Source organism: Cervus elaphus, chromosome 11 (assembly GCF_910594005.1).
Source record: "Cervus elaphus chromosome 11, mCerEla1.1, whole genome shotgun sequence".
NCBI classification, from domain to species: Eukaryota; Metazoa; Chordata; class Mammalia; order Artiodactyla; family Cervidae; genus Cervus; species Cervus elaphus.
The window spans coordinates 28,199,362-28,335,359 of NC_057825.1; the positions used below are offsets into that span (position 1 = coordinate 28,199,362).

General features: G+C 43.0%; 1 protein-coding gene and 1 long non-coding RNA gene across 2 annotated transcripts; one reads left to right on the plus strand and one right to left on the minus strand.

Annotated features, from left to right (window-relative positions):
* Positions 1 to 24,949: 24,949 nt before the first annotated feature.
* On the minus strand, positions 24,950 to 68,636 carry APOB (apolipoprotein B). The gene is made up of 29 exons (XM_043917599.1): positions 68,467 to 68,636; positions 68,103 to 68,141; positions 66,973 to 67,088; positions 65,210 to 65,355; positions 62,748 to 62,901; positions 61,568 to 61,723; positions 60,764 to 60,888; positions 59,995 to 60,080; positions 58,414 to 58,633; positions 57,451 to 57,678; positions 57,111 to 57,228; positions 56,845 to 56,991; positions 55,501 to 55,712; positions 55,001 to 55,238; positions 54,294 to 54,470; positions 52,675 to 52,866; positions 48,988 to 49,155; positions 48,082 to 48,293; positions 45,202 to 45,384; positions 43,909 to 44,030; positions 40,482 to 40,692; positions 39,752 to 39,927; positions 39,439 to 39,626; positions 38,602 to 38,747; positions 37,474 to 37,847; positions 28,989 to 36,560; positions 28,133 to 28,247; positions 27,831 to 28,017; positions 24,950 to 26,871 (listed from the first exon to the last, which is right to left on the minus strand). The coding sequence occupies exons 1-29, from the start codon at positions 68,528 to 68,530 to the stop codon at positions 25,231 to 25,233; spliced, it is 13,713 nt and encodes a 4,570-aa protein (XP_043773534.1). The 5' UTR covers positions 68,531 to 68,636; the 3' UTR covers positions 24,950 to 25,230.
* A 27,868-nt stretch (positions 68,637 to 96,504) lies between these two features.
* On the plus strand, positions 96,505 to 119,888 carry LOC122703294. The gene is made up of 3 exons (XR_006343437.1): positions 96,505 to 96,732; positions 117,179 to 117,355; positions 118,516 to 119,888. It is a non-coding gene; the product is annotated as an uncharacterized LOC122703294 (long non-coding RNA).
* The last annotated feature ends 16,110 nt before the right edge of the window (positions 119,889 to 135,998 follow it).

Genomic DNA, 135,998 nt, shown 5'->3' on the forward strand with positions numbered 1-135,998 from the left:
TGCTCAAACTCATGTCCATTGAGTGGGTGATGCCATCCAACCTTCTCGTCCTCTGTCTCATTTACTGTAAAACATAAACTGAAACAAAGTGTGAAGAGTATTTGGTTTTGGGTGGTGCAACTCTAGGGGATATTTTTTCTTTCTGCTTTTCTCCTTTATACATTTTCTTGTCTTATTCTTTCTACAGTTGAGGTAAAATTTGCATAACATCCCAGTCTCTGATCTCAACCACTGATCTACTTCTATCTCTATGTATTTACCTTTCTGGATATTTCACATAAATGAAATCATACAAAACAAAAACAAAAACAAAACACCCTTCTGAGAATAGGTGAGACAATGGTGTCTCGCTGTGGGGAGGGAGAGGATTGAGTCTGATGGTTTCCTCCAATCTTGCTCCTGAAACTTGTCCCAAGTTTCTTAATGAAAGAAACTTTAGAAATAGAGCCAGTTTGCTCTGGGAACACCCCCGAAAGAGCTCCACTCATGGAAGTCATCTGCAGTTTGGCTGGAAGCTGAACTGATAGTTGGGAAAACTTGGGTTTCAAGGCCATTTCAGAGGCAAGAGGGTAACCACAGGGACAAAGAAATCCAAGAAACATATTGGAGAAAAGAGCAAGGCAAATTCTAGAACTGCAAAGGAGAGTGTGTGAGCCCCTGAGCTCCAGAAGAGGAGTGGAGAGTCTTAGGGGATTAAACTCCAGAAACATTCCAGGATAGAAACACAGGATCAGAGATCACCAGGAGTGTGCTCAAAGGCCTGAGTAGTCTCCAAGAACAAAGTGAAAGGAAAAATCAAACCTATGATCTCCTAGAGACCGGCCCAGGAGGAGCTTTGTCCTGTAGGTAAAGGGTCCAATTTAACTCAGAAAACATGTTCACAGCTGAGCTGATAGCCTGAAAGAGAAAACACCATTTTCCTCCTTCAGAGCCTCCACAATGACATGTCAAAAAGCTGTTAGATCTGCCTTTTCATCACCTAATTCAGGTGACAGCAATGAGGAGGGCAACACAGGTGGCAGCTGGTCCCTTGGTCTGGAAGTTCTCGGGCAGCCAGTTCAGAGGCATTTGCACCAGCCCCAGTTCAGGTCCTCCCCAGCTCTGGCCACTCACAGGGCCCTGCAGACATAGAGGAAGCTGGAAAGAAACTGCGGCTGGTGATGCCTGCTGGTGGCAATGAATCTATCTAGAGAGAAACAGTGAGTCATTAACCAAGATCTGTGACAAATTTCTCCTGGTTATTATTTTATATTTGTATTTGAAAGTCATAACCCTGGGCTGTGACAGAGGGGTATGTTCAATATAGAATTTCTGCTTTGCCTGGAAAGCCAGCTTTTGGCTGTGAAAGTGGCACATTGTCAACTGTCTGTATTTTGGCTTTCACACTGCATTTCCTTCCCAGCTGTGAGGCAGTAACCAGGCACAGACCTCCTCTCTGCCTGCTCCGGGCTCCTCAGAAACACTCCTGTCCTTCTACCAGACCTGTGACAATTCTGAGGGCAAGCCTGCACTCAAGCTCCTTTGCTGTCCTGGCCAGCTGGAGGCCCCACTGGTTGAACAACGCCCCCAAACTTCCTGAAAGAAGGACAAAAAGAAATCTCTGATTTGTTGAGGAGCTTAGAATCTCTGTGACTCAAGTAATTGCTCGCTGTCACGATGACAAACTTCAACGGAGACCCTCTGGGCATGAGGTGGACAGAGTCCATAGGTGTGGCCTCTAGCCTTTAAGCTGGCACTTAACAATTAAGCTGGCACACACTAGCAGTGAAGATCATGGTTTTTGGTTCAAATGCTTAATGCATCACTTACTAGCTGTGTGTGTTCAGGCAATTTGTTTAATCCCATTAAGCCTCAGTTTCCTCATTTGTAAAATGGGAAATAGTAAGAGTAAAAAACTTCAGAGGGCTGCAGTGAGGATTAAATGAGAAAATGCAAGCAAAACGCCTCTATTAGTGACCACTACTACCTAATCTGTGGGCTTCCCTGGTGGCTCAGTGATAAAGAATCTGCCTGGAGACGTGGGTTCGATCCCTGGGATGGGAAGATCCCCTGGAGGAGGAAATGGCAACCCACTCCAGTATTCTTGCCTGGGAAATCCCATGGACAGAGGAGCCTGGTGGGCTACAGTCCATGGGATCACAGAGAGTCAAACAGGACTTAGCAACTGAACAACAACAAACAACAACAACCTAGTACGTATTTGAAAACTTATCAGCTTTATTGGTGCTACCTTTGGGTTCTGCCTGACTCAAAATCTGGTGTAGGCAGCGCATTGAGGAAGGAAAAGCTCGCTGCATGCTCTACATAGCATCTGGGAAGAAGCTATCATGTTTCGGAGATGCCAGCCAAAGATCATCTTATTTCTAGCCAAGCACCTTGTTTGTCCAGCTACAGAGTGTGGCCTGTTTATCTGAGACCAAGTCACCCCAACCCCATTTTTCATATTTATTTCACAAGAAGTACAGCCAGAAGAGGAAATTAAGTTGTGGCTTGGTTGCAGCCCAAGAGGCAGACATTCTCCTTTCTGATAGGCGCATCCTCCCTGCCGGTGGCCCTGTGAAACATGCAGGAACATGTAAGGAATCACTTACTACGGCTGTTGGAGGAATTGATACCCTTTGAGAGAGGGTTGGAACAATGCACGTGTCACGTGGTATCTGCTGTGCACAGACTAGAAGGAACAAGCCAATTAACGGATGGAATGCCAGCCATCCAGGGGAACTGCAGGGGCTCTGAAAGGCCAAAAAAGAAAAGCACAGAGGGGGTCCCCAGGTGGACAGGAGTCAGCTGCTGGTGCTGAGTCTGGGCAGAACTAAAGCCAGTCTAGTGGTTTTTGACTGGCCCTGGGGCAAGCTCCCAAATTCTCTGGCTCCTTATTATCTTTTTAATATATATTTTAATTAATTAATTTAGTTATGACTGCATTGGGACTTTGTTGCTACACACGGGCTTTCTCTAGTTATGGTGAGTGGGGCCTCCTCTCTAGTTGCGGTGAGCAGGATTCTCATTGCAGTGGCTTCTCTTGGTGCAGAACATGGACTCTAGGTGTGCAGGCTCAATAGTTTTGCAGCTCATGAACTCAGGTGGAATCTTCCTGGACCCAGGACTGAATCTGTGTCCCTGCATTGGCAGGTGGATTCTTTTTTTTTTTTTTAACCCAAATTTTAAACTTTTTATATTGTATTCAGGTATAGGTGATTAACAATGTGGTCATTTCAGATGAACGGCAAAGGGACTCAGCCATACATATACATGTATCCATTGTCTCCCAAGCCCTCTTCCCATCCAAGCTGGCACATAACATTGGGCACAGTTCCATGAAGGGATCCTTAGGGACTTTGGGAAGGTCATGTACACACCGCTATATTTAAAATGGATAACCAGCAGGCAGATTCTTAACCACTGGGCCACCAGGGAAGTCCAGGCTGCTTATTTTCTTCTAGTGTGGGCACATCCCACTTTGAACTGGTAAGTTCCTGCACCAGAGCTCAACATCAAGCCCCAATTCCACCCTTTATAGAACCTTGTTTCCCCTCACTTGTGGCTTCACTTTCCTACTGCCTGCTGTGTGGTAAGAATGCCTGGAACTGACTGCCTCTTCAGCCAGCTTGGCAGCTCTGCTTGGGAACACCAAGTCATGCTCAGATTTGGATCTCTGAGCAGGCGTAGGCTTTAGTGGATGCCTAGTACGCTAAGGGAGAGGTCTTTGGGAGAGTGTACGATCATGGATGAACAAGGTCCGTGGTGCACAAGGACACACACAGCATAGGCCAATAAGGAACTAGTGCACAATGATTTGACAACGTTTGTACAGTGAACAGCCATAAATAGAATGGACAGCAGAGGTGTCTTCCTGAAGCTCAGAGACAGTTTGTTGTAGAGTGTGGATCAGAAAGCCGTCCTTTGCTTATTAGCACTGAATTCTTCCTCTGTGGATCATTTGCTTTTGCCCGTGGCTCAGAGCTTGGGGCTGTGAGAAATCAACTAAAGCGGGAGAGAGAATCTGGTCAAGGCCAGAGCCTTCTCTCCGGTTCCTGTTTGTTCTGGTCTGAAACAGAGACATCTTGAGCCAGGCTAGGGAAGAGACCTCAGCTGAAAAGAGATGGACAGGACCAGGGAACGTCTGGCTTCTGTATCACTCAAACAGAATTTGATGCAAGTTTCAACTGGGGACTGCAAGTCACATGTATTCTCCATCTAGAAATCATTTGTTAATCAATGAGTGTGCTTTTTTTTTTTTTGTATTTTGAATCACATCTGGAAATGATCTCTCCCCATAAATTGATGCTCAGGAAGATGATTAAAAAATTCTGATTGTGCTCAAATGAGTATGGAAAGGTTTAATAAGGAGCTGGGGTCTGGGATCCCTGTGAGGCGCATTCTTGAGTCCTCGTGGCCTGGATTTCACTCAGGGCAAAGGGACCAAAGGGAAGGTTAGGAGAGGGTGGTTTAGTTTGTTTCCCAATCTAGGGTAAGTGAGCACCCTCTCCTGCCTGGCTCGTCTTTCTGGAGCCCAAGTTCCCATTGCTTGATTCTCAAACACATCACCAGCCTGTTTTCTGGGGTAGAGAAAAGACCAGGAAGAGTGTAGGGTGGTCACGGTGTTGACATCTCACAGACAGGCCATGAGACTTCTGGGCCATGGGGATTACCATCTATTTTCACTCTCACAGAGGTCATGGTGATCACAAGTCTTTTGAGCTTCAAATCCCATATGGCTCACACAAGCATTAGAATGAGCTGCCTCGGGGCTGGTTGTCTGGCCCTCTGCCTGGGGGAAGCCTGAACTGGGTGACTGGACCATGTTGACTAGTGCCCTTGCTAAGGAGCACAGATGCCCACATGCAGCCTGGGTTGCTCCTCTGGGGACTTTCTGCAGGCAGTGACTCAGGAAGCCTGCTCTGCGCCCCAGAGCTGGGAGAGGGTGTCCTGAGGGGGCCCTCCAACCTCATGACTCCCTGCATCTTCTGTGTGAGTCTGAGATCCCAACTGCTTGCAGGGTTCCCAGAGCCAGGGAGAAGGTTCTGGCTTCACCTGTCAGCCAATACGGTAGCCTCAGCAATTAGTAGCCCCTAATTGGGCTCCAGCTGCCTCAGCATTTTCTTCCAGGGTAGGGGGTGCTCTCCAGGCACCTCAGAGATGTCTGTCGTTGGGCCTCCTTCTGAAGAAGCTGGGGACAGGGAGGCCTGGCTTGCTACAGTCCATGGGGGTCAGAGTTGGATATGACTTAGCGACTAAACAACAAGTGAAGAAACTAAGGAAACTGAAGACTAGAAGTGTTTCCCAAGGTTTTGTGGGAAGCTGAGGGCAGAATGAGGACTGGCAATAGAAATCCTGCCCACTTCCCAGTTCCATTATTTGCTGTTGTTTGTTGTTGTTTAATCCCTTAGTTGTGTACCCTTCCATTTGCCAGACCGGCATTTTTCTTGTTTCCCAGACATCTGGTGAATTTGGTGATACCTTGAGTTTTTTCATCTCCCCAAAAGTTATTGTCCAGACAGAACTGAATACAAAGCTAGAAGCAGGCACAACCTGATGTATGGAGAGCCAAGGCCATAGAAACAGCCAGAGTCTACAGCCTCAGAAGAGAAAGGAAGTAATGCTCACTGCTTTTAGGAGATTGTAGGGCATGGCACCCTCAGCCCAGGTTTGCGTTTCCTCCTGCAGATTTCCTGTGGATCCGTGTTCTCACCGGCCCCATGACGCCTGTCTTCTTGGTGAGGGCTTTCTCTGTGGGGCATGAACTTAAAGTGGTGAGAGTCATAAGAGACAGACAAAACCCACAAACCAACCAAACTGTAACAATGTGGCTCTTGTCAGTCATTAGAGAATGGGAGCCAGGACCATCTTGTTCTGGGCTTAAGGTCAAAAGTTCAGACCTTGATCTAGGTATCATTTCAATGGGCACACTTTATATTTTACAAACTCTTGATGTTAATGAGTGGGCTGAAGTTTTTAATGTGTGTTTTCCGGAGTTGGTAGGTCATTTTGAGGGACTGGTAAATACTGTTACCAAGACGAGTCAAAGCAACATTTGGTTCTTGTCCTTGTTCTGCTTGGGGTTTCCTAGGTGTTGCTAGTGGTAAGGAATCTGCCTGCCAATGCAGGAGACATAAGAGACACAGGTTCAATCCCTGAGTTGGGAAGATCCCCTGGAGGAGGGCATGGCAACTCACTCCAGTATTCTTGCCTGGAGAATCCCATGGAGAGAGGGGCCTGGCATGCTATGGTCCATAGGATCACAAAGAGTCGGACGCAACTGAAGTGATTTAGCACATAAGTAAGCTTGTTTTGCTCAGAAGGCTGTGCAATGAGGCACAGCCTCCTGCTGGCCAAACCTAAGGTTTTCTCATGCCCAGCTGGCTGTGTGGAATAAGGACTGCCACCCAGGACATGGAGGACCCCCCCCACCCCCCACCTTGAATTGCAAGGTTGGGTGTTGAGGCCAGGAGAGAAGAGCCCCCCCCTCCTCACCTCTTGGTAGGACTTGGGGGTCTGAGTGTAGTTGCAGGACTAATCCACGCTTGTCCTCCATCCAGTGAGGATATGCAGTCAGCCTAACACCTGTGACCCTGGCGATGCTCTGCAGATCCTGGTCTTGGGCTGAGCATTTGGGGCACCTTTTGAGCTTTAGCTCAAATTTGAAAGTTGTTTTGGAGCCAACAGTGGGCCGTACCCTGAACCTGAAAGTTGTGTATAAAATGAGTCTCCTTGGGTGAGGGACAGCCAGGGTGCTGATGTGACCTTCTCTGCCTGGAGTGGGGCGGTGCACAGGGAAGATGGAGGTGAGCACTGGGGTTGATGCAAGTCAACTTCTCAGAGGCAGGAGCAGTGCAGGGGAACTGGCTCCCTGCCCGGACTTCTTCAGCTTGTTGACCTGGAGGTGAAATAAAGAGGTGATGAGTAAAGGTGAAGTAAAGAGGTGATGGGGTTGGGAGGGATATGTGGGGGTGCAGGAAAGTGTTCAGAACAGAGAGAGGCCTTGCCTTTATTGAGCTGATTCTGCTGAAGGCAAACAGGCAGTGTGTTTAGGGGCTCGTTACTCTGTGCCTGATCCTGGGCTGGGGGTAAAGATGTTATGGGCATGCTCATTGCATGCAGGGAGGGGTGCAGACCTCTTCCAGACTGGTGGGTGGTCCATGGAGAATGGTTTGGTCCAGTGGCAGCAGCTCTAGTGAATGACTCTCAGAGTGCAGACATTTGGCTGGAAGGCCCTCCAAACAGTCCTGTTGGTCTTGGCAGCCAGGCCGTGTGTGTTCCATTCATCAGTGTCACCTGTGAAATTCCCAGGAGCCCCTCTAGGTGGAGTGAAGCAGAGACAGCATGTGTGTGGCGGGAAGTGCATTTCCCAGCAGTCAGGGTCCCGGGAATGGAGTTCTTGAGGAGGGGGTGGGAGGGGGTTTATTTCTGGGACATCTTACTCAAGTGAGAGACAATTCCTGGAGAAAGGCGAGCCTGGGGCTGGAGCTGGGTGGAAGTGCTTTCTCCAGCAGAGATGCTTGTCTGCTCAGACCCTCCAGGCCTGTCCCTGGAGGCCCAGCTAGCTGCTCTCTTGGCCCTGAGAAATGAGCCATCTCTGGGAGTAACCCTGATAAAAGTCTGAGCTGGGAGGGACATGAGAGGCTCAGATACCTCATGGACACAAAGGAAGTATTTGGCCCCCGGTGGAAGGAGTCAGAGGCCAACAGGTGACCTGCTATGGCAGGAGGTGGGCAGCTTTGCAGGCAGAGTACCTCGGGTAGAACCAAGAGAGCTCTCTCCTGGAAAGCAGCAGGCACACAGCAGGTGCTCAATACGTGTCTGTTACATGAAAGAGTACAGCCCATCTGGACTTCTGGGCCCATCTCAGCATCATGTGACTAGAGGAGGAGGCAAGGAGGTGAGGTGGGCCCTCACCTGGGAGGGCCCTCACCTGTTTTGCTCTGGGAGGGGTGTGTGGGCTGACCTGCACCTTTGAAAGCAAAGTGCTGTGGCACACTCTTCAGAAAATTCGAGAACTGTTCCAGAAGCTGCACCCCATGGGGAGTAACAGGCCAGGTGAGGAATGCCCCCACCCCTGCCCCATGGCCAGTGCCTAGGGGGCCTCCCCTGGAGCTGGCAGAACCAAACCTTCTTCATCTATTTTCTGATAAGTGGCTGAACCTGTGGACCTAGCTGGAACTTGGAGGCTGTGGGCAATCAGGCCGTCACCCTGTCCTGCCTGGAATTATAGGACGTCTCTCCTGGGTGAGCTGACGTCTAACAAGTGGAACACCCAGCCAGGGTGACAAAGACCTTGTTCTCAGCTCTCTTTCTGCAGGACCAGCCCTCTGACCATGGCCATGGAGCTTCAAGGTATCAAGTGGCAAGGCCCTGGGTTTCAAGGGAGCGGCCGAATGTACCATGGAACAGGAAAGGGAGAATTTCCGAAGCAGCAGTGAGCAGTGGGCCTGGAATGGGGCATCTCTGGCAACTAAAGGGAGGCATTGAGGAGGAGGATGTGCTGGCGGGGCAGAGGGTGGGGTATGCATGGGGTACATCTGTTCACATGTGCGGGTGCACGTACATTCATGCAGATGTTTGTATCCACTCCACGCATGTTTGTGCCCGAGGCCTATATATAGGTGTTGAAACATACATCGAGGCAAACTAAACATTTTAAGGGTTTATGGGAGCAGAAGCCGTTAGAAGTGCTCCACTGAGAGAAGCCAGGGCGAGACTTCTGTAGAGGAGAGGCAGAAGCTGATTGGCATCGACTGAAGCGTTTGCCGTGTTTGGAAGAACCTAGTTGGCTGCTTGTGTTTGGTTGGTCTTAGGTTTTGACTTTGGTTTGCTTACATGGGCTCTGAAGGCATTGGAACCACCTTGGCATGTTTAATTTTTAATACAGGCATTTCTGCATTCCTGTGTCCTGTGTTGCATGAATGCATAGGGCCCTGGTCAGTCAATGTAATAGGTGTGCTTACACACCTGTGTGTGTGCTTGGGTTAAGGTCATCAAGGGCCTACACTCAGGCTAGCACAGGCACTGACCAATCAGAAGAGACACTGTCAGTAATATGGCTGTGGTTGGTGTCCAGGGGAGGCCCTGTGGTCCCCTTGGAGAGGATGTATAATGACGGGGGCAAGAGGGAGGTGTGTGAAGAGGTATCCATTGGTTCAGATGTAGTTTCACTATTTTAGCTGGTGTGGACTTCCTAGTGCTAATGGAAAGAGCATCAGTTCTGCTGTCCCCCAAAATAAACTGGGTGAGTAATTAAGAAAATACATTTTGACTAAGATGAGTTAGATTTTCAACAAAGGGAGTGATAATTGGATTTACATGTTAGAAAGTGTCTTCTGCTGGCTCTGGACAAGCTACTTAATCTCCCTGTAACACTGGGATAACCACACCCACCTCTATGTAAGATTGGTATAAAGATGAAAGGATAGAAACCCATATAGGGTGCCTGGACTGGAAAGTTGTTAAAATTATTGGTGGCATCATTTGTATTATAAAAAAGGCCCAGTATCTGCTTCCAGGTATGGTTTTAGAGGTCACACAGATCCGGATTTAAATCCCAGTTTTATGTGTATAAGCTGTAACTTTGAAGTCACTCTGGGAGCCTCAGTTTCCCTGTCTGTAAAATAAAGACCACAGTGGGCTACTATGAATTTGTTGTAATAGTATGAACACTGTCTCACACACAGAAAGTCATCTACTTCCATTAATATTCCTGATGATGATGTTGGTAAAAGAAGAGAGAGATTCTGTCAGAAACTGAAGGTCTTTAGAAATTACCTCGTTCTGCTGTGGTCTGGAGGAATGTGGCAAGGGACTGACCTTCCAAGGGGCCCACAGAGGCATGAGAAGCCCAATGGGCCTTCGGCTGGGATGGCTTTCTTCACTTTGCTGAGTCCTGGGACTTAGTGTCCTTGTGACCTTTGTGATCACAGCTGACCTTGGGACTTTGTGAGATGGAGGTGCCATATAGGACTTTTAATACTTCCTATCAACTTATCAGTGATTGCTTGTCACTGAGAACTTAGTCCTGTTCTTCATACATGTATTGAGGCATCAGCCTCCCTGGAACCTGGGTTCCTAGTAACTTTGGTGGCGGAGAGGGTGGAGGAGGGCACCACAGAGCCCCTTCTCTGCTGGACACAGCAGTAGCCCGGCTGGCTTACCCAGGTTGGTGGTGGCCCTGGCCCCATCGCCTGAGAAATGTCCTCTCCATTAGCGAGGCCCGCCTCGATGCTGTCTTTAAGTTAGAGGCCAAAGCAGAAACTCAGCCAAGACAAGGCCTCCCAGTTGGCCAGGTACCAAACGTTACAGAAGCTTATGGCTCCTTGTGGGGTTGGTGAAGGAGGGAGGGACTGATGACCCAGGAGGCATTCTATTGGTTGTCCAGGAAGAGTAGGTTTCAGAAGTCAGATCATCTGATACTAACAACAGCAAGTATTCCATAGCCTTCACATTGCCTCAGTCACCACTCTAAGCAACTGACACTTTCAGTTCAGTCGCTCAGTCGTGTCTGACTCTTTGTGACCCCATGGACTGCAGCACTCCAGGCCTCCCTGTCCATCGTCAACTCCCAGAGTTTACTCAGACTCATGTCCATTGAGTCAGTGATGCCATCCAACTGACACGTATTAATGCCTATAATTTAACAAGAACCCTCTGAGGTAGGTACTTTTTAAAAAAAAATATTTATTTCAGAATTGAGGGATCATTGCTTTACAGAATTCTGTTGTTTTCAGTCATATGAGGTAGGTACCTTTATTATCCCCACTTTACACTTGAAGAAATGCAGATACAGAACAGCCCAGAAATCTCAGGAGGTCAGAGCCCTGGCACACAAGGGAACTGGAATTAGATCCAGGTGGCCAGGCCCTGGAGCCTGTTCTGTGTCTTCTTCTGGAGGATAGGATCAAAGGACAAAGCCCCTTCCTTCCCCCTGAGGGAGATCTGGGCTGACTGTTGGGAAGCTGTCAGCCTGGGTGTTTCTGATGCACAGGAAGCCCGGAGCGCCATGCCCACTGGCCACTCGGAAGCCACTTGCCCTGCATTCCATGGCGGCCACACGCGGTTGCCCGGAGAGCTTCTGGGAGCGTCATTAATCACGGCGTGGCCCCTCATGGGGACCAGCCCCACCACACCCCACCTCTCCTCTCTCACTTGCTGAGTTCTCACTTTGAAAGGGAGCGTGGCCTTCCCTTGGAGGGGGGCTCCTGGCCTCCCAAAGGTGGGGAGTGGGAACCACCTCTCCTTCACATTGAGCTTTTAGGTTTTGCTGTGTCCCTGCCAGGAGCTCAGACCTAGGAGGCCCGGTCGATGGCTATAGATCGAACGCGATGTGTGAAACCCAGGCCTGGGTCAGGGCACCCACAGGCCCCACAGCCAGGAGAAGGGACGGTGGATGGCTCACCGGAGCATCAGGGGCCCTGAGGGTTGGGGTGCTGGGCCAGAGAAGGCCTCCCAGAGGAGGGGGAGTCTGGAGGCTTTGTGGCAAAGAGGATGTCCCTCACCCCTCTAAGCCACAGACACACATTAATGCCTATAACTTAGCAAGAACCCTCTGAGGTAGGTAGTATTACTATCCCCAAGTAATGTCTCCCAGAGCAGATAGGTGTGGCATGTCACTGGGACGCGGGTGGCGGGGCTGGGGGCTGCTGGTGAAGCCCTGGGACCCCACCTGCTGAGCCCTTTTCCTCCCGAGTCGGGGGCTGAGCCCTCCTGGTGCCAAGCCCTGGGGTCCCCTGGTGCAGGCTCTTGTATTCACCTGTGTTTGCCTCACCCTTTTGTGTGCCCCATGGGGCAGGCCCCAAAGCACAGGGGTGGCACTTGAAGGAACAAAAGAACTAAGGATAGATTACTGGTTGGTGCCCCACCTGATCTGGGTGCCCTAGCAGGGCCGCCTGGAGCAGATGACCAGGCCAAGTCTGGAGGATGTAAGTGTAGGCTTCCCCTCACCTTAACCAAGTGCCTCCCTGGCCTGCATGAGCCCCAGATTCGTGTCTGGGGACAGCTGGCCCTGGTCATGCAGCCTTTCCCTCTAAGGTCCCCTCTACAGCCTGGGTCCCTGGTCGGGGGCCCTGGGGAGCCCTCATCATCCTTCCCTTTCACACCTTGTCATCAGGCAGGACTGGGGAGATGCCCTGCGGTGCCAGCAGTAGGCCTCAGCCCTGACCAGTCCTGACCAGCACCCCTCACTCGGTTTCCAGGAGTAGGGGGGCACCGTTGGCTACCATGGTTTAAGCTGATCTCAAAGCAAAACAGTTGCATCTCCAGGGAGCCAGGCCATGGAAGGAAGAAGCCTTCTCCCTCATCACACAGGGATGATCAGAAAGTTCAGGATCATGCTTTACTGGTCCTCTCTGGAGTCTTTGAATCCCTAGTAGGGAGCCATTCAGGATTTGTATAGGTGGTGCTAGTAGTAAAGAACCCATCTGCGAATGCAAGAGACGTAAGACCTACAGGTTCCATCCCTGGGTCGGGAAGATCCCCTGGAGGAGGGAATGGCAACCCACTCCAGTACTTTTGCCTGGGAAATTCCATGGACAGAAGAGCCAGGTGGGCTATAGTCCATAGGGTTGCAAAGAATTGGACATGACTGAAGTGACTTAGCACACACACGCAAGGACTTTTTAAGTTTGATTTCCTTTCTGTGGTCTGCTGGGAAAGCCAGTGGAGAGTCTGCCCAGTGGGCGATGGGGTCCTTCCTCCTTGCTCCCCAGGAGGCCTCAGTCAAACCCAACGACCCTGTCCCTGCCAGGGTGGTGACTTAGGGAGGAAGTGGCCGGATTCTCGGGGGTCGGAGGGCCTTGAGAGGTAATGTCTCCTGGGGCCGTTTTACATTCTCACCTCCAGCTTTATATTTTGTTCAGAGCTGTTCACATTACACTTCAGCACTTAATTCAACAGCCATAGAAAATATGCTCTTTTTACTTTTTTCATCTTTTTGACCTAAGATCATGTTGGTGCCAATTTCCTTGAAAATAATTCATTACCTGTAGGCCCCTGGTGGGAAATCCCAGCGGTCGCCCGCACCGCCCCTCTCTCTGTAATTCCATGGCCTCCTCTCGCTCACCCTCCCCTCGGGAGCCCTGGCCTCTGTGTTTATACACTAACGTTTTTTCTCACACATTCATTGTGCGGCTTTCCTTAATTTGGTGTCCCGCCAGGCACCGGCGGGAGGCCACTCAAACATTATGTCAGTGATCTCAAAATTGAACCCCAGGGCTTTCTTCTGCCAGCGGCCTGAGCAGATGTGTGGCACACTTTATTAACTCAAGTACCCGCGAGTTGAAAATTTCATTAGTTTGAGGGGAGGGCTAAGTCCCATCCAGAGACCTGGTCTGGACAGATTCTTTGTGTCGACCTGACCCCTAGCAAAACGGATTATTGTTCTAAGTGAGACAAGCGACCCAATGTTCTGCCTGTTACGCACACATGGTCTGTAACCTTTTAAAATACGAGTGTGGGAAAACAGCGCCTTCGGCCACGTCCCCGACTGCACATTCCTGACAGGTGGCAGCCGGACTCCTAGCAACGCCACTAGGGGCCTAGAATTATCCAGGGGCCACAGTGGTTCCCTCAGGGCAGGTACAGGCTGGGACAGGAAGAAGTGAAGGGGGAACCTTGGGGAACCTCCAGTGCCCCTGAGACTTGGCCCAGGTCGGGTTGTGGCCTTAGCCTGGGGTGCAGGACAGCTACCCTCCTAGGCTCTCTTGGCCTAGGTCCTGTTTTCCAGAAGTACTGGAGGAGCTTTGCCAGGAGCATGGGAGACAAGAGGGGTGCACTGGTTGGTTGTGTAAAGAGTTTACCAGGGTGCTGGGTGTTGGGTGAACCACGTCCCTGCACAAACCCATACCCCCATCTAAGTGATCTCGTGTTCTACCTGTTAGGCGGCTATGCTCTGTAACCTTTCAAAACATGAGTGGTGGGGGGGATCAGCACCTTCTGCCTCCTCCCTGATCACTGATTCCAGCCCAGGGGCAGCCAGCTCTAGGGGAGAAAGGCTTGGTAAAGTCAGCAGCCTCTGAGGTTTCCTAGCAAGGTCCTGAACTGTGTCCCATGTGTGAGGCGGGGCTGATTCTCAATGGCCCGGTGAGCTGTAGGCAATAATCCGGCAGTCCAGGATGAGGTAAGGCTTCCCAGGAGGCATGAGTGGTGGTAAAGAGCCCGCCTGCCAATGCAGGAGACACACAAGATGCAGGTTCGATCCCTGGGTCTGGAAGATCCCCCTGGGTCACGAGGAGGAAATGGCAACCCCCTCCAATATTCTTGTCTGGAAAATTCCATGAGCAGAGGAGCCTGGCGGGCTACAGTCCATGGGGTTGCAAAGAGTTGGACATGACTGAGCACGCCAGGATTAGAGGATGGATGAAGGAAGGATCAGTTAGGCCGGGGGTGCAATCTCCATTTCATGGCGTGGCAGGAGGAGGCGGGCAGTTCTGAGCAAGGGACTCGGGGAGCAGGGATTGAGTGAGGCTTGAACAGGCAGAGGAGTGGGCGAGGGCAGGGTCCTGGGAAAGAAAGCGACAAGGTGCGGATCTTGGTTGGAGTTTTGGGGACATTGAGAGGTGGCTATGACCGTTTGCAGCGTGCTGGCTCTGTACTGTGTGGCTCAGAGGCAGGGCAGTTCCTGGGCTGAGAGAGGTTTCCACGGGGAGCCCGCAGGCAACCTTTCTGGTGGCACCGAGCTCTCCCGTGGGGCCTGTCGGGGGCGTCCACCTGTTGACCATCCCAGATTTGGTGGCTACAAGCCTTGAGCCCTAGGGACACGACCCCCCCGGCCGGGGCTTGGCTCTCCCCAGAGACTCTGTGACCCGGCCTCCCAGGGAGCCGAGGAGAGGGCGGCCCTGGCCTCCACCTTCTGACAGGCACAAAGCAGAGCTGGTTGTAAAAACTTAATTAAATGAAATATTTTAACAAGAAATTCCAAGAACAGAATGCCCTGCTCATAAGCAAGCCCCCACCGAAATAAAAGCTGATGGGAAGCGGGTGTTCTGTCTGACAAGAGAAAGCTTCTGCGGGAACCATGCTGGTGCAGAGAGGCAGCCTGTGCTGGGCGGGTGGGTGAGCCGGCCTGGGGCCTGGATCAGAGCCGCCCGGAGCCAGCTCGGCGCTCTGGGAAAGCCCAGACCATCCTCTTCCCACAAACGCACGGTCCTGGGCCCCAGGGGGTGTGTGGACAGAGTGTGCGCCCTTGCTCCTGTTGGGATGAACTTTATAAGATGAAGAAATGGAGGCTCAGGGAGGATACGTGACCTCCCAGACTTAGGTCAGAGGTGCGAGTGAGGGGGAGCCGGGATCAGAGTCCAGTCTGCCTGACCCCCAAATCCAGTTTCGTTTCCACCTGACTTGCCCTTTCTTTTTCTTTATTAGTTTATTTTTGGCTGCGCTGGGTCTTTGTTGCTGCCCACAGGCTTTCTCCAGTTGCAGCACAAGGGGGCTACTCTCTAGTTGCAGTGGGCAAGCTTCTCGCTTCTGTGACCTCTCTTGTTGCAGGGCACAGGCTCTAGGGCATGTGGGCTCAGTAGCTGTGGCACACGGGCTTAGTTGTTCTGTGGCCTGTGGTATCTTGCAGGATCAGGGATTGAACCCATGTCCCCTGCATTAGCAGGTGAATTCTTAAGCCCCTGGACCACCAGGGAAGCCCCTGACCTGCCCTTTCTACCACAGAGAGATTGCTGGCTGGCCTGAAGAAGTAGGGCCACCTCCAGGGTGGGGTGTGCCATCATTCCTTCTCTTGGGGAAGCAGAGCCAAACTTTCTCCCCACAGGGGGCTGAGAGGAGTGGGGAACTTCATTCCCACTCTGAGGAGAGGGCCCCGGGGCCAGTTTGGCTGAGGCGTCACAGTGAGACCAGACTGCGTCAGGCCCAGTGGTCACATCATAGATGGAGACAGTGGGCTGCACTGTGGGCAGATGGACGATCAAGGCTGACGGAACTCAGGAGAGGGCTGGAAGGCTCTGGAAGGCTTCCTGGAGGAGGAGGCACTCTATGGGACTCTGAATAGTACTTATAGAGTCTGGGGAATGTGTTCCAGGCTTGGGGAAGGGAATGAGCAAAGCCTGGGGGTGGGTGGCAAAGCACGCTGAATAGCCAAGGGGGCAGGAGGCGCCTAGATCCAATGACTGACCCTTAGGATGACCTTGCCCTCGTGTATGTGTCAGTGATGATGAGGCGCTGGGAACCATCTGCCTCCTTGTCAGTCTGGGGCCTCTGTGGGGAAAATGTACCTTATGGACAAATCAAGTGACTGGCTTGACTTTCTAGAATAGAAATATTTCTGTAACAGTAGAAACAGATCCTTCCTGGCGTAAGCTGGTATATTTACCGCACGCTGTCTCCAGTGACCTCAGTGGGACCTGGCTGAGTACCACTCTGATTGAAGAAAGCTCCATAAAACCCTGAAAACTGCAAAGAACATTCATTTTAGGTAGAATGGTTCGCGGGATACAATGACATTGCTCTACAAGAATCTTCTCCATCAGATTCTCTTATACTGTAAATTTAAAATATTCTTTGATTTATTAAAGTGAACACCTGCATTTTCTTGAACCTTGTGAATGTGTACGGTGAGTCAGGGATGTAGTTAGTTTAGAATGAAATTTTCCAATGAAAGTGACTTTTTTGCAGCAGAAAAATTGCCTGAAAATTCCATTCTCCACTGTCCTCCCTTGGACACCAAAAGGGAATGGACAGAATGTTCCATCAGGAGCCTGCATCCACAGGACCCATCTCTCACCACAAAACCAAAGACTTGACTAAATCTCCCCTGTGCAAGGTTCTCATCTCAGCCTTTTGGGAGAAAGCAAATACATGTGGGCTTCCGTTACCCATCTACCTTGTCCCAGGAAAACTGCATGAAAAATTCTTTCTTTTAAATTAATTTTTAGGTTTATTTTCCGCTGTGCTGGGTTTTCGTTGCTGTGTGGGCTTTCTCTAGTTCCAGCGAGCACAGGCTACTCTCTAGTTGTGATACATGGGCTTCTCATTGTGGTAGCTTCTCTTGTTGTGGAGCACAGACTCTAGGGTGTGTGGGCTCAGTAGCTATGGCACACAGGCTCAGTTGCCCTGCAGCATGTAGGATCTTCCTGGACCAGGGATTGAACCCATGTCCCCTGTATTGGCAGGCAGATTCTTAACCACTGGACCACTGGGGAAATCCTGAGTAAAGAATTCTTGATAAACAGATTCTTTTAAAAATATGGTAGGATGAATCACTGCCCCATTTAATTTGTGAAAGGTAGAAAAAATTTTAATATTTTAAAGCTGGCTGCAGTTGGAGCCTGTTGGCCTAAAAAGAAGGCAGTGTTTCCTTTCCTTGTAAGATGATGCCTTGTTTTATTGTAAAGGAAAATAGGTCAAAGGACCTTTGGGTTATAAAACGGGAGGCCCCAGTGCCTCCCCAGACATAATCACAGAAAAGTCAAGTTGTTCTGCCCTCTGCAGTGACAGGAGTCTTCCTCTGTTGGGTGGGGCAGACAGGGTTTGGAGACCTGGGGAAAGTTGAAGGGAGAAGGGGAAAGAGCGCTATAGGGATGGGACAGCCATGTGTTAGGGGACCTCGGGTGGGGTGCTATGTGGGCTGGAGCTCAATGGTAACCTGGATGGGAGGGGGCTTTGGGGGAGAATGGATACATGTATATGTATGGCTGCGTCCCTTTGTCACCAATATTGTTAATCGGCTATACCCTAATACAAAATAAAAATTTCAACAGAAAAAAAAAGAGGGAGACCTTGGAGGCTGGATAACGTGGGCACATCCAAGCAGCCAACACATGGTTGCATAGTGAGTTTCAGGCTTGTGTTTTGTGTATATTGGATTTGCTCAAAGAGGGGCACATCATGGTCCTATTCAATCCACAGCCTGGCTGTCAGTCATGGAAGGACTGTAGGAGATGGGGCTGGGGGCCTGTGCAGCTTCACAGGGGCAGTCAGGCCTGCAGCAGAGACGGAGCCAGGCCTGCAGACTGCGTGGAGAAACTCTTGCAAGCTTGGAGATGGAGACTGCCCCACTGGCCAGATGGAGGACTTCTAAGAGGTAAGATTTCTACTCGGGGTTCCCAGGACATGGTGGCCCAGTGGGGAGCTTGGAGAATCTGAGTGGCTCTCAGAGAAGGAGTGAGGGGTTGGGGTTGGTGTGTCCCATGTTTGGATTATTCCCTACCTTTGGTGTTACTGGAGAGTTGAGGCTTCGTGTGCCTTCCATCTTAGCCCCATGGCTTTCCCCTTACACAAGAGTTGAGGGGAGGCCCTTTACCCCAGCTTGCATCTGTACCTGTTACAGAACAAGAGTCAGTCCTGCATGGCTTAGGGGACCGGTGATTGGGGAGGCTGGATGTCAGGGCCGGGGAGGAAAAGTTGGAGTATAAGCACCAAATTTGGCATGGGAGCAAGAACCTAGAGAAAAGGGAAGAAGGTAGTCCAAAGTATCAGGCCCCAGTCAGTGAAGGTGACCTCTCATTATCCATCACCTGTGGTATTAAGACCGCTAACCAGAGGTTAAGATAACAAAGCAGGCAGAGGAAGTGATCTGAGACATCAGAGAAAGGAAGTTCAGTGGGAAATGCCACAAGAAATGGACCAAACGAACTGGCTTGAGGATCGAGAGGCAAAGTGACTCTCCCAGGACCCCACATCTAGTTTCCCTCCCTGCCCCCACCGTCTCCTGGGACCCTAGGGTGCCTGTGAGTCCTTCCATCTGAGCCTCCCCCAGCATCCCACTGCAGAGTGTTTCTTCATTTCTGAATGCTTAGGAGAGTGCCTGGCTTAGAGATGGGGCTTAATGAATAGCTGCTGAGAATATGAAACAATTCTCTTTTGAAAGGGGAAGAGTTTGTCCATCCGAAAATCCCAGGTTGATGCCATAAAGAAAGGGAACCACAAATTAAATTAAGTACTTAATATGTGTCAGGCCCTTGGGAATTTTTCTTCTCTCTTTAAATTTTTGAATAAAGTAAAAAAGCAATATATTTAAATTAATTAATAACATTAAAAAATAGTTGTTCAGTCATGTCTGACTCTTTGCAATCCCATGGACTGTAGACCGCCAGGCTCCTCTGTCCATGGAATTCTCCAGGCAAGAATACTGGAGTGGGTAGCCATCTCCTTCTCCAGGGGATCTTCCCGACTCAAGGATCAAACCCCAGTCTCCTGCATAGCAGGAGGATCCTTTACCATCTGAGCCACCAAGGAAATACAATAAATGGCCCTGAACTCATCACCCAGCATGACAGTGAAAGCATGATGTAACTCACACCTACCTCTTGTGTGTCCTCACCTTTTGTAATGGTTAATTTTATGTGTCAACTTGACTGAGCTAAGGGATACCCAGTAGCTGGTAAACATTATTCCTGGGTGTCTATAAGGGTGCTTCCAGATGAGATTAACATTTGAATTGGTAGACTGAGTGAAAGAGATGGCTCTCACCTCTACATGTGAGCACCATCCAATCTGTTGAGGCCTGGATGGAACAAAAAACAGAGGAGGGTGAATTTGCTCTTTCCTGAGCAGGGATGTCCATCGTCTCCTACCCTTGGATGTTGGTGCTCCTGGTTCTTGGGCCTTTGGGCTTTGATCAAGTATTATTCCACTGGCCCCCAGATTCTCAGGTCTTCAAACCCAGACATTGTTGGCTTTCCTGGTTCTCCAGGTTGCATATGGTAGATCATGGGACTTCTTGGCCTCCATTTTCTAGACAATTTCCTGTTTCCTATCAATTCTGCTTCTCCAGAAAAATCTAACACATCCATCCTTACCCCTGCCTCTCCACCATATGTTACCTCTTTTGAGTCTTGAGTTTACCATTCCTTTCCTTTAAAAGTATAATTCTAGAAGGTAAATTTAGTTTTAGTTTATTTTGACTTTATTGAACAGGTATCATGCTGTGTTTAATCTTCTGGGACTTACCTTCTCCATTTATGTTGGTAAAATTCCTCTATATGCTTGTATGTAACTGTAATTATATTTTATTCACTTGCTTCTATCAATATGATGCAATTAATTAATTTACTCACCATGTGCCAGGTACTTCATGTACCTTATTTCATATCATCTTCATTACAACTCTATAAAGTAAGAGGGAACCACTCCATTCCTGCTCAGAGTGCTTCAAACTATTCTTTTAAGATTCTCATTTCAAAGATGAAAGTAAAAAAATCAAGTAACTTTCCAAAGGTTATATAATTCATGAGAAAGGAAGCCTGAATTTGGCTCCAGAGCTTAGCTTTCCTTTGAGACAAGGGAAGTAGTGGCTGCTGGACTCTATCCTTTTTCTACTCTTCTTTCCATGAACTTCCAAGGCATTGTGTAATTCCAGGAGTGTTCTAATGACCTCAGCTCTGATCCATGTAGCCCAACCGTTGGGACAAGGCTCCTGGAGCTGCCCTGGGGTCTCATTGCTCTATAGGGACCTACATGCCAGCCTGAATTGGACCCACTTGATGGAAGGGAAGAAAGGAGTGGCGAGTCCACTTGAGGATCCGGGCGGAGCTGGGCTGCTGACCGAGCCACCCTTTCCTCAGTCTACTCTCTAGCTGAGAGTCTGAAGTATGAAAGTCTCAGCTCCATGTGGTGCTCATGCTACACAGCCATGGCCCAGCCACAGCTTAGAAACAAGGGTGGGGACACAGCTCATGAACAAGCCTACCTTCCAAAGCCACAGTTGTGTTTCTTGATTAAAACGGCCTCAGTGGTGCCAGTGGAAGGTAAAGTTGACCCAAGGATCAGAACTTAGTGCGTAGTGCCCTGGATATCACTGACCCAAGGCACTGCTCAGACTCGGAGGAGGTGTGAGCCAGTCTGTACAGGAGGAGGAGGGCAGGGCCCTCTCCTCCTAGAAACATGTGTACCTACTCCACCAGCTTTTACGAGGCCCTGGAATATTATTTGTTGGTGACCACCCAACCATCCCACCAACAAACAGAGTGCTTTAAGGGAGTGCAGTTGACCTCTTAATGTGAAACAGTGAGACAAAGGGATGAGCTAAGAGGTAGGGTCTGTTTCTGCACATTTATCTCTGCTTATGAGACACTTTTAGAGGGAACATCTGTTTGTCCATCCTGGCTCCCATGTTACAGGCCCCATTTGAGGGCCAGCTTGGCCCCTTCTCTGACTGAATGGGGACTAAGTCATAAATTAGAGGCAGAAAAGGGACCTAGAATAAGAAGTCAGAGGGGACTTTGCTCATCTCATAGGTAAAGGGCAACTGGGTTCCTTAACTGATCAGCCTTCACAGGAAAAGCAAAGAGAATGGACAGAGCTCCTGATGCTCCAGGTGGTACCCACTCCCAAGAGACTTAATTATTACAAGGTTTATCCTGGGTACAGAGCCACTGGCCTAAGGCGGGACCCAGGAGTCAAACCAAGTACATAGCTTGGTCATGCTTCCAAAGTTCCAGGGACCTGGGCTGGGTGCCATTATCTCATTTCTCCTTTGGTTTTCAACTTTGGATATTTGTTTTAAGGGAGGAATAGCTGTGTTTATAGTAGTACTTTCCACATCATCTCACAGTATGTTCTCAGGACATGTACATGTTGGCTCACTCTCAGGTCAATAGGGCAATTAATTATATAAGAGGAAAACCTCTGTTTTCTTGTTACATTTCTAAAGGTAGGTAAAAGGACACAAAGTCAATACAATTGGTTAAAATAATCCCTCATCCCCATTTCTCTGGATAGCTTCTCTAGCCCACATCACCAATATAATATTGGAGATATTTCTGCATGGACATACCATGCAACCAGAAGCATACCATGTGATCCCACATGACCAGCTATGAGTCCATGCCTCACACTAATAATCTGTCCCCTACACATTCCTCCTGTTTCTGCTGATGCCCCATAGGTCTTCAAGTTTTTATGCAGGTTCAAAATTTCTTAACTCTGAAGTCAGTTCGACTCATTCTGCTTCCTTGTTCTTTGGGTCGTCCCAGCAATTTTTGTCTCCAGTGAATTTTCCAGGTGGTTCCAGTCCTTAGAGCTTTTGCACACATCCCTTCTGTCCTTAACAATCAGCCCCACAGCTCTGTCAATTTGTCAGTTATGTCTTCCTGGTGCTTCTTGTATCCACTCCACCATCATTCTCAGCAGCTATGACTTGACTGAGATGCTCAGTATCTTTTACCTGGACCTTACAACAGCCTCAAATCCAGATTCATCCTGTAGAAGCTGTGATATCAGGTTTCTTAAGTCACAGCTCATTTCACCCTCCTATTCAAACACTTTCATTGGCTGCCCTTGCCAGTCAGGAAAGTACCAGCTTTCAAGAACTCTGCTGCCTTCCGAATCCTGTCTCGCCTTGATTTGGCTACCTCCAAATGTACCTAACTCTGTTTCTTTGCTGTGTTCTTCTGTAGTGTCATTTCTCCCTTACCTCTTCTCAAAGTCTATGTATCCTCAAGATCCATTTCCACAGTCTCCATGAATACTTCTTGGTTTTCATCCTTTCCTGTGATAAACCCTCAGAGTACTTTGTATACATCCATGATGGGAGAGCACATTCCACCCCTGATAAACAGATGGACAGACAGACATCATCCAGGAACTGTGTCTTACTGATCTTTTTTTCCTCTATAGAACTTCTGTGTGTAGCACATAGAAGCACTTAATAAATGTTCACTAAACTGTCTGGAGAAGGCAGTGGCACCCCACCCCAGTACTCTTGCCTGGAAAATCCCATGGACGGAGGAGCCTGGTAGGCTGCGGTTCATGGAGTCGCTAAGCGTCGGACACGACTGAGCGACTTCACTTTCACTTTTCACTTTCACGCATTGGAGAAGGAAATGGCAACCCACTCCAGTGTTCTTGCCTGGAGAATCCCAGGGACGGGGGAGCCTGGTGGGCTGCCGTCTATGGGGTCACACAGAGTCGGACACGACTGAAGCGACTTAGCAGCGAACTGTCTAGTTCTCCTTGCCTCCATTCTCTCCTTGCCACAAACTTGCTTGAGTAATCATCTAATAATAAGGTACTTGGTTTCTATACAACAACAAAGGTTACAAAATTGTTTCACATTTTATTATTTCAACTAATATTCATGAACAGCCTTTCAAGGCAGGCAGGATAGATATTACCTTTATTTTGTAGATAACAAAACTGAAGTTCACAGAGGGAAAATTAGTGGCCCAAAGCTCCAGACAAGTAAGAAATGTAGCCATTAACTGAACCCAGAGAAGTATCTTGATATGCAGTAGAAGACAAAGGAAGAGGGAAAGCAAAGTCCAAGTCACTCAAGAACTCCCTCTTCCAACTTCACTGAGCATGTTAAAGACATGCTAAGGCAGCCAGGGTACCTCATACAAGGGATACCAGTCAGGGAAATAGGAAGGTGGCACTGTGTGATTCTATGGTAATTTTTAATTTGTGTCTATTTTTTTTCCTCCACTCATGCCTCAGACAAAGGTATCACCACATGAGTACTAAGAACCTTGGACTTCTTCCCCTCCAAATTAAGCTATAACCCCAGGCTTCCTTTCAGTTTGAACACTCAGTAGATTCTTGCTGCTCACAGCTCATCAGGGAAAGTCTCGTAGCACTATGCCAGGAACTACTCACATGATGCTCTGGGACCTGGGCCTAATTTCCCTCCCATATCATCCTTGGAACTAACCCCTCATTTATTCTGTCATTCATTCACTCAATGATCTCCATCCATCCACCCATCCACTCATTCATCTGCCCACACATTCATCCATCCATCCATCTATTGATTCACTGGCCAAAAGACTTTCTTTTAGTATCAGATCCAGATGTATTCTACCTCCCTGTGACTCTCTTTGGCTCCTCAGTTCCAGACAGAAGAATCATGCAAGGGTACCAAGAGGCTAATGTGTTTCCTAATGCTTGTGCATTTTAAAAGTAGCCTTCAAGAAAGGAATGTGAAGGCTTTATGAAAGAATGGTACAGGTTGAAGGTATTTGGGAATAAGAAGGGCCTTTTCCAAATAGGCCTCATGTAGGACTTGGGTAGGGGTGAGAGTCTGCAATTTCCTATTCTCCAATGGTCACACCCTTCCTCTGTCCTCAAGTGCCATTGAAATGAATGGCATATATAGCTGCCCTTCCCAATGATATCAGCTTCTAGCCTTCCTTCACCAAAGCTCACCTTGGATGCTCTGGCTGGATTTTGTTGTTGTTTAGTTGTTAAGTCGTGTCCAACTCTTTTGTGACCCCAGGGACTGTAGCCTGCCAGCCTCCTCTGTCCATGGGATTTCCCAGACAAGAATACTGGAGTAGGTTGCCATTTTCTTCTCCAAGGGATCTCCCCAACCCAGGGATCGAACCCATGTCCCCTGCATTGGCAGACAGATTCTCTACCACTGAGTCACCTGGGAAGCCCCTGACTGGATGTTGCCAGTGTTTAAGATCAGAGTTTGAGGTGAGTGGATGAAGCAAGGGAAACACTTGAGTTTTGATTATACTTAGGATGGTTGGATATTAAGTTTGGAGAAATAAAGAAACTCAAGAGCATAAATGTATGCTTGGTCCAGAAATGTTAGGAACCCATGTCTCCTCTCCTACCCTTACCTCCTCGGCCATGAATGGATCCTGGCCAAGCTTCAGGGAGCCTCTAGGGTCCCCACCATGAGGTCCTTGGGGGCTAGGACTTCTTAGCCATTCCTTCTCCATTCCTGGCAGGTGAGTGAAATAAAGGGCCTGGTGATTTATCTCAGAACCTAGCAGAGAGCCTTGCCTGGCAAATGCAGACTGATTGCTGAGGAAGACTGTGTGTCACATAATGAGATGCTCCTGTGGATCAAATTATGTGAAAGCTTCTGCAAATAATTTTTCATTCTCACTTGGCAAATGTACTCTCTGAGATCAGTTACTTCCTTTCAGGTAGCAAAATATGTCCCTTCTTAAATTCTCCTTTTCCCCTATCACTCAAAACAGTATGTGTTCCAGAGGTTTTGAAATGTCAGACATTTGAATAAATACTCCCATTTTCTCTTTCAATGTGAATGAATCACGATGAGTGGTATGATACACGATAAAGAATTTATTTGTTTTCACTCTCCCAGAGTTTAGCAAAATAACTCAGATCCTCGTTTTCTTGAACTTGCAAAAAATGTCATTCCCCAGAGCTCAGAGACCTTCAGAGAACTGATGCCAGCTTCAGTGCAGGTCCAGTTCATATGTGCTTCTGCTTGGAGCCAGCTGCCTGTTACAGGGCTGGCTTGGTTAAAAGTTATATTAACACATACGGTTTGAATTTTTTCCCTACTATGTGAAAGTCTAATTGGAGAATTGCTATAAAAACTCAGAAGGTGATAGTAAACTCTCCTGGAGCAACCTTTATGTAGGGGCTCATGTCATTGACTGTGGCTGATTGTAGCTCTTTCAGTAACTCCATGATATAGTTCAGAAACATGTGGTAGTTTTGAATGGACAGGTCAATCAATCTTTTAGATTCAGAGATGAATTTTTCACAGTAATCAGAGAGCTGGTCTGAAAACTCCTGTAGTTTATATGTGAACTGCTGGTGGTAATCAGAAATGATTTCCTTCACTGCAACAGCCCAGCTTTTAATTACTTCCTGAGCACTGGTAGAAAGCTCTGTAATCTTCTCTTTCCCTCTTTCCTCTGCATCGGCAAGGATGCTAAGATACTCCTGCAAATCTTTCTCAATCAGTGGTTCAATCTGACTTGAGAGTTGGGAAGCAAAATCAGCAGCACCGACAGTGTATTTGGAATGACGGTCCTTAAGGACATCTACTAGGTTCTTGATCAGGTTGATGATCTTTCCTTCAAATTCATAATATTTCACTGTCCAGCCAACCATAGTTGGATCAAGATATTCTTGGTGAAGAGCCTGCACGTACTGATGGAGCTGCTGTAATTCTTGAGAAGCTTCCTGAAGTTTATTTTGGGTTAGTTCATTAAATTCAATAAAGTTATAGTCTAGGTTTTCTTTCAGGGATGTAAAAACAAATGAAATGTATATGTCAAAGACTGTGTTGATATTCTGTAGGGTTTGATTAACGAGATCAGTCAATTTCTTCTCTTTGAAGCATTTAAGTTCACTTTCTATCTCTTGGAAAATGTATTGTAGAGACCTCTGAAGATTACTTAGCATCTCTGTCATCATGGTAGACTGGAGGTAACTAAGTGCTTTTTGGATCTCTTGTGAGAAAAATATAAGCGTTTTCATATACTCCAAGACCATACCTATTAGTTGATTGCTCACTGGCGGAAAAGAAAATTTATTGTTTAGGTCCTTGTATAATTCAGACTCCTCCATCAGGTATAGGAAATAGGAAAACAGTATATGTAACCCATTATGGATATTTGAATGTACCTGGGACAGTCGCTTCGCTATTTCCTGTATGACCACAGTGCAGAGCTCATCTGCAGTATAGTTCCTGGCTCTTCCTGGGAGCTGGAATCTGGTTACATTCAAGAGATCAATGAGCAAGTCAGTTGCACGCTTGACTGTCACGGTATATCCCTGAGTAACTCCTATTAAGCTGTCTGACACATTCTGCTGGAGTCTCTGGAGACCACTGTGGTCCTTCTGAGCCAACAGTTCCCGGTACAGATGCTGGGCCTTGTCCTTCCACTGCTGGTAGGTTTCAGTGGTGCCTCTGGCCATGCTTCGGAGCTTCATGTCCACTTCATCAATCTGCCTCATGGCCCCTTGATACACCTGATCAGCGCTGTCCTGCAGGCCTCTCCTCAGTTTTAAAGAAGCATCTTTCAGATCAAGTCCCGTGTACTCTTGGTGGTACTTGTTGACATAGTCATAAAGGGCTCCCGTGGCCCTGGGCACATTGTCTTTGAGCGAGCTTAACAATTCGGACACTGCTTCTTCTTCCCAGTTAGCCTTGATCTGAACTTTATCATCCAATTCCAGGACCCTCAACTCCATTTTGAATATGTTGAGTATTTTATCTGGAGAGGCCTAAGACCAGCAGAAAAGGATGAAAAAAACATGTTTTCAATTATCCTGATTACATAATATACTGCATTAAAACTTCATTAGCAATTAAAAGTAAAGATCAGAGGATCTTTCATATTCTGATGGAGATTTATCTTTCACATGTCATATCTTTCATATGTGTTTGTCTTATGGGTAAGCAAATACACTCTTGTTAATTCCTCTTTAACACATGCCCCAGAAAGGATAAAATTATGTACAGCATTTGCACAGTGACATTTAACATCAAGGCTTTTCTAGGACTGAAGGTCAGAAGAGGAAGAGAAAGTGGAGGAAGAGGGAGGAGGAGGATGGAGAGAATGGGGAGGAAAAAAAAAAAAAAACCCAGGAACACACTAATTCAGAGAAAGAAGATGTAACAAAAATGAAAAATGTCCAGGGTCCATCTAGGAGAGAACTAGAAGACCAATACCAGGTGCCATCCATCCTCCAAGCCTATGACAAACTTTAATAATAGAACCTGATTATTTCTTCTTCTCTACTAATGGCATCTTTGATTTGGCCCCGGCAGAACTTGTATGGTAGGTGAAAGGAATCTGGCATATCTTACCTAACAGTCCTATCGTGGGGAAGAATTTTGAAGCTTCAAATGCTCCAGATGTCCCAATCTGAAAAATGTACTCAGCATATGGCAGAGTTTGTCCACGATTTAGGTGATGAGGCAAAATCTCTCATCTTTCTAGAATTACCCAAATGTAATAAAATAATAGTGGTAATAGGAAGTCATATGTGCATCTCATACAATCAATAAAAGACTCCTAACACTTTCTGGAGAAGAGTTCCTCAGAAGAGAAGTTTAACCAGTTCATTGCTTGTTTTACCTGGTTTTGGAAAGCCCAGGTAATACTTTGTATGGACTTCCATTTATCTGCCCATATTCTATGTTTGCTCTTGATATGTGTAAACCACTAGATGGGACTCACCTGAGGGCTGTAGTAGAGGTTCCATCCCAATAAGGTATCGCTAATGTTTTTCACGTCGACGACCACAGTGCCTATGGCTGGGGAGGCTACCGATGAGGAGAAGTGGTTCTCATTTTCTTGGTAGTGCAGATGGACATCAGTTAATGTTGGGCTGGTGATGTTAAGGTCAACCTTTCCATTCCAGTACCTGAAAGCAAAAAAACCCCAAGCCCCCCAAAAAACAGATGGGCCATCACGAAAAGGAGGTGGAGATGGCAGACACCACAATGACTAGAAAAAAGGTGAAATTAAAAGTTCCCTACCCAAGTCCTTGATATTTGCCATCTTCTTCATATTCTGCACTGAAGTCACGGTGTGCAAATGATGCGTTAGTCTTATACACTAACATGCCACCTTCGATTTTGTGTGTTCCTACAACTGTATGGGACAGATTTTATATTTCATTAGATTAGTAACTGCAGGATATAAATATTTTCCTTGTGAAAACAGAGAATTCTATCTTAACTATATGTCTTATATGTTTGTAACATGCAGTCCTCATTTGAAAAAAAAAAAAAAAAGGAGACCTTATGCATCCTACAATGATTACAGAAACACCTATTTTCTCTGAAACTATTTCTGTAGAATGTCAGTAGGTTTTCAACAGGATGGTTTTCACATATGGGGTATAAATCTATCTCCTTCCTGCCTCTTTTAAATTTTGCTATAGATAGCAGCTTTGCCTCAAGTCCTATTTAAATACATAATGATTTATTTACAACTCTCATTGAAGAAATACAGCAGAGAGTAGGGGAGCTTCCCTGGTGGCTCAGTGGTAAAGATTCCACCTGCCAATGCAGGAACCATGGGTTCGATCCCTGATCTGGGAAGATCCCACATGGCAAGGAGCATCTAAGCCTGTGTACTACAACTATTGAGCCTGTGCTCTAGAGCCTGGGAACTGCAACAACTGAAGTACATGCTCTGCAACAAGAGAAGCCATTGCAATGAGAAGCCCATGCACCACAACTAGAGAGTAGCCCTCACTTGCCACAACTACAGAAAACTCCATGTAGCAACGAAGACCCAGCACAGTCAAATATAAATAAAGTCTTAAAAAAAAAAAAGAAATACAGTATGTGTGTTAGGGCGGGGTGGGGAGTCAGGAAATTTCCTTACCATTTAGGTCATACTCTAGGAACTGAATGGTTGAGCTGCATGTGGAATCCAGGAATGTTTCAACATGATCTCCTTTGTTTTTCAAATCAGCACGCCAAGTGGTGTTGTACAAGGGCGAAGCCACCTCAAAACGTGCGGTCAGTGTTCCAAAGGAAGGAATGAGAATTCCAGCAGGTACAGAGAACTTCACGGAAGGAATCTCAAGAGTCTGCTCAGGCACGGTGATGGTCGGCAGCTCAAAGTCTGCGATGTTACTGGCTACCGCGTTTAGATCCAGAACACTGCTGCCAACTGAAATACTTTTGGGAAGGGTGAAGTGGGACACAGTCAGCTGAGATGCAGGCACAGTTATCTCAAAAAAGGGAACAGAGGAGGCTTCTGGTTTAGAGTACTGTATTAACACATCAACTCTGGGGAATTTTACTTTGGGTAGAGTTGATACGTTGAAGGTCAATGGCAGAGTACTTAGCTTCTTGTAGATTTTTATTTCACTGAGGTCAAGTGTGTAAGATGGAAACTGAAGATCTGTAAAGGGGACTTGGAATGTAGGTGTGTCATGAACGGAATTTTGATTATTTTGTTTCAGTCCAGGAATAACGAATTTATCATCCAATTCTTGCATGGGGATAGAAACAAGATAACCATTGGGGTTTTTGGTATATATGAGGGCAGTTGCAGCACGGAGATGCTGTTTCCTATTAAGGCTGGTGGTAACATCCAGCTTTAGGAGGTCCCACAAGCTCTTGTCATAAACCGGTAGGACAGTATCTTTGAGGAACCGTAGGTACCCATCTAAGGAGACTGCCATGTCAAAGCGAGCCACTTCTTGGTCATTAGAGAGCTGTATATTGTTCTGAAGAGACCCAGAATGAACCTGGACCTGACTTTTCCAGCTGATTTTCTGGTTCTCAGTGTTAACATTCAAGGAGACTTCCTGGCCAAGGAAATTGATTTTAAGAAGGGAACTGGGCTGATGTGCACGGACCTGAATGAGGGCTGATATTTTCCACAGGGAGAGCTCCAGGGTGGCTTTGCTTGTATGTTCTCCAGATGTTAAAATGAGGCCCCCTAGCTCTAAATGGTTTTTCATATTTTGTTCCCAGATGGTATATATGCGTTGGAGTGTGGCTTCTCCAGCAAAATTTTCTTTTACTTTGAGGTCCCAGAGACCATCTGCTTTGGAGGCTCCTTGCAGTGTCACAGAAGATCTGGTGCCCTTGGAATTCAAGTAAGTGCTGGCCTCACTGGCAAGAGATCCTGAATATCCCCGTGAACCAAAAGAACCCTCAACACCTCCTTTGGTAGATGACTCAATGGAAAAGTAAGAGGTGACACTTTCTAAGGTGAGCTTGTGGGTAACTGTTCCCATAGCAGCAGAGAGCAGTTTGGGGGAATTGAAATTATACTTTAATTCAATGGCTGAAGAGACAGTAGGTTTTGACTTGGTATTCCCATGAAGCTCTTGCTTGAAACTCATTTTCAAAATTGGAATTTGGACTCTTGCCGTTGTCGTCACTGATGCGTCCATATTTTTCTTGGTGAAACTAATGGTACTGTCATGATTGCCCTCCACAAATCTGTTACTCATGGACAGAGCTGTGGCTAACTTCAGTCCTCTTTTCCTCGTCAAACTTGAGGTACCCTCTAATTTGTACTGTAGTGCGTCCATGACAGAAGATGATGAAGTAAGAAAATGAGCGACAATATTTGACTGGTTATAAAGACCAACATTGGTATTCAGTGTGATGACACTCGATTTAAAGGAAAAATCATAGGTAATATTGCCCAGGGCTGGAATTAAAATTTTGTTTATGGTACTCAATACCTTGAACTCTGGAAGAGAAAGCTCAGAAAGCTCCCTAGGGACATGAAGGGTTGGCAGCTCTAAGAATGGCAGGACTAACGTATATGAGGGTACATAGATGCCAGAACCCAGGACAGTGATGCTGGGGGTGCTGATCTCTTTGGGGATCATATACTCAAATGTTAACATCTTTACTGTGAAGGGAGACACCTCAATGTTGGCAATTGGAATAGTGTATCCAGGAATTTTATAGATCTTGGGTTGCTGGTTAAGGGATTTTTCAACTTTGTACTTATCAAATGTAGTTTTTGCTTCATTATAGGATTTGATAAAAAAATCTAGTGCCTGGTTTCTCACTGTCTGGAAAAGCCTGGAGAAGGAATTGATGTTACGATGGATAAGTGCATAGAAGGCATCCAGAGGAACTGGGATGGAAAGCTTGTCTTTGTTTTTCTTATACTGAGCCCTTACACTTAAATCAAATGATTGCTTTGTTGTTTTCAAGAAATCCTTCAAGCCTGTCTTTTCCCACAAGGAGATTTCTTTCATCTGGGGAGTTGTGAGATTTGTGTAAGGTAGAGTCATTTCAGGGATTGTTATAGGAATGTTTAAGAAATCCAGGTTGGCTTCTCCATTTATTCCTAGGTGGGCTTCGATGCTTTTCTCACTGTTGCCAGCAGAGAAATTTTGATGGTACTTATATTGATTGAACCTGCCACTTGCTTGCCAACTGGCTTGCTGGGCACTAGGACTCAGAAACAGTGCGTAATTATTCAGAAAGTCTATCTTCCCTGTCAGTTTTAATGGAAAGCTAACTCTCAAGTTCCCTTCATTGTTTGTGGATGCAGTCATCTCATATGGCTGTGCTGAAAAGAAAAGAGAATTTTTCAAAGTTCCAACAACTTTCCCATTTAAATGCGCATCATGGTTGCCGGTTATCTCCGCCTTCCCCTCTTGAAGCAGCGCCAGGCCTTTAGCAGCTAGAACACTGCGACCCACATGCTGGCATTCAGCTTGCGACTGGATTTCGAATTTAGAGAAGTTGAGGAAGCGAGATTCATACAGTATTTTTTGGTTCACTCTTAGGTGTTTACTGTTGATCTTATTAGACAATCTGAAGGAAGTGATGGACTCTTCCACAGTAAAGCTACTTTGGGATTCATGTGTTCCCTCATCTGAGAATTCGTGGCAGGCCAATTTCCAGGATGCGGTTCCAGAAGAAGCCCATGCTATGTGCCCAGCTTCCAATAGGGTCTTGAGGTCACTGTGCAGGTCAGCCTGGCTGGAGAAGTCCAGCTGGGGGATGTTCAATTTGTGGAAGTACTTTGTGTTGCTGTCCAGGGTAAGCTGATTATTTACCTTGACGAGTACACCATTACTGAGCTCCAGTGTATTTTTTTCTGTGTGTATACCCGCCACTGTGTTTGACTTTCCCTCGACAGCATTTCCAGCCCAGAGCACCTCACTCTCATGCTCCGTCTTCAGGTACTTGCTGGAGAACCTCATGGATTCCTTCAGAACCAGTGGATTAATCATAGGGTCTGAAAGCTGTGCTTTTGCTTGAAAATCAAAATTGAGCACTTCTAATCTGGATGCTCCTTTGGCGGTGATGGAAGCCTCGATCTCCACCTGGTTTGCTGAAGCTGTTGCATTCTGAATGTCAGCATTTGCATCTAATGTGAAAAGGGGAGACTGGATTTTCAGAATGCCATACAACTTGCCAAAAGCAGGTACTTCAGTTGTGTGTGAGATGTGTGGAAGCTGGAATTCTGGGATGTGAAGGTCAGAAACTTGAAAATCTGTAAGGTTGAGATTCGGGACGACAAATTCTGGAATAGTGATTTCCGGTAAATGGAAGTCTGGCACAGTGATGCCAGCAAGAATGGTATCTACCCCGCTCAGATCTCCCAGGTACACTTCTGGGACTGGCCACTGCAGCTCACTGTTCAGCATCTGGTCAATGGTTCTGATGATCTTTATTTTTATTTCTACAAAGTCAATTGTAAAGGAAGGGATGTGGAGGGTATTGAGGATGGTAAATTCTGGAGTGGAAAAGCTGGATGGGATTTTCACATCCTTCAGTGTTTTGAAGTTGATCTGAAAGGATGGGATTCTCAGATCTGTCAGGGGAATGATGAAGTCAGGAGTCTGATATGTAGCCTCCTGAAGGGCACGGAGACTGATTTCAAAGGCAGGTATGGTCCCAAAGGTGGTCTGGATTTTGGGAACAGTGAACCCTTGTTCTACTAACGTTTTCAGGTTTTCAGCCCAGTCTTGGATCGAATACTGTTCTGCAAAGTCAGTAAGGTTCTTAGCAGCAAGAACCCACCAGTCAGAAATGTAGGTGATGAGTGTGTTGTAAACCTGGCCCACTAGGAATAGGTACCGCTGGAGTTCCTGACATATATCCATTTGATATATTCGGTCTCGAAAATCTTCCAGGGTCTCCTGAAATTTTGTTTTCATGTAAGTTACAGACGTTGAACTTAGAGCCTTCTGTAACCAATCCAAGAATACAGTGATTTTGGTGGCCTTTAGGTTTTCCAGATAGGTTGAGACCATAATCCTAGCATCCTCTACAAGCAGTCTGAATGCCTTTGCTTTCTGTGGGAGTTCCAGGGCCTGAATTTCATCATTGATTCTCTGAGTCACCTCATGAATTTTGTTATTGGTTTCAACTACAAACTGGTGGTAATCAAATGACTTTAATTTTTTCACCAACATGTCAAGGAATCTGTTTACTTCTTCAAGGAGTTGATTAAAAGACAATGCTTCAAGCTGCTTGAGAGCATTGTTGGTAAGCCCAATCAATTTTTCAACAAGATCTGCCATCTTGACTTGCTGTAGGACACTGCTTAGCTTCTGAACAGTCTCCTGCAGCTTATATTGTTGGGCCAACTGCACTGATTTATCCATTAAAGCCTGGATGTGTTGATCTATTTTATACATCTCAATGAATTCATGGACCATGACTCTGAAAGCATTGATTTCCTCAGTTACTTCAAAACCTTCAGAAAGACTTGTAACACAGTATTTGACATGCTCAATAATTTCCTTTATTCTTTGAAATGGGATTGCAGTTCTCAACTGATCTAAAAGCACTCTGATGTCAACAGCTTCAATCTGCTGTCTGAACATTTCAGCAAGCTGCTGGATGTCTACAGTCTGAATCTGTACCTTGAGCTGCTGCAATTTTTCTTGTATCTGGATTCTTATTTGATACTTAGTATCCATATTTTGAATCCAAGATGCAGTACTACTTCCAATTTTGTTAAAATCAAAATTTTCAATAAAAAAATACAGATCACGGATTTTTTTTACTAAATTGACACGGATATGATAATGTTCATCAAGAATTTTCAATTTTTCAATGATTTGATCAATAATCTTAGCAATAGCTGTCTTAAAATCATGCAAATCATAATTATCTTCAATATACTGATCAAATTGTATCATATATGTTTGCAGCTGAGACAGTTTTTCATTAAGGTTGATTTTGGCATTGTCTAATACAATTTGCAGGTCATTTTCTGTCATGCTATAATTTTCTGTGAAAGCAGTTAGTTTCTCCTTGGCACTCAAAACTTGTCTCTCCCAATTGAACGTGCTCAGATAATCATTAACTTGCTGTGAGAGTCTGTCCAAGGCTGCTACATATTTCCTCATGTGTTGATCAATATGGGTGCGCTTCAATTCTTTCTGTATAGCCTCCAGTGCACCTATAACTACTGCCCGAGTCGTCTCAAAATATTTTGGCAGGAATTTAAAGAATGGGAGATGGATGGTGTGAGCATTTTGGTTCTTATCATATTTTACAGAAGCAACAAGAGTGAATTCTTGGGGCTGACCAACAGAATCCCTCATCTCTAAAGTGTCAATGACATTGATGGACTGGCTGAGTACCAGTGGCACTGCAATCGGGAAGTCCAGCACAGTGAGGTCAGCCAGGGCTCGTCCACTGAGCTCAATACCAACTTTGTCTTTTGTGTTGTAAGCACTGAAGTCCTGGCTGTATTCGTTTTTGTCCAACCGGGTCCTGAGTTTCCAGTCACCAGTCTGCTCGGCCAGAGTGAGTAGGGCACTGACTTTGTGATCAAGAGCAGTGGTGATGCTTCTCTTGGACATGAGATGGTGACTTGTGGATCCTCTGTAATCATGGGAGAAAGTAAAGGCCAGAGGTTCTGCTTTCAACAGGAATTTGCTGTAGAGCTGCCCCGTGTGTTGTCCCCAGAGAACCAGCTTCCCATTGCCATTTGTATGTGTGTCGATGGTCATTGTAAATGGGGCCACTGCAGAGCGGAATGCATTGCTGAAATGCAGGGAGTCTGAATTGTAGTTTGTACTGATGTCCACAGTTGAAGCAAGCCCAGCAATGTTCGTGTTGAGCCGATGGCTAAACTCTGTTCCTTGCACCTTAGCTACAGTGTCTGCTTTATAGCTTGCAGATAAGTCAGCATAAGAAAGAGTGTAGATGTGTTTTATTTCATCATTTTGGTAGGCTCCTTTTATGGTTCCACCCACATTCAGCTTCAGAGGTTCTAGCCTTAATTTTCCACTGTTGGTCATATCCAGAGCATTGAATTTCAAGTCACTGTTTAAAGTAGTTACAAGGGAATAGGGCTCTAATTGTAGATTAAAATTTTGCTTATAAAACTTGTCAGAGCTATAAATGTTGTCAAGTTTGGAAGAGAAGTCCAGTGAGAACCCTGCAACATTCAGATTGTTTGTGTAGTCAAGTTTCATTTCATCATATGAACCCATCATGTCATTTGAAAGCTTGAGTCCTTCCTGGTTGATTCTGAAGTGGAAGATGTTTTTGCTGTCGACACCCAGAATCATGGCCTGATAAGCACTTCCCAGTGACACCTCTGTGGGGGCAGCTTTTCCATCTAGACTGAATTTCACATGGTGTTCCCGAAAGCGGCCGTTTGATGTTAATTTCAGAGATGCCCCAGAGAGGCTGACTGCCGCATTGAGTTCATTCTCCAGCACCAGGGGACTATACTTCAAGCTGGTCATTGCACTGGTGGACATTCCATCCCGGGCAATCCTGAGTGTTGCCTTGTGAGCACCACTATTAATTTTGTCAGTGCCCAAGATGTCGGCATTCAACTCAAGGCCATGAGAGTTTAGAGATCCAGAAAGCAGGGTGAAGAACCTCAGTGACTTATAATCAGCCTGATACTCGGAACGGAGCAATGCACTCTGCTTAGAGAAGGTCAGATCCACCTTGTTTGAAGTGGCAAAGTCCTCATACTTCCCGCTGGTGTCAGATTTCAGTGTTAGCTCGTAGTTCTCATATTTCAGGGAAGCAGTATTTTTCACGAGGCCATCTTGCAGATCCGAGGTGGAGGTAATGGAGACAGTGCCATCATCATACCTTCCTGTTATCTGGTTGGTGCCCTGGACGTAGGAGGAGTTAAACCTCAGGTTGGATTCTCCAGTGAGCTGGCCTGTGGCAGGATCTCTCTGATAAGACAGATCATATGCACCTTTAGCATAGAATGCAGAGGCTCTGAACTGTCCGTCAATCTTGACTTCCTTGATGTACAAATGCTCTTTCTTCTTTGAGTCCAAGTGGATTGACGCAGAAATCTGTGGGCCCCAGGCACTGGATGCGTCAAATGTTAGCAGACCTGAGGTCGGATTGTTTCCCCTTTTCTCTACGTGACTGAATTTGACATTTGAATCCAGAAATTTGTGGTGTAGAGACCCATCACCTGATAACGTGAGTGTATTCCTGTGGTCATATGCTGCTTTTCCAGATCCTAGCATAAAAATCAAAACACATTGATTAAATGAAGTCATATATCTCCACAACAATTGCTATGGTGAAAGGCTTTCAGTAATAAGGCTTTAAGTAATAAGACCCATTGGTCTGGGTCAGTTGTGCCACAGTCTCCTCTATTTGTAGTGTGAGCATGAAATCTGACAGCAAAAGGCCTTCCTCCCAGAAGCCCTCCTTGACTACCACAGACCTTGCTGGGTTTCCCTTTCAAGTGCCTCCACTTTATACCTAGACCGTGTCACAGCATCTTTCACACTGAAATCTAACTGCCAGTTTATCTGTTCATCTTCTCTCTTACTGCCTAGTAGGATATTTGGTACATATGTGTTTAATAAATATTTCCAAAAGAAGAGAGGCAGGGAGGGAGAAAGGTAGGAAGGAAAAAGTATAGGGTTCCCTATTTGCAGGGCAGCAGTGGATACACAGACATAGAAAACAGACTTATGGACAAGGTGGTGGAGGGGGAGGAAGGAGAGGGTGGGATATATGGAGAGAGTAACATGGAAACATATACATTACCATATGTAAAACAGACAGCTAATGGGAATTTGCTGAATGACTCAGGGAACTCAAACTGGGGCTCTGTAACAAGCTGGAGGGGAGGGATGGGAAGGCAGGTGGGAGGGAGGTTCAAGGGGGAGGGGACATAGGCATACCTATGGCTAATTCATGTTGATGCTTGGCAGAAACCAACACAATATCAGAAAGCAATTATCCTTCAATTAATAATAATAATAATAATAATAATAATAATAATAAATAATAATAAAAGAACAGGGTTCCAAGTAGCAGGAAAAATATCTGTAAGGAAAGTTTTCCCTTCCTAGAGGAGGTTCTCCCACTGGGACATGGAGCGAAGCTGTTCTGTGACCCTCCCCGCGAGCATGGCTCACCTTGCACGTGGTAGGAGAGCAGGTCGACCACAGAGTCCGCCTTCACGTGGTACTGAGCCTGAAGGCTCCAGTGGTCTGTGCTGGTGTTGCCGCCAGTATAGGAGGCGGACCAGTTGTACAAGTTGCTGTAGATACTTGTGGAGAGGTCTAGCACACCCAAGAGAGGCAGCCGCAGTGGATACAAGTGGGGGATGGTAAAAGTGGGGATCTGGAACTCTTGAGATGGCAGGTGGAATCCCAGAGGCTGGAAGTTGAGGGCTGGAGTCTGAATTGTCTTGAACATCTTTAGATCTTCAGAGGATTTGCCACCAAAAGGCAATGGGATCTCAATTTCCATACTGTTCTTGTTCAAGGTGTATTTGATCCGACCGTCACTGAAATGAAGAGCAAAGACAGTGCCCACAGTCAGACAGCAAGAACTTCACTGCCTCCTGACCTTCCAAACAATAGTGCATGTGGCCCATTCTCAATCCAGTTGCTCATGCTCTTCCCAAGGCCTGGAGTCCTTGGTCTTAATCCCTACCTATCAAACACTCAGATTCATTCAAATCCCTTCCAAGAGCTGTGTCCTTATTACTACCATCCATCTAAGTCATAGCTGTGGGCTAGGTTGCTTCAGTCGTGTCTGACTCTTTGCGACCCTATGGACTGCCAGGCTCCTCTGTCCATGGGATTTTCCAGGCAAGAACGCTGGAGTGGGTTGCCATGCCCTCCTCCAGGGAATCTTCCCTACCCAGCGATAGAACCGGAGTCTCTTAGGCGGGTTCTTTACCGCTAGCGCCACCTGGAAGCCCAAATAATAGTTTTTCTTGTTCTTACAGTGACACAACCACTTACCTCCAAGAGTGTTTCATAACCTGTGAATAAAACATCTTAGGGACAGAGTACCAGAATCTCCTAATTACTTTCTCAGGATTTTTTTTTTTAACTGGGTTGGTGTTCACATTCTGACCTCATATTTACTAATGCAAAAATGCCACAGCATTTATGCTACAGTTACTAATGTCTTTAAAATGCTCACATCACTTTCATGAAAAATGTAAATTGAAAAAATGCCTAAAGCATGCTAAGTAAAATCTTCCATTTACATCTCATGGTTCAATAAATTTTTCTGGTTCATTTTTTCACCTTTTCAAGAAGAGGTTTCCTGGGATGTGGAAGTTTGGCAATTCCATTTTCTGGAGGCACAACTCTTGCAGGCCACTGAGTTGATCTTGTATTTTCTGGGCGTAAGGAAGACTCCTCGATGTCTCCTGGAGCCAGGTGCTTGCTGCCTACAAAATAACGGGAGTTTTAAAAGCAGTGGGCACGGACAGGCATCAAACACAATTCACATTAGGCAATAATCCAAATTTGACAGCTCTATCATTAAGCAGGATGATATACTCAAAGTTAAAATATAAATCATAAAAATTATTTAATATTGGTTGGCAGTAATTCATCTCTTCCTGTATTTTATAAAAAGAATGCAGAGTATAGTCAACCCTCTAGCCAGTATCCTGAAGTTCCCTGTGATATCTTAGGCACAGGTAACTCTTCTGCTTAGTAGTATTCATTTGGTATTTAAAACATACAGCCTTGTATAAATGGGTAACTAGACACATGTTCAGGGCTTCCCTAGTGGCTCAGTGGTAAAGAACCTGCCTGCCAATGCAGGAGAGGCAAGTTCAATCCCTGGGTTGGGAAGATCCTCTGGAGTTGGCAACCCACTCCAATATTCTTTCCTGGGAAATCCCATGGGCAGAGGAGCCTGGTGGGTTATAGTACATGGGGTTGCAAAACAGCTGGACAAGACTTAACACCTAAACAACAACAGTGTACATGTCAATGCTTCTTTTTCTCCCCAGGAATTCCCTGGGGGTGGGAAGCATACCTTCTCCATCTTTGGATATTCTTTTTCACCTAATGTAGGGTTGACTATGTATGTATCACCATGTATTTATTGACTGACTGATGTGTACTCACAGCAACTAATTTGGAACCCATGTGCTGAAAAGTCAGGTCTGTCTGAGGAACTCTGCGATCCAGGAGAATACTGGCATACGCATGCAAGGTTTTAGGAAAACCAGAGAGATCCACAGGGAAATTGGAAGCTGCTTTTTTAGTATCCACATTGGTGCCTGTGTTCCATTCAAATTCAATCTTCTCTCCATCTGAAAACACACATGGGAAATAGCTGTCAAGAGCACCAGGTCAGTCCCTACCTACGGCTGTCAGCACTGCCCTCAAGTACACAGAGCTCTCCTTGGGTGTGCTCATGTAGGAGAGACATACACACCATAACGCCATGCCACCTTCTTGGATATTGTTGAGCCGTAAGCCGTGGCAGAGGAGTCCATCTGAAGGAGCAGTTTTGAGGGAGACCAGAGGCTGAGAATCTCACTTCTGGCTTCTGCTTGCAAACGGGGTATGGAAATCACACCTTTGATTTTGCCTTCTTCCCTCCTGTCATAGCTATTGAAAAAGAAAAAGTCAACGTCAATGATTCCATTCATTCCAAGGAGATATGCAGGATGAAACATGGGTTCTATTTGTGGTGATGAAAACAAGATACATGAATGGCTCAAAGAAGTGACCAGAGATTAAACTCCTGAACTTCTAAAGCTAACTGGGCACAAATGCAGGACTTTCCAGGGAGGTAGGGGAGAGAAGGTTTTCAAAAACTGAATCCTGCTCTACCCTTTACTATCTCTGCTGTCTTGGCCAAATTATTTAGACCCTCTGAGCTGCCATTTCCTCATCTATAAAACAGGAAAACTTATACCTACCTTGCAGTTTATCATGAGGCCTGAGATTTAAAGTACCCAGCACAGTGCCTCATGAATAGTAATACCAGTGAATGGCAGGTAGGTCCAACCAGACAAGAGCAGAGAGTCAGAATGATGAAGATTCCTTGCACTGTGGACTGTGGGTACCCCTGGCCTGGTCAGCTTTAAAGCTGAAAAGGAAGAAAGGGCGGAGCCAGAAAGGTCCACAGCTCTGGCCAGACCCCCCGGAGAGTTCCTTACCTTATGTGGCCAGCGAGGGTGACCTCAGTGATTTTCTTGTTCTGAAAGTCCAGGGTGAGCTTGTAAGACTTCTTTTCCTTAGAAGATTCATAACTAACTTTGAGGACTGTCCCAAGGTCAACATCAAAATCTGGAATGTGGAGTTCACTGGACAAGGTCTTACTTTGCCGGTTGTATCTAAACAGCAGAGTAGCCTCGGTCTGCTTCACACCTGGGAGAGTGTACAGGAGAGTCAAGATGCATATTCATCAGCTCCATGTAGGAAGGAAAGAGAACGAGGCAGAGAAACCTCCAGAACTTAATGCACTCAAGTGAGGACACAGTTCAAGGATTTTACCTTAAATTTTTAACTCGGGGGTAAAAATTTAAAAATTTTAAATTAAATTTAATTTAAATTAAATTTAAATTTTAAATTAAGGTAAAAATTTACCTTAAATTTTAAAAAATTTAAAATTTAAAAAATTTTTAACTGGACATGTGTTCAATTTGTAAATAATTATTGATTACTTATCATGGGTGAGGCACTGCTCTTGGCACTGGGAGTCCCAGTCCTCATGGAGTTGACATTCTAGTGGGAGGTGTATAGACAATAAGCAAGTACATTATGTCCGGTGGTAATAAATGTTAAGATGAAAAGTAAAACTGGATAAGATGATAAAGGATAGATAAGGATAGAAGAGGTGCTATTTCATGTGTGGTGGCCAGAGAAGCTCTGATAAGAGAATATGTGGGCAGAGGGTTGAATGAAGAGACAGGCTGAGGGACTTCCCTGGTGGTCCACTGGCTAAGATTCCGAGCTCCCAATGTAGGGGACCCAGGTTGCATCCCTGGTCAGGGAACTAGATCCCACATGCCACAACTTAGAGTTCACATGCTGCAACTAAAGATCTTGCATGCTGAAACTAAGACCTGGCACAGCCAAATAAACAAATAAAAGTGAGAAAGATGCTGAGCCAGGCTGTATCCAATGGGGAGAGCAGTCCAGGCAGAGGAAATCAGAAGTGCAAAGGGCCTGACATGAGAAACACTTAGCATGTCCAGGGATCAGTAAAGGCTTGGCTCTGTCAGGCACACATGACATCTCTATATGAGCATCTGCCTATGACATCCTTCCTGGTTCCCTGCCACTGTGCCCTGCCTTCCTCTCTCCCAGCTCCTCCCTTCTTTTTCACAAGATTCCCAGGTTTCCTTCAGTTCACAGGTTTGCCCATTTTACATCTCTTGTAAAATTGTTAAATGACATTTTTTTCATACCTAGCCCCTGTGAGCACCCCCTTTCCTCTGGGTTTTGTTTTCCTTTTGTTTTTAATCTTGTGACTTACTGTTCCTGCATAAATAATCTTCCACAGTGAATATCTCAGCTTTTCCATCCCCTAAAACCTGCCTCTCCACTGGCCTTTTCCATCTCAGGACATGGCAACCCTGTTCTTTATCTGCTCAGGCCAAAAATTTAAGTTGTCTTGATAGCCTTTTTTCTCTTACACTGAATATCCACTGTATCAGGCAAATTCTGTCCACCTAACCCTCAAAATATGGCCAGAATCCAACCACATTTGCCACCACCAATCCAATCCAAAGCACCACCATCTCTGGCCTGGATTATTGTGACAGGCTGCACCCTAGTTTCTCTGCCCTTGTCCTTCTAAAGTCTTTCCTCAGCATAAACACAAATCAAATAGTCGCTTCTTCAAAAATAAACAAATGGGACATCATCAAACTTAGAGGCACAGCAAAGGAAATCATAAACAAAATGGAAAGATGACCTACCGACTAGGAGAAAATATTTGCAAACCATCAAGAGTGTAATTTCCAAAATATATACAGCTCAACATAAAAAAGCAAACAACCCAATCAAAAAATGGGTAGAAGACCTAAATAGACATTTCTCTAAAGAAGAGATAGAGATGTCCAAGAGGCATTTGCAAAGATGCTCAGCATCACTAATTATTAGAGAAACACAAATCAAAACTACAGAGAGGTATCACCTCACACTGGTCAGAATGGCCGTTATCAAAAAGTCTAAAAATAATAAATGCTGGATAGGACATGGAGAAAAGAGAACCGTTCTACTGTGTTGACGGGGCTATAAATTGGTGCAGCCACTATGGGGAACAGTATGGAAGTTCCCTAAAAAACTAAAAACTATAAACATATGATGTAGCAATCCCACTCCTGGACATATACCCAAATTAGACAGAAAACCTAATTTGAAAAGATACATGAACCCCAATGTTCATAGCAGCACTATTTACAATAGTGACGATATGAAAGAAACCTAAATGTCCACTAATAGATGAATGGATAAAGAAGATCTGGTATACACGTACAATGGAATACCACCCAGCCATAAAAAAGAATAAAACATTGCTGTATGCAGAAACATGGATGAACCTAGAGATTATTGTTCTAACTGAAATAAGTCAGACAAAACAAGACAAGTATCATATGATATCACTAATGTGTGGGATCTAAAAAAATGATACAAATGAATTTACTGATAAAACAGACTCACAGACAGAAAACGAACTTATGGCTACCAAAGGGCAAAGGGGGTGGATGGGTAAATTAAAGAGTTTGAGATCAACAGATACACACTATTATATATAAAAGAGATTAAAAAAGGATCTACTGTACAGCACAGAGAACTATAGTCAATATCTTGTAATAATCTATAATGGAAAAGAATCTGAAAAAGTATATATATATATATATATATATATATATATATATATATATATATATATATAACCGAATCACTTGACTATACACCTGAAACTAACACATTTTAAGTCAAGTATACTTCAATTTTAAAAAATAGTAGCTTACTTCACTCATTGTAAAAACTAACATCCTTACGCAGACTACACGACCATCCTTCGCCCTGCCCCTATTTCTCTGACTTCATCTTCTACAGTTTTCCTCCCTGATCTCTGCTTCAACCATACTGACTTCCTTCCTTTTCCTCAAACAGAGGCCATGCACCTGCCCCAGGACCTTTGCACCAGCTGGCCCCTCAGTCTGTAACACTCTTTACATGTGCATTATCCCCTTACCTCTTTCAGGCCTCCTGTTTATGCTCCCTTTACCAGTGAGAGCTTCCCTTTTCATTCCAAATGGCACTGCCTTCCCCCATCCTTTCTCCTGGCTGCCACTCCTGACATCCCCTAGACCCCTCTGTGCTCTATTCTTCCCAGCATGAATCTGACCTTCTGAATATTTACTTGTTTGGTTGTTTACTATAAACTCCACAAAAGACAGTGACTTTATCTCTGTTTACTGTTCTATCTTCAGCTCTTAGATCAGGCCTGACCCTTAACCAGCACTCAGTAACTATTTGTTAAATACATTAAATGAAATGAGTTCTCCTTGTGAGTCCTGGACTTGAGACTGAGGGTGGAGACAGAGGGTCCATTTTCTGGATACTTGCCTTCTGTCTGAGTTACAAGCTTCAGCATGTCCACCAAGGCTTCACCATCTCTCCGGAGTTCGTAGAATGCCTTGGCAGAATACTGTTCCACTTCTCCTGTGGGCTTCAGTTCCAGTTCAAATCTAAAGATGTTACAATGCACACATTGCATAATGTTAGAGCCTTCGTGATGATAATAACGTCGCCAAAACAATTCGGCCTCAATTGCAACAAAAATCTGGTCCTTATTTAACCCTGTCTCTTGTCCTTAACTAATGATGATCTTTAAGGTCCGTTTATTTCCTCCAAAAGCCCAAGTCAAGGGCAAGTCCCAGGGTACCTGGGGTTTTTGGACCAACAGGGGTTGGCTGGTTATGTCAGTGAAGCTGAGAATAAGGAGCGAGAAGTGAAGTGAAAGTCACTCAGTCGGGTCTGACGCTGCGACTCCATGGACTATAAGGTCCATGGAATTCTCCAGGCCAGAATACTTGGAGTGGGTAGCCTTTGCCTTCTCCAGGGGATCTTCCCAACCCAGGGATTGAAACCAGGTCTCCCGCGTTGTGGGCGGATTCTTTACCAGCTGAGCCACAAGGGAAGCGACGGAGTGGGAATGGCTTCAAGAAAGATCTTGCCCATGTGTCTGGAGGTAACGGAAACATGGATACTGAACTGGGTGCAAATCAGCATATGTCTATGATCTCCTCCTCTAATGCATGAGGGAGAAAAAGGGGGCGCCATCTACAAAGAGATGCTTTTAAAGGAGTGATTCTCAGTGGCAGTGGGTACAGTTTCCTTGAGGGAGTTTGATAAAATTTTCTTTGTTTATTTTTGGAGCTAAGACCTCCCTAGGGGTTATGACACCTCACCTTCCAACACTGCCCTCTCCTCCCCATCTGTGGAGATGCCAAAACCTAGCCACAAAGGTTAGGTAGGTACCTTTCTGGTGTGTAGGGCAGAGGACCACAGTTCTAAATAACCAAGGCATAGAACAAGTTCCTGAGGCGGGCGACATGGCATTCTTCCTTGGCCCTGCTTGCACGTGAATGCTCAGTCATGTCCAACTCTGTGTGACCCCATGGACTGTAGCCCGTCAGGCTCCTCGGTCCATGGGATTTGCCAGACAAGAATACTGGAGTGGGTTGTCATTTTCTTCTCCAGAGGATCTTCCCCACCCAGGGGTGGAACCCATGCCTGTTGTGTCTCCCACACTGGCAGGTAGATTCTTTATCACTAGCACTAGATGGGAAGCCCTGCTAGGGGGTCAAAATCTAGGAGGTGAGCAGATGCTGGGCAGGGACACTGAGCATTTCTGACCTGGTGTCCCCAGTCAGTGGGTAGTAGGAGGAAGAGTCTGTGGAGCTGGCATTGGAGTAAGCACCCGTGATGCAATAGTTCAGGCCAATGAAGAAAGGCTTGCAAGTTGACCAGGACTGCCTGTTCTCAATGAGAGGTGGGATCGCTTCCGTTTTGGTGGTAGAGACCAAATGCAATGTGTTACTAGTGAAAGAAAGAAAGAAAAAAAAACTAGTTATTTTCAAGTCATTGAAATGAACATCACTGATTCTCCCAATGCAAATGCCCCCTTACCCTGCCCCCTATCTTCCCTTTGTCCATATTCACCTCAAATTCTTTGATTTACTCAGAAACACAGAACTGTAAGAAGAACATCAATAAGGCTAACAACCCTGTGACTCTTAACATTTCCCAAAACAATTTGCACTAAGACATTGCACTAAGTTGGTCACATTTCCTATCTGTAGTTTCCATGACAGTAGGAATTAAGAGTCTCCTTTTACAGATGAAAGAGGATCAGAGAGGTCAGTAATGGTCATTGGGACCTGACTTCATGGCTGCCCCTTCCTTCCTAAAGTGCAGGTAAAAGGTGTACAACTTGTTTTTCATCTGAAATCCCTCTCCACTAGCTTTTCTCCACCAGTGGTAAACATACTCAAATTTCTTTTTCCACTGCGTACACACACTCCACACCCTTTTCCTGCCCTTCTAGCCCCATCTTGTCTCCTTCACAATCAAGAAATCTGTCTGCCTCTGTAGTCACCACTGTCATTCAACACCCTTCTCCTGAACAGGGGTCTGACAGCCAGCCTCCTGGTGCTTCTGCAACTGCCTTCATCAGCATCTCCAGTCACCTCCGATGGACATTTTTTGGCTTTGTCTTCTTTGATCTCTTGGAAGCATTCAGTAGAGTTGCTCACTAATGGCCAGATGAAGACGTTAGAGTCTGAACTAGATCTGAAAATATCTGGTATCCTCCTCCCCAGTATGCTCTTAAAAAATTAGTAAGTACAAGAATGTTTCACAATTCCATTTAAGGATGGTCTCTGATATATCATGTTCTTTTCTCAGGGCTGTTTTCTCATTTTAGGGGTGTGCTGAGACCAACCTTTGCTGGTGGGCTGGAACCCTAAGTGCCCGTGATGCCCTGTCCGTGGGGCCATCCACTCCTGTGGCTGCTCCTGGGCTTTTGTGACCATTTATGGCTTCGGTCACCCCTTATCACTCTCCTGCATATGCCTCTTCCTTTTACATGTGTATATTCTAGCTGTTCTTGTCCTAGTCCCTCATGCCTTACTCTACATGAATCACGGTTTGATTTCAACAACCTCTATGTGCCAGTGATGCCCAGATATGTATTTGTGGTTCAGACCTTTGCACTGAGCTCAGACCCATGGATCTGACGACAGCTGGGTATTCTCAGTCTCCCAGGACTTCCAAGCCAGTGTGTTGAAAATGGCATTTGTCCTTGTCCCCCTCACCAACTGCTTTGCTTCTTTAGTCTCTGTTTCAATGATGAGCACCCCTGACTCCTCCTGACTCCTCCTTTTTCTTCACATCCCAACCCCCCACTCCCTGCATCCAGTCAATCACCAAGTTTCCACCTCCTAAGGATTTCTGGGGTCAGTTCATTGCTCTGTCTGCCTGCCCTCATCAGGTGTGGCACTACCATCTCCCCCCACGTGTGGTTGTAACCAAGCTCCTGACTCATCTTCCTGCTCCAGCCATGCCTCCTCTCGACCCATCTCCTACTCCAGAGTCAGAGTTTTCTAAAACACCAAACTTACTTCATTTACACGCCCACTTTCAACCCTTTTGTCTTTGGAAGAGCCCACACTCCTGAAGATGGCTCACAAAGCTAACCCCTGCCAGCCTCTCACATCCTCTTTCACTGTATTTCCCATGCACTTGACCACATGGAACTTCTTGTAGTTCCTGGAACCACATTTTTCCTTCAGGTCACTGCACATGCTTTTCTCTTTGCCTGGGAACATTCATTCTTTTCTCTTTTGTCTGGGTAACTCCCACACGACTTCCAGGGGTCAGCTGAAGTGTGGCTTTCTTCAAAATGCTTTCCCTAACTGCCACCGGCTCCACAAGACATAATGCCATGGTCCTCTCCTGCTTCCTCTAACTCAGCCTTCACTTGACAGTCCCTGCTTATCTCACTATATTTGAACTGATAAATTAATGTGTCCTTATAGAGCAGTTTTATTGTGTAGGCAGAAAGAGAATGAGAGTAAAATGGTCTCCATTTGTCTTATATTTGATAACACTCATTGCAAAGCATTCAGGGGGTTAGAGTTCAGTGAACATAATAATTATTAATTAAAAAAAAGTGTCCAAAATATGGAAACACTAGGGTAAATCCATGTTTGAGGATTTTATTGACCATGGAGCTCTCAATAGGAGGTTGCCTCCCATAGTTAGTAGATTAGGACTTTCATGCTTTATCTACTGAACTTGCCATTGCAGATCAGTATGTCCTTTGGCATTTTTCTTGGGAAAAATGTTCATTTCCCAAGGATGTTTTCTCTATAGCTACTGTTTTATTCATTCTCAAAAGAAATCACACAAGAAAATACAACCTAATAGCAACTATTTAATCAGTAAGTCTTAAGTCTCAGCTTAGTGAAATATGAAAAGTCTAGGAAATTGTAATTATGAAGTGAGTCTAGGACAGGTAATCCAGTACCTTCTCTGAGGAAACTGTAATTATGTAGTGAGTCTAGGTAGGTTAGAAGCAGGTAATCCAGTACCTTCTCTCACTCCATTCCCCCTGCCCCCCATCAAGATCCACTGGGGCCTGAATTTTCTCAATCAACTGTGTAGCTTGGCCAAATCCTGCAGTTATCATTTCTTCTATCACACTGTATGGTCAGATCTAAGTGAAAGAATTACCTGCCACTGAACAGCCTGACTGGCCTCTTGGGAGAAGGAATGATGAACTTCAGTTGCCCAGCTTTTAGGACTATTCGCGCCTCCAGGCCTGTTTCGTGGAAGAAGTTGGTGTTCATCTGCACCCCGCTCCTGGCAAAGTCTGGGATAATGATGCCCATGTTTGTCACAAACTCCACAGACACAGACGGCTTTGTCACCAGTTCTGCCTGCATCTGTAAGTCAGACAATGACCTAATCAGCTTGGTTCAATAACCTTAGTCCCCTGCAGTCAGATCACCACCCCCCACCCCTATTTCCCACTTCTGGGAAGAATCTCTGGATGGCTCACACCAGAAAAAATGTTACTGAGATGTGTTTGTGGAAGGAAAAGCCACATTCTCAGTCCTCCAGGGCTAGACTGATACCCAGGACCAGGAAGTGCCCAAGTTAACTTTAAGCATAACAGGATACAAAGATGACTGAAACACTTAGTTCTCATGTTATGGCCATGCCTGGGCAGAAGTTGCTAGATGCATCCTGGTGGAAGCCTAATGTTCATCAACACATATACACTACCATGTGTAAAATAGATAGCTGGTGAGAAGTTGCTATATAACACAGGGAGCCAGCCTGGTGCTTTATGATGACCTAGAGGGGTGGAGTGGGGGGAGGGGAGAGGGGCTCAAGAGGGAGGTGATATATGTAAAATCATGGCTGATTCACGTTGTTGTATGGCAGAAACCAACACAACACTGTAAAGCAATTTTCCTCCAATTAAAAAATAAATTAAAAAAAGAAAAGTTAATGAAATGATTCCAATGATGACGCACTTCATCTTGAATTGCAAACACCTTTTTAAATTGCACAAGACATCTGCCCTGGAGGAAAAGAACAATCTAAGGAATAAAAAAGTGAACAGATTCTTACATTGGCTACTTCCAGTTTCACTCCAGCTTTGATTCCAGGAGTGATGATGCCAGAGGAGGACACTTGCAGTTGTAATCCAAGTCCAGTGGGGAGTTCAAAGGCATTGTCCATGAAGATGTAGTGAAGGAACAAGTCACTTGTTGAACCTTTCCTTACGAGCTCTTTAATCTATATATCACACAGGAGAGAGTACAAGTAAGCCTTATTCAGGTAGGCTTTCTGAAATGCAGCCTTCCCCATGTCAGACAATAGTTATTCTTCTTTATTCAGAATGGAAGGGACCAGCATATTTTAATTAGCTTAATAGCTTAATAAATAAAGATGAATGATTATTGGTTTCAACAAATTGGAATACAAAAAGTTGCCCTGGGTAGATATCATGTCATTTTCAACTGGGGATTCAAAGAGCATTTCAGACTATTTCTGGGCCTCTGAGATTTGTGAACTTTAAATATCATTGCATGGCATGACTTAATTCTGATTATTTGGCATTGGAATACTTGCAGCACAATATATTATGGTCAAACCGGTTTTTTAAAACTGATGAACTATTTAAATGATGTACATATCAGTATGCATTGGTGTTTATTCTTTATCACACCTCTGGAAAATAACTTGAGATCTCTTTTATGAAAGCCACATTATTATTCATTATATCCTAGGGAGTATATTTGGATATTTTCTCCCTTTTAAATAAACTAATAATTATAGATATTCAGACAATGGGCTGCAGTTTTCTACCTACTTTGTTTCATAATCACTTCATCATTTAAATATTAAAGGGAATATTTAATATTTAATATTAAATATTAAAGTGTATCTAGGTAGAGAGATATACTTAATACTGTTTTCCACATGAACAAATGAATGCTGTTAAAAGATACATCTATTGATCTATATTTCTGTCTCTGTGCCAGTACCATACTGTCTTGATGACTGGCTTTGTAGTAGAGACTGAAGTCAGGCAGGTTGATTCCTCCAGTTCCACTCTTCTTTCTTAAGATTGCTTTGGCTATTCAAGGTTTTTTGTATTTCCATACAAATTGTGAAATTATTTGTTCTAGTTCTCTGAAAAATACAGTTGGTAGCTTGATAGGGATTGCATTGAATCTATAGATTGCTTTCGGTCATATACTCATTTTCACTATATTGATTCTTCCAATCCATGAACACGGTATATTTCTCTATCTATTTGTGTCCTCTTTTATTTCTTTCACCAGTGTTTTATAGTTTTCTATATATAGGTCTTTTGTTTCTTTAGATAGATATATTTCTAAGTATTTCATTTTTTTCGTTGCAATGGTGAATGGAATTGTTTCCTTAATTTTTCTGTTTTCTCATTGTTAGTGTATAGGAATGCAAGGGATTTCTGTGTGCTAATTTTATATCCTGCAACTTTACTGTATTCATTGATTAGCTCTAGTAATTTTCTGGTGGAATCTTTAGGGTTTTCTGTGTAGAGGATAATGTCATCTGCAAACAGTGAGAGTTTTACTTCTTTTCCAGTCTGGATTCCTTTTATTTCTTTTTCTGCTCTGATTGCTGTGGTCAAAACTTCCAAGACTATGTTGAATAGTAGTGGTTAGAGTGGACACCCTTGTCTTGTTCCTGACTTTAGGGGAAATGCTTTCAATTTTGCACCATAGAGGATAATGTTTGCTGAGGGTCTGTCATATATAGCTTTTATTATGTTGAGGTATGTTCCTTCTATTCCTGCTTTCTGGAGGGTTTTTATCATAAATGGATGTTGAATTTTGTCAAAGGCTTTCTCTGAATCTACTGAGATAATCATACGGTTTTTATTTTTCAATTTGTTAATGTGGTGTATTACATTGATTGATTTGTGGATATTGAAGAATCCTTGCATCTCTGGGATAAAACCTACTTGGTCATGATGTATGATCTTTTTAATATGTTGTTGGATTCTGTTTGCTAGAATTTTGTTAAGGATTTTTGCATCTATGTTCATCAGTGATATTGGCCTGTAGTTTTCTTTTTTTGTGGCATCTTTGTCAGGTTTTGGTATTAGGGTGGTAGCCCAGAGATAAATCCATGCACCTATGGACACCTTATCTTTGACAAAGGAGACAAGAATATACAATGGAGAAAAGACAATCTCTTTAACAAGTGGTGCTGGAAAAACTGTTCAACCACTTGTAAAAGAATGAAACTAGAACACTTTTTAACACCATACACAAAAATAAACTCAAAATGGATTAAAGATCTAAATGTACAACCAGAAACTATTAAACTCCTAGAGGAAAACATAGGAAAAATATTCTCTAACATAAACCACAGCAGGATCCTCTATGACCCACCTCCCAGAATATTGGAAATAAAAGCAAAAATAAACAAATGGGACCTAATTAAAATTAAAAGTTTCTGCACAACAATGGAAACTATAAGCAAGGTGAAAAGATAGCCTTCAGAATGGGAGAAAATAATAGCAAATGAAGCAATGAACAAAGAATTAATCTCAAAAATATACAAGCAACTCCTGCACCTCAATTCCAGAAAAATAAAAGACCTGATCAAAAAGTGGGCCAAAGAACTAAACAGACGTTTCTCCAAAGAACAGATAGCTAACAAACACATGAAAAGATGCTCAACATCACTCATTATCAGAGAAATGCAAATCAAAACCACAATGAGGTACCACTTCATGCCAGCCAGATTGGCTGCTATCCAAAAGTCTACAAGCAATAAATGCTGGAGAGGGTGTGGAGAAAAGGGAACTCTCTTACACAGTTGGTGGGAATGCAAACTAGTACAGCCACTATGGAGAACAGTGTGGAGATTCCTTAAAAAACTGAAAATAAAACTGCCATATGACCCAGCAATCCCTCTGATGGGCATACACACTGAGGAAACCAGAATTGAAAGAGACACGTGTACCCCAATGTTCATCACGGCACTGTTTATAACAGCCAGGACATGGAAGCAACCTAGATATCCATCTGCAGATGAATGGATAAGAAAGCTGTGGTACATATACACAATGGAATATTACTCAGCCACTAAAAAGAATGAATCAGTTCTAATGAGGTGGATGAAACGAGCCTATTATACAGAGTGAAGTAAGCCAGAAAGAAAAACAACAATACAGTATACTAACACATATATATGGAATTTAGAAAGATGGTAATGATAACCCTGTATGTGAGATAGCAAAAGAGACGCAGATGTATTGAACAGTCTTTTGGACTCTGTGGGAGAGGGCGAGGGCAGGATGATATGGGAGAATGGCATTGAAACATGTAAATTATCATATGTGAAAAGAATCACCAGTCCTGGTTCGAGCATGAGACAGGGTGCTCAGGGCTGGTGCACTGGGATGACCCAGAGGGATGGGATGGGGAGGGAGGTGGGAGGGGGGGTTCAGGATGGGGAACACATGTACACCCATGGAGGATTCAAGTCAATGTATGGCAAAACCAATACAATGTTGTAAAGTAAAATTAATTAATTTAAAAAAGAGATACATCTAACATGATGAATAGCTTAATTTCTAAATGTTATCAATTCCTTAGGAATCCAGGAATTTTCTTCACTGACATTTAAGACAAACTTGCCTCTCTGGAGGAAGCACAAGCACTTTCTCTGGTCTGCATGACTGAGATCTTAAGGGAGTCTGGGAGATCTCAAAAGAGCCCAGGCTAATCCATCACCCTAAGACAGCCCACTTACCATCTGGGGGATCCCCTGCAGGGTATGAACACCTTTCAGCAGCAACTTCCCCAGGAGTTGGAGGTCGTGGAGTCTGACAAAGCCAAGCTCTTCTTCCAAGATGCGGAGGTAGGCTCTGGCTTCTGGGAAGTCTTTGGATTTCAGATCTTTGACCAGCTTCTCAACGTTGAACATGATTCCATTGACCATGTCCTGGGATTTTAACAACAAAATGTCTAGTGAGATGTGAGTGCTGTCAAACACCCTTAGGTTAAGATGTGGGACCTCCCTGTTGCAGCTGTGATGAGCCTAAACATAAACCCTCATGGTGGGGACGTGGGGCAGACACTGAAACCAGGCCCCCACCTTTTATCAAAAGATAGACAGCTCCTCCAAACTGACATTAAAAAAAAAAACCAACAAAAAACAAAAAATTAAGGTCTTGTCAGGGATAATGGTGCTTCCACACTGTTCTTAACCTGAATGATGTAGGCATTCAAGTGATCTATGATGTAGGCATAGGCGATCTCTGTTCTCCAGCATGCCAGGATCCCTATGGCTCCCCAAGATTAGAAGATCCTCTGTCCCTCATCCCCTCCCCTGCTTACTCCTTCTCTCCTCTGACAAAAGAAAACACTAGGGATTTCCTGGGAAAGCATAGCTGCTGTATACATTGGCCAAAAGCTTGAAACATACCTCATCTAGGGAAGCTCTGATCTAGGTAAGTTCTTAGACATAAGAATTCCATAGACTGATGCTTAGGCTCTGAGAAAGAAAGAGTGATTGAGACCCAAAACAGATCAAAGACCCTCAGCCTCAAGTGGAGGTGAGTAAATTAGGAGATGGAGGTGAGCATCGGGGAGTAAATTACTGCCCTGCTTCTCAAATTGAAATGTGTACACTGGTCACTTGGGGGGGGGTCTCATTAAAATGCAAGTCCTGATTCCATAGAGGCCAGTAGGACCTGAGAACCTGCATTTCTAACAAGCAGTGCTGTGATGCCAATGACTGGACCATGCTTTGGACAGCAAAGAGTTAAAGAATAAGAAGGTCCAGATCACACAATCTATTTTATGCTCCGTAAGTGGAGGCTTATGCCAACTTCAAAGAGGATTATGCCTCCATTAGCTAGTGCACGGATGTGGGTGACAGCCAAAGAAAGTAGTTAATAATAGTGAAAATATGAATTTCAAAATTATAATACTATCTGCTTCTTGAATAATCAACACGAGAGTCAGGGGCTTTGTTTAGCTTTTTACATACTTTAGTTCATTTAGTCTTTAAATATCCTTGTGAAGGGTATAAGTTGTTATTAGTATTTTGGGGATGTGGAAACAGATAAAACATCAAGTAACTTGCCCAGGTATGCAAAGCTTGAAGAAAGTGAGGTTAGATTTCAAACCCATGCCCCAGAGTTCACACTCTTAAATCATTATGCTAGAGAGCCTCTAATGAGCCTGGACTCTGGGCAGACTGAATCTCCAGAAGGCCCATCACTGTCTCTTATTCCCACTGGACTGGTTAGTAATAGCCATAGTTGTTGCTTTGGTTACATAGTGCTTTGCTGACTTCCAGGCTTAGATAAGAACATTTTCGCATTGAGACCCAAAGCTTTCCTTGAAAGGATACATAAAACGCACCTGCTCACGTTTATCATCTTTGGTGTAGCCAAAGTGGTCCACCAAGACCTTAGAGACGCGATCAGGAACTCGACCATTAACCCAGTACAAAGCCTTGTTGACACTGTCTGGGAAAAATCCTTCTTTCCCAAAAAGAGCTTCGAGTGTTGGTTCAAAACCTTTTCCTTCCAAACCAATCTGAAAGAGAAAATCAGGCAAGAAACACCATCAGGTTTCTCTGTTGTCTGTCCATCTCCTATTCCCCTATTTATGCTCAATTTATTAAACAAGTACTTGGTGAATGCTACTGGGCAGGAGTTGACCTGAATACTCCACAGGAGTTGTCTTATTTAAATCTCCCTGGAATCTTGCAAGGCAAAACCTATTATGTGCTTGTTTTCTGGAAGAGGCAGCTAAGGTTCATAGCAGATACATAGTTAAACTGAAGATTCTGGTTTGGGGGTGAATTTGGGGTTTGAACCCTTGGATTTAGGGAGTAAGGGCTTCTCTGAGACATCACATCTCCATTCATATAAGGAGCTGTGCTTCACATGGCCCCTAGTGGGGAGGCAGGAAGAAGAGGGGGAAAGGAAAGAAGTGATGGTATCACTGCCTGATGATTCTTGTTCCTCCTATAGCTGGCTCACGGCTCCCTTGACTTGACTATTTATGATGTAGACCAGAATTGGCTAGATAAACATAAGACTCTGCTTCAGGCCCATACATACCTCAAAGAGGTCAGTTGAAGGAAATCCAAAGACTTTGAGGGTCGTTTTCAGCATGCTTTCTTTAGGAAGGTAATTGTTTGGATCAAATATAATATTTCCTTCAATTTTGGCTGAGACCGGGTCAAGTGATGGAAGAGAAATAGATTTGGAAAACTGATAGTTGCGGGAAAATTTCTTGAAGTCCATGACAGTTGGAAGTTGAGATTTTTTCAGAGCTTCTTCCACTAAGCTTTTCAAGCTAGACAAAAAGAAGGAGAGTATTTTGAGCTGACACACATTGTGTTACTCTCTCACCCCCAAGTCAATGTGGATTTCCAGTCACTACCAAACTCTTTGGGTTTTATTTGCCCCAAAAGCTTGGCTCAGATCTGCTGCACTTTCACACAGATGTTGGTTCCAGAAGAAAGAACAACCTGTAAAGGGCAGGCAGCAGCTAAATCAGAATTGAGATTTGGAATTTCAGCCCCTTGTGGCAGACACAGGAAAATGACTTTACTTACTCCCGAACGTACAAATCTTCTGAGTTTAAGATGTTGGCGATGTGGGAAGCCACAAAGTTCTTCACTTGCTCGTTCTGTTCCCGAGGGAGAAGTTGGGTGATTTTGCTAATATCCGACCGGGAAGGACTCCCCATCAGCATGAGATAGGCAGCCAGCCGCTTATCCCCTGGAGAGGAGTCATCGAGGAAAGTCTGAAGAAGGACTTCCCGGACCTGTGGCCCAAAGACAAGACTGTCATCACTGTCAGAACATGGAACATGTCTGGCAAACATGCCTGATCTTATTTTGCAAGTGGAATTTCTCTCTATGTATTCTTCAGATGCTGTTACTGAACCTTCTTCACCCAGAGCAAACAGCTCAAGGAAAGGTTCTCAGAAGACACCTATCAAATGCATGTTGAGGGATTTCCCTGGTGGTCCAGTGGTTAAGACTTTGCCTTGCAATGTAGGGGGTGTGGGTTCGATCCCTGGTTGGGCAGCTAAGGTTCCCAAATGCCCTGTGGCCAAAAAATCAAAACATAAAACAGAAGCAATATTGTAACAAATTCAATAAAGACTTTAAAAATAGTCCACATCAAAAAGAATCTTAAAAAAATATGCATGCTGAATTCAATTGCATTAAAATACACAAGTTATGGCCAAGTTATGACTTGTTGGAGATCTGCCACTAACTGAAGATAAAGATGTTTTAACATAAATTATTTCAATATGAGGATAAGTGAGAAGGAATCAGGAGAATTTAATGCTAATAAGTAAGTCAGGTTGTCTGCAAAGCTGTGGAGTCACCATCACCACCTTTGGGGGCCAGTTTGACTCTCTTGGTCTAGGGAAATTGGGGGAAAAAAATCAGACAGGTTTTCCCAGGATGGGAGTGATGGTCAATCTGGTGAGAGGACAGCAGGTAGTGAAAAAAAATCATACTTTGCCTGCTGAAGCAGCAGGAAGGTCAACTATTTTTCTCATGTCCACATACGGCTAGGCAGTCAATTGTTGTTTAGTCGGTAAGTCTCTAAGTTACAAGACTCTCTTGTAACCCCATTGACTGTACCTCGCCAGGCTCCTCTGTCCATGGGATTTTCCAGAGAAGAATAGTGCAGTGGGTTGCCATTTCCTTTTCCAGGGGATCTTTCCCACCCAGGGATCAAACCTGTGTCTCCTGCATTGGCAGGAGTATTCTTTAGCACTGAGCCATCTGGAAGCCCCAGGCAGTCAATAGGTATATTGAAATTTGCAATTAAAGAGCAGTAGAATAAAGTCAGTAGAATGATGAGACTTAGAATCTCATTCCAAATCTTTGTCAATCTGAATCAACTTGTCATTTTCAGCCCTCTTTTGCGGACCTTACCTCGTCACTAAGCTCCATTTTCCGCAGGGCCTGGATGGCAGCCTTCTGGATCACCGGGGATGGCTGTTCACTTCTGATACATTTCAGGACTGAAGACCTGAGCTTTGGGGTTAGTTGCTCCATGGTTTTACCAATATTTCCTATGACCTGCATTGAAAATGAACGAGAGAATCAGGGCACAGAAGGTGCAGTGAGGGGCAGACAGAAAAAGTGCTTCTGAAATGATGCCTATTATAGAAAACAAACAAGCAAAAAACTGAAAATACCCTCAGAATCAGGTAGGTGAGATCTTCGTTCCCAGTGCAGTCATTGCCAATCTGTTCTGACAGGTAATCAGCAATTTCCAGCAGGTCCTGTGTCCATGTAGGGTTTGTCTTATGATAGCTACAGAAGAAGAGTTAGGATTTAGCAAGCATAGCCAGGTTTATCTTAAAATATACACTGATGTTTGCTGATTTCTTATTTCAAGTCATTACTCTCAAAATTGACCAGTAGACAAACGAGAGGGTAAGAACCAAAATTTGCAAGTGGAGGGAGGGTAGAAACAGAATACTAACACGTGGGGTCATTCTTTGCTCCTACGAGGAGAACCAGTGGAAAACTCACTTGTTGATCATGTGACTCAGAGCGTAAAACGTGAGCCGGCTCTGCTGCACTCTTGCGGTGTTAAAGACCTCCCGCAGCCGCTCAGCCGAGGGGTCTGGGATCAGGGCCACCAGGTAGGTCACGGCATCTATCAGAAGGGGGTTAGCTCTCTCATTTTTCAGCCACTGGAGGATGTGAGTGTAGCACTGGGGCTGTCCACACTGAATCAAGGCTTGTAAAGTGATGGGGCTGAGAAGAAAAGGGCAGAGAAAGAAAGGTCACCTTCTAGGCAGCTAAAACCTCCTTGGCCCACAGTGTTCCCTCTGTCAGGAATTCCCTTTTTCAAGATCCAAATCCAACCATCTTCCAAAATCTAACTTAGATCCGTAGAGAACAGAGAAGCCTTCCCCATAAGTAGCAACCACTGGAGAAGCACCACGGAGCAAAATCTGAAGAAGGACCCCCCGGACTCAACACCCAGAGAGGACTGTTACCCTTTGGTCAGAAGATGGAACATGCCACATAAACACTTTCCCAGTCCCCAGTCCCTTCTCTGACCTTCACAGCACTAAGACTGCACTGAGGTAAAGAGAAGTCACGGTATTATTTTGTTTGCTTGAGTTCTCTCTCCTCTAGCCTACAGGCTTCCAGAAAACACAGACTTCTTTTTCTCTCACACTTCCCAGGGTACTCATTATAGAACTAGGGATTAAAGATACCCATCAAAATGTGGGAAAGATTTCCCTCCTATCTTAACACGTAAATATTTATCTACCTTGGATGCAATGTATGTGTGTGTGTTACCCATGGAACTCTAGACACCTTAGCTGACATTTCTCTATCGAGCAAACATTTGCTGACTGACTCAATTGATTAAACGGGTTGAAATTTCAGTGATTCCTGAGATTCTCTGGCTGAGGTCTCAGCCAGCTCCCATGGGCTCATAACCTATGAAGGTTTGAGCTGCGACTGCTCGAGAAATACCTGGACACCTCGATCAGCTTCGGCAAGAGGGAGGTGACCGCCTCACTGCTGAGGCCTCGCAGCTCGGTCACTAGTTTATGGAAGAGGTTGGCTCTCTGGGCATTCTGCTCAGAGACGTGCAGTTTCTGCAGCTCCTGGAGCGTCTTCACAATGGCCTCAGCATGCTTTGGAGGTGACGTGGACCTGGTGCTCTCAAAGGCAAGACCCACCGCCTCAGTGCCTGGAAGGAGGAGCGTGTTAGAGGGATTCCAGCTCTCAACCTCATCTTTCTTCTGGAAGCTGGAGATCTGGGAGTAGTCAGCAAGAGGGGGGTGGAGAAAAGAAGCCTCTCCTGTTCTTTTTTTTTTTTTCTCTCCTGTTCTGTACTTAGTGTCTGTTTTGTGTCTGGCTCCGCTAGGGGTCTGACTTCAGTGTTTCCCTAAGTCGCCACCCTCTCCTGTGATTAGCATGAATATTGTGCATACCTGCTGTTTCTTAAGTCATGTCTGACTCTTTGTGACCCTGTAGACCATAGCCTGTCAGGCTCCCTTGTCCATGGGATTCTCCAGGCAAGAATACTGGAGTGGGTACCATGTCCTTTTCCAGGGGATCTTCCCAACTCAGGGATCAAACCTGAGTCTCTTACATCTCCTGCACTGGCAGCCGGGTTCTTTACCACGAGCACCACTTGGGAAGTCCAGCGTTAATATTATTCCTCAATTTAAATATAAGGGAACTAAGACCCAGAGGTGAGCCACTCACCAGTCACAAGACCTTTCTGGGTGTACGAGACAGAGCTGGGATTGAATCCAGGCTTGTTAGACTTGTATGGGATTGAATGATCTTTTTGCCTAAAAGAACTGGTGAGGAGGTGCTGCTGACATGACAACAGCGGAGGCTAGACTCACTGGTGCTCACCCGTCCTGTCTTCCCACTGGATCTAATAGCAGTTTGTGTGTGTGTTGGGGGGGATGTTTTGTGTTCCCTCCATCACCCTGCTCTCACCTCTGCCCAGGAGGTGGGTGAATCCGTGGTGCGGAGGAAGGAGTCCTGACTTAGATTAGACCTGGAGGCCCATTCTGTACCACCTCTAACAGTCTATGACTTTGAATACATCACTAAGCCTCTCTGTGTGTGCCTTTTCCTTCCATAGAATGGGTGTAAAAGCACATGCTGTTACCACCTGACATCACAGGTGGCTGAGAATGAGGCAGGGCCCATGACTCATTGACATACAAGATAGAAGCAGGGCTGAGGTTGGACTAGAGGTTTCTGTTGTTCCCTTCAGCTTTAAAGACTGATTCCTGACCTTTCCCATTTGCCCTACCTTGCTCAGGCCTGGTTGTCTGATTTACCAACAGTGGACTTGGGAGGCCGGTTTCCTACTTCCAAAATCCAGGGAGCTTTGGGAGAACTCTCCCCTTTCCTTTATCCCATTGCCACCTGACATTCTGAAATGAACAGGCTTTCTCAGTAGAATGGCCCACGGCCATTAGCCCAGGGCCCAGGACTCTCATAGGGCCTAGCAAGGAGCTAAGCCATGGTTGGTACCTCGTGGGCAAGTTTCCCAGCCCGGGCAACTATGTGTACATCACATCTTACCTTCCTCAAAGAAGCGGCTGTTGATCTTAGGTGTGTCTTCAAGTTTCAAAGTCTGTGTGACCTGTGCCATCATCCCATATTTGTTCCTGGCAACACAGAAATCACAGCATGTCATGGATGGCCAGGCTCCCTGCAGCATTCTCTGCTCTTCATGTTGAATGTCTCCCCTATCTCCGCTCCTCCCCAAATCCTGCTCCCCTTTCAAACCATACTTATTTATATCCGGCTGTCCTTGAGCCCCTGTGAACAGCAACATCTCCTGGTCATGCTGGCTGTCCGTCCATCAGAAGGACACATGTACCTTACACTCTCCACTGTTCCAGAGTGCCCAGAGGGAATGAACTAACACCAAGCTCCAAAATTCTTTTGTTTTCTCCCATACTTCAGTGCCAAGAATATAGATAGCAGTTACTCAGTCAACACTAATTGACTGACCAGTTTTCAAAATGGTAAGTCTCTAGGCCAATTCCAAAATCTTCTGTAAAGCTTATCTAACCCAAGCAACCAGTAATGGTTCCAGTTTTTCCTGATCTCTAGCCCTTAAAGTCTGGATCTCAGAAATCTTTTGTTGGTTTTGAATTGTTCCTCATGCCTAAGTCTTTCCTACCAAATGGCCTATTAGCTTGAGACAGGAGGACAGAAATACACTCTGCTTTGTACTTTTTCCCACCTCTCCCAGGCACAGCATAGCTTGCAACAGGGCATGAAGAAGCATTCAGCTCCTAATGGCCCCATAAATAAGGAATCAGGGCTACAGCCGGGGACCTACTTGTAGGAGAAAGGCAGGAATAGGTGTTGTTCATTGCAGATGGCTTCTGACACGTGCTTCCTCCTTGGGTCCAGGGTGTACCGACAGGACTGGCTGCTGCCAATCAGTGTTGACAAGGGACGGGTCTGTGAATGGGATCAGGGGAAAAGCATTTTCATCAGTCCCTGGGGCTTGAACCTGAGTCTTCTCCCATATGTATTTCCCTTCAGGGAAGAAAGTGGGGGAACAGGGGTTCTGTACCACTAGATAAACTCAGTGAGAGAAGAGAGCTTCATACTGGACTTTTAGTCAAGGAGATGAAAACCCAAAAGCTGAGTCTAGCTGTAGACTTTCTTTTATTTCACCCCAGGGGACTTTTGATCTGTACAAAGTATTTATAACCTGGAATCCAGCACATGGGGCTTCCTAGGTTGCACTAGTAGTAAAGAACCTGCTTGTCAATGAAGGAAACACAATGAAACATGCGTTTGATTGTTCCCTGGGTTGGGAAGATCCCCTGGAGAAGGGCATGGCAACCCACTCCAATATTCTTGCCTGGAGAATCCCATGGACAGAGGAGACTGGCGGGCTACAGTCCATGGGGTTGCAAAAAGTCGGACATGACTGAAGCTACTTAGCACGCATGCACACATCTAACATGACTCCCTGTCCTACCACACACGGACACTTCACACCTGTTCCTACTGCTCCTTATATTTTCTCTGCCTAGAATTCTCTGGGATCCCTTCTAGCTCTAACATTCCATAATGTTAATAATGAAGGGGCTGCTGCCAATGTGCATAGCAATGCTGATGTGAAACTTACCATGCCTCTAATCAAAGCGAGTGGGCTAACTCCCGTGCTAATGGGCTGGAAGTGATCACACTTCTCCAGGTTTCTTTCAATAGATATTTCTGTTGCCACGTTTCCCTTCTTCGTTTTAACAGTAAAGTCTGTGGAGCAGTTTCCATACACGGTATCCTAGGGCAGCAGAAGATACAACAAGTGTACTCAACACAGGGAACCATCTTTTGGTGCTCAGGGTAGGGCTGGGAAAGAAGCCTGTAAGAAAAGGCAGGGGCAACATGGTTCTGGGAGAAAGCTTCATCCTCTTGGACAGAACGTGGGTGTGGTTGGTTCCCGGGCAGCCAGGGTGGACGTGAGAAAACCTCTTAAGGGTGGTCCTGGCTCTGAGGTACACCTCCCTGCCCTCCTAGAGCCCAGCCAACACTGGTTGCATATTCTGTGCTCTCAGAGCCTTTTCTCTATGCTCATTTATGGCATGTACTCCAATCCGTTTTGTGTTGTATGTGTCTTGGTTCTCCCCCCAGATCCTGAGACCTCCCTGTGCAGGGGCCCCCGCGGGATGCAGCAGTGTCTGTTCCCCGTGGAGCACAGCACAGAGCTCAGAACGTAGTAAGGGCTCAAACGTGTTCACAGGACTTAACTAAACTGAATGCATCCTCAGATCAGAACCTGGGATTCTTAAAAGACGCTGGCAAATAGATTCAATTATTTTCTGTGTTTAAAATGCACACAGGGGACTTCGTTGGTGGTCCAGTGGTTAAGACTCTGCCTTCCAATGCAAGGGGCACAGGTTCAATCCCTGATTGGGGAACTAAGATCCCACATGTTGCAGAGTGTGGCCAGAAATTACACACACACACACACACACACACACATAAAGAGAAGCCTAACTGTGCTCTACCTTGTGGAAACATAACGAAATCAAACAGAGGATAGGGTGGTCAGGACTCTCCAGAAACTGCTATAAAATTAGACCCAATCTGCTCAGGCTGGGTGGGCTGGGCCCTCAGTGAGCCCAGAGGCCAGGGGAACTCTGAGCAACGTGTTTCACACCAATACAGGGCCTCCTGTGTAACCAGCCATGCAGCTGAGTCAACGATCCAGTTGACGTATAAGTGGAACCTGGCTCCACTATGTGAAGAGGAGTTCAAAGGACCACTATTATCAGCTTTCTATTCTATTCTATTTCTATTCTCACCAGAAATAACACTTGCTTAGCCTCTTCCGTTTCTGGGGGAAGCAGGAGGGCAGAGATGATGCCCCTCTTGATGTTGAGGATGTGTTTAGGCTCTTCTTTCTCTGGGTAAAGTAGAACTTGCTTGCCTTCAGGAACAGCCAGCTTGAGGTCATACCTGGTGCAGAGACAGTATGGTCACCGAGTGTCCCTTCTCCACTGTGAGCCATAGGCTAGGTGGCTTTGCAGCCTCCTTTTTTTCTTTTTACATCATTTTTGATAAATATCAGCACATATACAAACATTTTCAAAAAAGTATACAAGTATGTGTATGCTTCTGGTATTCTTTCATTTCTTTTCCTTTTTTTTTTTTTTTTTGGCTTGGCTTGGCTCACCCAGTCCCTCTCTCTCCCCATATCAGTCTTTGCAGCCACGCTCCTGACAGAACACCCCACTGGGCCTTCTATTCATATCTCCACACTCATATGATCTTATACAGAAGTGTGGAAGTGAAAACACCTTCACAGAAAGAGTTTGTCATTGCTGGTTTTATCCAAATGGCATAGCATCATGCATACTTGTATTTATCTTGTTCTTCTCATTTAATTCTACTCCATGAAAATCCTTGAGTCATCTGGTAGCACTCTAACAGATTCTTTTTACAAAGCTGTATAACAGTCCATTCTATGGTTATATAGTCTTTATTCAGATAGCCTCCTATTTGATGGCATTCACTTTTTCTCTTCCTGGATGTTTAAATTTTTTTTGCTCCACCAGCACCACTGATACAAACATTCTTATGCATCTATCTTCACATGTTACTACTTTTCTTTTTAGTTATGTCAAAGGCTCCAAGTATTTTTCATTATACTTATAATTTATAATTATAGTAGAAATTGACTAAAGGCACTCTTTTGCAGCAGCAATGCATGAGGGTGTGCTTTTCCTCACAGGCTTGTCAGTAACAGGTGCTATTGCTGGTTTAAGTTTCTGTAATCTTATGGGTATAAGTGGGTATAAGGTGATAAATAACTTGTTGCATTAATTTCATCTCCTGACCACCAGCGAACTGGAGCTTCTTTCCATACATTTGTTGGACATTCCTTCACTTTCATATGATCTCAGGCTATGGCTAAAGCCTGGGTCAACCCTGATCTTAGGGATCTTTCTTTGGGGACTTCCCTAGGGGATTTCACAGAGCCTGGCACCACCTGCTCCAGTTGAGTCAGAAGAAAGAAAAAGAGATGAGGGATGCTTCCCACAGCCCTACATCCTCTCAGAAAATTCCACACACTGTGACACAGGTTCACAGGAAAGCCTCAAGGTGGCCAAAAGCAGGAGTTTCTTTTGTTTGGAGGAGGGTAAGGACAAAGAAGACTTCCCTGGTGGCTCAGATGGTAAAGAATCTGCCTGCAATGTGGGAGGCCCTGTTCTCTGGGTTGGGAAGATCCCCTGGAGAAGGGAAAGGCTACCCACTCCAGTATTCTTGCCTGGAGAATTCCATGGATAGAGGAGCCTGGCGGGCTAGGCTGCAAGTCCATGGGGTTGCAGGTTGAACATGACTGAGCAACTAACAAACAAGGACCAAAGAGCAACTCCTACTCCCTTCCATCACTGCATCCCCACTCCCTCCAATGCTTCTAAGTCTTGGATACAATAAGATGTGCTAGTAAGAGATAGAAGCACCGGGGCCTCTTTTGGCTTCTGAGTCTAATGTTTAACAAATTGAAAGACAGGCAGGGAAGGAGTGTCCATTGTTACCAAATCAACAACCCCATGACTGTCTGTATTTGCACACACTTAGGACACTACAAGGACTTCCCTGATGGCTCAGATGGAAAAGAATCTGCCTGCAATGCAGGAGACACTGCAAACTGTGACCTGGAGATGAGGCAGGGGTGATGTTCAAAAAAATCTAACAACCAGCACACCGTGCATGCTGATCAGTCAGAAGCGCTGCCAGCTGTAAGCAACAGGAATGGTCTGGTCAGGGTGCACTGGCAGGACGCTGGCCCTGGAGGGGGACCCGCTCAGGCCATGGCTCTCCCCGGACCCCTTGAAGCCAGTGTTCTCTGCTGAGCTGAGCCATGTTTGGTCACAGCAAGTCCTGCCCAGACCCTCTCTGAGGACCACAAGGCACAGTCTTGTTTCATTCTTTAAACATGAATTCATGTGTTTAAACAAACCATCTCTGCTTTATCGTCTCAAGGAGTTTTAAAGTGTGAGATCTTTTAGAACCATATTTAAATGATAGTTAGGGAAACTTCAGTAGGGGAGGGTAAAGACTACTTCCCTCTTTTTGATTGTTGTGAAAACTCAGCAATTCCCTGCTCTCTGGTGAATAGAGAGTACAAATACTTGTACTCACATATGTGCCCAACAATAAACACATGCTCATGTCCCCCTTGGACACACACACACTCATGCAAAACACATGTCATGATGCCCGGAGCTCAGAAATTTGAATGCACAGGCCCACGTCTTACTTGGACATGGCAGCAGCAAACTCCTCAGAGTTCTTGGTCTTCTTCAACAAGGCCTTGCCCTCAGGGTTGAGGCCATACACCTCTTTCAGGGTGCAGTGACTCGTCTTCAGGATGAAGTTGCAGAGTTGGGGGACCTCCAGCTCCACCTGAGAAGACAGGGTAACAGAACATTAAGACTCTCCACCAAGAATACAACACTCCTCCCCAGTTCAGGGCTTTCTGACCTTTCCCATGTTCCGTGGGGTACCATGCTTCTGAAGTTTTCCCCTTTGTACGCAAAGGATGTTAACTTTTTATTGGTTCTAAATGTACTCCCTTTAGTTATAAAGAGGTACAACTGGCTGGAAGAAAAGCAGCTGAGAAGTCAGGGTTTGGAAGAAAACCAAGGAGGCAGGAGGAGGGCTATCATTGGTTTCAACAGCAAATGTTTCCTTTCCTTAATGTAAGTAGAAAAACCAAGAATCCAAGACCATTTGTATCTATCAGGGCCTATTTCGAGCTTCACATATAGCTGGAGTTTAAATAGTTCTTTTTGTGTTATCCAGCATGGTTTAAAGAACTTTCTGCAATGCTGGAGATGTTCTGTATTCTCACTATCCAATATAGGAGCCACTAGGTATGGGGCCAACTGGGCACTTGAAATACAGTTAGTGTTACTAAGAAACTGAATTTTTACTTTTATTCAATTTATTTTTATTTATTTATTTAAAACTTTTTATTTTATATTTGAATATAGCCGAGTAACAACTTTTATTCAATTTAAATAGTTGCATGGCTACCTTACCTGACAGCATAGATGCTGGTGCCCTAAAAATAAGAGGGTGGCCCAGTTTGACTTCTCTTTCCCACATGAACCCCAATAGTTGCCCTTAGATCTGTTCCACAGAACATGGATATGAGTACAGTCTGTCTCAACAACTAGTAAAGTTTTATTTGAGAACAAACTGCATGTTTAAAATTTTCTGTTCTGTTTGTTTTTAGTAGTAGATACTATTTCAGTTAGATGATAAAAGCCACACTCCAGAATGCTTTCCTGGGATGCTTACCTACTGGACATCTCTTGAAATGTTAAATCTATTGGTCTGCAATCTTGACATTTTAGATCACATATTCTAATTACATCTTGGAAAGAAAAGTGAAAGTGACAGTGAAGTCGCTCAGTCATGTCCGACTCCTTGCGACTCCATGGACTGTAGCCTACCAGGCTTCTCCGTCCATGGGATTTTCCAGGCAAAAGTACCGGAGTGGATTGTCATTTCCTTCTCTAGGGGATCTTCTTGACCCAGGGATCGAACCCGGGTTTCCCGCATTGCAGGCAGAGACTTTACCCTCTGAGCCACCAGGGAATGGAAGCTAATAGCAAGATAAACCTGGTAGGTAAAAATATTGTTTCTGTGGCAGACAACTTAAAAAAAGGTTGTTTTTTTTTTTTTTTTTTTTGATGTGAACCATTTCTGAAGTCTTCATTGAATCTGTTGCAATATTGCTTCTGTTTTATGTTTTGGTTTTTTGACCTCAAGTCATGTGGGATCTTGGCCACCCCAAACAGGGATTGAATCCACAACTTCCTGCATTGGAAGGTGAAGCCTTAACCACAGGATCACCAGGAAAGTCTCTGTAGCAGACAACTTCTCAGCAAAGAAGCTGACTTGCAAACTGAGGGCCAGTCCAGCACTTAGAGGTTATGACAGTCCTGGCACAAGCTGGGTTTGTTCAGCCCTGGGCTCCAGGGTCCTCCAGTGGCCTTTCCTCTCCCCTCGTACCTTGCAGTTGATCCTGGTGGAGCTTCTTGAATCAGCAGTCCCAGGGACACCACTGGAACTCTCAGCCTCATAGTTATAGACATATTTCCTGAGGTGCTTGAATCGCGTTGCATCTTCTACAACGAGGAGAGATCTGTCAGCTACACAGCAGAAATAACTCGCCCAAGGATACTCAGTCCTGGGCACAGAGGGATAGTGGTACAGATGATGAAAAACTGTAATTAAACTCCAATTGTTTTCAATTAATTTTGCCTTATACTTAATTTTTCTTTATAGATTTAACTTCTCGGACAGTGCTGAGGCTAATATTTAAATTAACTGGTATTCCTTGAATATATAATCTGAAGCACAAGGCAGGGAGTGTCAAGTAATGAGGCTCAGACAGTCTACAGGAAAGACTCCTTGGAAAATTAAGAGTTGACAGAATAAAGCAAAGATACCTCTCACTGCATTTTCAGCATGAAAATACTCTAATTCTGTGGCTCTCTTTAGATTCTACCAAATATCTGAGGCAAAGTTCACTAAGCGTCAAGGGTATCTGGCTGACTTAAGAAACCCCCAAGAAGGAATTTCTGGAGGTTTTCGCTGTGCTTGAAAGAAATTTCCTGAACAATTTGAGAGAGGAACATCTAGGTCCCGAGTCCAGATGCAGTGATGCCAGACGCCCACGAGATGGCAGTGCTGCCCCATCAGAGGTTAGCATCCCGCTCTCTCTATAGAACACAGGGTACCACTGCAAGGCCGGCTCCTTTGACCCCGAGGGGTCAGGTAAATACAAATCCCAGGGTGAGCATCTGGATTTCTGCACAAAGGTTAAAGTCAGCGTTTCTTCACCCTCTTGTGCTTCAGATTAATGATTAGTCCCTGACAAACAGTCTCTTTAAAGTGCCCATGGACCAACAGGTCCCTTCCCTACCCTACCCCCAGGCTGAACGTTTGGGACAGAGGGGAAGGGCGGGTAAAAGAGCTGAGATCCCCTCACGGGGGCAGAGGCTCCAGGAACTGGCTTCCCGGGGTCAGAACAGTGTACACCAATCACAGCATCACGGTGTTTCAGTGATCCGAGGTGCAGAGGGAGGGGTCGGGGGTGGGGTGGGGCACCCTTCCCAGCTCAGGGGGAAATGCCTTACTTGGACAGCTGGGGCTGACATTTTCCAGCACTTCATCTCCTGTGAGAAAGGGAGAAAGACAACTGTAGGTTTTCGCTTTCTTCCAGCGGGGTCCCAGGGCCCGACCAGGAGGACCACTGCATTATCCTCTAGCCGGGAAGAAGGCTTTGAAGAATCTTCCGTCCCTCCTATCACCTCCCCCATCCCCACCCTGAATCTAGAGGCGTCCCCCGCAGCTGGTCCTGTGCCCCTGTCCTTCCATCCCCGGGCTGCCCTCCGTCTGTCCCAGGACCAAGCTGCCCCAGCCACCACTCCGGCCCTGGCTTCAGGCCCCTGGTCCCCCACCCCCAGCCCCGCACCCCGGCGGCCGGGCGGCCTCACTCACTGGCCTGGGCGCTGGCGGCATCCAGGAGCAGCAGCAGCAGCAGCGCAGGCCTCGGGGCGCGCATGGCCACCCTGGGCGGTGTCTCCCTCCCGCCTGCTGTCTGGGCCTGGCCTCGGCGCTGCTCGCTGGCTCCGGGGGACGGGCGCCCACAGGCAGCCCCGTACCCACACTTGCACCTTCAGTGTGAATGGACGGCCAGCGCCGGGGCCCTATTTATACGAGGCCCGAGGCCGCCCGCCCAGGGCTGCAGCTGAAGGAGCACCGGGCAAATTGCAAAAGGTCCAAAGGGCAGCGTCCGGGGCCTGTTTGCTTTTCCGCACCAGGCCCGGCGCTGAGCCCTGAGGAGGGGCCGGCGAGGGGCTCAGCCCAGACTCCTCCAGGGCCACTGGGGCCTGGCCTCTCACCTGGCCTGTCCTCGGGGGTCTCAGGGCCCGAGGAGCCTGCCCTGACCCAGGTAGAAGACCGAGCACAGGATGAAGCCTGCTCCTGCTCCCTGCAGGGACTCTGTAGCCGCTGGATGGCTAGTCCTTCCCAGCGTCTAGGTGGAGGCATTCCTCCCCCCCCACCCCCACTTCCCTCCTACCTTGGTGGACTTTGAGGTTGCCATTGGAAAAGACCCTGATGCTGGGAGGGATTGGGGGCAGGAGGAGAGGGGACGACAGAGGATGAGATGGCTGGATGGCATCACCGACTGGATGGACATGAGTTAGAGTAAACTCCGGGAGTTGGTGATGGACAGGGAGGCCTGGCATCCTGCAGTCCATGGGGTCGCAAAGAGTCAGACACGACTGAGCAACTTAACTGAACTGAGGGGCCTCTAACCCAGATCAGTACCCAAGGCTCTGGGTCACCTGCCCGGGACTCAGTCCATCTGGAGGAAGCAGAGAGAGAACGAAAGGAGAGAGGTGTCAGATGGACTGACCCCCCTCTCGACCTGAGGGACCACGTTTCTGTCAAAGCAGAAATCCAGGAGCTGGAATCTTGTAGAAGCCCCAGTGAGGAGGGGCCTTTGGAAAAGGCCAGCTTCCTCCTTCTTCTCCCCTGCCCATCCCAAAGGCCCAATTTCTTCTTGGGAAGTTGAGGGGAGGAAGCTTTTCTCTACATGAACTGCCTTTGGGTTTCCTCAGGGACAGGGGAGGCCAGTGAGGAGAAGTAGAGTACTGGGTAGACACAGCATATTTCTCCTAACACATCCCAGAACCTTCTCCGTGAATCCGTCCCTTCCTCTCTAGGTCCTGTCCATTTCCCACAGGAAACTTTCACCAAGGCTCTTCTTATACTCTTCCTTGCCCTGCCATAGGCAATCAGGCACAGCGTGAGTATTTCAGCACTGATGTCTGGGGCTTCCCAGGTGGCTCAGTGGTAAATAATCTGCCTGCCAATGCAGGAGACAAGGGTTTGGTCCCTGGGTCGGGAAGATCCTGTGGAGGAAAAAATGGCAACGCACTATAGCCTTCTTGCCTGGGAAATCCCACAGACAGAGGAGCCTGGCAGGCTACAGTCCATGGGATTGCAAAGAGGTGGACACAAAGGAGTGAGCCCACACACTCACACGCTGATGTCTTTCTGACCCAGAAACTATCATAAAGGGCGATGGCTGGGGTGGTTTTGTGATGGGATGGATGAATGTCTGAGACTGGCCGTGTCTACAAGGCACTGCAATCTGACTGGGGAGACAAGCTGCGTAGACAGGAGACAGCTGGTGAGCAATGCAGGCAGGCTGCAAGCAATGCTCAAGGGTGTAGAACTGCTGGAGGAGAGCCAAGGGAGGAGGTGGGGGTGGGCAGCAAGCAATGAAGTGAGACTACAGACTGAAGGGGACACGGAGCACCTGAGGCACAAGTCCGTATATGTTGTTACAATCTGTTATTTATGAGATGCATCCAGATGTAACGAACCACATGTGAAGTCATTTAAATTTTCTGGTGCCAAGACTGACAGTTCCAGAAGAGTCATGGTCTGAAACAGTTCAGTTCAGTTGCTAAGTTGTGTCCAACTCTTTGCGACCTCATGGACTGCAGCACGCCAGGCTTCCCTGTCCTTTACCATCTCCCGGAGTTTGCTCAAACTCATGTCCATTGAGTTGGTGATGTCATCCAACCATCTCATTCTGTGTCAACCCCTCTCTGCCTTCAATCTTTCCCAGCATCAGGGTCTTTTCCAATGAGCCAGCTCTTCGCATCAGGTGGCCATAGTATTGGAGCTTCAGCGTCAGTCCTTCCAATGAATATTCTTGGAAGGGTTGATTTCCTTTAGGATTGACTGGTTTGATCTTGCAGTCCAAGGGACTCTCAAGAGTCTTCTCCAGCCCCACAGTTCTGAAATAGTGTATAAAGACCCCCATTTCCTCAGAGGACAGTTGAAGGTTTGTCTTGTTCCTGGAACCTGGGCCTTCACATTTCTCCTCATTCATGTTCCTTAGCCAGGAACTCTCTATGAGCAGCTAAAATCCCTTCAGTGATTAGCTGCTTTGTATCCAAGGTATATTCATATTGTTAAAAGTGGATATTACAAAGCCTTCAACTCAAGGCTGGTCATACCTACACCACTGAGTTGTACAAGATCTGGACAAAAAAACTGGCCCCAAATCCTATTTCTCTGAGTATTTTATTTGAACTATTTTATGTGGAGTGTCGCTCCACAGGAGGAGCTGCTGTCAGAATTTCAGGAAATGGTCCTGCTCCCATACATTTTTACTTTAAGGAGAATGGGCAAACATATGTAGGTACAAAGAAACCAAAAGGAGATGATTAACTTCAGTTTACGAACACAAGTCCAGGCTTTCTCTGCTGGATGACAAACGAAGCCACTGTCTTATAGTATGTCAGTGGAAAACATTAATAAGTCTTGGAGATTAATGTACAGCATTATGAATGTAGTTAATAGTACTGCTTTGCATATTTTCAATTTGCTAAGAGAATAGATGGGACTTCCCAAGTGGCTCCCCAGGTGGTAAAGAACCCTCCTGCCAGTGCAGGAGACATAAGAGATGCACGTTCAATCCCTGGGTTGGGAAGATCCTCTGGAGGAAGGCAGGACAATCCACTCCAGTATTCTTGCCTGGAAAATCCCATAGACAGAGGGCCCTGGAGGGTTACATTCCTTAGGGTCACAAAGAGTTGGACATGACTGAAGTGACTTAGCACACAAAAGAGTAGATTATAAAAGGATCACAAGAAAAGAAAAAATTTTTGGTAATGGAGTATAGTGTCAGAGGCTGACTTATTGTGATCCTTTTGCAATGTGTATAAACATTGGATTATTCTATTAGAAAAGGCAGAGAACATAATTTTTATGATTTGAGACTCAAAAATGAATCTGCCAACTTGGATACAGGAAAACCCTGTGGGTTGTTTCTATATCCTGAGTTGACTGTCACCATCTCTAAAGGAGAAACCCTAAGACTTGGAAGCGTTGGGCTCAGCTTCTGTTTCTTTCCCGGATTTTCTCTGTAAAGTCACCCCCGTGCTGGGCTTCAGCCAGCAGTACTCATGCTCTGACAGGGTCAGGGGCACAAGCACGACAGAGGGAGTGTTGATTGTTGAGTTGACTTGGGTACACTCACAGAAATACTGTAAGGGTTAGTATGAAAACTTTTCTTAAATTACTAAATCCACTTAGACCTTGTGTAAAACACTATTTCACTTTTTAAACATTATTTGTTTATTTATTTTTGGCTGTGCTAGGTCTTCATTGCTGTGCAGGCTTTTCTTTAGTTGCATGGATGCTTTTCTCTAGTTGCAGGGCTTCTCTTTGCAGTGGCTTCTCTTGCTGCAAAGCACAGGCTTCAGCAGCTACAGCATGTAGGTTCAGTAGTTGTGGCTCACTGGCTCTACAGCACAGACTCAGTAGTTGTGGTGCATGGGCTTAGGTGCTCCATGGCATGTGGGATCATCCTGGACTAGGGATCAAACCTCTGTCTCCTGCATTGGCAGGCAGATTCTTTACCCCTGAGCCACCAGGGAAGCCCGTAAAACACTATTTTAAAATAGAGCATTATCTGTGACCATAGCTATCACTCTTCATCTCTTTCCCTTTAAGTAGAACATTTCTCAGTTTGCTCTCCTAAACACACTTGAAGTTTCAAAGGACAGCAAGCTGTTTTCACAGACATCAAATGGTGTTAGGAGTCAGGTAATGTTCTAGTATAATCTATTCACTGAATGGAGAAAACCCTGGTCCTGAGAGGTCAGTTGATGTAGGAAAGCAGTGTGTGTGTTAGATTCAGGAAGACCTGGGATCGAGTCCTATCTTGGTTTCTTGTGGGGTTTGTAACCTTGGCTAAGTGACTTGACTTTCCCAAGTCTCTGTTTAGCCATCCCTAGAACAGGGTTAAAAATATATACCCCCCTCAGAGGAATCTTTGTGAGAATTAAGTGAAACAATTATGTAAATGATTGCATTGATAGCAGGATGTCCCACAAAGAAGACAATATATGGTAAATTATCATTTAATACGTGTGTGCATTGGAGTGGAAGTATATTTGGAGGGTACATACTGAGCTAGCTAACCGCAACAGATATAGAGACAGAAATAAATAGAACAAAAACAGGAAATCAGGCTAAGGAGAGAGAGCAGAAACAAAACAGGGCATCCTTGAGGGCAGCGTACAGCAGAGATAGAGCATCTGTTGGCCACTGATGATTCCTAACTTTGCTGGGGATCTGAAATCACTGTCTTTTCTGGAGTGAATGGAGGCCTTTCTATAGCAAGCAGACTACTGAGTGACTAGAGCAGACACAGATTCTGAAGTTGTGGAGATTGTTCTCAGCTGATATCTATGATTTATCAGTTTGTGAAGGCAAAGTCCCATTGGGTGAAACATTGGTCTGAGTATCATAGAACTTAGGGTCCCCATTAGAAAGCCATCTGATGAATGGAATTTCAAGGAATTAGATAATGCTGAATATCCCAGTTACAGTCTTCAGAAACAAAACTAGGCATTCTGTTTATCTGCAGGTGACCAGAAGGGTCCTGGTCAAGTTCAGGGACCTATAGGAACTATTCAAGGCCCTTCAGCAGCCCACTATCCTGAGTTCAGCATAGTTTATATACTGAAATGTGTTCAATATATATTTGCTGAAAACAAATGAATGAATTTATGACATTCAGTTTTACCTCTGTTGCTTCCAGGACATTCAGGGACAATGACCATGATGTTAAATATATCTTTTCAGGGACATAAAACAAGGAAATACAATCTGATACAAATTATTCCCAGCTATACTGTTCAAATAACTCTTCTGGCAAATAGGGACCAGAATTGACAATGATTAATTGGCCCATTTCTTTTCTGCCTATGACAGCATTATAATTGCTAAATGATGCCCAGGAGCTGAAAGTAAACTTCAAGAATTATAGATGGAGGGATTTCCCTGGTGGTCCAGTGGTTAAGAATCTGTCTGCCAATGCAGGGGAAATGGGATCAATCCCTGGTCTGGGAAGATCCCATATGCCACAGGGCAACTACTGAACCCACATGCTACAACTACTGAAGGTCAAAACCCTAGAATTTATGCTCTGCAACAAGAAGCTGCAGTAATGAGAGATGAGTGCACCACAATACAGAGTAGCCCCTGCTCATCACACCTAGAGAAAGCCCACACAGAAATGAAGACTCAGTGCAACCAAAAATAATAAATAAATAGATAAATTGAAGAAAAAGAATTGTAGATGGGGCCATTCCCAGTATGGTCTGTGCATGCTGATAACAGAGTGCAGACACACATATACACAAACACATACAGAAATGATAAATGTCAAGGAAAAAAAAGCAGTGCTAAATGATGTAAATGAAAGATGGTGGGAAGGGCCAGCATCAATCAGATGAAGACATGACTGATGGATGATTCATTTCTGGTGAAGAAGCAAAAAGAAGCCTTCCTACTCAGTTATTTTGCTATCCAAGAGATAAGGTCAGATTGTGGAGCAGCAGTGCTAACCGAGGAGAAAAGTCTGAAGTCAGCATGGTTCAGTATGCGGTCAGGTTGTATGGGTGTGTAGATATCCCTTCCATGACCATGCAGATCTCAGTCCTCCACCCTGCCAGGGCAGCTCCAGCCCCACCTACTTCCAGGAGCCTTTCTCTGGCTCCTATCGTTAGACCTCCTGGCTTCTGACTCTGGTCTCGCAAGGGTCAGTTTCTTTATAGGGCAACAGTTCCTCAAGGGCCTCCATATAGACATCCTGTTGCCCTGAATCTATATTTGTCTCTGGTGATATTATTTAATTTTTTATGTGTTTGCATATTATCTTGCCAACTGGAGATAAGCTTGGAGGACAAGGACTGTGTGTTGCTTTCACCTTTGTATTCGTCTTCCCTCTCCCTCGCCAGCACCTCACAGAGGGCCAGGCAGGTAGCAGTGAAGAGTAAACCCTGTGACTGTTAAGTGAGATGGTCCTTGTGAGACAGGTCTGTTTTGTTTTTTTTTGTCTTCCATACCTACAACTCAATTTTACTCTTGGGTGCTGATGCATATGCTTATATGTTAATTTATTGGGTTGGCCAAAAATTTCATTTGGATTTTTCCATAAGAAACCCGAACAAACTTTTTGACCAACCCAACAGAATGAGTGGTGGATCTGAATCAGTGTAAGATAGGCAGGATCTCGGAGCTGGGATCATGGGACAGTCTCAGACTGAGTAAGGTCCCTCACCTGTGAGAATCGTGAGTCAACATGATTAGGTGACCTTTTAAACTCATCACAGCTCTGACTACTTGATTCTGTGAACACTTTGGAACTTAAAGAAAACAACCTACAAATTATCCTGGGTTTCGACCTCACTGTGATGAGGAACTGGGGCTGAGGATTTGGAATCACTGAGCAGGATGCATTTCCAGGAGACCTGAACTCATACTGTGCAAGAAATATAACCCTTCATCTGTTTTAAACAGATTTCCAAATAAGGAGAGGTCCTGTCCTCCTGGGGGTAGTGGGGACTCTTAGGAAGTTCTTCCTCATGTATAATTTCAGGCTTCATCCTTGCCTTGCATTTTTTTTTTTTTTTTTAATTTTGACTACTTTGGGTCTTCGTTGCAGTGCATGGGCTTCTCTTGTTGTGGTGCTTGGGTTCCGTAGTTGCAGTGCATGGGCTTAGTTGCTTGGCAGCATGTGGGATCTTAGTTCCAAAACCAGGGATCAAACTGATAGCCCCTGCGTTGGAAGGCAGATTCTTAGCCACTGGACCACCAGGGAAGTCGCTTGTCTTCTTTAGATATACCTTAGTTTTTCCTTTGAAAGACTTTTTGCTAGCTTTGGTCAGCTGCTCTTTACTGATTTTATTTTTTTTTTTAAGTTTTGTGTTCTCACAAGACCAAGGTTTATAACACGCTACCCTCAAAGAGCTGACCAGCACGAATGATAAAGAAATGGCTGGCTAGCTAAACAAACCCCACCAGCCCCACCCACACAACTGCAGGTTCTCTTCAAGTATTCAGGGAGCCTCTGAGCACTTCTGAGAGCTTACAGGCGAGAAGGACCTGAATGCACATCACAGCTAATAAAAAGAAACAAAAAGCTAAAGAGCCTAGTGTGGGGTCTACACAGCAAGGCTGCAGTGGTCCAGTGTGGGTCTCTGAGGTCCCAGAGGAGGTGGGACTTGAGTAGATTTTGGATTTGGGTACCTCAGTTGGGGGGTACCACTAAAAGTGCAATGGCCAGAAGTTGAGTCTCTGATGTGACTGACAGTCTGTAACCCAGCCAGCCAGCTGAGTTCATGGAGAAGGCTGGGGAAAAGTGGGATGCGGATCAGGATGGAACACAGGGCACTGTGCCCGGGACACAGACAGCTGGCTGGCTAATTCAATCTTTGATTTAACTGTGAGTTACTGTCTAAATGGAACACTATATATTAGTCATTAAAATGGTACTTATGGCATTAAGTGGGGCTTCCTTGGTGGCTCAGATGGTAAAGAATCTGCCTGTAATGCAGGAGACCCTGGTTTGATCCCTGGATCAGGAAGATCCCTTGGAGAAAAGAATGGCTACCCACTTCAAAATTCCTGCCTGGAGAATGCCATGGACAGAGGAGCCTGGTGGGCTTTGGTCCATGAGGTTGCAAAGAGTCAGACATGATTGAGTCACTTTCACCTCTAGCTAGTGTTAACGCAATGATTATATTGGGCTGGATTCTCCTTGTCCAAAGCTATGAAGGGAAATGGAGGAAGAGGGATTCCTAGAGTGTAAAGGCACAGAATATATTAGAGGGTGACTCCAGACAATATTCTTACTCTATAGATAGAGAAACTGAGGCCTTGACAGCCTGAGGTTCTTTTTTGTTTTTCTTTTTTTCCAGACAAGGGCAAAGATAGGGTAAGAACTTGGGTCTCCTAATTTATAATCTAGAATATTCATTATTCTCTAATTGCACTAAATCTATGCTGACTACATAAAATTGCTTGAAGACGCTTTATGAAAATGAATCTTCGATCTCAGTGTATTTCGTTGTAATCTATTGCTCATTAAAAGTGAAAAACTTAATATTTTTGTGGGTTTGTATTCAGAATAAATGTTGTTATGTAACAAACTACACAGAATCACAGCAATTTAGGGTTTCACAGGGCTATTACAGTCATTGCATCCAACTCATCTCCCAACATGGGTATCTCATCAAACTCAAAATACCTGGGAGCCTATTAGCAAGTTGCCTAAAAATGCTCTAGTTAGCACAGCAATTAAAATTCCCTTAAAGGGACACTCCCCCAGCCTGTTTATCTGCAGAGGACCAGCTGGATCCTATGTATGGACAGCAATGCCTGTGGTTGTATCTCGGATCTCTTCTATTTCTGGCCTCTGCCCAGGTCAGACCATTCATCACTGGGAAAACTGAGAAAGGTGCCCATTTGGGGATGGAAGTTTCTCTGATACAGTCTTTATCTGTATTTTGATGTGAAGAGCAAATAACTATCAGATTGGCTGATATTATTTTCATCTGTACCTCCTTTGCTGTCTATTAGCTTAGAGGGAGGAGTCAGGCCATTCCCAGAACCCAATCTGCTTTGGTGTTTTGTTATTCAAAACAGAAAGTGGGTAGACACATGTGCTGTTTAGTATCTGGGATTCTTTGCCTTTCTTCTTTTTAAAGGTGGCACTTAGCTTTTAATACTTATTTTAAAAAATAATGGCCACCTTCAGCTATTTTGAGATCTACCTTGGAAAAAAATTTTTTTAATCAGCTGTATTGAGATAAGATTCATACCATAAAATACACCCATTTCAGGTGTGTAATTCAATGTTTATTAGTGTAATCGGAGAATTGTACAACCATTACCTCAACAGGTTTTCAGAAAAAATTTTAATACCCCTAAAAGAAATCTTGTGCCAATTGGCCAGCAACCCCCTAAACTCCCCATTCCTTCAGCCCTGTGCATGTGTACTAAGTTGCTTCAGGCATGTCTGACTCTTTGTGACCCTATGGACCATAGCCAGTCAGGCTCCTCTGTCCAGCCACAAACTGCCTATGTTAGACATTTTGTACAAATGAGGTCATAAATACATTGTTTTTGTGACAGATTTCTTTTACTTAGCATAATATTTTCAAGGGTCATCCATGTTGTAGCATCATTCCTTTTTATTGCCAAATAATATTCCATTGTTTGGATTTACCACAGTTTATCTATTCATCAGTTGATGGATGTTTATGTTGCTTCTACTTAGTGGCTACTATGAATAATGCTGCTATGAATATTTGTGTACAAGTTTTTGGGTGGACATACGTTTTCATTTCTCCTAAGAATATGAACAACAACACTTGTTGATTACAGCCATTGGGTGTGAACTGGTATCTCATTGTGATTTTCATTGGTATTTCCATGACGGCTAGGATATTGAGCATGTTTTTTGTGTTCTCACTGGCAATTTGTATATCTTCTTTGGAGAAACATTTATTCAAACCCTTTGGATTTCAAACTTTTTTTTTTGTTACTAAGTTGTAAGAGTTCTTTGGGGCTTCCCAGGTGGCTCAGTGGTAAAGAATCTGCCTGCCAATGCAAGAGATGTGTGTTCAACCCCTGGGTCAGAAAGATACTCTAGAGAAAGAAATGGCAACCCACTCCAGTATTCTTGCCTGAGAAATCCCATGGACAGAGGAACCAGTGACTTACAGTCCATGGGATCACAAAAGAGCCGGACGTGACTCAGTGACTAAACAACAAAACAAGAGTTCTTTACATATGATAGACACAAGACCTTTATTAGACATAGGATTTGCAAATATTTTCTCTCATTTTGTGGACTGTCTTTTCACTTTCATGGTGTCCTTTGAAGTACATTTTTAATTTTGGTAAAGTCTGCTTTGTTTGTTTTTGTTACTTGTTCTCTTGGTGTCTTACCTAAAAATGATGCCTAAAACAAGGCCAAGAAAATTTACTCCTATATTTTCTTCAAGGAGGTTTATAGTATTAGGTATTATATTTATGTGTGCAATCCATTTAGAATTAAATTTTGTACACAGAGGTCACCTTTCAAGCCTTGCTTTTGGAAATGTCTGAGTTCTGTGAGCTTGCACATGACTGCATAACCTCTCCCGCCTCCCTGCTAGTAGGGTGTGGTGTGTTCCCGAGGAGAATGACATCAGGCCGCTTGCTCAATGCGCAGGGTCAGCCCCTTATCGGGTGCTGCTCCTCCCTGGTGCTTTCCAGGCAGTGACCAGTGACCAAGAGTCACAGTCTCTGAGGGGACAGGCCCTGAGCCCTTGTCTTCTCAGAAGGAAAAAAAGATGTTTTTGGTCTCTGAAGCTGAACTTCCAAGCTCCTTCTCAAGTCCATGAGGGTCTTTGATAACCATGCTTCCTTTTTCCTTCCAAAAGTATCCAGTAGTTAGAGAAATGAGGCGTTTCTGTACCCAAGACAGCTCAACATGTTCTACAAGGAAATATACAAAACTAGAGACAAACAAACAAATTAAATGAAGTGACATCAAACACATCAGAATGATTGCTTGGGGGGTAAAGGGGAGAAGAGCAGGAGTTGTAGGTGGGAATGGGGAGTTAGGATGGGAAATAAATAAACCAAGACAATAAGACAAGGACCCCTGCAGACCAATAACTGTGTCAGAGACCGGGAGGGGGAACAGTCATGTCTCCTCCTGAGTGATAACAGAACAACACTCCTAACTACAAATGTTAAAAAAAAAATAGTATTTCTCAAGTACCCAAAATGTACTAATCACTGTAAGAGTTAACTTTCATAAATCATGAAAGTGTTAGTTGCTCAGTTGTGTCTGACTCTTGGTGACCCCATGGACTGTAGCCCGCCAAGCTCCTCTGTCCATGGGATTCTCCAGGCAAGAATATTGGAGTGGGAAGCCATTGCCTTCTCTAGGGGACCTTGCTGACTTAGGGACTGAACCCAGGTCTCCTGCATTGCAGGCTGTGTGAGCCACCAGGCAAGTCACAAATTTCACTGTCTTCCTTATGCAAGGTCTTCCTCATGATCCCTAGAAGAGGCAACAATGGATGTATAAAAGGATCAAATGAACACCAAGGTTCATCTCAATTCATCTGGGCACATATATTCAAGTGGCCATTTATCTGGGAGAAATAAGCTACTGTCTTATCAATAAGAGCTGCGATTGCATCTTGCTTTCAGTTTTGCTAAAGGCTTTGGTGTCAGTTATTTCTTTTTTCTAATAACCTTTCGACCTGTTTTTTTTTTTTTTTTCGGCTGTGCTGCCCAGCATACATGACCTTAGTTCCCCAACCAGGGATCGAACCTGTGCCTCTTGCAGAGGCAGCACAGAGTCTTAACCACTGTACTGCCATGAAATTTCTAACCCTTTGAGTTTTATGTTAGATATTACAGGTGAGGCTCTGGAGGCTCCCTGGAGTTAAATGACTTTCTGGGCGCACCTGGCATGTCACTAGCTGAGCGAGAACTCAAGATTAGGTGTTCTGACTTCACATCCCCAGGAATTCATACTTATTTCACCATCCTGAATCTTAATGAGAAAATTAAGGAATCCAGGACTTTTTATGGAATGTGGTAGAGGAATAAGGCACAGGGGTTCTGAGCCTCCACTGGCTCCCAGAGTGGTGCTCAGAGAGACAGCATGAAAATACGGGAGCAATCCACTGCCGCAGGAGGAGAGGGGGCTTGGTGGTACTTCCGAGGGGCTGCCTTTGATAACATCCAGCTTTCTACTGAAACACACTTAGGCGAGAAGCAATGATGTGCTGAAACACCTGTGGTCGCCACTCCTTTGATGTGTTCTGAATGTAAATGCTGTTTCTTGCAATTTTCCCTTTCTCAATGCCTTCATGCATTTCCTCTAAGTAGGTAAACAAGAAGCTGGCTCAGACACCTCAGTTCTTTTTCCATACTTATCTTGCACATGATGACCTCACATAATTATTCCTGTGAGTGAGAATGTGAGACACTGTCTCATACTCAGAAAATCTGAGAATGAGTCAGTATGAAATGATGTGTCTGTCATCTTATTCCAGACCAGGTCTTGGGACTGGAGAGTCCCTTGGCGGAACACTGGCTTACAAGATTCTCCATCACTGGCCAACCCATAGGCAAAGTTAATGGTCATTGAAATAACTTAATTTGGAGAAGTCCAATATAAAATGGTCTAAGTGCTGGTGCTCAGTTGTGTCTGACTCTTTTGTGACCCTATGGACCATAGCCCACCAGGCTCCTCTGTCCATGGGATTCTCCAGGCAAGAATACTGGAAGGGGTGGCCATTTCCTCCTCCAGGGGATTTTCCTGACCCAGGAATTGAATCTGTGTCTCCAACGTCTCCTACACTGCAGACAGACTTTTTATTGCTTGAGCCACTAGGGAAGCCTTGAGGCAATTAACTCAAATCAGTATATTCCTCTTGACTCTTACACCATTTTTACCTGGTCTTCTTAGTTGAATATGGTGATGGATGTCTGAATTATCCAGATAATTACTTCATCCTCACTTCATTAATAACAGAACTGTGTCTCCTTGTTAGAGGGCAGATGTGCTGTTTGCATCCTTACTGCTCAAAAAAGCTAGAACCTTCCTGAAAAGAGGGAGGTCGAGGGGTGGGCAATCAGACAACTTAGCTTCCAGGGCCATCCCATGGATGAGAACGCCACCATCTTTAGCTGTCCTGCTTCCACCTCTCTGACGGTCCCCTCCCTGAACTCCTTCCAGGGAGGGAGGGGAAACTCCTGGGAGCAACTTCCTTCTCCTCCACTCTCTCCTCACTTTCTTTCTCACTCTTGCCTCAGCAAATTCACTCTCTTGCCCTGGTCACCAAACCCCAGCCCCAAATTCCATTTTCTTCATTAAGGTTGTCTGTCACATTCTTCCTCGTCTTTCACATTTGCTTTATAATCACCACCAATTTAGCACCTTGTTATCTCTGAATTAATTGATATTTTGAGTTATTTTATGGACTGAGAGGCTGCCATATAAGTGAATATGTTGTCATGACTCCCAACATAGCCTGTGTATTAGTTTGCTCAGGTCACCATAACAAAGTACCACAGAATGGGTGACTTAAACAGCAGCAATTTCTTTTCTCAAAACTCTGGAGGCTACAAGTTCAAGATCAAGGTGTCGGCAAGGCTGGTTTCTTTGGCTTGTGGATGGTTATCTCCTCTTCCCTCGGTTTTCACATGGTTTTCCCTCTCTGCCTGCCTGTATGCCTGTCTTACAAAGACAGCAGTCTCATTGGATCATGCTCACCTTAATGGTTTCATTTTTAAACACCGTGTTAAAAGCCCCATCTCCAAATGCAGTCACATTCTGAGATACTGGAGCTTAAGATTTTCAAAGTATCCCGTCGTCTGCTCAGACTGCTATAGCAAAATACCATAGACTGGGGCCTTAAACAACAGAAATTTATCTTCTCATAGTCTGGAAGCTAAAAGTTTGAGATAGAGTGCCAGCGTGGTCAGGTTCTGGTAAGAGCTCTCTTCTAGGACTGATGGCTACCTACTACCTGTGTCCTCACATGGTAAGGGGGTGAGTGGAAGTAGGGGTAGGAAGCTGAGAGAGAGACACAGAGAGAGAGACAGAAAGAGAAAGAGAAGCAGGGAGCTCTGATGTTCCTTTTTATAAGGGAACCAATCTCACCATCAAAGCCCTGTCCTCCCGATCTTGTCTAAACCTAATTACCTCCAACAGTTGTATTTCCAAACACTATCACATTGGGGATTAGGGCTTCAACATACAAAGTTGAGGGGAACACAATCCTGTTCATAGCAACATACAAATTTTGGGGGACTACACTTGAACCCTATACTCAGTGACTATACAATATGGTCAGAAGGGCTTTATAAACAGAAGTACATGACTTCCTTACAACTGGCAATTATGCAGACTCCTTTCCTGAGAAGGACTCTGGAAAGCTGCAAAAAGACCCTGTTAGTGGAGTATCTGACTAGGGACTAGGGTCCAAATGGGCTTGGGACTGCCTCACTGAGTTAAATGGCTTCCTCAGAGTCCTGAGATGGGCTTTGGCCATGTGACTGTTTCAGTGGAAGGCCACTATGGGAGAACAGTGCCTCTAGAGCAAACTTCTGGGCAGCCAGGAGCTGTGTTTGGTTGCACATTCGTGTCCAACTCTTTGTGACCCCATGGACTGCAGCCCATCAGTCTCCTCTGTCCATGGGATTTTACAGGCGAGAATACTGGAGTGAGTCGCCATTCCCTTCTCCAGGGGGATATTCCCTACCCAGGGATCAAACCTGCACATATTGTAAGTCTCTTGCATTGGTAGGCAGGTTCTTTACCACTAGTACCACTTTGGAAGTCCTGGGTAGCCAGGAGATCCTGTGGTAATTTCAATGGTAGGACAAATCCAGAAAACAACTGGCCTGGGACACGAAGACAGCCTATCAGCAACAACAAAATAACCCATAATAATAATAGAGCTCATTATTTTGCTCTTTATTATTTAAAAATATTTATTCCCCTTCCAAGAAAAAAACCGCCAGTGCTCATATTTGACACTTGTGCATTGGACTCTTTTTGAATGAATAAAATGGAAAGGGTTTGGTGTCAGAAAAAAAAAAAATTTATTGATTGATTTATTTGGCTGAGCTGGGTCTTAGTTGTGGCATGCAGGGTCTTTAGTTGCATCATTTGGGCTCTGGTTCCCTGACCAGGGTTTGAACCTGGGTCCCTGGAATTGGGAGCTCAGAGTCTTGGCCATTGGACCACTAAGGTAGTCCTGACTTTTGCTCTTAAAGGACTACTTTTCTCCCTTTTCTTCTAGCAGAATAAACTCATCTCTAAGAGAATTAAAGATAGATTCCTGGGGAATTATGGATTCCCTTGTACCTGTGGGCCAGCAGTCTTCTTAGCTCAGGAACAGGGCAGCGGTGGCCTTAACCTGATTAGGAAGGGCAGATTAATACTTTGATACTGTGAATGCTTTGGGTGGAAAACAGAGAAATAAAAGTGTCTCTTGCAAGAAAAAAATAGGTGCAAAAATCTGCAGATTAGAAAAGACTCATTTACATGAAATACTAGGCTTCTCAAGGAAATGTGAGAAATCATTTAGGAAAATTTTTTTTAAGTGACACCATTAACATCAACCAACCTATGAGAAAGGCACGGTAATAGCACATTTGGGTAAAATCACAAAAATAAGGCAACAATAACATTATATTATTTAGTTGAGTAGTTTCACTGAAACCAAAAGTGATTTCATCATGGGCAGAGAATTTACTCTGTATGATTTTAATTATTTCAAATTTGTTGAGGTTTGTTTATGGCCCAGAATATGGCCTATGTTGGTGAATGTTTTCAATAGTCATTTGAAAAAATGTGTATTCTACTGTGTTGGGTATAGACTTATACGCATGTCCATTACATCCTGTTGGTTGATGGTGTTGTTGAGTTCTTTTATATTCTTGTTGATTTTGTCTATTGATTCTATGAGATGCTGAGAGTGGGGTGTTGAACTAGCTGACTATAACTGGAGCTGTGACACAAAAAGAATAAGGCTTCCTCGTATCAGTCAGTCAATAAGTCAATTAATCAGCAAAAGAACATTTATTATTTTCAGCATTCTTTAGTCCTTACACTGGGTGGTGAAAGAAAGAAGATATGGATTTAGTTAATAAAACTGTGAGCTTATGTCATGTATGAAATCAGTGTGTATGGGCTCATGATGATATGCTGAAATATTTATAACTTCCCTTTCTAGAGATTTCTATGTGTTCATTAACTCATTTGGTCAGCCAAACTGTGTTTGAAGTAAACATGTGTGTGCGTGCTAAGCTGCTTCAGTTGTGTCCAACCCTTTGCAACCCAATGGACTGTAGCTACCAGGCTCCTCTGTTCATGGGATCCTCCAGGCAAGAATACTGGAGTGGGTTGCCATGCCCTCCTCCAGGGGGTCTTCCCGACTCAGGGATCAAACCTGTGTCTCTTACATCTCCTGCACTGGCAGGTGAGTTCTTTACCACTAGCTTCCCCTGGGTAACTATATGGCCCAACAATAAAGGTGGGCTTTCAGATTGGACAATCTATTGAGCAACTTATTCTTGCAAAACAAGCTGATCCCAGGAGACCCAGAAATCCATTTTTTTTCAGAGCTGGGTACCAATACTTCCCTTGCTCATGTTTTTCTTTTCAGGAAGTGCATTTGTAGAATGGTTAAGAGCACACACTCTAAAGTCAGCACTACAGCTCTGCCACTCACAGGTAATGTGACTGGGGACATGTTATTTAATCTCTTGTGGCTCTGTTTCCTTATCTGTAAAGAGAGGATCATAATAGATTGTTCCTACCTAATAAAATTTAAGGTATTGCACATAGTTCTTATGCACGGTAAATAGTCCTTAAATATTAGTTACTATCATTGGTCTGTCAATATATCCTTTCACATTCAGCTTCCTTCCTTCTTGCCAATGTCTGTGGTCTACTGATGTGCACATATAATATCTACTTCAGTTATTTTCCCAAGATGAATACAAAGTTTTTCTGTTAGTTTACATTCTTAAAGAGGAAGTGAGACCTACAAGAACAGCCAGGTTGTAAGACCAGACGTTATTGCTCTAGAAGAGATGCAGCTGGGGTCACCAGAGGTGGTGGAGGGAGACAATGTGCTGTGATGAAAGATCCAAACCTTTGAAGGGTTTTGCAATAAGTTCCTTTGCATGCTAGCTGAATGGCCAATTGACTTTTTTGTGATATTTATGTTTTACTAAATATATTCCTGGCATTTTCTTTATTAGGTGCGATTTTCATTTGAAGTAGAAACACTAACGTCTCATTTGGTAAAATGAGTTTTAGCTTCTTACTTGGTATCTTTACACATTTAGTGGAGAGTCTCAGAAATCTGGAAACTCTCAAATTATTTGTCTGGTAGGCTGTTTCTTCATCTAGCTTTAACATTTATGAAAAGCAAGTAATTCTTTTCCCATGCAATTTGTAAAAATATTTTCATAAGTATCATTATAAAGTTTGCAATACAATTACAATATCCATGGTTGGGCTGAAAGCTGAGTTACCTTAGAACCTTCTGAACAGGGTAGGAGTGAATGGACTGCCCATGACTCTGATCTCTGGTCAGGGGAGGAAAGTAAAGCCTCATAGTGAAATCTGATAAGGAATATTCTTCTGTTGAAGAACTCAGAATTGGGACTCATGATCTTGTGATTTGTTACATGGACAGGTATTTTCTAAAACTTTAGTTTCATGAAAGACTAATACTAGAGGGCAAAATGCATTCAGCTCTCCAGTAATCCAACCAGTTGTTCCAAAGTTTTTTAGAGCTGTGGTTCTTTCTGATACAACGATGAAAAGGAAAGAAAGAAGCCAAAAGGACTTTCAGATCTTCAGCAAGTCTGTGAGTCTCTAACGATCTTCTTTTTTTTTTCATTTATTTTTATTATCTTCTTTTTACCACAACCCCAAACTGTAAGAGTTTATCATATGGTATAACAAGTGGCCTCACAGAAGCTAAGAGAAGTGAGAATTTTAAGAAGGTCCCAATGGAATCAAGGGATGGAAAATGTCCACTGGCTTTGGAAATTAGGAAATTATTTGAAGTCTTGTTTCTGTTAAAAGTGTGAGGCCTAAAGCCAGATCACAATAAGCTGGGATTGTAAATGGGAGATAAAAAGGAAGAGACTCTTAGAAAAGCTAGCTTATAAGGGAAAAAAGGGTGATCTGAAGAGAAGAGCATAGAAAAGCCTTTATTTGGCAAGATGGAAACATGGATATGTCTTGAGGTTATGAAGGAAAAGGCTGATAGTATAAAAAGAGTAACTGAAGGAGGATTTTCCCAATGGAGTTGGGAAATAAGGGGGAAGAGGATGTGGTAAAGATTGAAAATAGATAACTTAGCGGGGAAAAGAAACTGAAAATAGGATAATAAACTCTCTCTCAAGGTGAGTTCAGTATCTAATTGATGTTGGAAATAATGTTTAAGATGATCCTTTGAGAACTCAGTGGAAATTTTCTCTCTATACAGCCTTGTATATCCGTTGTAGATACTAGATGGTCAAAGTAAGCCTGGATTTGGGCCTGACTAAGGGATGTGAAGAAAAGCAAAGGAGTCAGGTAACCAAGGGTGGTAGTCTTCAGAGGGATTCACTACATAATCTAGAGATGAGAGGACATAGACGTCATGAAGTGTAGACAGATTAGAAGGGGTGAAGGGGCTGAGGCTCTTCGTGAAGGTGAAAAGAAAGCTTAGTGGATGTTAGGGTCAGGTGTTGGTTTTCTGAGTTTAAGCTTTCAGAAGAAGAATAACTCTGGGATTCCGGACAAAGAGATAGTTTGGAATGTGACCATGAATGTGGGTTGCTGGAAGACAGGAGAAGGTCACTGGAGTTGAGGTGATTTAGAGACCTTTGATTCTAGAGTACGGGTGAGTCACTGATTTAGAAACTAACATTATTAAAAAGTTGGCAGGAAAGTAAAAAACAATTTGTCCTGTTTGTTCATTCATCCTGGATTTATTCAACAAACACTGATCGGTATGTATTTGTCTTAGTCTTAAGGACATTCAAATAACTTGACTGTATCAGTTTTTGTCTAGAATCTATTCTGGAGTGATTCAAGTATAAAAAGTGACAGCCTATGTAGCAATCTTTAAAGGCTTTTACTTACAAGGCTTTAAACACTTTTTGAGATAACTGCATATTCATATGCAGTGGTAAGAAAGAATACAGAGAGGTTTTGTTTACCCTTCACCTAGATTCCTACAAGAGGAACGTTTTGTAGAAGAATAACACAGTATCACAACCAGGAAAATGACACTGATACAATCCAGTGACTGTAACTTTCACCAGTTTCACATGCATTTGTGCGTGATGTGTGTGCACACAGTTCTGTGCAGTTTCATTGCATACGCAGATTTGTGTGGCCACCCCCACAGTCAAGACACAAATCTATTTCCTCACAAACACCTTTTTACCCTCTCATCACTGCAACTACTTTCCTCTCCAGTGCTCCTCCTTAACCCTTGGCAACCTCTAAGCTGTTCTCCATTTCTATAATTTTGTCATTTCAATAATGTTATATAGATAGAATTATACAGTATACACACTTTTGAGATTTTTTTCACTCACAATTGCCTACAAATCTATAGCAATGTGTATCAATAACTGTTCCTTTTTATTGCTCAGTAGTATCAGATGGTGAAGATCTATCAGAGTATGTTTAACCATTGACCCTTTGAAGGACCTTTGACTGGTTTTCACATTTTTGGTTATTAAGCCAACAACTGCTATAAGCATTGTGTATGGGTTTTAGTGGGAACACAAGCTTTCATTTCTCTGAGATAAATGTCAGAAAGGATGCTTGGGTAAACATTATCCTGAGGCTTTGAGAACCTGCAGAGAGGTGTTTGCATGTGGAGACAGGAAGCCATTCTGCTTGGACTGAGAATTTTTGGTGGGTCACCAGTGCTAAAGGATAGCAAAGAGAATTGTGAATGATAGAGAGTTACTTTCATCCCTCTTCACACCTCCCCCTGGACTCTGACCTCCTTCTCTGGGCAGGAAATACATTTACTGTCTGTTTTTGTTTGTGGTGCATTAAGAAAGCAGCAGGGTTGGCCTTGAAGACTTTCGTTCCAATCCTGTGATCTGTGCATTCCTGGATTTGCTCACATGTTGCAGATAACAGATGGATTGCTTCACCTGCGTTGTCATCCTCTTCTCCTTCTGGAGGCTCTTATTCCACTTGTTGTGCCCTTTCTCTCTTATCTCTAGACTCTGCTCCGTCAGCAGCACAGTTGTTTCAAGCTTTGGAGTAAGGCATTCTGTTCCCCTCTGCTCTGAAACTCATTGATTGACCTCACAGTAGGCAAACTGTTTAACCTCTTAGACTCTGCTTCTCATCTTTAAAAGGGTGATAGGAACAATTTTATCATTTCACAGACTTTGGCATTAGACTTCTGGTTCAATTTTGACCTGGCTGTTTTATAACTGTATGCCTGGAGATATACTTTACTTCTCTGTCCTTCAAATTTTCTCATCTGCAAAATGAAAGTGAAATGAAAATACCAGTTACCACATAAGAGTTGTCATGAGGATTAAACGAGGTAATATATGTAAAGTGTCCATTTCCTATATTAGAACACAGGAAGCACTCAATAAATGTTAAATATGATTGTTATCATCTCAGAATTATTCTGAGAATTAACCAAGAGTGTGTATCTAAAATGATTAAAATTGCATATAAGACATGCTATGCTGTTTGCATATATAAAACCTGTCAAATCCCTACTAACTTAAAAAATGTTTTTGATACTGAATCACTAACTACCACCCTCTATTCCTCCTTGATTTTCCCACAGCTTTTCCTAAATGCAGTTCACATAAACATTGCTTCCATTTTCTCACTTCCAATGCACATCTCAGCTCAATGCAATCTGGTGTAGACCCCTCTCAGCCACTAAAACCCATGACAACTGCTTTATTAAGGGTGCCAAAACTTATTTAACACATCCCGTGTCAGCATCTCAGTCTCTTGCTGCTTGACTTAACTTCAACTTTTGACACTGATATGTGTTGCCCTGTTTGTGAAGTCCCACTCTTCTGATGAGTTTCATGTCATTACAATCTTCTAGTTCTCCTCCCATCCTCCATAGAGCAACCTACTTTACCCAACTATTGCTTTATCTGTTCTTTAAATGTTACTCTTCTCTCAGGCTCTGTTCTTGTCACCCTCTATCTCATCTATCCTGTGGCTTCCACCTCTATTGACATGCTGATGGCCTCTCATTTATATTTTCAGCCCAGTTTTCTTATTTGGGATCCTCACCAACATATATAATTGCCATCCAATTGGACGTCCTGTAGGCATCTCAAACACAACACATTTGAAACTGAATATATCATCTTACCCATCCTTGAATCTGAATCTCTTCACCATGTACATTCCCTAATTTATCGATAGGAAACAGTTTTCTCCACATACCCAAACCAGAACCCTAGGAGTCATTAGGGCCTCTTCCCTCTGTATTTCTGAGCCCTGTCAATTGCAAAAATAAGTCTAGTCTACTTTCTAAATATCTCCATTACTTTTTCCCTCCAGTTCTCTATTGGCACTGATCTGGGCATGTCTCTCCTATATCACTGCAAGAACCATCCTGCACCCTATCTACAGCCATACAATTCAATGTGTAGTTGCCTGACTATTTCAACATCTTTCACTTCTTGGAGTCCTTGAAGATGCCATTCTCTCTGCCTGGAATGCTCTCCTCCCATCAGTTTGACAAATAAACTTAAAGTCCTTTCTATAGCTATCCATGATGTCCCCAGCAAATTTAGTAGTTGCTTTTAATGCTACTTCTGTGCTTTGAACATATTCACATTATAGTAATATCTGGTTGTACTGTAATCATCTATTTGTCCATCCATTTTTTCATTACTCTGAGCATTTTAAGGGCAGAGGTCCTGCCTTTTCACTTTGTCAGCTCATTGCCAGGCACACCGAAACGTCTCCACTTGGATATCCAACAAATATCTGACATGACTTTTTTGAATACACGAAATTTGTTGAATATACTTCTTTTCATCTTCTGTACTTTAGGCGTGAGGATCTTCATCATCTTTGGTGGCAAATATTTAATCCTATGTCTTAAGTGATGGAGATTCACAGACTATTGGTTCTCATCTGCCATTCACAATCTGTTCCTTTCTCAAGTGGCAGTTTCCCATAAGGTGTAATACAGACATTTTTTTTTTTTTTTAACTCCAATGAAGTTTCCATTGTTTCACAGAAAGATCATCGTTTGAATTAAAGCACAGTGTTAAAAGGAATGCTTACTGGATGCACAGTTGGATTTGAACAGAGCACTGGTATTTCAAGAGTGTAGCTTCCTTTTTATCTGGCTTGCATTTAAAAAGATCGAGAAAGATAATTTCTTTTGCAGAATCATTTGCAAAAGTTATGTTTGTGTACAAAAATACACACACTTCATTCATAAACCTCAAAACAATTAATGAATAAAAAAGGAAAAATAATTCACATTGTCTTAGAGGAATCGATGGTTTTTAGCAATTTCTACTACCTGTTTGGTCAGAGCTAGAAAATGTTCTTCCTTTGTGTCATGTGAAATTCCTTCTAGTTCCACACTTTATGAAACATTGTTCTACTCTGACCAAAAGAACAGAGCCTACTTTTTACTTTTTTTGTGATTCAGTAATGAGATATAATTTTCACTCTAGTAAAATTCTTTGGGGTTTAGAAAAATGAAGTAGTTTAGAATTGGAAATATAAACGCTCTGGTACATGGACCACTGGTTCACTTCTTCAGCAAAAGAACCTATCAATTCACACCAATGAAACATAAAGCTGTGAAGGGAAGAATATATTTCTCATTTCTCAGCTATCTGAAAAATGTCACTGGGCCAACTTTAATCATCTTTCCCATTACCATCTAAATGTATATTTGAAACGCAGCATCATAAAGTAAATGGATATTTTTAAATTGTCATGTTAGATTTTCACTGGTCATAAAGCCGCTTGATATTATTTTCTATTATTTTAGCAGCCAACTAGAACTTATTTTATGCAACTCTCCAAAATCAACATTATATAACTAAAGTAACATGGAATAGTTAACTGTTAACTTTTTTCTATTTTTTCATTAATCTATCAGTAATGACTCAGTCATGATAGAGATAGTTATTGATTTAGAACACTGGAAAGAATGAATAGAGGACAACAACATTTTTATAGCCCCAATTTTTCTCTTGTTGCAGATCCCTGCTTTTAAAAGTGAATGAATTAATTTTGCTGACATTAATTATCTGTAAGAAACTTAATACTTAAATAATTAGGTATTTTCATACAAAGAGAAAGAAACAATCCCAATTTAGGCATGGGATTAACCTTCTTGGAGCTCAGGAAAGCTACAAGCTGTGAAATTAGGCCATAGTTAATCTTCTGATAAAAACACCTTGATTTAGATTATACAATTGTGTAAAAGTTATTTAGTCATTTAGAGGACATCAGGTAAACTTTTTTCGCAGATACTCAGCAATAAAGAAAAGAATGTCTCTTCCAGAATGAGAGATAAATATCCTAGTTTCAAAGGATACATTTTTAGATTTTCTTAGATTCAAATTTTTAAAAATCAGACTATAAATACACAATGTGATCAGATAACAGTTAGCCAAATGGGACTCTGAGTTGCAACAAGCCAGCTCAGTCAGAAACATCATGACCTAGCTGGATACGGTAGAGTCAACATAGCCTGCTCTCTCAGTATTTTTATTTATTCATTTTTTATTTATTTTTATTTTATTTTGTTTATTTATTTTTTCTTTTTTTTTCCATGTATTTTTATTAGTTGGAGGCTAATTACTTTACAATATTGTAGTGGTTTTTGCCATATATTGACATGAATCAGCCATGGTTTTACAAGTGTTCCCCATCCCAATCCCCTCTCCTGCCTCCCTCCCCATCCCATCCCTCTGGGTCTTCCCAGTGCACCAGCCCTCAGTATTTTTAATAGCAGCAATTGGAGGAACAGAATCCACTGTGGGGAAATCTACCCTCTTCACACTGATGACAGAAACTGGGGGACTGCTGTATTGCATAACAAATGGACTATCTTCTATTTACTTGTTTTTGAACATGCTGCTATAGTAGGATCAGAAACCAATGCTTACACAAATAGTACCAGGAGTAGTAACGTATGACACTGCGTTTTAAGGAAATCAGCCCTTAGATTTGGTCAAAGCGCTTCTAGCTAGTCTTCCACAGGGTACACATTCCCACTGAGGCAGTAACACTCTGGCCACTAGAATCCGTTAACTGACCACTTACTAAGTAGATGCTGGGGCAGCAAATCATACAGACACCAGTTTCTGTTACTCAAAAGATCTTTGTCTCCATTTTACCCAGGGTTACAAAACTACTCTTCTTACTATGAGAACATACAAAGATTATACTTGAGAAAACTGATTGTTCTTAAACATTTGGGGGCCACAGAACCCTGCCCTTTGATGATCTGATCCTAGCTAGTATTCTCTTACTATAAATAGTTACCAATGGCCAGCAAGTTTTGCACAGAACTTCAAGAGGTTGTGAAGTCCCTGGAACCCATCCAGACCCCAACAATGCCTTAGCTGCTTACCGTGACAACTAGAGGATCAGGTTCAGACTTAATTTGTCCCTGTATCTTTAGACTTCCTCGTGCATTGACTGGCCTGGAGCAGGATTTCATATTTACTGGCAATAAATGATTTACCAGGGGTTGGAGTTGGTGCTCTTAGACACCAGGAGCCCCAGAGCACCAGGAGGAAGGCTCTGAGAATCTCAGTGCACTGCCGCCTGCATCTCCAGAGGTCGAGTGCTCCCCACTGCAGCCCGTTGTCTGTGCAATCAGGACAGAGGGTTTCAGGAGAACTGGGAAGCCTGGGCAGCGCTGGGTGAGTGCTGGCTGTCAGGGACACCCACATGCTGGCACCAGCAACCCCAGCCTGACCACACTGGGCAAGTTATGAATGAGGTCACTGCTGTCAGGATGACCGTGGTTTTTGGTGCTTTGGCCCATGATATTAGATGCTAGAATAACACCATCCTTCAATAAATGGTACAGTTAACTGCTCTTGTGTCATCAAGAAATCCTGCCATGAGCCAATGAGTGTGCTGAGCCACAGGTCCAGACATGATGGTCTTGACAAGGAAAATGTACGCTATGGAAAGAATGCAGAGAAAGGCTTCAAATGGAGTCCATGAAGCCTTAGAATCAGGTTTTCCTCTGGGTGTTGCTGTGTGTGTGTGTGTGTGTGTGTGTGTGTGTGTGTGTGTGTGTGTGTGAAAGAGAGAGAGAGATGGGGACAGGAGGCAGAGAAGGAAGTCCCAAAGCTGCGACTCAATCCATGCTTCCAGGGATGTTTTGAGGCTCACCTTCCTAAAGTACATGTGACCTGTGACATCACTTTAACTTCTGAGCCAAAGCCTTTGGCGCTATCCCAAAGACCCACTGGACCTGGACAGCGCCTCAATACTGGAGCCACACTGGGTTGTGTGGGACAGTCGTGTATTGATGTAGCTCGTCAGTGCAGAGATCAGGTTTCTGTGAGAACACCCCACTGGCAAAGGTTCCCCTCAAGTGCAGTAGCTCAAGAATACAAATGTGGTAAATCTCAGATGACACGTTGTTCTGCTGCCTGTCTCTTGCCTTCTCCTGGCCTGTAGTTACTGTGCGTGGTGACTGGCCAGGGTTAGGGCTGAGAGAAGATGATGTAAGGGAGGGAAACCCAGGCTATGCTTGCTGAGAGCTGGTAGCTGGGCTTAGCCAGCCAGGCAGGAGCTTGTGGGCACAGAAGACTGGCAAGATGTCAGCCCCATTTACATGGTGCTTCCCCTAGGATTTGCTCTTGGTGGACTTCTTAGAAATCTTCCTGGATATCTCAGTTTCCTTCTGCTTCAGTGCCATTCTGTTAACTGAAGCGTATTGATTACCTGGTGTGACATTTAAATATTCCTAATATTCTCTATAATTTTTAGTCATTCTTCTTTCCTGGTTATGTCCTTGGGAACAAGATGTCTGTAGGCACCACCCCACGGAGCTGAGCAGGTGTAGAAATCAAGAAATACTGGCTTGAGTGAGTTAAGAATCTAACTATTGAATTATTAAAGAAGCAACCAGGCTTAGTCCAAATAATTTCATAAATATTCAAGTAGAGAGGGCATGCAATCTCTATCAGCATTTTTCAAACTTCTTGAAAGTGACTTATAGTTACTTTACCATTCCAACAGAGTACACAGACACACATGAGATAAAAGTTACCTGAAACAAAACTTACTCTTATTCTTACTACATGTGATACACTGATTTTTAAAATTGTTTCATAAAAAAAAAAAGAAGAAAAGAGCTGGTTACCACCCATTAAATTGATTTCCTGACCTACCAATGAGTGGCAATTTGTTTTCAAAATACTGGCTTACTACATTGAACTATATTAAACCTGGCAAGGAACCCTACTCTGCTTTGCCCTCTTCTCTAAAAACCATAAAAATATTTTCTATTCATACATAATTTACATAAGCTAAGCTCAGAAGCAAATCTTTACAACATTTCTTAACTAGGTTTCACATCCAGTAAGTAATGAAATTTAGAGCCATAGCCAGTCTTAAGTTTCCAAATCAAAGGCTATTTCCACTTTATCATGCCGCATTCATGATCTGATTAGTGTCGGTCTAGCCTCCAAAACTTGGTTGTGAGGGCCCAAAAGACCATGAATACTCCTAACACCATGCTGGGCGCCCCAGGGGTGCTGTGCTCAGTGGTAAACAGAAAGGTATAATAAGGTTGGTCAAAAGCCATGTTCTGGTTTTGATATTGTATTTTGGGCATTTTTGTGCCAAAACTTTTTATAAAGCTCTAGAGTCAAACCTCATAAAAGGAATGATTATGTTTCATAGATTGTATCATATTTATGATACCCTATGTGTCAATGGTTCCCAAGCTTGTAGGACCTTTTGAGTGAACAGATAGGAGGTCATGAGAGAGGGACACTGGTTCCTACCTGTACTTGAGCTTTCCCCAGAGCTCAAAGAGAAGTTCCAGAAAGACCAATAAAAGCACCAGACAGGAAAGTCTTTATTTCTGCTAGTTTTCCCAAATGGCTTTCCTCAGGCTGTAATTTGCAGACCTGGCAGACTCTGAACCCATGATCAACGGTAAACTATCAAAAATAAGCCCCCATTTCAGTTCCTTTGGGGTTCTCTAGCTAAAATGCAAAGTCCTTAGGGAAACACACACATACACTGTCCTAAGGTATACCCACATATGTATGTGGAGGTAGGTAAGAACTTATAAAGACTGAATAGGCACTAAATACTCACCTGTTGATTGAGAGCATGAGTGTGAAAAATCAAAGTGTGAATATATGCTACACATATGTGGATATTCAGGATTTTTATATGTCCTCACACTGGCCTGTTTTCCTCAATGTTCTAGGAGCAGGAAGTGTGACAATACCAGTTCTGGGGGCACTTGGAAAGAAAAGGATTGGGGAAAGAATAGCTGAATGGAGAAAAGTGAAGGGAAGAATGGGAAAAAAAGAATGTGAGGAAAATGTGGCTGAAACTGCCGGAAGAAGGCCCAGCAACACTGAGCACTGATCACATCTTTGTTAGTTCTAGAATCATCTTTATCTTACTTGTTACTCTGTATACTTTGTTGGACTCAAAGTACACATTTCATATGGTGGAAAGTTTCCCTGTTTACTTACTCTTCCCGACCCAGCTTTAAAGGCTATTTGACCATCTCAATATGTTTCTTGTAGCTGATATACCTGTGAGCTGAGGTAAGGAGTGGGAGGAAGCAGACTAAGATGGCTTCCTAATCTAGTTCATATGAAAGGAATCTAGTTCATGTGAAAGAAACCTATCCTAATATTACATCAAATGGAACCCTCTCAGTAGGAGAAAAATAAGTGATGTTGCAAGGAAAAGACCCACCTTTCAACCTCATGACTGATAAGGTTTGGAGGAAAGAATGACATTCTGTTCAAAAGTCAGGTCAAAAGCTTATCCACACACCGATTTCTCAATCCAGGATCTGTAATACCAAATAAAACAAAGGCCTTGGTCCCAAATGAAGTCGTTAGCAAATATCTCTTTGCTCTGCTGGGAGTTCTGTTCTCTCACAACACCTTTCTGAATTATCACTCTGTATTGAGGCAGCAGTTTTAATCTTTCAAATGAAGTATACAATCTCAGAAGAGGCCAGTGGTTCCCAGAGTGGAAGGGAAGGCTGGTTCTACCCTTGCGCTGGGAGAAACATTAAGATCAAGAGCACAGCTATGGGAGTCAGACAGCCTGGATCTGAAATTGGTTCCATTACCAGCTATGTAAGTTACACAACCTTTCTATGCCTCCTGTGTGAAAGTGAATGAAATGGTTTTCATACGAATGATACAGGTGATGCACTTGTTTAAATCAGTGCCTGAATACAGCAGGCATTCATTAAATCCTGGATATGAATAGGATATAAAAAATAAATATTATTTGCTAAATTTGTGGTTTATTTTGGTAGGTTTTTTCTCCTGCATTTTTATAAGGACCAGTGGTTTTAAGAATCTTGGAAAAATAGATCTGAAAGGAATGTTTATTTTACAGAGATGTAAAAAGCCCAGAGCATTGAGCTCTTCAAGGTCACCCAGATATCTAGAGGTACACTCAGGACTAGAAACCAGACTGCTGACTTCAGACCATTCTCCACTGGACACTTTTTCCCTGGCGGAAGATGTCCAGGACCAAGAAAGTTCCATCAGAGCAATAACAACAACCAGAACTGCCATACCTCCTCCAGGGGCTCCCTTGTCACCCCAAAGATAATCTTAAGCTGGTTTGTTCATTCGTTCATTCACTCACTCACCCATTCCCTCACTTACCCACTCACCCATCACTGAGTTAGGCTATCAGTGAAAGGTACAGAAAAGTAAAATGTAGTCTTTGTCTTTAAAGGACTTTGGTTGAAATTGGAGCAATAAAAGAGGCAGAAATAAAATGATACAATAATACAAACACCTAACGATATGGAAAGTATTAGACAGGTTAGTCATCTTTTGCTATACAACCAATCAGAAGTTTGGTAAAAGAACTTTTGATAAGGTCAGTACATTTATAAAATGACTAGGATAAATGAAACTAAGCAGGTCTACTATGAGCTGGGCTGTGCTTACTGTTTAATGCAGCTGGAGGTGTAGGTGTGGGAGGCGTCAAGTCTCTGCAGTGCCTCTCTGTTCATCTCCCCTGCTGCCCAGGGATGATTCCCTGAGAAGTCCTCCTTAGACAGAATCTGCCTTTTCAACTGTAGCCCACTCTTATAGCACAGCCCTGTTTGTGTGGTGGTGAGGCGTCTGGGAGGGAAAGCGTTCTAGAGTTTTATAGTTAAATGCTTTGGTCCCTGGTAGGTGACCTTCACAAGTGTCTCTTAGACCCCTTCTCTGTTAGGTAGGACAGGAAACACATTGTGGGTTGGAGGCAGGGGAGAGTACTTCTCCCAAATGGACAAAGACTCAGGTAGAATCTTTCCGCTGAAGGGCAGGGCTTCGTTATGGAAATCATTCTGGATTTATTTCAAATAAGTAAGACTTTTCCACCACGTGTCAGAGCCATGAGGTGATCTTTCTTGGTTCTTCACTGTGAGAACCTGGTGGGTTTCCTAGAAGTAAAGTCCATGAAGGTGAGAGTGACCCCCTAAGATCAGAGATTCCAGGAGTCTCTCACTCTGTTACTGCTGCTGCTGCTAAGTCGCCACAGTTGTGTCTGACTCTGTGCTACCCCATAGACGGCAGCCCACCAGGCTCCCTCGTCCCTGGGATTCTCCAGGCAAGAACACTGGAGTGGGTTGCCATTTCCTTCTCCAATGCATGACAGTGAAAAGTGAAAGTGAAGTTGCTCAGTCGTGTCCGACTCTTAGCGACCCTATGGACTGCAGCCTACCAGGCTCCTCCGTCCATGGGATTTTCCAGGCAAGAGTACTGGAGAGGGGTGCCATTGCCTTCTCCCATTCTCTTACTAGTCCACACTCAGCTCCTGCAATTTGTCAGAATTACCACAAAAGTGTTGCTATCAGTGTCTGGCTCCAGTGATTCCCACTCCAGGGAAGTGGACCTCAGTGACCTTACTATCCATCCAGATTTTGGGGGGGTCACTTGCCCTGCTACCTAAGCTTCATGAATCCAAGGAAAGTCCAAGATCTTGAGGTGTTTTTTTTTTACTTTTTTTGGGGGTAAGATTGTGGTTTTTACACGCAGGACTGAAACCTAAAGCTCTAGCTTCATTTTTTACATTTGGATCTGCAGTTATACCAGCACCATTTGTTGCAAAGACTGTTCTCTCCCTACTAAATCTTTTGGCATCCTCATCAAAAATCATTTGACAATAAATATGGGAATTTATTTCTGGACTTTCAATTCTATTCTCAAATGATCCATATGTTTACTTTTATGCCAGTATGACACTGTCCTGATGACAGAAGCTTTGTAGTAAGTTTTGAAATTGGGAAGTGTGAGTCCCTCAAATCCATTATTTTCCCCCAAGATTGTTTTGGTTATTCTAGTTCCCTTGCATTTCCTATGAATTTTAGAATTAGCTTGTCATCTTGTACAAAGAAGCCAGCTGGGATTTTGAAATAAATTGCATTGAATCTCTACATCAATTTGGAAAGTTTTGCTTATCTTAACAATATTAAGTCTTCCAATTCTTGGATGTGGGATGTCTTTCCATTTATGTAGGTCTTTTTTCTTTCAATGATGTTTTATAATTTTAGTTTACAAGTACTACACTTTTGTTACATTTATTCCTGAATGTTTTATCCTTTTAATGCTACTACAATTGGAATTGTTTTTTCTAAGTTTCATTTATGGATTGTTCATTGCTAGGATATTAACATAAAGTAATTGATTTTTGTATGTTCACTTCATATTCTGTAAACTTCCTGACCTTGTTTATTAGTTCTTATGATTGTGGAGTGTTTCTTTTAGGATGATCAGTTATAACTTCTCTACAGTTCAGTGAAATTGGGATTAAAAATGCCCATAAAACTTATCAACTAGAACCATAAAATTTGTCAATTAGAACCATTCTTTAGTCATGTGTGCACAAGAATAAAGATAACAGTAAACAGTAATACTGTTTTGATCTTTGGCTGGAGATTTACTGTCCAAGTATTGTTGTGAAAGTATGTTAAAAAAAGTGTCAAAGATACTGGTAAAAAAATATTGAGACAACCCATCATGTTATAACAGTCTAAGTTGGCACGGAAGCCTTAGCGAGTCCTCACAGACAGGGAAACATTATGGGGGTTAAAGAACTGGAGGTCTCTCTAGTGTTGAAAGTAGGTACAGTGGGAGTGAAGGCACAAGAGAAGTAGAAGGATAAGACGTTGAGACTCATAACGGGATAGTGCACTTCAGAGCTTCAGATGTGGTTGCGTTCCAGGTGATAAGATTCTAGGTGTGATTTGGCTAAAGCAGAGTGGATGTGAAAGACCCTGGAATCATGAAAGTTTGGGTTCATTTTCTGGATGGCTCATCTATTAACACACGGCCTTGATATCACCCAGAATTATGACAAGAACTGGGGTAGAAAGAAAGATTCAGGTCCTATATTTGCCAGTTAATGAGGGGGGATATACTAAGAAGTTGGTAGATGACAGTAATAAAGTGAGGTAGAGGTTGAAAAACCTGAACGACCTAACCTCACGGGATCAAGAGCTTATACCCAATGTAGCCAAGGGTTACAAGGCTCTTTTTAATCACAGTGGCTCCTTCTGAGATGGTTCTTAAGGTGGGGAAGCATCCTGAGAGAATCTTTGGGGTGAACCAGAGAGTTAGCTCATCTCTGCATTCGAAAACTCAGCCTGGTTGTTCTGATTTAACCATCAGGAGGTGTAATTTCCCACTGTTTTCCTCTTCCCAGTGAGAATTTCTGTTTTAGGCAAGGCTACAGAAATCCAGGGAGAATTCCTGAGGGGCATATGGTTTCTGTCCTATTCATACTCTTGTGCTTGCTACTGACAACTACATACAGACTTGAATTTAGATTTCTGATAGACCTTCCCAAGGAAAAACACATATATTTTTCATAATTATGTTTAATTTGATATGAAATAGTATAAATGCATACATTCATTTTAATAACAGGTGTTATTTACAGTGAAATGAACAGATCTTAAATGCACAGTTTGGTGAGGTTTTTTTTTTTTTTTTTTTTGGTGAGTTTTGACAAATGCATAAGCTCTCACCTATATCAGGCTACAGAATATTTACTCTAGAAAGTTCCCTGATGACCCTTCCCACTCAATTCCTGCCCTCTTTGAGGCAACCACAGGGCTGATTTCTATCATCATAGATGAGTTTTGTTATTTTAGGGCTTCATTTTAAGGGAAACATGGTTGGTACTCTTTTGTATCTGGCTTTTTTTGCTCCTCATAATGAGGCTTAAAGTTAGAATTAAAACAAGTCATTCTAATAGAAAATTCTCATTATTACCAAGGTGACTGAATTCAGATCAAAAGAAGGCAGATATGTAAAAGAACTGTGGTGTGTTTCCCTGCTCCTGGATAGAATCTGCCAAGAAAGCCTAAGACACTTTAATTACACGTCGCAGAAATTATCCTGTGGCCAAAGTGCACTTGGCTTTGTGTCCCCATCAGCACCCCCTTCCTGAATTCATCTTCTGTCGATGAACTCTCAGGTTGATTCATTGTTTGCTGCTGTGAACACGCTGCTGACAATATGGGGGTGCAGATATTTCTTTGTTATCCTCTTTTCATTTTCTTTGGATATATACTCAGAAGTAGGATTGCTGGATTATATAGTAATTCTATTTTTAATTTTTGAAGAACCTCCATACTGTTTTCCATAGTGGCTACACAATTTACATTCCCATCAAAAGTGCACAAGGATTCCTATTTCTCCACATCCTCATCAACCTAACTCTTGTCTTTATGCGGACAGCCATTCTAACAAGTGTGAGATGATTTATTGTGGTTTTGATTTTCATTTCACTGATAATGACAGATGTTGAGCACCTTTTCATGTATCTGTTGGCTCCCTGTATAACTTCTTTGGAGAAATGTCTATTCAGTTCCTCTGTCCCATTTTTAATTCAACTTGTCTATTTTTGCTTTTGAGTTGTATGAATTCCTTATATATTTTGGATATTAACCCTTTATCAGATATATGACTAACAAATATTTCCTCCCATTTCATATGTTGCCTTTTCATTTCATGGATTGTTTCCTTTGCTGTGCCAAAGCTTTTCAGTAGTCCCACTTCTTAATTTTTGCTTTTGTTGCCTTATTGCTTGATATTTTCACTCTTCTGGATAAATGTGCTTCGCTGACAAGTGAGTCAAAAGTTTAGTAACCTAATTACAGACTTTTGGAAGTGTGTGTATGCATGTGAGAGAGAAACAAAAAAAGTGGGCAACATTTCTCTGGTAGGACATGCTCCTCAACGACGGCCAGAAAACACTATTGTCTAGTATATCAAGCATTGTTTAGTTAAAATTTGTAATTGAAAGCATCAGTTCAGTTGCTCAGTCTTGTCTGACTCTGCGACCCCATGGACTGCAGCACACCAGGCTTCCCTGTCCATCACCAACTCTCAGAGCTTGCTCAAACTCAAGTCCATTGAGTTGGTGATGCCATCCAACCATCTCGTCTTCTGTCGTCCCCTTCTCCTCCTGCCTTCAATCTTTACCAGCATCAGGGTCTTTTCCAGTGAGTCAGTTCATCACATCAGGTGGCCAAAGTATTGGAGTTTCAGCTTCAGCATCAATCCCTCCAATGAATATTCAGGACTGATTTCCTTTAGGAGGGACTGGTTTGATTGTCCTGCTGATCTCTCAACAGTCTTCTCCAACACAACAGTTCAAAACATCAGTTTTTTGGCACTCAACTTTCTTTACAGTCCAACTCTCACATCCATACAGGATTACAGGATAAACCATAGCTTTGGCTATATGGACCTTTGTTAGTAAAGTAGTGTCTCTGCTTTTTAATATGCTGTCTAGGTTGGTCATAGCTTTTCTTCCAAAGATCAAGTATATTTTAATTTCATGGCTGCAGTTACCATCTGCAGTGATTTTGGAGCCCAAGAAAATAAAGTCTGTCACTGTTTCCATTATTTCCCCACCTATTTGCTATGAAGTGATGGGACCGGATGCCATGATCTTAGTTTTTTGAAAGTTGAGTTTTAATCCATGTTTTCCACTCTCCTCTTTCACTTTCATCAAGAGGCTCTTTAGTTCCTCTTCATTTTCTACCATAAGGGTGATATCATCTGCATATCTGAAGTTATTGATATTTCTCCTGGCAATCTTGATTCTAGCTTGTGCTTCATCCAGCCCGGCATTTCGCATGATGTACTTTGCATATAAGTTAAATAAGCAAGGTGACAATATACAGTCTTGACATACTCCTTTCCCAATTTTGAACCAGTCTGTTGTTTCATGTCCAGTTCAAACTGTTGCTTCTTGACCTGCATGCAGGTTTCTCAGGAGGCATGTGAGGTGGTCTGGTGTCCCCATGTCATTAAGAATTTCCCACAGTTTGTTGTGATCCACACAGTTAAAGGCTTTAGTGTAGTCAATGAAACAGAAGTAGATGTTTTTCTGGAATTCTCTTGCTTTTTCTATGTTTCAACAGATATTTGCAATTTGGTCTCTGGTTTCTCTACCTTTTCTATATCCAGCTTGAACATCTGGAAGTTCTCGGTTCATATACGGTTAAACCCTAGCTTGGAGAATTTTGAACACTAGTTTGCTAGTGTATGAGATGAGATGTGGTAGTTTGAACATTCTTTGGCATTGTCTTTCTTTGGGATTGGGATGAAAACTGACCTTTTCCAGTCCTGTGGCCACTGCTGAGTTTTCCAAATTTATTGGCATATTGAGTGCAGCACTTTCACAGCATAATCTTTTAGGATTTGAAATAGCTCAACTGGAATACCATCATCTCCACTAGCTTTGTTCATAGTGATGCTTTCTAAGGCCCACTTGTCTTCCCACTCCAGGATATCTGGTTCTAAGTGAGTGATCACACCATTATGGTTATCTGGGTCATTAAGATCTTTTTTATATAGTTCTTCTGTGTATTCTTGCCACATCTTCTTAGTATCTTCTGCTTCTGTGAGGTCCATACTATTTCTGTCCTTTATTGAGCTCATATTTGCATGAAATGTTCCCTTGGTATCTCTAATTTTCTTGAAGAGATCTCTAGTCTTTCCCATGCTATTGTTTTCCTCTATTTCTTTGCACTGATCACTGAGGAAGGCTTTCTTATCTCTCCTTGCTATTCTTTGGAACTCTGCATTCAGATGGATATATCTTTCCTTTTCTCCTTTGCTTTTCCCTTCCCTTCTTTTCACAGCTATTTGTAAGGCCTCCTCAGACAACCATTTTGGTTTTTTGCATTTCTTCTTCTTGGGGATGGTTTTTTTTTTTTTTTTTTCTTTTTTTCTTTTCTGTCTTTTCCCAGATATTTATTTATTTATTTATTTTTATTTTTAATTTTTTTTCCATTTATGTTTTATTAGTTGGAGGCTAATTACTTTACAATATTGCAGTGGTTTTTGATGGTTTTGATCATTGCCTCCTGTGCAATGTTATGAACCTCTGTCCATAGTTCTTCAGGCAATCTGTCTATAAGATCTAATCCCTTGAAATTATTTGTCACTTCTACTGTAAAATCAAGGGGTTTGATTTAGGTAATACCTGAATGGTCAGATACCCTGGTGGCTCAGATGGTAAAGCACCTGCCTGTAACACAGGAGACCTTGGTTCAATCCCTGGGTCGGGAAGATCCCCTGGAGAAGGAAATGGCAACCCACTCCAGTACTCTTGCCTGGAAAATTCTATGGATGGAGAAGCCTGGTGGGCTACAGTCCATGGGGTTGCAAAGAGTCAGACATGGCTGAGTGACTTCACACTTTTTTTCACACACTTTCTGAATGGTCTAGTGGTTTTCCCTACTCTCTTCAATTTAAGTCTCAATTTTGCAATAAGGAATTCATGATCTGAGCCACAGTGAGCTCCTGGTCTTGCTTTTGCTGACTGTATAGAGCTTCTCCATCTTCAGCTGCAAAAAATATATCCCATCCATCAGAACAAGACCCAGATTTCCCCATAGCCAGTCCCTTCCATCAGGAAGCTTCCACAAGCCTCTTATCCTTATCCATCATAGGGTAGACAGAATGGAAACCACAGTTTATAAAAAAGATAAACAACAAAGACTACTACATAGCACAGTGAACTATATTTAAGGATAATGTAAAAACCTATAATAGAAAAGAATCTGAAAAAGAATATATATATATCTCACTTTACTGTATACATGAAACTATCATAAAACAGTATTGTAAATCAACTATGCTTCAATAAAAAAGAAATTGGAGGGATTCTTGGGACCTAATTTCTCTGAACATAAAGTTAACAGGTTAATTAAATACCAGATGACCTCTGATATCCCACCCAAGCCAAACTTTTCAAGACTTTTACACTCAGTTCAGTTCAGTCACTCAGACTCTTTGCGACCCCATGGACTGCAGCACATCAGGTGGTTCTGCAGCACGCCAAACCCCGTCCATCACCAACTCCCGGAGTTTACCCAAACTCATGTCCATTGAGTCAGCGATGCCATCCAACCACCTCATTCTCTGTCATCCCCTTCTCCTCCTGCCTTAAATCTTTCCCAGCATCAGGGTCTTTTCAAATGAGTCAGCTCTTCGCATCAGGAGGCCAAAGTATTGGAGTTTCAGCTTCAACAGACTCTTACACTATTTGGTTTTAAATTATCTTCCAAGCCTCATCTTCTCTAACTCGATATAAACCTGGTTTTATTTTTCATATATTCATAGATTTTTACCATTAGAAATACATTTTTATATCACTTCATAAAAATTAAAATTCAATACTTAAGAGTTCAGGAGCAATGAAATATTTTTCTTCTCTTCAAATGAATTTATTAATTCAGTTCATGTTCCATAAATTGTCACTGATCTGGTAATTTGCTGAAAACATTTATATACAAATATTCCTCTAAAATAAAAAGTCTGTGGACACTAAGAAATTTATTCAGCCATATATGTAATCTTAGAATAAAATACTCTGAAGACATAAAAATGAGTAAGACATGAGAGTATAATAAAAAGCATTTCTACTGGAGGAGTTTGACGATATATGTCTCTAGAGATTTAAAATTTCATTAGAATCACCTTCTCTCCATTTTCTTTTATTTCAAAGATCTTTCATACAGCACACTACTCTTATGTTGGAAGTTTATCACTAAATTTAACTTTTTTACAATCTTAATTACCTCATTATTTCTTCTTCGCAAACCATTTGAAATATTGGAATAAAGTCAGTTATTGCCAGGCTTTATGAAAATTATATTAAATTCTAAACTCTCCTAGCCCCTTCTGAATGGTGTTACCCTAGATAGTTGCTTTCTCTATAGCTATCCTTTTTAACACCAACATTTTTATGCACTTTGTCATTTTAAAGAAAAATTTTCCATAATCAGAGCATCCTCCTCAGAGAATAATGGACAGAGCTCAGTGTTTTCTTTATGATTAAAGGTTATCCTCAACCTTTTTCTTTTACTTCAGAATCATTTATTAAGCATACATTGAACAAATCGCTAGAGATGCTACTAAACTAAGTCCGTGTAGGGCCTAAGTACAAGGAGACATGTTCGGGGCATATTTGGGGCAGCAGGACACAAGTGATTGCTGGCCTGGAGATGGAAAAGGTTATAAATGTATCATAACTGGTGTGTCTTCATGTTTTTTCATTTTTGTTCCACACATACCCTTCAAACTAACACTAAATCTCCCATGTATACCTCTTTTTATCCATTACCAGATGTTCACCCTCTTTTAATCCTCAAACACAAATCTACAAGATAGATGGGTAAATGGTATCCTTCCCATCTGGTGGGTGAAAAAGAAATACAGGCCCTAAGGGTAACTGCTTGCCTGGATCCTGCAATATGCAGCTGGTTGAAGTGAGGATACATTTGTCTTCCAAGTCATAGGCTGACTCCTAGGTTTCTCTGATTATTTTGCCTAATCTTTGCACAAAATAGGAGAGGAATTAGTAGTTGTGAATAGGAATGGAAATATGGTGAAAAGGAATACATCTATAATGAAACTCATTAGCTTCCTTCAAAAAATAAAATGGCAGGTCTCCACACAGGTTGGGAAGCTGGATCACAGAACTCTGACGTTCATTCTTGAGATCCACTTGCCCTTAAGGGTTTTTTTACACTGGCCCCTGGTGTACAGGGGCTTCCACCAGCTTTTACACCAGCTTCCCTGGTGGCTCAGAGGGAAAAGCGTCTGTTCACAATGTGAGAGACCTGGGTTCGATCCCTGGGTCAGGAAGATCCCCTGGAGAAGAAAATGGCAACCCACTCCAGTATTCTTGCCTGGAGAATCCCATGGACAGAGGAGCCTGGTAGGCTACAGGCCACTAGGTCGAAAAGAGTTGGACACAACTAAGTGATTTCACTTTCTTTTCACTTAAGCAGGTATACAGATCACTTTCTTGACTCTCCACAGCACAGCTGAGAAACACTTTTTTCAATGTATTTAAATAGAGATTTTTTATTCAGATTTTCCACTCCATCTTAATCATTTTGATTTCAAGTTCTTTTCTTTCAGCAAACTAAAGATATTGTTCAGCATCTTCTTTCATCCAATACTATTGATGACACATGTAAAGCCACTTATTTTGAACAACCTTTTTCTAACCCTCTCTGGAGGCTTCAGCAGTTTGTCTTTTCTCTTGTAGTTTTTAGCACACTGACTATATACCTCATGCTCTTAACTTTTACTACTTTTGTACGCTGCCTTTTATCTTTGTTGTGTGTTTATTTTTAATCCTGCTCTATAGTTGGTACCATTTGAATCTGAGGATTTATATGTTTCTTCAACTATGAGAAATTTCATTCTATTATTTCTTCAGATTTTACCTTTCCTCTGTTTTCATTATTTTCTATTGGGTAAATACTATGGCTTGCAGAACTCTCTTCCATGTCTTAAGTTTTCACCTTTTTCTCACCTCATCCTTCATTCCCAGGCTATCTTTCAGATATCCAGTTTCCTTTATAGCTGCGCCCATTCTTCTATTTATATCTACAGAATTTTTAATTTCAATAATTTTTTACTTCCAAGGTCTGTCTTTGGTTTGTTTTATAACAGATAGTTCCTGATTCATGATTGTGACTCTATCCTGTATCTGAAGACACTAATTAAACTGGTATTAAAGTCCTTTTCTTATCACTCTATTAACTTCTGCATAGTTGTACCTCTGTTGGGTTGTTATTTTTTCACGGTGGCTGCATGCCAGATATTGGTGATTTCTAATTGTAGCTCATCTCTGTGGTTTGGATCCTTTGCCAGATCCTTTACACTGCCAGGCCCTCAGCCATCCTTGTGGGAGCTGGAGAAACGGCTACTGAGGTTCGTGCTCCCCACTGTTTTCCGTTGAAATGGGGAAAAGGTAGGGTGCATGCTGGATGGGATTCCTTAGAGGCTGGTATTCTGGGCTGAGCCATTCTCTTTGGGACTGTCAGGTTCTGCCTCTCCTTGAGCATGGCTCCTGGCCAAAGACAGGTCTGAACGAGTGGAGAGGCACAGCCACTGTGGGGAATCCCAATGCATCCCCTGTCATTTGCACTGAATCCCTCTTCTCTGCTCCTGGCTTCTACCTGCAGGCATGCGTGCTCAGTTGTGTCCAACTCTTTGCCACCCTATGGACTCTAGCCCACCAGGTTCCTCTGTCCACAGAATTTTCCAGGCAAGAGCACTGGAGTGGGTTGCCATTTCCTTCTCCAGGGGATCTTCCTGACCCAGGGATCGATACCCCGTCTCCTGCATCTTCTGCATTGGTGGCTAGACTCTTTCCCACTGAGCCACCTGGGCAGCTCTTCTCCCCGCAGGCCGGCAGAATTCCTCATGAAGCCCCCACGTGCTGTGGCAGTACTTTCCAAAATGGTCCAGCACAAATTCCAGACTGCAATTACCCTCTTCAAACTTATCCTTTGTTTTCTTAGACTCTGAGAAATCCTCATAATTTTCATTAGCCAAAATTTTCCCTTTGAATTTACAGAATGGGGTATATATTCCCATACTCACAAAAAGAAAGCCAAGGCTTAGAATAGAAGGACAGAGAGGGTTGGGGAAGGAGAAACATTCCTGTGTGCAGTTAGTTTCCCAACAGAAAGGCAAAAACCTCCAATTTTATTTTGGGTTGGTTGTCTTTTTCTTATATTAGAGATATTAACCAATTGTTAGTTATGCTGTAAATACTTATCACATATGTCTTTCAATGTTGTCTAAGGTACTGTCTGAGATACAGAAATTTTACATTTTTATGAGGACAAATCTGTCTATTGTTTTACTTCAAGATTTCTGGGTGTTGTGTCATACTCAAGAGGGCATCCTAATCCAAACTGAAACCTATTTTACTATACAGTGACTTTTAATATTCAATAGTTCAGTCTTTTGTGATTAGATATTTCATGTTTAGATACAGATCCATCAGGATTTTAATTTTGTGTTTGGTCTGAGGTTTCGTGTGTATCCCTTTTCCAAATGGAGCCTTTTATTGCTGTTGTCCCCTTCTGCTCTGCTACCTTGTATTGGTGGGTGGGTATGCAGGAGTTGTGAACATTTGTTAATATTTTTAGTTCATCTTTCACCAAACCATAAGGAACCACATACTTGATCTGAAGTATCTGATGAATTGGATTGTACCGCAGTGAGAGTTCTTACCCTTTGAGATGAATGTAGTAACTCCCTAAGATTTGGAGTTATCTCTCTCGGGGACAAGGTGAGTGAGAAGCAGGATCTGTAGATACAGTTAGCTAGAGCATCCACAGAAGAAATTTTCCAGTTTTCCCTTTGAGCACACAGCTAGAATCCATCTCCCTGCTTCCTTCACGACTGGGTACAGCCATGGGACTATGCTCTCCCCAGTGTAATGTGAACAGTATTTATGCCAGGCCCCTAAAAACTCACTTATACTCCTCCATCCTCCTTTTTGAGGCTGAATATAGAGGATGCATTTCCAGGAGATGAGGCCATGAGATGCAAGGATTCTGAGTATCTGTAAGACTGTGCATAGGGTTTGCTAACCAGAAACACTCACCTTGGACTTAAGTAAGAAATAAGCTTCTTTGGTTATTTGCCTAAGCTAAGACAGAAGACTTAGGTTTCTAGTAGATATGTTGCATCCAGTTAGGGAAATTTCCTTCCATTTACCTAATTTACCAAGAGACTTTCTTGTTTAATCAGGAATGGTTATTAAATTTAAAAAAAAAGTATTTACTTATTTGGTTTTTGGCTGTGCTGGGTCTTCATTGCTGTGTGTGAGCTTTCCCTCTAGTTGCATAGGACGGGGGCAACCCCACATTGCGGTGCAGCGGCTTCTCCTTGCAGTGGCTCCTCCTGTTGTGTAGCACAGGCTTTAGGTGATGGGTTTCAGTAGTAGTTGCAGCCCGCGGGCTAAGTATTTGTGGCTCGCAGGCTTTGCAGTGCATGAGCTCAGTAGCTATGGCACGTGGGCCCAGTTCTCTGTGGCATGTGGGCTCTTCCTGGAGCAGGAATCGAACCCATGTCCCCTTCACTGGCAGGTGGGATGTCAACACTGGACCACCAGAAAAGCTGTGTGTTACATTTTATTAATACAGTTTTGACATCTATCAAGGGTATCATAGACATCTTACCCTTAAATTTCAAAATATAATAAGTTACAACTGTTATATTAATATTGTCCTTAAAACAAATGGTATTGTGCTCAGTCAAGGCCAACTCTTTGCAACCCTTTGGATTGTAGTCCACCAGGCTTCTCTGTCCCTGGGATTTTTCAGGCAAAAATACTGGAGTGGGTTGCCATTTCCTCCTCCGAGGGACTTCCCAAGCCAGGGATCAAACTCACATCTCCTGCGTCTTCTGCATTGAAGGCAGATTCTTTACCCATTCAGTTATGGGGGAAGCCCCGACAGTCCTTAAAACAGAATTATATTTAAATAATTTCATGGCGTAGTATTCTTTTAAAAGCAGTTCTGGAAATGACTTTGCTTATAATTTGTTAAAACTCTCCAAATACTTCATTGGTTTATGGTTTTCTTGTTTTATTCGACCTTTGTTCACTTTCCACATTGAGTTTATGCCAGATACAAACTGAGATGCTTTTCAGATTTTTCTTTGGTCTTGAACAACTGATGTCATGAGTCACTGGGGCCTGTCTTTTTGGGAAATACATTTTTTTTTAACTATAGTTCTAATTTTCTCTATGGTTATTGGTCGACTCAGTTACTTACAAGTGAAACATCTTTCTACTTTGGAGTTTTCTGGGCCATAGTTTTTCCAACTTATATCGAGTTAATGAGCAAGCAACTGAAAGCAGACCTGTATTCCTGTACAATATGTTTGGTATTCTTGATGTACAATTTTACCTATTTAAGTGTTTTAGAACTTAAGTCTTACTGTGGATAAAAAGGAACTTGGGTTCTTATAGATAACCTACATCCTTTTTTTTTACTAATTGGAAAAATGTACTTATTGAACTTATCCATGTTAAAACTTCTGAATCCTAAAATTATCACAAATATGAGAGCTTAACTAATAGAAACTGGCAAACTTCTGTCTTTAAATATTCTAATTTTGTTACTGTTTAGTCACTAAGTCTATCAGACTGGACAGTAGCACGCCAGGCTTCCCTGTCCTTCACTATCTCCTGAAGTTTGCTCAAACTCATGTCCATTGAGTCACCGGTGCTATTCAACATCTCATCTTTTGTAGCTATATGTGAAAATGAAGTGTCTTATTAACATGACATGGTGATTTACACTTTTTGATTATCTGTATCTTTGGAATTAGCTGCTGAATAGAAACTTGATATGACCATAAAGTAACCTTTATATGGCTTGCTATAGGGATTTGAAGATGCATTTTCTTTTACTTTTCCTAATCATCTCATTATTAAAACCAAAGTTACATGTTTTTATGCAAAGTGAATTCATTTATTAGGAGGCTATCTAATATCATCTCTGGTCTATATCAATATAGTTCAGAACATGGACTTTGGCCTAGCTCTGTGACATTTGGCAAGCATTTTAACCTCTCTGTATTTCAGATCCCTCAATGTGAAGTGAGGATAAATATGCTATCTGCTTGATAGGATTTTTTGAAGGGTTAAGAGTTCAAAATGAGAAGTTACTAGAACATTCCTGGGGAAAATATGACTACTGTGAAGAGTAAATAAATAAAAAAATGCTGGGAAAGATTGAAGGTGGGAGGAGAAGGGGACAACAGAGGATGTGATGGTTGGATGGCATCACTGACTCAATGGAGATGAGTCTGGGTAAACTCCGGGAGTTTGTCATGGACAGGGAGGCCTGGCATGCTGCAGTCCATAGGGCCGCAAATAGTCAGACATGACTGAGTGACTGAATTGAACTGATTTTTATTATAATATAGGAGAAATCACAGGCACCTCTCTGAAAATCTTTTGCTGATTTTGTTCTCATTATTAGAGTGTCCTTTATGTTAAGGAACATTCTACAAATTGTCATAATCTTATCCTAAACCTCATGATGTAGGTATCATTACACTCTGTAAGAAAAACTAAGAAGCATGAAATAACTGTTCAAATTCACAAAGCAGCAAGAGGCAGAATTGGAATTTGAATCCAGGTCTGTCTGACACCAAAGTCATGCTCTTTTCATTACATCATTCAACCTGATGCTACCTCTCTCTGTAAAACCCACCACAATCACCTCTTTCTGCCCTCACCAAAGCAGAGCAGTTAGTATTTCTTTTGCAATACTGAAAATTATCCAGCAGTGTACACTTCTGTTGGTATCTGAGGACATTAATGATTTATTCTTGCTTCTCTCAGCTTACCCCAGATAATGCGTCAATCAATACTCAGTCTTTGGTTTTCTCTATGCCATGCGTCTCAGCTTCCAGTTTCAAATAGGTGTTTAAGGATGTTGTCTACTCAGACAACACTAAAAGGCTACTGTAATCAAAACAGCATGGTTCTGACATAAAAACAGACATATAGATCAATGGAACAGAATAGAGTCCAGAAATAAACCCACACCCCTAAGGTCAATTGATCTTCAACAAAGGCAGCAAAAATACACAACAGAAAAAAGACAGTCTCTTCAATAAATGGTTCTGGGCAAGCTGGACAGCTACATGTAAATCAATGAAATTAGAACACTCTCATATACCACATACAAGAATGAACTCACAATGGTTTAAAGACCTAAATATATGACATTACTGTAAGTATCCTGGAAGAGAACAGAGGCAAAACATTCCTGGACATAAATCATACCAACATTTTCTTAGATTAGTCTCTTACGGTGAAATAAATAAAAGCAAAAATAAACAAATGGGACCTAATCAAACTTAGAAGGTTTTGCACAGCAAACGAAACCATCAACAAAATGAAAGTACATTCTATGAAATGGGAGAAAATGCTTGTAAATGATGCAACAAACAAGGGTTTAATTTCCAAAACACACAAAGCTCATACAACTCAGCATCAAAAAACAAAACAAACAAAAAAAAAACCAACCAAAAAACCACAATAAAAAAATTAGCATAAGACCTAAATAGACATTTCTCCAAAGAAGACAAATGAACAATTTTTACTCTATCTCACATCTGGATTACACTTCACAGTTGATACATTTTTTTCTGCATAAATTACCCCTTTAATCCATTATAATAATCTTCAGCTTAAAAGTTATATTTTTATTATGAAAGAAAAAATTGAAGCTTAAGGGTGGTATATCACTTGCCCAAGACCACAAAGCTAATCAATGGGAAAGTAAAATACATTACTTTACTCCCAGTTCTTAATGGGAGAATTAAACTATGTTCTTTGAGATTCTTCCCTACATGCTCTATTCACTCTGAATCACAGCACTGAGAAGTTTCCAGAAAAGGATACTTGCTGTTTTCCCACATCTCATAGGTGTCAAAGAAAATAGAGACTTAAATAAGTAGCAGGAGTGATTTAGGTTAGATATTAACTGGGTGGCTGATGCTGATGAGACTAGAAAAGATGACCAAAGGATACTTTGAGATAATCTGTCTTGAAAAAACAGTACAGGTTGGATTCCATTCCAGTACATGCCTGGGAGTGCAAGAAGTAATTCAATGAATACTTGTGAATTATTTGAAAGCAGTTTATAAATTGGATGATTTAATGGAGTTTAAGTTCTCTGATTCTATAACAAATATTCTACCGAGTGGATTTATACCACTGAAAGTTGCTCTCTGGTGTATGGGGATGGGTCTTGTTTTTTTGACCCCTTCATCTGTGATCTCTGGAGAATGCATACCCCCTTATTCAATTCCATTTCATACCCTCAGGGTTAAGGCCTCAGGGAAGAGGTCAGAGATGACCTAACTTACCTGGGGTCCTGAGCTGCTTCCTGAGCAGATAGCTTTCCATACCACTGTTGATTTGATTTCACTCTGCACCCCAGGGAGATTTTTAAGGAGATATAATTTTGGTCTGAGTGTGGTTCAATTTCCAACCTTCATCGGATGTCAGATCATGTAAGATCATGGCATCCAGTCCCATCACTTCATGGCAAATAGATGGGGAAACAGTGGAAACAGTGAGAGACTTTATTTTTTTGGGCTCCAAAATCACTGCAGATGGTGATTGCAGCCATGAAATTAAAAGATGCTTACTCCTTGGAAGGAAAGTTATGACCAACCTAGACAGCATATTAAAAAGCAGAGACATTACGTTGTCAACAAAGGTCCATCTAGACAAGGCTATGGTTTTTCCAATGGTCATGTATGGATGTGAGAGTTGGACTATAAAGAAAGTTGAGTGCCAAAGGATTGATGCTTTTGAACTATGGTGTTGGAGAAGACTCTTGAGAGTCCCTTGGACTGCAAGGAAATCCAACCAGTCCATCCGAAAGGAGATCAGTTCTGAGTGTTCATTGGAAGGACTGATGCTGAAGCTGAAACTCCAATACTTTGGCCACCTGATGTGAAGAGCTAACTCATTTGAAAAGACCCTGATGCTGGGAAAGATTGGGGGCAGGAGGAGAAGGGGATGACAGAGGATGATTTGGTTGGATGGCATCACTGACTCAATGGACATGAGTTTGGGTAGGCTCCAGGCGTTGGTGATGGACAGGGAGGCCTGGCATGCTGTAGCTCATGGGGTTGCAAAGAGTCGGACACGACTGAGCAACTAAACTGAACTGAACTGAACTTATGGGATGTCAGTGCTGAAGCATAAAGAAAGGACAAGGTAGCTGGCTTAAGACAGTAAGCCTAAAAGAAAGACACCTAGTGGGGAAAATAAAATTATCTGGGTATTTATCCAGATGCTGCCACAATCAGATACCTGCCTTAGAGCAGCATCTGTAGGGTATTAAATCCAAATGATTTCACTCATGCTGGAAAGTCCCTTCTCTCCTCAACAGAAGTGTCATCTGTACATCTTAAATTGATCCTGTACATGCTAAGTTGCTTCAGTCATGTCTGACTCTTGCGACCCCATGGACTGCAGCCCGCCAGGCTCCTCTGTCCATGGGACTATCCAGGCAAGAATACTGGAGTGGGTTGCCATGCCCTCCTCCAGGGGATATTCCCAACCCGAGGATCAAACCCATACCTTTGATGCCTCCTGCACGGCCAGGGGAGCTTCTTTACCAGTCAGTTCAGCTCAGTTCAGTTCATTCGCGTTCAACTCTTTGCGACCCCATGGACTGTGCATGCCAGGCCTCCCTGCCCACCACCAACTCGCGGATTTTACCCAAACTCATGTCCATTGAGTTGGTGATGCCATCCAACCAAATCATCCTCTGTCGTCCCCTTCTCCTCCTGCCTTCAATCTTTCCCAGCATCAGTGTCTTTTCAAATGAGTCAGCTCTTCGCATCAGGTGGCCAAAGTATTGGAGTTTCAGCTTCAGCATCAGTCCTTCCAATGAACACTCAGAACTGATTTCCTTTAGGATGGACTGGTTGGATTTCCTTGCAGTCCAAGGGACTCTCAAGAGTCTTCTCGAACACCACAGTTCAAAACCATCAATTCTTCGTGCTCAGCTTTCTTTATAGTCCAACTCTCACATCCATACATGACTACTGGAAAAACCATAGCCTTGACTAGATGGACCTTTGTTGGCAAAGTAATGTCTCTGCTTTTTAATATGCTATCTAGGTTGGTCATAACTTTCCTCCAAGGAATAAGAAGCGTCTTTTAATTTCATGTCTGCAATCACCATCTGCAGTGATTTTGGAACCCCTCAAAAAATAAAGTCTGTCACTGTTTCCACTGTTTCCCCATCTATTTCCCATGAAGTGATGGGCCCAGATGCCATGATCATCATTTTCTGAATGTTGAGTTTGAGCCAATGTTTTCATTCTTCTCTTTCACTTTCATCAAGAGGCTTTTTAGTTCCTCTTCACTGTCTGCCATAAGGGTGGTGTCATCTGCATATCTGAGGTTCTTGATATTTCTCCTGGCAACCTTGATTCCAGCTTGTGCTTCTTCCAGCCCAGTGTTTCTAATAATGTACTCTGCATATAAGTTAAATAAGCAGGGTGATAATATACAGCCTTGATGTTCTCCTTTTCCTACTTGAAACCAGTCTGTTGTTCCATATCCAGTTCTAACTGTTGCTTCCTGACCTGCATACAGATTTCTCAAGAGGCAGGTCAGGTGGTCTGGTATGCCCATCTCTTTCAGAATTTGCCACAGTTTATTGTGATCCACACAGTCAAAGGCTTTGGTGTAGTTAATAAAGCAGAAATAGATGTTTTTCTTAAACTCTGTTTACCATTAGTGCTCAAATGACCCTGTACAATGTGTGTTAGTTGTTCAGTCATGTCCGAATCTTTGTGACTCCAAGGACTGTAGCCTATCAGGTTCCTCTGTCTATGGAATTCTCTAGGCAAGAATACTGGAGTGGGTAGCCATTCCTTTCTCCAGTGGATCTTTCTGACCCAGGTCTGACCAGGTCTTTCTGATCAGGTCTGACCAGATCTTTCTGACCAGGTCTCCTGCATTGCAGGCATATTTGTTACTGTCTGAGTCACCAGGAAACTAATTCTGTTTCCCTGATGTGTTTAAATCTACGTGTTTTAGTTTCTTCTTTATTCAAAAGGAAGAATTAAAACTTTCCACCTCACAGTGTTACAGAGCTAAGTAATGGAGGTTTCTGAAAGGTATCATGCATTCCACTTTAAAGACCCTTTCAAGAGAATATCGAAATTAAGGAAAAACTATTGTAGAACTCATCTAACAAAATACTTCCTAAAAATTAAGGTAATGCATTATATGCAAACAAAAGTGGTAATCAATTCATAAGTAATGTGCATCTGAAACTCAAAAAGATAAAAAAGAGAATCATTTTGTAGAAAAAGCACTGCTTCTTACCCACATATCCTTTCTTTCCTGTGTCTTTGAACTCCCCTCATTGGGGAGCCCTGACTTCCAATACTGTAGCTGACAAGTGAAGAACTGGGTTTAGAGGGGCAGTCACCAAAACATTGTTTTAGCAAAGAGCCCAGCTTTTCCAACAGGCCCGCACAGTGAATCTGGAGCAGCGATCACACTGCTCCTGCCTAACGTGGAACATTTAGCTTCCAGAAGTCCACAGAAGAGAATGCAGAGCTGGGGAGGGTACTCAGTGATGATGCTGTTCAACCAACCCTGTTACTGTGCAGATAACAAAATTGAAGCCAAGACATAAGCCAGTTTTTTTTTTTCTCTTTTAAATTTCAGAGTTAAATTCTTCAATGAAGAATGCAATGAAAAGCAAGGTGAAAAAATCAAGGGTGTATACATGTATCCCACATTCAGGGTGTGACTGTTTGTAAGCAGATGTGCCTTCAGATGGCCCACCAGGTCTGCAGAGCCTACAGAAAAATGAAAGATCACTGCATACCGAGTATCATCTCAGTAAGTACGTGGGGTTAAGGCCAACAGAATTTAGCTTCACGCTTAGCAGATCCCCGTTCTTGCAGAACTCTCTTCTAAGCCCAGATAACATCACATAACATTAGAATCTTCCCTCCAAAGATCTGCCTCTCTACCTCTTCAGGGCAGCAGGAGCCTTCTGTTGGCAGCTCTAATCAGCGCAAGATCAACACAAATTCACACACCTCAATCACTCTGTTTTCACCTACTCTAGATTGCTTTCTTTCAGATTTAATTGTCTGAATTTTAGTGTCTGTGATAAGAACTCAGGGGTCATATCACACACCTCCGGAATCCTTCCACTGATTATGGACTGTGCCCTGCAAGTGATGACAGTAGGATTTAGGCAATTATGAGTGCAGGATTTTCTGGCCCTGTCAGGATCTTCACAGAGAACGTCATGCTGTGCACATTCTCATGGAGCTGGCTTGATTTTGCAATTTTTTACACCCTATTGTAAAATACTGCTATCTCCAACAAGGTCCCTGTCCAAGCATGCTTTGATGTTTTACTGGAATAAATGGCAGCATTCAGGATTTAAGCATCAAAAGTAGAAATACACGTTTTTCTTTTTTATTCTGTAAGATTTAACGCATCAATTATAAGCTTAATCACAAAAGAGGATGGTGAACAAAATGTGCTGTTGTGGAATTATGAAAATGTTTTAATACTTTTATATAACTTAGAATGTTTCTACAAAGAAAAAATTATTATATTTCTGAATCATGTCAGTGTTTTAAAGGATCCCACTGAATGTTGCGGGGCTTACTGGGCCTCTGAGAGGCTTCGTGACACTGGATTGTAGGGCACCCCCTGAGCCTAGTGATGACAGGAAACACTGACTTCCAGGTTTGGGGCCACCTTGAGGTTTTATGATTCTTTGCAAGCTCTAAACTCATAATTAAAAATGGATTGCCAAGGCCTGGGGCATGATTCCAACATTAGTTTTATTGTTTTGAAAGTCCAGATCTGGAATCGAAATGCTTCAGAAATCCACCTGAGGAGCTGAATAAAAGGCAGGTGGTCCTTCAGGAGGAGAGGGGGCCGGGGTACCTTATTGTTATTAACACTCCTGTGATTTCTGCTTCTTCTGTGTTTTCCTCAGTGTGACTAACTAAAATGCTCTTTGTTCTTTGTTCCAGACTCAGAGACATCCCTGCCACGCGGCACACAGATTTATAACTCTGGGCAAAGGTTTCAACAAATATGATTTCTTCACTCCAAAGTCCATCTATGTGTATTGCCTGAAATACAGAGCAGTGTGTGATTGTCTGCTAGTCTCTAATCCCAGGAGCCTTGGCAGCTGAGGCAGGATGAGTTCCTAAAACTCTGGAGACAGAGATGGCTCACACAGGCTGGTGCTTGTGTAGGGGTGTTCATGCAATTTATTGCTCTTTTTTTGAACTGACATAGTGTCTACACCGACACAGCCCAGAAAAAAGAAACTATTGTAAATGAAAGATCTAAAATTTGTCTATTGTAAATGAAAAGATCATAACCCAAAGATTTGATGAAAACATGCTCCTTATCCAGACAGTCCACTGTAATGTTTCAATTGAAGAGTTTCACTCAGAGAAGGAGAATGGGTTCAAACAAACAAACAAACAAAAGACAACAAGATCCAGGGGTTAGGTTTGATGGTCTTAAACACACAAGGACGAAGACAAAACTTCTGATTCCATATCGGCGACCTGGGTACATGACCTGGGATGTAAATCAGAATCTTCAAAGGCTATATTTCGCTTTTCCATCCACCTCTTCCATGAAGACAGGCAATAGGGAGGTACTTGAATTTTTTCATGTCCTATGGCTGTCACTGAGCAATTTGTTTCTTAACTATCTCCCATGAACATGGCTGAAATAACAAGTAAAACTCACCCAGGTGCCCAATTGGAGGAATGTACTTCTAACGTCCAAAGTCCATGTGAAAATGTTATCTGAAAAATATTTGACATGATACAATGATACTAAACTCACTCTAATGAGCAGTCCTGTAAAAGGCATCCATTTTGGGGCCCAGGCCAGATACGAGTGAAACTCAGTAGTAAGAAGGACAATCTGACTTTACCACAAGGTCTTACGGCAGAGTCCTGGTATGGTGTTAACCTTTGGATTACCCAATCTTGGGAAGGAGCCAACTGGCCTGTAGAACACCTGAAAATGAAACACTACCCATCATAGGTGGGAAAGTACGTCTGCCTAAGTAACTCTGATAAGAGGCCCTCGAAAATGGAAAACCACAAAAACGCCAATACTATAGCTCTTGAGAAGTTCCTTGTTTAGTGGGAAAAGGAGATAAAACATAAAATGCTTGGGACTTCCCTGGAGGCCCAGTGATTAAGAATCTACCTGCCAATGCAGGGGACATGGGTTCAATCCATATTCTGGGAAGATTCTGCATGCCTCAAGAGAACTAAGCTCATCTGTTAGAACTACTGAAGCCTGTGTTTCTAGAGCCTGTGCTCCATAACAAGAGAGGACACCACAAGGAGAAGCCCAGGAATCAGAAGTAGAAAAAGCCTGTGTGGGGAGGAGCCAAGATGGCGGAGGAGTAGGACGGGGAGACCACTTTCTCGCCTACAAATTCATCAAAAGAATAACTGAACGCAGAGCAAACTTCGCAAAACAACTTCGGATCGCTAGCTGAGGTCATCAGGCGCCCAGAAAAGCAGCCCATTGTCTTCGAAAGGAGGTAGGACAAAATATAAAAGATAAAAAGTGAGACAAAAGAGCTAAGGACGGAGATCCGTCCCGGGAGCTCTTAGGCGGCATTGCTTGGGGTAGGGTCCGGGCCCGAGTGCCCTGAGGACAATCGGAGGGAACTTCTGTGAGTTGCCAACTTGAACTGTGGGAGACCAACAGAGAGAGAGTAAATTAACCGGCCCGAACACACTGCCGGCCGTTCGCAGAACAAAGAGACCGAGAGGGTCCAGAGAGGAGCTCGCAGGCTGCGGACCGGCCCAGCCCCGCCGGAGGCAGGAGGCAGGGGGGAGGGGAAGGTCGCGGCGAGACACAGGGCGCAGGCACCCGACCGGCGCGGGCGGGGACTGGGGCTGGGGATGCGGAGGGCGGAAGGCGTGCGCACCTGACTGGCACCAGCGGAAACTGAGACTGGGTCCGCGGAAGGGAGGGGGCACGCCACACCTGGGTAGAGTGCGCCCACCAAGCCCCTGGCTGCCTGGACCGCTCTGACGGGGAAAGCACAGAGAGCAGGCGCAGCTTTTCCTTCCGCGCTTTTGTGGAACACCCGAGGGCTGGAACCTCGCGCAGCGCGGGGCGCGCTCCATATAGAACAGCCGGGAGCCTGAGCAGCACACACGGAGAAAGCAGCGTCAGCCCCTCCCGGCAGCCCCAGCCCATCCCCGCGGCGCAAGCCTGTCCCCACAGCGCCAGCCTCTCCCTGCAGCGCAAGCCCCTCCCTGCCCCGCAGAGCGACGGAACTAGCTACCTGAATAAGAGTCCACCTTCCGCCCGCCTGTGTCAGGGCGGAAATGAGGCTCTGAAGAGACCGGCAAACAGAAGCCAAATAAACAAAGGGAACCGCTTCAGAAGGGACTGGTGCAACAGATTAAAATCCCTCTAGGAAACGCTGACTACACCGGAGGGGCCTGTAGATATCGAGAAGTGTAAGCTGGAACGAGGAGCTATCTGAAACTGAGCCGAACCCACACGGACCGCAACAGCTCCAGAGAAACTCCTAGATATAATTTTACTTTTTTCTCTTTTTTTTTTTTAAATTTTTTTCTTTTTTCCTTTTTTTTCTTTCTTCTCTTTTATTTTCCTTTAAAATCCCCTATTACTCCCCCATTACTCCTTAACTTTCATTTCCACAGACTTTTACGATTTTTTAATTAGGGGGAAAAAAAAATTTTTTTTTTCTTTTTTTTTCTTTTTCTTTTTTTTTCTTTTTTTTCTTTCCTTTTTCTCTTCTATTTTCTATTTTTCTTTTTCTCTTATTTCTTTTAAAGTCCTCTAGTACTCCTCTACTACTCCTTAATTTTCATTTTCAATACACTATAACCTTACAAAAAAAAAAAAGAAGAGAAGCCCTATTTTTAAACCGAAGATTATTCTCTCCCAATCTTGACTCTCTGTTTTCTACCTCAGAACACCTCTATTTCCTCCTTTCCCCTTCTCTTCCCAATCCAATTCTGTGAATCCTTGTAGGTGACTGGGCTACGGAGAACACTCTGGGAACAGACAGCTGCGTAGATCTGTCTCTCTCCTCTTGAGTCCCCCTTTTTCTCCTCCTGTTCATCTCTATCTCCCTCCTCCCTCTCCTCTTCTTCATGTAACTCTGTGAACCTCTCTGGGTGTCCCTAACGGGGGAGAATCTTTTAGCCATTAACCTAGAAGTTTTCTTATCAGGGCTGTATAGTTGGAGAAGTCCTGAGACTACAGGAAGAATAAAACTGAAATCCAGATGCAGGAGACTTAAGCCCAAAACCTGAGAACACCAGAAAACTCCTGACTACATGGAACTTTAAGTAATAAGTGACTGTCCAAAAGCCTCCATACCTACACTGAAACCAACCACCACCCAAGAGCCAATAAGTTTTAGAGCAAGACATACCAAGCAAATTCTCCAGCAACGCAGGAACATAGCCCTGAACATCAACATACAGGCTGCCCAAGGACACACCTAACACATAGACCCATCTCAAAAATCATTACTGGGCACTCCATTGCTCTCCAAAGAGAAGAAATCCAGTTCCACGCACCAGAACACTGACGCAAGCTCCCCTAACCAGGAAATCTTGACAAGCCAATCGTCTAACCCCACCCACTGGGTTAATCCTCCACAATAAAAAGGAACCACAGACCTCCAGAATACATAAAGCCCACTCCAGATACAGCAATCTAAACAAGATGAAAAGGCAAAGAAATACCCAACAGGTAAAGGAACATGAAAAATGCCCACCAAGTCAAACAAAAGAGGAGGAGATAGGGAATCTACCTGAAAAAGAATTTAGAATAATGATAATAAAAATGATCCAAAATCCTGAAAACAAAATGGAGTTACAGATAAATAGCCTGGAAACAAAGATTGAAAAGATTCAAGAACTGTTTAATAAAGACCTAGAAGAAATAAAAAAGAGTCAATTAAAAATGAATAATGCAATGAATGAGATCAAAAACACTTTGGAGGGAACCAAGAGTAGAATAACGGAGGCAGAAGATAGGATAAGTGAGGTAGAAGATAAAATGGTGGAAATAAATGAAGCAGAGAGGAAAAAAGAAAAAAGGATCAAAAGAAATGAGGACAACCTCAGGGACCTCTGGGACACTGTGAAACGCCCCAACATTCGAATCATAGGAGTTCCAGAAGAAGAAGACAAAAAGAAAGGCCATGAGAAAATACTTGAGGAGATAATAGCTGAAAACTTCCCTAAAATGGGGAAGGAAGTAGCCACCCAAATCCAAGAAACCCAGAGAGTCCCAAACAGGATAAACCCAAGGCGAAACACCCCAAGACACATATTAATCAAATAACAAAGATCAAACACAAAGAACAAATATTAAAAGCAGCAAGGGAAAAACAACAAATAACACACAAAGGGATTCCCATAAGGATAACAGCTGATCTATCAATAGAAACCCTCCAGGCCAGAAGGGAATGGCAGGACGTACTGAAAGTAATGAAAGAGAATAACCTACAACCTAGATTACTGTATCCAGCAAGGATCTCATTCAGATATGAAGGAGAATTCAAAAGCTTTACAGATAAGCAAAAGCTGAGAGAATTTAGCACCACCAAACCAGCTCTTCAACAAATGCTAAAGGATCTTCTCTAGACAGGAAATACAGAAAGGTTGTATAAACGTGAACCCAAAACAACAAAGTAAATGGCAACGGGACCACACCTATCAATAATTACCCTAAATGTAAATGGGTTGAATGCCCCAACCAAAAGACAAAGATTGGCTGAATGGATACAAAAACAAGACCCCTATATATGCTGTCTACAAGAGACCCACCTCAAAACAAGAGACACATACAGACTAAAAGTGAAGGGCTGGAAAAAAATATTTCATGCAAACGGAGACCAAAAGAAAGCAGGAGTCGCAATACTCATATCAGATAAAATAGACTTTCAAATAAAGGATGTGAAAAGAGACAAAGAAGGACACTACATAATGATCAAAGGATCAATCAAAGAAGAAAATATAACAATTATAAATATATATGCACCCAACATAGGAGCACCGCAATATGTACGGCAAATGCTAACGAGTATGAAAGAGGAAATTAATAGTAACACAATAATAGTGGGAGACTTTAATACCCCACTCACAACTATGGATAGATCAACTAAACAGAAAATTAACAAGGAAACACAAACCTTAAATGACACAATGGACCAGCTAGACCTAATTGATATCTATAGGACATTTCACCCCAAAACAATCAACTTCACCTTTTTCTCAAGTGCACATGGAACATTCTCCAGAATAGATCACATCCTGAGCCATAAATCTGGTCTTGGAAAATTCAAAAAAATTGAAATCATTCCAGTCATCTTTTCTGACCACAGTGCAGTAAGATTAGATCTCAATTACAGGAAAAAAATTGTTAAAAATTCAAACATATGGAGGCTAAATAACACGCTTCTGAATAACCAACAAATCATAGAAGAAATCAAAAAAGAAATCAAAATATACATAGAAATGAATGAAAATGAAAACACAACAACCCAAAACCTATGGGACACTGTAAAAGCAGTGCTAAGGGGAAGGTTCATAGCATTACAGGCTTACATCAAGAAACAAGAAAAAAACCAAATAAATAACCTAACTCTACACCTAAAGCAATTAGAGAAGGAAGAAATGAAGAACCCCAGAGTTAGCAGAAGGAAAGAAATCTTAAAAATCAGGGCAGAAATAAATGCAAAAGAAACTAAAGAGACCATAGCAAAAATCAACAAAGCTAAAAGCTGGTTTTTTGAAAAAATAAACAAAATTGACAAACCATTAGCAAGACTCATTAAGAAACAAAGAGAGAAAAACCAAATTAACAAAATTAGAAATGAAAATGGAGAGATCACAACAGACAACACTGAAATACAAAGGATCATAAGAGACTACTACCAGCAGCTCTATGCCAATAAAATGGACAACTTGGATGAAATGGACAAATTCTTAGAAAAGTATAACTTTCCAAAACTGAACCAGGAAGAAATAGAAGATCTTAACAGACCCATCACAAGCAAGGAAATCGAAACTGTCATCAAAAATCTTCCAGCAAACAAAAGCCCAGGACCAGATGGCTTCACAGCTGAATTCTACCAAAAATTTAGAGAAGAGCTAACACCTATCTTACTCAAACTCTTCCAGAAAATTGCAGATGAAGGTAAGCTTCCAAACTCATTCTATGAGGCCACCATCACCCTAATTCCAAAACCAGACAAAGATGCCACAAAAAAAGAAAACTACAGGCCAATATCACTGATGAACATAGATGCAAAAATCCTTAACAAAATTCTAGCAAACAGAATCCAACAACATATTAAAAAAATCATACACCATGACCAAGTGGGCTTTATCCCAGGAATGCAAGGATTCTTTAATATCCGCAAATCAATCAATGTAATACACCACATTAACAAATTGAAAGATAAAAACCATATGATTATCTCAATAGATGCAGAGAAAGCCTTTGACAAAATTCAACACTCATTTATGATTAAAACTCTCCAAAAAGCAGAAATAGAAGGAACATACCTCAACATAATAAAAGCTATATATGACAAACCCACAGCAAGCATCACCCTCAATGGTGAAAAATTGAAGGCATTTCCCCTGAAATCAGGAACAAGACAAGGGTGCCCACTCTCACCACTACTATTCAACATAGTGTTGGAAGTTCTGGCCACAGCAATCAGAGCAGAAAAAGAAGTAAAAGGAATCCAGATAGGAAAAGAAGAAGTAAAACTCTCACTGTTTGCAGATGACATGATCCTCTATATAGAAAACCCTAAAGACTCTACCAGAAAATTACTAGAGCTAATCAATGAATATAGTAAAGTTGCAGGATATAAAATTAACACACAGAAATCCCTTGCATTCCTATATACTAACAATGAAAAAACAGAAAGAGAAATTAAGGAAACAATACCATTCACCATTGCAACAAAAAGAATAAAATACTTAGGAGTATATCTACCTAAAGAAACAAAGGACCTATACATAGAAAACTATAAAACACTGATGAAAGAAATCAAAGAGGACACAAACAGATGGAGAAACATACCGTGTTCATGGATTAGAAGAATCAATATTGTCAAAATGGCTATTCTACCCAAAGCAGTCTATAGATTCAATGCAATCCCTATCAAGCTACCAACGGTATTTTTCACAGAACTAGACCAAAGAATTTCACAATTTGTATGGAAATACAAAAAACCTCGAATAGCCAAAATAATCTTGAGAAAGAAGAATGGAACTGGAGGAATCAACCTGCCTGACTTCAGACTCTACTACAAAGCCACAGTCATCAAGACAGTATGGTACTGGCACAAAGACAGAAATATAGATCAATGGAACAGAATAGAAAGCCCAGAGATAAATCCACGAACCTATGGACACCTTATCTTTGACAAAGGAGGCAAGGATATACAATGGAAAAAAGACAACCTCTTTAGCAAGTGGTGCTGGGAAAACTGGTCAACCACTTGTAAAAGAATGAAACTAGAACACTTTCTAACACCATACACAAAAATAAACTCAAAATGGATTAAAGATCTAAATGTAAGACCAGAAACTATAAAACTCCTAGAGGAGAACATAGGCAAAACACTCTCCGACATAAATCACAGCAGGATCCTCTATGACCCACCTCCCAGAATATTGGAAATAAAAGCAAAACTAAACAAATGGGACCTAATGAAACTTAAAAGCTTTTGCACTACAAAGGAAACTATAAGCAAGGTGAAAAGACAGCCCTCAGATTGGGAGAAAATAATAGCAAATGAAGAAACAGACAAAGGATTAATCTCAAAAATATACAAGCAACTCCTGCACCTCAATTCCAGAAAAATAAATGACCCAATCAAAAAATGGGCCAAAGAACTAAACAGACATTTCTCCAAAGAAGACATACAGATGGCTAACAAACACATGAAAAGATGCTCAACATCACTCATTATCAGAGAAATGCAAATCAAAACCACAATGAGGTACCATTACATGCCAGTCAGGATGGCTGCTATCCAAAAGTCTACAAGCAATAAATGCTGGAGAGGGTGTGGAGAAAAGGGAACCCTCTTACACTGTTGATGGGAATGCAAACTAGTACAGCCGCTATGGAAAACAGTGTGGAGATTTCTTAAAAAACTGGAAATAGAACTGCCATATGACCCAGCAATCCCTCTGATGGGCATACACACTGAGGAAACCAGATCTGAAAGAGACACGTGCACCCCAATGTTCATCGCAGCACTGTTTATAATAGCCAGGACATGGAAGCAACCTAGATGCCCATCAGCAGATGAATGGATAAGGAAGCGGTGGTACATATACACCATGGAATATTACTCAGCCATTAAAAAGAATTCATTTGAACCAGTCCTAATGAGATGGATGAAGCTGGAGCCCATTATACAGAGTGAAGTAAGCCAGAAAGATAAAGAACATTACAGCATACTAACACATATATATGGAATTTAGAAAGGTGATAACGATAACCCTATATGCAAAACAGAAAAAGAGACACAGAAATACAGAACAGACTTTTGAACTTTGTGGGAGAATGTGAGGGTGGGATATTTCAAAAGAACAGCATGTATACTATCTATGGTGAAACAGATCACCAGCCCAGGTGGGATGCATGAGACAAGTGCTCCGGCCTGGTGCACTGGGAAGACCCAGAGGAATCGGGTGGAGAGGGAGGTGGGAAGGGGGATCAGGATTGGGAATACATGTAAATCCATGGCTGATTCATATCAATGTATGACAAAACCCACTGGGGGAAAAAAAAAAATTCCTTAAACTAAAAAAAAAAAAAAAAAAAAAAGAAAAGAAAAAGCCTGTGTGTAGCAAGGCAGACCCAGTGCAGCCAAATAAATTTAAAAAAAATTTTTTTTAATGTTGTTTTTGTTGTTCAGTAGCGTCTGACTCTGCAACCCCATGGACTGTAGAACATAGGGCTTCTCTGTCCATCAACTCCCAGCACTTGCTCAAACTCATGTGCATTGAGTTGGTAATGCCGTCCAACCATCTTGTCCTCTGACATTCCCTTCTCCTCCTGCCTTCCGTCTTTCCCAGCATCAGGGTCTTTTCCAATTAGTGGGCTTTTCGCATCAGGTGGCCAAAGTACTGGAGCTTCAGCTTCAGCATCAGTCCTTCCAATGAATATTCAGGATTGATCTCCTTTAGGTTTGACCTGTTTGATCTTGCTGTCCAAGGGACTCCCAAGAGTTGTCTCCAATATCACAGTTTGAAAGCATCAGTTCTTCAGTGCTCAGCTTTCTTTATGGTTCAACTCTCACATCCACACATGACTACTGGAAAAACCATAGCTTTCACTATACAGACCTTTGTTGGCAAGGTGATGTCTCTGCTCTTTAATACGGTGTCTAGGTTTGTCATAGCTTTTCTCCCAAGGAGCAAGCATCTTTTAATTAATTGCATATGGTCACCATCTGCAGTGATTTTGGAGTCCAAGAGTATAAAGTCTGTCACTGTTTTCACTGGTTCTCCATCTATTTGCCATCAAATGATGGGGCCACATGCCATGATCTTCGTTTTCTGAATGCTGAGCTTTAAGCCAACTTTTTCACTCTCCTCATCAAGAGGTTCTTTAGTTCCCCTTTACTTTCTGCCATAAGGGTGGTGTCATCTATGTATCTGAGGTTGTTATTTCTCCCTTGCAATCTTGAGTCCAGCTTGTGTTTCATTCAGCCCAGTATTTCACATGTACTCTGCATATAAATTAAATAAGCAGGGTGACAATATACAGCCTTGACATACTCCTTTCCCAATCTGCAACCAGTCTATTGTTCCATGTCTGGTTCTAACTGTTGCTTCTTGACCTGTATACAGATTTCTCAGGAGGCAGGTAAGGTAGTTTGGTATTCCCATCTCTTGAAGAATTTCTCACCATCTGTTGTGATTCATACAGTTAAAAGCTTTAGCATAGTCAATGAAGCCGACGTAAATATTTTTCTGGAATTCTCTTGCTTTTTCTATGATCCAATGGATGTTCATAGTTTGATCTCTGGTTCCTCTGCCTTTTCTAAATGCAGCTTGAACATCTGGAAGTTCTTGGTTCATGTACTGTTGAAGCCTACCTTGGAGGATTTTGAACATTACTTTGCTAGTGTGTGAGATGAGTGCAATTGTGCCATAGTTGGAACATTATTTGGCATTCACTTTCTTTGATATTGGAATGAACACTGACTTTTCCAGTCCTGTGGCCACTGCCTGAATTTTCCAAATTTGCTGACCTATTGAGGGCAGCACTTTCACAACATCATTTTTTAGGATTTGAAATAGCTCAACTGGAATTCTATCACCTCCACTAGCTTGGTTTGTAGTGATGCTTCCTAAGGCCCACTTGACCTCACACTCCAAGATGTCTGGCTCTAGGTGAGTGACCACACCATCATGGTTATCTGGGTCATTAAAATCTTTTTTGAATAGTTCTTCTGTGTATTCTTGCCACCTCTTCTTGGTATCTTCTGCTTCTGTTAGGTCCATACCATTTCTGTCCTTTGTTGTGCCCATCTTTGCACAAAGTGTTCACTTGGTCTGTCTAATTTTCCTGAAGAGATCTCTAGTTTTTCCCATTCTTTTGTTTTCCTCTATTTCTTTTCATGGCATGGAAACCCACTTCAGTACTCCTGCCTGGAAAATCCCATGGTAGAGGAGTCTGGCAGGCCACAGTCCATGGGGTCTCAAAGAGTTGGACATGACTGAAAGACAGCATGCACATACAGAGAAACATTTACATTTCCTGTAAAGTTATCTGAGTTGGGTGAGCTGAACGTTGGAGAATGGGCTCTATCTGGCTGCTTGAAGAGCTCAAGGCCGTAAAAGTGTGTACTGTCATTTTCTTTTTTTATATGTTTATTTATTTATTTGGCTTTGCTGGGTCTTAGTTATGGCTAATAGGATCTTTCAGTCTTTAGTTGTCACATGTGAACTGTTAGTTGTGGCACATGGGATCTGGTTCCCTAACCAGGGATTGAACCCAGGCCTCTGGCATTGGGAGTGTGGAGTCTTAACCACTGGACCACCAGGGAAGTTCTTAAATGTCATCTTCTAACTGCCTGGTAAAGCTGTTTATCTTTCATGGGTTAGTACTTTATATCCAGGACAGGGTCTGACCAAATCATGAAAAAACTCAGTTGTGTATTAGAAACTTCTTATCCTTCTTTCTTTTCTAACTGGAAATATTAATGGGTCAATTATTGCTCTGGACTCAAGAGGGAAAATAAGCTCAGAAAAGACAAACTGCAGGCTGGGGTTATGCCAAGTGTATCCTCTGGATGTCTTATAGTGGGTTTCTTAAGAGAGGCATGATTTGTTGTTCAGTAAGGGCCACACTCTAGGATTTTACCCTGAGTTTGGACACAGTACAGGATCACTTCAGTTATCTTGGAAATGAAAGTGGTGGTAGCCAGTGGAGAGACTCTTTTGGAGTAAGACAGTAACATTATCTAAAGTCACTTCCAGTTTGTAGAGAAATAAATATGCACCAACTGATAGGATCATGCAGATTTTCTCATCAGACCTGCTAATGTAGTGAATGAAACAGTTTTTAATAGCTCTGTTGAGATATAATTCACATACTATACAATTCACCCAATTAAAGGATATGATTCAATAACTTTTAGCATAATCACATAATTGTGTAGCCATCACCACAATCTAATTTTAGAATATTTTCATCACACCAGAAAGAAACCTTGTATCTGTTAGCTATCACCATCCAATGTCCCCATTTCACGCCCAGCCCTAAGAAATCACTAATCTACTTTCTGTCTTGATTGATCTGCCTATTACAGACATTTCATATAAATAGAATTATATAATATTATTATATTTTGTGACTGGCTTCTTTAATTTATCACAGTGTTTTCAAGGCTCATCCTGTTGTGGCATCTAACAAGGGCTCATTCTTTGTTATTGCCAAAAAAGTTCCTTTGTATTGCCAAAAAGTTCCTTTGTTTTATTGAGTTATCATTGGTTGGACACTTAGATTATTTCCACTGTTTGGCTACTATGAATAATGTGGCTATGCAGCACTATAGCTAAGATATGGGGACAATGTAAGTATCTATCAACAGATGACCAAGTATCTATCAACAGATAAAAAATATGTGGAAAATTATTCAACCTTAAAAAAGAGGAAATCCTACCAATAGTAACAACATAAATGGACCTCAAGAACATTATGTTAAGTGAAATAAGGCAGACAAAAACAAGTACCATATGATCTAACTTATATGTAGAACCTAAAAAACAAACAAACTTATGTAGAAAAAGAGGTCAGATTTGTGGTTTCCAGAGGTGGGGTTGGGGGAGATTGGATGAAGGTGGTCAAAAGGAACAAACTTTCAGTTATAAGATAAATAAATACTAGGGATGTGATCTAAAATATGATGATAGTTACACTGCTATATGATATGTATGAAAGTTAAGAGAATGACTCCTAAGAGTTCTCATCATAAGGAAAAACTTTTTCTTCCTCTTTGTCTTGTCTTTGGTATCTGTATGAGATGATGGATGTTAACTAAACTATTGTGGTAATCACTTCACAATGCCTGTAAGTCAAATCATTATGCCGTATACCTTAAACTTATACAATGCAGTTAATTAATTGTATAAGTAAAAACTTATACAATATGTTAATTATGGGCTTCCCTGGTGGTTCAGATGGTAAAGAATCTGCCTGCAATGCAGGAGACCTGACCCAATCCCTGGGTCAGGAATATCCCCTGGAGAAGGGAATGGCTACCCACTCCAGTATTCTTTCCTGGAGAATTCCATGGACAGAGGAGTCTGGTGGGCTACAGTCCATGGGGGCATAGAGTTGGACATGACTGAGTGACTAACACACACACACACATGTTAATTACACCACAATAAAAATGGAAAAAATGCAGCTCAGCTCAGCTCATTTCAGTTGCTCAGTTGTGTCTGACTCTTTGCGACCCATGGACTGCAGCATGCCAGGCTTCCCTGTTCATCACCAACTCCCAGAACTTGCTCAAACTCATGTCCATCGAGTTGGTGATGGCATCCAATCATCTCATCTTCTGTTGTCTCCTTCTCCTTCTGCCTTCAAACCTTCCAGCATCAGGGCCTTTTCCAATAAGTCAGTTCTTTATATCCGGTGGCTGAAGTACTGGAGTTTCAGCTTCAGCATCAGTCCTTCCAATGAATATTCAGGACTGATTTCCTTTAGGATTGACTTGATGGATCTCCTTGCAGTCCAAGGGACTCTCAAGAGTCTTCTCCAACACTATGAACATTCATGCTCAAGTATTTGCATGGACATATGTTTTTCAGCTCTCTTGGTTATACATCTACGAGTAGAATTGCTGGGTCTCTATTGTAATTCTATGTTTAACCTGTTAGGAATTGAGAAAACCAGAAAACAATGGGATTTTTTCCCTAAGAAAATGTGAAGGACTGGCCATAAAAGGAGATCAAGGTTGGGACTGAAAGAGGCTATCCTCAAGCCAGACTGCTCTAAGTCTATCATCTGTATATCAAGGGCAGTAACAAAAAGTACTTCATGGGCAACACAGAAAGCAAAACTGCAAGCAAACTTTCCAGTAGTCCTAACATCCCAAGATTTTTTTTTGTTTGTTTTAGATTCAAACAGGAAGGTAGATAGATTTTCTATTCCTGTAAATTATTTCTACATGGCATGTCTTAGAAGTACTTCAGGAGAAGCTGTGTAGACTTCATTGCATAGAGTCATATCTGAATCTTATAAAGATGTATAAGAAATATAATGGCCACTGGTTCTTTGTGGCTTTGGCAATTAAGTTAATCAAAATAAAATAATATTTAACAGTCATGGCCTCAGTTGTACTAGCCACTTTGCAAGTGCTTAATACCCACATGTGACTTGTGGCTACTATGTTGGGCATTTCCCTCATTGCATAAAGTTCTATCAGACAGGGTTGTTGTGAAGCAGAGCTCCTAAAATGGTGGTGATTTAATACCCCCTCAAAGAAATCTGGCAATGCGTGAAGACATTTTGATTTTTTCAACTTGGGGAAGGAAGGGTGCTTCTGTGTCTAGTGGGTAGAGGCCAGGGATGCTGCCAAACATCCTATAATGCACAGGGCAGTCTCCACAACAACTAGCCATCCCCAAATGTCAATAGCTGCAGGACTGAGAAACTCTGTTCTGAAGCAAGGATGTCCAAACCTGGGTAGCTTTTTATCAAAAACATCAAAAGAATCACGTGGTCCTCTTTTTAACAATTCATATACCTGAGTCCCACCCCTAAGATTCTGATTAAGGAAGTCTGAAGAGAATCCAGGAATTTGTGTTGTTCAAAAGCTTTCCAAGTGATTCTGACTGAGAAGATTCAAAACTATTATGTGAAAGAGACTGACTCTCAGCTCTGAATTCAGAGGAATATCACCTGGTAAATATGAGCAGTACTCCAAGAATAGATTAATGGCTCCAAGGCCATTATCTCTTCTGTTTAATTTCTCCAATTACTTATTTCTCAATTAATGGGGTCATTAAGCACTTAAGAGTTGCATTAATGTCTCTCCTCTTTAAAAAAATTCTTTTATTCTGTGTAAATCTAGTTTGCAAATGATTACATCTCATTAATTATTGTACACTTTCTGTTTACAAACAGAACAAATGACCTAGAAAAAGTCTGGCAGCTGTCTCTGTTCACTGGTGTTTGATGAGATATAGCTGAGCAAACAAGCATACCAGCCCTGTACGTAGTATGGCATGGCATATTAATATTCATTCCTTTGCTACCAACTAACTTAATACATAGAAGCAGAATTCATTTTAAGTGGTTTGAAGTTGCATAGTTTAAGGTCAATACAATTCTTCTAAACGTAGAAAAGTATATAAATGAATTAATTTTAGCTTTAAGACATTTTTTCCTTTTCCATTTTCTATTAATCTGTAATAAATTACAAAAAGGGAATAGTTCTTGCTCTTAAAAACTTAAGAGGTGGTAGTGGAAAATGAGACATAAACACAAGTATATGAAAGAAAAAAGATGTTAAATATTTTGAGAGGATATAAATTTGAGAGGAAGAAATCATTCTGACTGGAGAGATCTGGGGAAATTTTCAAGGAAGTAGAAGCATTTTCATTCATTCAATAAGTGTTTGCTGGCCCTACCTCATGCTAGGTCCACCATATCTGACATATGTAAATAGCTCATACAACTGAACATCGAAATAAAACCAAACAACCCAAACAAAAAATGAGCAGAAGAACCGAATAGACATTTTTTCCAAAGAGGGAATGCAGATGGCCAACAACACATGAAAAAATGCTCAACATCACTAACCATCAGGAAGTGCAAATCAAAACCACAGAGAGATATCACCTCACACCTATCTGAATGGCCATCATAAAAACAAAAACAAAAACACGAGTTAACGAATGTTGGTGATGAAATGGAGAAAAGGAAACCCTCTTACACTCTTGGTGGGAATGTAAATTAGTGCAGCCACTGTAAAAGCAGAATGGAGAGGTCTCAAAAAACTAAAAGTAGAACTATCATGATCCAGCAATTCCACTCCTAGGTATATATTTGAAAAAAAAACACAAACGCTGATTCAAAAGATACATGCACCCTGATGTTCACAGTAGTACTATTTAAAACTGCCAAGGTATGGAAGCAACCCAAGTGTCTACCAACAGATTAATGGATAAAGAAGATACATATTTGTAAAATGGAATACAACTTGGTCATAAAAAAGAATAAAATTCTGCCATTTGCAGTAACATGGATGGACTCGGAGGTCATTATGCTAAATGAAATGTCAGACAAAAAGACAAATACTGAATGATATCACTTATATGTGGATTCTAAAAAATGCAACTAGTGAATATTACAAAAAAGCAGCAGATTTACAGATATACAGAACAAACTAGTGGTTATCAGTGTGGAGGGGGAGTAATACAGGAGTGAGAGAGTGGGAGGCACAAACTATTGGGTGTAAGATAGGCTCAGTGATGTACAACATGGGGAATATGTCTAATATTATGTAAATCAGTAAATGGGAAGTAATCTTTAAAAATGGATAAAAAATTTTTAAAAATGGAAAAAACAATATTTAGTAGATTTCAACTTTATTTTTACCTATGCCCCTCTTAAGTTATGTTTATATCGCTAACAATTTTAATTCTACATAATCATTAAATTTGTTTTAATGGTTTCCACTTTTTTTGAGGAATCTTCAATTACTTAACAGATGCAGCATCAGCAATTATTTAAATTTTTGCTAATTGCTTAATTAGGAGAGATTTCCTTCTCATTTTAACTCTTCTGATCACAAACTCTGCTGGCTAAAGCAAATCAAACCACAAGGCCAGCCCATCAAGGGAAGGGAAATAAACTCATCTATTCATTTGTAAGATCTGCAGAGTCATTCTGCATTTTAACCTCAGAAAAGACTACTATGAAATCAATGGTGTGCCTTAAAATTGACGGCTTTTTAGAAGGGGGTTTGCTACATATACAGTAGTGCCAGTTTAGCTCACTCACACATTAATCCTTCATTAAAAACTACTGAATATCTGTGTTCGACACACTGTACTAGGTGGAAGAGATATTAGCAGTGAGTAAGACAGATGTGATTCTGGTCCTTATCTAACTTACCTTAGGTCTAGAGTCCATAGTCACAAGGTCCTGTTAATTTGACATTCTTAGTAATCTTGAATCTGATCCATCTTCTAGCTGTTTCCTACCTCTGCTCTGGCTCAAGTCCTTATCATGTCTCACATCTGTTACTGAAAAAACCCCTCTCCCCACAAATTCATTTTTACACAACACTCTGTGATTTGATTTAATCACATCTTAAACTTAATTGGCTCATCCATCAGTTCTAGGATGAGGTTCACTGTCTATAAAATATCATGCTAGGTCCTCTGTAGTCAGGTTTCTGCTACCCTTAGGCTATGTCTCTGAACAAGCTTCTCAATTTCCCACCATGTATCACTGCCCTGAGTTTAGGCTCTGTGCATTTCATGCTATTTTTCTCCTCTCTGCCTTGGTCTATATTATCCTGACAAGCCACTAAGTCCTTGGTCTTTGCCTTGCCAAATCCTCCTCATCCTTAAAGGCTTAATTCAGTGTCACCTCCTGGAATTTAGGAGAAGAAACAGAATTGTTTAGGAAATTTCCTAAAACAGAGGTTATAGGAAATACTATGAAAAGGGACTTGAAAGCTACGAGGATGGAGCTGGAGGTCAGAATGAAGGAAAGCTGTGTTGACAAATGGCAAAGGGCTGGGTTGAATGGAAAGGCTGCTGGGGCTGTGATGACAGGATGAAGCCTGGGCATTGGAAAAGGAATAGGACAGGGAGCTCCTAAGGGGAATGGGGAAAATGAAGACTTATGTGGGAAGTCTTATGTGGGAACTTTCTTATGGAAAGTGAAAAACTTATGTGGGAAGTTT

Excerpts from the sequence above, each read along its gene's own strand:
- APOB (XM_043917599.1), bottom strand. The coding sequence starts at position 68,530 with ATGCGCGCCCCGAGGCCTGCGCTGCTGCTGCTGCTGCTCCTGGATGCC. Across the intron at positions 60,081-60,763 it reads TTCCTGCCTTTCTCCTACAA|GAACAAATATGGGATGATGG; the intron begins GTAGGTCCCCGG and ends CTGTGTTGCCAG. Across the intron at positions 39,928-40,481 it reads ACCCTCGCTGGCCACATAAG|CTATGACAGGAGGGAAGAAG; the intron begins GTAAGGAACTCT and ends CTTTTTCAATAG.